We start from the raw sequence: 144,179 nt of genomic DNA on the forward strand, positions 1-144,179 counted from the left end.
ATGAGATGCCTCTAGTGATAAGGACATTAAATTTAGATTAGATAGGTGCAAGATTTGAATGATTCAATGATGTAATCATCCAATGACGACAGGAGCAAAATTGAAAGATGATGCATAAAAATAGTGATGTAAACCATTCAATTTGAAGATACTGATCAAAAATTCAAAAGAATGTAGAATAGATCAAAAGAGTATGGAGAATATTTGGAGTTGATTCAAACTAAGTTAGAGGTTCATTTGACCAAGTTTGATGTTGGTTGACCCAAGTTGACTTCTGAAGAAAAAGATTGAAAATTTTAAGAAATTATTGAGTTGATGTTGGTTAGAGATTCATATTGTATCAGAAAGATAAATTGCATAAGTGGTCAATCACTTCAGTCCCAAATTTTTAAAATGTGATTTTGAGCTATTCAAGTATGTATGATTTCAATTTTAATCCTAAAATTGAGTTTATAGCGATCCAATAAACCAAGAGGTCATTTTTATGCCAATCAAAGCACTTTGAATTTTTTTTGTCAAAAGGTAGATAAAGCCCCAAAAGGCCATTTTCAAATCATTTTACAATTTTTCATTTTTGGTCAAATAAATAATATTGACAAATGAGTGTCAACACACTTAAGCATTTTCATTATATATGCTGAGTACACAATAGTTGTCGAGCCAAAATTTTAATATGTGCTGAATCACAGTTAGTGCCGAGTAGATTACAATATAGTATGTGCTGAGTGATCCAAGAATTATTCATGTGCCGAGTAACAAAATCATTTAGATGCTGAGCAACTCCGAACAACATATGCCAAGTGATACAAGTTATAATAGGTGCCAAGAAAAGTAGGAAATGTAGTTGATGCCAAGAAATCTAGAAACAATATGTGTCAAGCATCAGTAATACTTCATGGGCTGAGCAACACAGAATCAACATAAGAGTTCGTACTTTCACAAACTAAGATGTAAACCATTTTTGGAGCCAACTTATAGAAATTTAAAAGGAGAAAAAGGAGAAGGATGAGTCATTTACATTCCCTTTGAAATCTGCATGCAACCAATTAGAAAAATGGTGAAGGCATGCAACTAATAAGAAAAATGAAAAGTAGGAGTGGGAATTTGAGATTCAATTTGGATTGTAGATCCATAGCTAATGCTAAGTATCCACATTCTTTATAAAGAGGATGAATGCACCATTGTAAAAATGGAAGTAAAATAGCAAATAGGGAAAATATAGTGAGATTTTAGTGTGAAGAGGAAAAGACTTAGTGGAAGGGACATAATTTATCCAGTTGATCAGAATAGAACAAAGGACATATTCAAAATATCAGATCAAGCAAGGATCAAAAGAGAAAGAGTAGATCAAGTGCTTGAACCAAGAAATTTGAGATTGAATTCAATCAAGTCAAATGTTCTAATACTCTCTCATAATTGTATTAGAAGTTGAAATCCTATGGTGATAGGTTACCTTAATAGCTAGGTAGGAGAGCCTTTGGAGAAGGATTAGAAAATCCTATGTATTAGGTAGGTTTAACAGCCTTCATGTAAATCCTTTAATAGGGTGACACTTCATGTAAAGTGTTTGTAAATCCTTTCAATAGGTCACATTTAATAGTGTGTTGTAGCCTTTAATAGGGAAAACCATTAGAAGTGGTTGAATTCATTGTTGCAACAACTTTTTTGGGTGTCATCCCCACCCCATTTTTATCTTCTTATTCTTGGAGGGTTTCTAGGTCATCAAAATCTCTTGTGTTATCTATTGATGCATGCTCTCATTTTATGCTTGTTTACTTTGATACATTTTAATTTTAGTTATATGTTATTAAGGGTTTGAAAGGATAATAATTGGTTACTTCTGATTTGAATCCCCTCTCAAAAGTACTCTTCCCATTTGAATATTCCAACAATTATTATCAGAGCTTTGGTTCTCATAAGGAGAACTGTAATAGCTTTGAGGAAAAGGTCAGAAGATAGAACTCTTCAAACTTGGGAAGATCATTGACAATCAGGTAATTGATGTGCAAATAGCTCTACACAAAGTAGAGGAAGCCAGGGAGGAACTAAGAAAATATTTGAAAAGAAGAAAGGAGATAGGCATCACTGAAAATGACATACATTACAAAGAGATTGACACCACACATGTATTTTCAAATGAATACTCCAAGGAATATGATGCAACAATAGTATAATTGATGGAGAAAAATAGAGCACAGGCTAAAGAAATCAGATTACTCAAGCTTGAACAAGAAACACAAGCTATATTGCTTTGTGAAGTAACTAAACAAAAGAAAAGAGTTATTGAAGACAAGGCCATGATAGAAGATGACAAGAGAAATCTCACCAATAGATTGGAAGAGAAGAATATTGAATTTGAAAAGATATCAAACATGTAGTTAGACACCTTGAGCCAAATAATGAATGCTCATCATGAGCTAAACATGAAGGATATTGAGATCTCCACATTGAAGATACACAATGAGCAATTGTAGAATGAATTGAAGAGACAAAAGGAAATAGTAGAAAGTTACAATAAACCCAATAAGGTCATCAAGTATTTTGAGCAATTTCTGAAATCACCAAGGGCAAGTAATGACACTATAGGACTTAGATATATCAGCACTGAACAAGGAGAATCATCCAAAACTGTAGAACAAAGAAGCAACAAAGGTAAGAACATTAAACATAATTGTCATTTCTATGGTAAAAAGGGACATACCTCTAATGTATGTAGAAGCAAGAATAGTCATCAGCATGATAAGCCTAAAAATGAAAACTTCAGTCATAAATGCAAAAAAAAGGACATTTAGCACAACATTATAGAATCGAGACCATGAGGACATCAAGATTTGAGGGCCATTGCTACAACTACAAAAAATATGGACATAGAGCATTTCAATGCAGATCAAAGCCTATGTAGACACCTAATCAACCTTCAAGAGGAATTAATCATGCACATCACTACAATTAGGATTACAACACTAGGTATTGATGTCACTATTGCCAAGAGTATGGACACACTCCTGAAAATTGCATAAGGACACATTTTAAGAGAAATTACAGTAGATGATTAAATCAAACTACTTGTTTTAGTTGCTTGAAGAATGGCCATGTTAGCAGGAACTATCTAACAAAGGCCAAGGTACCCAAGACTAAAGTTAATAAGGGCAAAGAAAAATTTAATGTGGAACACATCAAGGAAGATATGAAGAAGACATGGTAGAAAAAAGATGAATGTAGCACATCAAATGGAGATATCACTTCACCCAAGAGGCCAAGTGATCACACCTCATCAAACTAAGCACTAGGAAGGCACATGGGGCTGATACATATAAAGATGTATCATACATCAGCCCAAAAGAATATAGGAACACTACAAAAAAGAAATCAGCATAAGTTAAGATGCTAGGATAAAAGTTGGAAGATGATGTTGAGCTACCTTTGGTTGTCGAGTAAAACTCTAGTAGTTGAAAAGTCTAGTGGATGCTGAGTAAAGACATGATAATAGCTACTGAGTGAGTTAAATATAGTTGATGCTAAGCTAGAAATCCTTTGGAAGCTGAGTGTATAGCTGTAAAATACAAATGCAATAAATGTTAGGTTTCAAGGGTAATAAAAGTGAAAATTGTTTATTTTTTGTTCATTCGAACAAAGAGTAAAGATGAGCAAAGAAATTAAGCAATTTCCCAACAATCAAAAGGAAGTTTAAAAAAATTTAATAGCTACCCAACTCTGTTTCATTGATCTATCAGGTATTTTCATTCAAGTGTCGAGTTACATAGTTTAAAAAATTTATAAACAGTAAACCCTAGTTCAGTTAAAGATGGCATCTGGTTCTAAATCTATAAAATAAAAGGAAGGGTTGGAAATTCAACTGGTTAGCAACAAAGTTCGACAACCAGAGTTCAGACCCATCCCTGAAGTTGCTTACAAAATTGATCCTGTTGGTGCCCTATCTGTAATTCTTGATAAAGTAGTTATGGTTCAAGAAGTGCACAAATGCTATAACTACAAGATGGGAGCCATAGGAGATTTGAAGATTTTCAATGCATTTGATAAGCTCTATGAAAATGGGAAACTTAAGGATGAATTCTCCATAGTCGAAAAGAAGGGACTGACCAAAACCCTAGCTTTCCCTATTGTTTTTAAAATAGAATGTATACACATTGTACTAAGTAGAATCCATGGTGGAGCTTTTTGGCTAGAAATTGGGCCAGTAAAGTTCACAAAGAAAACTATACATAGGGTCACTAGTATCCCAACCCTAGATCAGACCAAAACCCTAAGAAGTGATAAGAGGGAGGCAATTGAGAAAAAGACTAGTGCCAAGTGGAACAACAAGGGTATGACAATTGACACCATCAAATGCCCCCTACTAGATTTTTCTGTCAGGATCATATCTTACAAATTTTATTAATCTAGTAGGTTAAATAGTGTACCTTGCATAGCTATAGATGTTGCCTACAAGCTAGTGAAAAAGGATCACACTTATGATCTTACATATTTGATGATGCAGAAAATCAATGAGAACTTGGGAGCCATAAGGAAATCCAAAGGGGCTCAATGCAAATTTGGTGCAATATTAATTTGCATGTTCTTCTATATTATGAAATAATTTTCCTCAATAGGCAAAATGAGATGGGATCCAGATAAGACTATTGTTGAACAAATGAATGGATTCATTAAGCAGATGGGTGAGAATTTTGATGCTCAAACGACTAGTTATTTTGAAGATTTCAAACAATCCATGCAATAGAGAATGAGAATTCTAGTCTCATTAGTGGAGAAACATGAAAAAGACATTTTTTTTCTAGAGGATACTAACTATACCTATATACAAGTAGTCATCCCTAAAGTTAGATGGCTTAGACCACTGGGATATGAACTTGAAGTGGATCAGGCTTCAACAACTATTACAACATTGCTTGTAGACAAAATTGATAAAACTACAAAGCACTTTGGAACATATGACATTGTCAAATCAAGAGTGGTTATAGACCTCAAGATAGAAACAACAGTCAAGAAAAAGGATAAGCTTGTAAAGAAGATCAAAAGGAAATTGGGTATTGAGGAGAGAGGTACTGAAGAAGAAGCAGAAGAAATAAGTGATGATAAAGAGGAAGATGAAAATGAGGATGAGCTAGAGGAAGGCCACTTCAGTTAACACAAGGCCTAGGTGAAGATGAGGATTGAAGTGATAAGGAAGGTCAAGCCAAGGAATCATCCACTAAAACCAACGTCACCAAGAGAAACAAAAAAGCACCACCTGCTCCTTAGTATAAGACAAAGAAAATGGAAAAGCCTACACCTAAGAGGCCTACTACTAGAGCTACTACAAGGGCTACTACACAAAAGGAAAAGGAAGAGGTGGCTAAGAGGAAGAAATTCACTAAAATGATTGAATAAGAGCCAAAGAAAACAAGAAAATTTGTGGCTCAACTTGATTTAGACAAAGAAAGGATGGAATAAAACAACCATAGTTAGTTTAAAGTGGTAAGTCATCCACCAAAGTCTTCTATTGATAAATTATCTGCTAAGATTAGGAATGGAGACTTAAATTATTTGAAGAACGTAAATTTTAATAAGCTCACAAAAGATGAGCAAAATAAAATAGAGATATATGTCTATAATATGATGGCAGAATATAAACATACACCTCTTGAATTGGATAGTTCATTGGCAAAGGAATTATATAAGATTGTAGAGGAGAAATGGCATTTTTTTTGTGAAAATTGAGAAAGAAATAAGGGAGTCTACCTTAGCAAGGATTTTGCCTAATTTGACTAAAAGTCCAATAACAAAAGCAATCAAAAGGCACAATAGTAGATTTACTCCCAAATATAGGGCATTTAGTATTCTACAAAATAGAATTGAAGAGGTTGTGAGAAAAATTACAAAATTATGGAAAATTATTTACAATAAAATTGATGCTGTATTTGATGAAGAATACAAGGTAGAAGCAAGTTCCAAAGCAAAGGAAATAAAAAATGCAAGAAGAAAAAAGGTAGAGGAGAAGAAAGTAGAAGAGAACAAAGTGGAGGAAGAAAAGAAGGATGAAGAAGTAAAGGAGGAGGAAATTAGTAAAGAAGAAGAAAAGGGGATAGGTGATCAATAAGAACAAACTACACAGGACACATAAATGCCACCTCCTAGCCCTCCTCATTCTACCATCACACCTATAGAGACAATCAAGATAAATGATGTTATTAACACTTCTAGTCAAAACATCAATCCATTAAATGTAGATGATCTAGAAAAGACCCTTGACCCATCAACACAAGCAGCTAGGCTATGTTCAAGCCCAATATTGGTCAATGTTGATCAACTCTAGAAGGGAGTAGAAAAATTAAAAGAAATCAAGGTACAAACACAAGAACCACCTATGATCACACAATCTACTGGACTTCTACTTCTTCCACCACCATCTCCATCAAAAGTATTCACAGTTACACTTCAGGAGCCAAGTGCAGTAATAGGGAATGATAAAGTCAAATCAGTAGAGTCATCAGGTACACCCCCAACAAGAATGATAGAAAAAGAGAAATGAACTAAAGACAAAGAAGAGACAAAATATGAGGAATCAGTAATACAAACTTTGGTTGAACTACCCAAAATTTTTACTCCTACAAAAAATCTTCAGTAGCCAAGCATTGGAACACTAGAATTGAAAATTAGAACACCAGGCTCAAGCTCCACTAAGGTAGCCAAGACAATTAGTTATGGAATTCTTGAGCTTGATGAAGAAATAAAGATACCCTATTATGAATCCAGTACTCTCATTGAGGAGAAGATGAATTAAATTTAGAGTGTATTGGATAGAAGAAGGAGACAAGAGGCACTTGGAAAGGACTACACATATAGCCAACCATTGAATGAAACCAAGGATATATTCATGGATGCCTTTAGCCTATAGTCTCTAGATGAATCAAAACCAATTATAGAGCAACTATCAGATATAGTTGATTAGGTAACAAATGAGGACCATGACACCAATGCCAGACTAATGGAATGGTTAGAGAAGAAATTCTAAGGTAACATCAATTAGAAGATAGAAAATACTATCATTTTGGGTTAAGATGACCTAGCTACAAAAATAGATACAATCAAAATTATACTAGGGAATATATTTTCCCTTTATATAAACTGTCATTTTTCAAACTTCACACATGAGACTAGCTAGAAAATAATGAGCTTCAAGAGAAATATAAAGATTTATAGTACATAACTCCCAACCAATATAGCTCAAAGTGAGAAGCATTTTTCTTAGATGCTTCACATTCAAAGAGAACTAGCTGTATTAGTAGTAGAGGAGGCTAATATAAAAGCTAAGTTAATGTAAATTCAATCCTCCATCACCCCTCACCTAGAGATACTTCACAAGGAGCAAATGTATGCATAGACAGTCTCGAAGAAAGATCTCAATCTTTCTACACATGAAGGACTTGTAGACCTAGTAGCAAAGCTTGCAATCCAACATAAGTCATTGGATACTGCATTAAACAATTGGGATGCAGCTCTTAAGATACTCCTCAAGGTTAATAGCTCATTTTTGGCTAAACATGGAATTACTTCATAGAACCATTTGACATCTGTGTGAAAAAGGGGGAGATATATATTATAGGGGAAGAAATCATGGGTAATTATAAATTTTGACATCACACTATTTAGATACAATATTCAAGCTCAGAATGTAGAAATAGGTCAAAGGACAAAAAGGATTAAGCATATTGGTACAAAATTTCAAATTCAAAGGCACAATCCACTCAGGGAAGTCATAAATATTACTACTCAAATATTTTTTTAAATTTTGCATGTAAGTTGAGTGAGTGAAGAGTGTACTCAATAATGTTAGGATCATCAATTCTTAGTTAAGTGTTTTTTTTTAACACTCATGTCAAAGAGGGAGATTGTTGGTCAAATAAATAGTATTGACAAATGAGTGTTAACACACTTAACTATTTTCATTATGTCTACTGAGTACACAATAGATGCTGAGCCAAAATTTTCATATGTGCTGAGAAGATTACAATATAGTATGTGTCGAGTGATCCAAGAATTATTCATGTGTCAAGTAACATAGTCATTTAGATGTTGAGCAACTCATAACAACATATGCTAAGTGATACAAGCTATAACAAGTGCTGAGAAAACTAGGAAATATAGTTGATGCCAAGCACTCTAGAAATAGTATGTGTCAAGTATTAGTAATACTTTGTGTGTCGAGCAACACAGAATCATCATAAGAGTTTTTACTTGCACAAACTAAGATGTAAACCATTTTTGGAGCCAACTTAGAGAAATTTTGAAGGAGAAAAAGGATAAGGATGAGTCATTTTCATTCCCTATGAAATTTGCATCCAACCAATTAGAAAAATGGTGAAGGCATGCAACCAATAAGAAAAATGCAAAGCATTAGTAGGAATTTGAGATTCAATTTGGATCATAGATGCATACCTAACCCTAAGTCTTTGCATTCTTTATAAGGAGGATGAATACACCATTCTAAAAATGGAAGAAAAATAGAAAAATGGGAAAATATAGTGAAATGTCAGTGTGAAGAGGAAAAGACTTAGTGGAAGGGATATCATTTATCTAGTTGATAAAAATAGAATACAGGACATATTTAGAAGATCAGATCAAGCAAGGATTAGAAGAGAAAGAGTAGAACAAGTTCCTAAAACTAGCAATTGAAGATTGCATTCAATCAAGTCAAATGTTCTAATACTCTCTCAAAAATTGTATTAGAAGTTGAAATCCTATGGTGATAGGATAGCTTAAAATCTAGGAAGGAGAGCCTTTGGAGAAGGATAAGAAAATCCTACATATTAGGTAGGTTTAACAGCCTTCATGCAAATCCTTTAACAGGGTGACACTTCATGTAAAGTGTCTGTAAATCCTTTCAACAAGTCACATTTAATAGTATGTTGTAGCCTTTAATAAGGTAGGCCTTTAACAGGGTAAACCATTAGAAGTGGTTGAATTCATTATTGTAGTAATTTTAGTGGGTGTCACCTCCACCCTAGTTTTACCTTCTTATTCCTAGAGGGTTTGTGGGTCACCAAAATCTCTTATGTTATGTGTTGATGCATGCTCTCATTTTATGCTTGTTTACTTTGATACATGTTAGTTTCAGTTATATGTTATTAAGGGTTTGAAAGGATAACAATTGGTTACTTCTAATTCACCCCCACCCCCCCACTCCCCCCCCCCCCCCCCCCCCCCCAACCCCCTCCCCCCTCTCAGAGATACTCTTCCCATTTGAATATTCTAATAGTCATTTGCAGAGAAGGAGCTAGGAGGCAAAAAATTTGGTCCTAGTGCATTTTAATCATTTTGAGTGATCCAAATGTCATACCCAATTGGTAGACTATTCACAACCTATGAGTTATCAACAAACTTTTATTTGAATATAAATTTGATATATTTTTGTCTTTTTTTTTAGCATTTTAGGTGATTTTAGGATCAAATGTGTCAGATCCTCATGCGAGGACTCATTTTGTTATTTGAGTCTACTTGAGTCCTCATGTAAAGAAGTGCTATGAAAGAACAATATTGTGGTATCAGTGGAGGAACAAGTCCCCATGTAAAGAAGTGCTATGAAAGAACAATATTGTGGTATCAATGAAGAAATATCATTGGAAACATACTCGTGTCATGCACAGCAAACCCTCTGATAGGGTCAAAACTTTCATACTCACGAAGAAAGCTCACATGAGAAATTTTTTTCATGTGGCCTAAGAAGGTTTCTCATGTGATAAATTGTATGTCTAGCACCCAATTATCAAATCTTGTGTGTTTCTTTTATGACTATCAAGTCATTTGGTGAGTAAATTTACACCTTTTTTTGGAATTCTAGCATTATCTCAAGTCATTGTAGCATGTTTGGAGGTAGTTGTAGGATGTGTATATAGTAGTAGTATACCAATTTTCATAGAGTTGGATAACATGGAGTACTAATATCATCAAGTTGTTTGTATTTGTAGGTTCATTTCCCAGATGTAGGATTCAAGTCAAATTATCTGGTCATCATTGCCTTAGTGAGATAGTTGGTTGCTAGAGAGTTGACTCATACTAACACAATAGGCCTCACGCATTTATAGGAAAAATTGTAGATCATAAAAGCACTCTTAGATATTTACAAACTTGGAAAAGAAGAAATAGCATACCTTTTCATTCTTGACTCTAAATTTTACATCAACACTTTTAAAAATTACATAGATGAACTAATTGATGATAAACATATAATGGTTATAGCACACTATTTTCATTCAACTCTTAAAGTATTGTTCTTATCAATAAGGTAACCACTGGGAGACATGAATCTTTGACAATAAAATGGAAAATAATTTGGAAACCTGCTACTATGGCATATTATTCTTGCTATATTGAATCTCTTATTAGATTTTCAAGGTTTATCTATGTTAGAAAGAGATAACATTGAGAAGGAGGGTGGGCGAGTGGGTGGGGGGGGGGGGGGGGGGGGTGAATTAGTATTCTACAAACTTTTCCCACAACTAAATATTTTTAATTACTTTATAACTTGCATATGAAAGTAAACCAAAATTATTGAATAGTAAATATAACCATGCACAAAGATAACTCATAACACCATTATTTTTTAACTAGGGAAACCATAGCTAAGGGAAAACCTCGATGGGAACGATACCCACTAGATGATTTAATAAAAAATAGGATCATGCTAATGATATTGACTTTTTTAGGAGTCTATAAAGTACATATAGTGTCTTGAGTTCCTATTAGGAGACTTGGGCTTTTTAGAAGCCTCAACTCTATGAGGAATTGTTTCAATCTTGTTAGGAGTTGCTGGAAAAAATACAATGTATGGAAGAAGAGCCCACTTGCCTAACATGAAATTATACAATTTAGTTATTGATAAGAATTGATATAGATACAATACTTCTTTTCTTTTGTGCTTCACACTTTCTCTAATCATACACCATAATTCACATCACACAAGGCTAACAAATATTTAAACTTTTCTATACAATGGTTTGCATCACATAATACTTTATCATCTATCATGGATAGTAAACTTATCTATATAAGATAAGATCTTTGCTTATACCTTACATAATTACAAAAAACTACTCAGTCAGCCTTCATGTGGTTACACACTTCACATAATGTAAAATAGATTATGTAATAATGTCCACATAGTCAGCTAATCATAACTTAGTAATTATTTCATAACCAAAATAATTCCTCAGAACATACAATCCAATTCTCTTCTATGCTATGTTTTGCATTGTTAAAATACCTACATTGGTATTTTGATGTAGGCAAAGGATGAATAACTAGGGCCAAAGGCTCATCCACCTATCCAAACCACCCTGCACGAGTTAACACAATAGAAGCAAACACAAGGAACAACAACCAAAGGAGGAAGAAAAGTGAAATACATTTATAGATTCAACAAAATATCTCCATAAATGCTCAGTTGTAAGGCCTTTTAGGTTATGGCCAGATACAAAATACAACTTGCTAATCCGTGATCTAGATTTAAATTTTCATTTTCAGACACCTATGCATTCCCATTCTAAACTATGTCAAATCAACCCTAATTCTAAGCATAAGCACCCTATTTATACTTGCCAAAATGGCTTATAGAACATTCTAGAACATTACATAAGAGGAAGGCTGACCCAACAATAATTTGAACACATCCAAAGAAAAAATCCTAACATTAATGTCATGATGAAAATAAATCCCTCAAGTTGGCTCACAAAAATCATGTCCAAATGCTGACACTTAGTGTTAGGAATAAGGTGTCCCAACCTTGTATAATTCCTATTCTTATTATTTGTTTTGTAAAATGTATTTCTTTCAAATAATGTTGATGTGTCGACATCTTGAATTGTGTCTAAGGAGATCATGACTAAAATGGTTATGAGAGATTCCTATGACACGTAAGAGCTATGTTAGGAAGATTCAATGATAGGTGAAGACATGTGGCAACTAAGATATTTGAGTACTGTACACTCTACCCCAATAGTGGGGTTCAGGGCATCGCACTGAAATTTGTTTTTGGGGTTCCTATTTTCTTCGAGAATGGTAAAACCCTAATATGGTTTACCTTTTGGGAGTAGCCCTAAAAGTGAAGTGCATGTTATAAGCATTTTTAGGGTTGCGAAGAGATGCGATGCGAAAAAGGTGTATTGTTGGTACTGCAAGTAGCTACTGGACTTTTCTGTTATTAATGTTGAGCTTGCACTACAAGTGTATTGTAACCTTTTGTTGAAGATAATACATTGTGCAGGTTCTGGAGGGGTGGGGTTGTTTTACTGAAACGTTTTTCCCCACCGAAAAATCCTTGTGTTATGTGTTCTTTTCTCTGTCTATTTTTTGTATCCATGGTTGGCTGCAATATTGTTGTTTACATGATATTGAATCTGTAAGTGTAGAAGATTTTAATAGGATTTGCATCATACTTTCCTTATGAGATTAGTGTAGGAAGCTATTTCCACACCTGAGTTTCCTTACAAGTGGTATCAGAGCTTGATCAACTTTTGATCCTAGTTGTTGGGTAGGGTTTTTTGAGCTAATCTCAAGTTGAGTGGGAGTCTTGTGCAGAGTATCTTGAATCTTATTTGTAGATTGAGATGGTTAGTTCATCATATGGAAGAATGGAGGTGGAGAAATTTAATGGCACTAATTTTGAGTTGTGGAAACTCAAGATGGAAGACATGTTGGAAGATCGTGACCTATGGGAAGTGACTACAAGTGCTACAAGAGCAGAAACTATAGCTCAAGCAGATTGGGATATCAAAGATCACAAAGCTAAGGGTTTCATAAGACTCTGTTTAACCAATGCAGTCCTTCTGAATGTTCTAGATGAGAAAACTGCATACAGTTTGTGGGAGAGACTCGGGGCCGTGTATCAGGCCAAATCTTTGGTAAAAAAGTTGTTCTTGAGGAAGATGGATCCTTAACGGATCATTTAAATGCATTTAATCTATTGGCTACACAGTTGACATCAGCTAGTGTCAAGTTAGAGGAGGAGGATCATTGCTACACACTTTTGTGTTCTTTACTGGACTCATGGGACCATTCCGTGTATCAGGCCAATTCTTTGTGAATGGAGGAAGATGGATCCTTAACGGATCATTTAAATGCATTTAATCTATTGGCTACATAGTTGACATTAGCTAGTGTCAAGTTAGAGGAGGAGGATCATTGCTACACACTTTTGTTTTCTTTACTAGATTCATGGGACCATCTTGTGATGGCTCTCAGAAGCACATTAGTCACTTTAAAAATGGATGATGTGGTGTCTTCACTGCTATTAGAGGAGATGCAAAGAAAGGCTTCCATTTTTAAAAAAGAAGCCCTTGTTGTTCGTGGGATATCCACAGAAAGAGGAAAGAAAAATGACAATAAGGGTAGATCCAAATCTCGTGGGAAGTCAAAGACTTCCAATAAGTCCAAGGCAAAATGTTGGAACTGTGATAAGACTGGGCACTTCTGCAAAGACTGTAAAGAGCCTAAGAAGAAGAAGAAAGCCTCAGATTCTAGTTCTAAAAAATCTCAAGAAGATGGCAATTCATTCATCGTAGCTTTGGCAGCCCATGCATTTGATGATGTGTGGTTGGTTGACTCAGGTGCATCTTTTCACATGACCTTTCATTTAAATTGGTTCTCAAGATATTAAAAGTTCGATGGTAGAAAGTTGTACTTGGGTGATAATTCTCACCTAAAGATAGTTGGACATGGAAGGGTCACTATCAAATTTTTTGATGAACGAGTAAAGGGAATCAATGGAGTTATGCACATTACAGGTTTGGTACGAATCCTATTATCTATAAGTATGTTGAATGATGTAGGTGTGCAAGTTGTTTTTTCTAAAGATGGATGTAAGATGATGAGAGGAGCTATGGTGCTTGCTAAGGGTACTAGGAGAGGTAATTTGTTTTAGCTTGATGCATACATTTCTCAGTGTAATAGTTCTTCTATTTCAAAGAAGTGAGTAGCTATCACTTCATCCCCACCATTTGAACAAGCAGTAAAGAAGACTCTGGTCAGTGGTTCTAATGGTAGTGCAACAAGTGTACCTAAGGGTGCAAACACTTTGGAAGGAAAGCTTCCTACAGAAAAGACAATGTTATGGCATTTGAGATTTGGCCACATTGGTGAGAAGGGTCTCAAAACCCTGAGAAACAAAAATCTTGTTGAGGGGTTAAATGATTGCAATCTTGAGTTTGACTTCTGTGAACACTGTGTATATGGTAAACAAAATCATGTTCAGTTTTACTCTAGTTCTCACAAATCTTTTGATGTTTTGGATCTTATTCATTTTGATGTATTTGGTCCTGTAAAAGTTCCTTCAATCTCCAAGTCTGTATTTTTTGTATCTTTCATAGATGATTACATAAGAAGGACATGGATTTATTTCCTTAAAAGTAAGATAGAAGTCTTTAGTCGATTCAAAGAATTTAAAGCCCTTGTAGAGAATCAAACTAGTAAGAAGATTAAGTATGTGAGAACTGACAATGGTGGTGAGTTTTGCTCAGCAGAGTTTGAACAGTTCTGTAAAGAACAAGGTATCAAGAGGCATAAGACAACTCCTGATACCTTGGAGCAAACTGGAGTTGCAGAGAGAATGAATAGGACACTGATGGAGAAGGCTAGGAGTATGCTTAGTGGAGCTAGTTTAGAAAAAAGGTTTTTGGCCGAAGTTGTGGCCACTGCTTGCTATCTGGTTAACAGATCTCCTACATCAACCCTTGTTGGTAAGACACCCATGGAGGTGTGGTCTGGTAAGAAGCCTTCAGTTAGACATCTTCATGTTTTTGGTTGTGAAGCTTATGCACATTTTCCATAAGAGAAAAGATCTAAGTTGGAAAACAAAACTGTTAAATGTATTTTCATCAAGTATAGTGCTGGTGTGAAAGGATACAAGCTTTGGGATCCTGTGACTAGTAAGGTGTTGTATAGCAGAAATGTTATTTTTAGAGAGCTAACATCTTCTCCTATTGTGCTACAACCAGATGAAAAAGAAAAGGAAAAAGATGTTATTTAGTTGCCTCCTACCCCTAAGAAGACTAAATAGAGAGACCATGTTGGGTCTAATGATGAGGAGAGCTCTAGCAGCTCTGATAGTTCAGAAGAAGAGGAAGAAAAATCTCAACCTCAGCCCTTGAGGAGATCCACGAGAGAAAGAAAGCAACTAGAAAGGTTTGGTTATTCTATGTTAGATTTCAGTTGTGCTTTTGCTTTGATTACTAACACTAATGAGCCTAGATCTGTGAAAGAGGCTTTGGGAATGGAAGATGCAGGTTCCTAGATTGAGGCTATGGATGATGAGATGGCTTCATTAGAGAAAAAAAAAACATGGGACCTTGTACCTTTGCCTGAAGGGAGAAAATCCATTGGCTGTAAATGGGTGTTCAAGAAGAAATTCTATGCAAATGGCAATGTTGAAAGGTACATAGCTAGATTGGTTGCAAAGGGGTATTCACAGGTAGAGGGAATAGATTATGGTGAAATATTCTCTCATGTTGCAAAGTTGACATTCATTAGATTTTTTTTATCTCTTGCTGCATCATATGATTTAGAGATAGAATAGATGGATCTGAAGACAACTTTCATTCATGGTGATTTGGAGGAAGAGATTTATATGTCACAGCCTAAGCATTACATTGTTAAAGGTAAAGAATCCTTAGTTTGCAGATTAAAGAAATCTCGATATGGTTTGAAGAAATCTCCTAGGATGTGGTACCTTAAGTTTCATGCCTTTGTGTTGTCAAATGGATTTATAAGATCAAAATCAGATCATTGTGTTTATTTCAAAATTGAAAATGATCACCTTCTTATTGTTGCATTATATGTTGATGATATGTTGTTGTTTGGGAAGGGTAAGGGTATGATTTCTGATTTTAAATCTCAGTTGTCAGCACAGTTTGAGATGAAAGATCTTGGGGCAGCTAGGTACATCTTGGGTATGGAAATCAATAGAGACAGGTCTAATAGAAAGCTTTGGTTGAGTCAGAGTAAGTATGTGAAGTCTGTGTTGGACATGTTCAGCATGGCAGATTGTAGACCACTATGTGTTCCTATTCCTATGGGAAAAAATTTATCTGTAGATGATTGTCCAAAATCTCCTAGTGAGGTGGAGGACATGAGTAGAGTACCTTATGCTAGTGCAGTTGGTAGTCTTATGTATGCTATGGTCTGTACTAGACCAAACATTGCCCAAGCAGTGGGAGTCTTGAGTCAATTTATGGCTAATCCTGGAAAGATACATTGTGATGCAGTTAAGCGAGTATTTAGATATTTGAGGGGTACATTAGATTACTCCATATGTTATCATGGTAAATATTCTAGATTTTGGCATTTAGTTTGTATTCATTGTTTTGTGGATTCAGATTGGGCAGGTGATATTGACAGCATGAGATCCACCAGTGCTTATGTGTTCACTATGTTTGGTGGTGCCATTAGTTGGATGAGAAAGTGACAACATGTAGTTGCTTTGTCCACTACAAAAGCTGAGTAGATGGCTGCTACTATGTTTGTAAGGAAGCCATTTGGCTTAAGAGATTGTGTTTTGATGTTGGTGTTGATGCAGAATAGATTACTATTTGATGTGACAGTCAGAGTGCTATTTTCCTTGCAAAGAATCCAACTTCCCATCTTAGAACAAAGTGCATTGATGTGCAGTATCACTTTGTGAGAGATATGGTTTAAGATGGAAAGGTAAATTTGGAGAAGGTAGATACTATGAAGAATGTTGCAGATGAATTAACGAAACCAGTGGGCACTAAAAAGTTCAAATGGTGTTCAGAGTCTATGGGCCTTTCGGCCTATAGCTGTTAATTCTTGTTATGTTCCTGTTGTTCTTACAAGGTGTTTGACAAGTGGGAGAATGTTAGGAATAAGGTATCTCAACCTTGTATAATTCTTATTCTTATTATTTGTTTTGTAAAATGTATTTCTTGCAAATAATGTTGATGTGTCGACATTTTGAATTGTGTGTAAGGATATCATGACTAAAATAGTTATGACAGATTCCTATGACACGTAAGATCTATGTTAGGAAGATTCAATGATAGGTGAAGACATGTGGCAATGAAGATATTTGAGTACTGTACACTCTACCCCAATAGTGGGGTTCAGGGTTCCTATTGAGTACTAATTTTTTTTTGGATTCCTATTTTCTCAAACAATGGTAAAACCCTAATATGGTTTACCTTTTGGGAGTAGCCCTAAAAGTGAAGCGCATGTTATAAGAATTTTTAGGGTTGCAAAGAGATACGGTGCAAAAAAGGTGTATTGTTGGTACTGCAAGTAGCTACTAGAGTCTTCTGTTATCAATGTTGAGCTTGCACTACAAGTGTATTGTAACCTTTTGTTGAAGATAATACATTGTGCAAGTTCTGGAGGGGTGGGGTTGATTTACCGAAAGGTTTTTCCCCACCGGAAAATCCTTTTGTTATGTGTTCTTTTCTGTATTTTTTTTTTTTGTATGCATGGTTGGCTGCAATATTGTTGTTTACCTGATATTGAATCTATAAGTGTAGAAGATTTCAATAGGATTTGCATCATACTTTCCTTATGAGATTAGTGTAGGAAGCTGTTTCTGCACCTGAGTTTCCTTACACTCAGCATAAATAGAAAAAATCAACACATGAAGGATCACTCTCCATACATTGGGTAATTTAGCACATGAAGAGTCACTTGACATACATTGGGTAAGTCAGCACACACTAGACAATTGGCACTCGACAATAACTAGAAATTGGTACTCAAAAGTGACTTGAAACTAGCACTCGATAGTAACTAGCAAAATGAATAAAAAGTGTAGGATTACAAGGAAACCCAAGATGCTCTTGCATTAGAGAACCATGGTTGGAAGAAATGATTCTCCTAAATTATTGAGATGTCATAACTTGAGCTAAATCCAACTTACATTGAGAAATCCATGAATCATCTTCAATAGGTATGTTCTTCCACTTCACAAAATATTCATTGTAATCTTTTCCTCTTGTGCTCTTGCCAACTCTTTGATTAAATATATGTTCAACTTCAATTTTCTTCTTAATATAATCTTATGATACAACAACTTCATCATCTAACTCATTATAATCATATAAATAAGAAATATTGAATATAGGAGATATATCCATGTGATTAGGTAACTCAACTTCATCAGCATTACCACTATCAAGTTTCTTCAAGAACTTACAAGGTCCAAATTTCTTCATCTTTAGCTTATTGTATGCTCCAATTTGGAATATTCCTTTCTTCAAATGAACCATCACCTCATCACCAACTTGAAAATCATGATGTCTTCTAGACAGATCAGCATTCTCCTTATAGTTTTGATTACTTTATGCCAACCTCAAGTTCACTTCCTTATGCAAACATTCCATAAAATTAACAAATTATTCTCCTGTAGTGCTTCCCTTTTCTCCACCAATAATATCTCTCAAATTTGATATACCTTTAGGATGCATCCTAGTAACAAAATTATTATATGAAAATTCAGCTTGTACCAATACCATCTCCCAATTACTTGGTTTATTCCCAACTAAACATCTTAGCAAATTACATAAGCTTCTATTCAAAACTTATGTCTATCCATTCGTCTATAGATAAAATTTAGAACTAAACTTCAACTCAATACCCATCTTCTTCCACAAATTCTTCCAAAAGTAACCAACAAACTTACTATCTTTGTCAGAAATAATGCTTCTTGGCAATCCATGCAATCTCACAATCTCTTTAAAGAAAAGTTCAGCGACATGCTGAGCATTTGATGTCTTCTTACATGGTATAAAATGAGGCACCTTAGAAAATGTGTCCACTACAATAAATATGGAATCATACCCCTTCACTATCTTAGGAAATCCAAGAAAAAAATCTATACTGATGTCACTCCAAGGTTTCTTAGGAATAGTAATAGGTGTATATAAACCAATATTTTGACTCATCCCTTTTGTAACTTGACGAAATCCACAACTCTTTACAAATTTCTAAACATCCTTATACAATTTTGGCCAATAATACTTCTCTTTTAGCAAACTCAATGTCTTATCAATTCCAAAATGTCTAGCCAATCCACCACTATGCATTTCCTTAATCAAATTCAACCTCATAGAACTTTTAGGAACACACAACTGAATGCCTTTGAACAACATACCTTCTTGAATGAAATAATCATCATATTTACTTATGTGATTTATCAAATTTGGTTCTTTGCACTCTCTCCGTGCCTCAAAATAATTAGGATCAGCATCATACAACTATTTCATTTCATCAAAACCAAGAACTTTGACCTCCATTTAAGTCAAAAAAGAACATCTTCTACTCAATGCATCAGCAACTCTATTAGTAACTCCACTCTTATGCTTAATAAAAAATTTGAAACTTTGCAAGCACTCAACCCACTTCATATGTCTTTAAATTAATTTATGTTGACATCCCAAGTATTGTAAAGCTTTATGATCAGTGTACAACAAAAACTCCTTAGGAATCAAATAATGTATCCACTTCTTCAATGCTTGAACAATAGCATAAAACTCTTGATCATACACATAATACTTCCTTTTAGCATCATTAAATTTTTCACTAAAGAAAGAAACAACCTTACTTTCTTGACTTAACACAACTCCTATTTCATTACCACTTGCATCACATTCAACCTGAAATACTTTGTTGAAATCAGGAAAAGTCAATACAGGTAATTCAACAACCTTTTGTTTCAAAGTCTCAAAACTCTTATCAGCTCCATGTGTCCAATTGAATTTCTTTTTATCACCCCTCATTGTCTCAATCATAGCATTACAAACAACACTAAAATTCTTTACAAACTTTTTGTAAATACTAGCCAAACTATGAATGATCTTACCTCACCCACATATTCAAGTGTAGGCCATTCAAAAATTGCTTTAACCTTCTCAAGATCCATCTTCAATCCATCAACTGAAATCACAAATCCCAAATACACAATCTCCTGTTGCATAAAAGAACAATTTTTTGTATTAATCAAAAAAATTTGCTCTTTCAACCTCTGCAATACATGTCTAATATGCTCAAGATGTTCTTCCTTAGTCTTACTAAATATCATAATGTCTTCCAAATAAAAAATCACAAACTCAGGCAAAAATATTTTTGAAACTTCATTCATCAACCTCATGAAAGTACTAGGTGCATTAAACAAACCAAAAGTTATAACCAACCATTCATCCAAACCATCTTTTGTCTTGAAATTAGTCCTCCATTCATCACCTTTTTTTATTTTAATCTGATGATAGCTAATCTTCAAATCAATCCCAGTAAAGTACTTTTCTCCACTCAAACAATCTATTATGTCATCCATCCTTGGCATAGGAAACTTATATTTCACTGTGATCTTGTTAATAGCTCTAAAATTAGTACACATTCTCCATTCTCCATTCTTTTTAGGTGCTAATATCGTAGGTACAATACATGGACTCAAGCTTTCTCTGATCAAACCTTTCTACAACAATGCATGCACTTGTCTATTAAGTTCTCCATTCTCTATAGGTGTCAATCTACATGGTGCTTTATGTAGCAAACTAGCTCCAGGAATCAGATCCATATAGTGACTTATACTTCTTACTAGAGGTAAACCATTAGGAATATCATCAATAATAATCTCTCTATACTCATTAAGAGATTCTTTAATTTCTACTAGTACTTGGCTATCACTATCTGTTGTCATTTGGTCATTACAAGATTTTGTTGCTTGGTCATTACCTCCAACACTCTGTCCTCTAGGAACTATGTAAAAAGAAACTTGATTCTTCTTCACTTGCTTTTCAAATTTCTTTCCATTAACCATGCAAACTTTAATTGCAGTACAACTGACCTCATCTGGACTTTCAATCAAAGCAGCAAATTTTTTTTCTTCCCATTTACCCAAAGAGTATATTGATTCAATCTTCTATCATGCATAGCATATCTATCATATTGCCAAGGTCTACCCAACAAAAAATGAGAAAAATCTATGGGCATAATATCATAGAAAACTTCATCAAAGTAAAGTCCAATTTTGATCTTCACAAGGCATTGATCACTTACCAATATCTTATGCTCATCTTTGATCCATGAAACATGGTAGGGTTTGGGATGTTTTGGCCTTTGCAATAGCAACTTGGTAACTAGCTATTCTAATGCTATATTTGCAGAACTTCCACTAGCAATGATGACTTTGCAACATTTTCTAGCCATCTTACATCTTGTCTTGAAAAGACTTCTCCTTAAAATAGGTTCCTTGTCACTTTCCTTATTACATAAGGTTCTTCTCACATTATATTTTCTCCATCCTTAGGTCCACTTGGTGAACCCTCATCATCTTCTTGAATAAAAACATTTTTGTTACCTTTCCCAGTCTTAGAGGATCTACATTCAAAAGATTTATGTCCCTCTTTACCACATATGAAACAATTACCATGAAATCCACCTCTAGAGTAAGAATTACCTCTTCCTCGATAAGAATTAGTGCCTCCCCAATAAGAATTACCACTTTTCTATTTGGCTTTGCCTTTTTCATCATTCTTCCATTTAGATTTTCCTTTCTCTTGCATAAAATTGTTAGATTTGCCACTTTCACCATATTATCTACCTCTGCCTCCTTGGAATCTACCACCTCTACCTCTTTTTCTTTGTTCATGCTTCTTTGTCAAGATCTCCTCAACTTTCAAGGCATATTGATATGCTTCTTTGACACTTTCCAACTTCAAAAAACTTATTTCATCTTGTATTCTAGATCTCAATCCATTAATGTACCTTGCAATTTTCTCAATATCATCATCCACATGTCCAGATCTGATGTCAAATCTATAGAATTCCTTGATATATTATTTCAAAGTCATGTCTTTTTGTTTGAAACTTTGTATCTTTCTCAAAGAGCTAACTTGGTAATCAATAGGAAGGAATTTGTTCTTTACCTTGTTCACCATCTTTGGCCAAGTTCTAATCTTCTCCTTTCCTCTCCTTTGTCTATCAATTTGCAAGTGCTCCCTCCATATTGATGCATGACTTTTCAACCTAGTGACTACAATCTTCACATTTATATTATCAAGAGTGTTTTCATACTCAAGTAACTTCTCCAAATTAGAGATCCAATCCAACAGAACATTGGTATCCAATTTTCCATCATAAGGGACAACTTCTATAGTAGGCTTTGAATTTTCCCTAGACAACACTTGCAACAATCTTTCCTCATCTTGATCTTCTTTGAGTTCTTGATTATGGTTTGGTGTTGTTGCTTCATCATCACTTACATCATCAAGATGTGCTCCCCTCCTCTGGGCTATCTCCACAACATCTAATCTAGTTGCAATTTGTGTCAACTAATATAATATAGCATTATAAACATTATTTCCCCTACCATGAACCATCTTTACAAACCAAGTTCCTAGGAGATCCTAACCCTCTACAAGTTATAGGTCAAATCCACAGATCTACAATGCTACAACCAAATCCAAATTAGGGTTCTACACAATTCAATCTGCACAAGGATGAACCTCAAGCTCTAGTACCAACTGACATAGGAAAAAGATGAATAACTACCTAGGGCCAAAGGCTCACCTAGCTATCCAAACCACACTGCAAGAGTTAACACAATCGAAGCAAATACAAGGAACATCAAGCAAAGGAGGAAGAAGAATGAAATACTTTTATTGATTCACCAAAATATCTTCACACATGCCTAACCGTAAGGCCTTTTGGGTTATGGCTATATACAAAATACAATTTCTTAATCCATGATCCAACATTAAATTTGTATTTCTAAACACCTATATATTCCCTCTCTAAACTCTCTCAAATTTTCCCTAACTCTAAGATAAAGCACCCTATTTATACTTGCCAAAATGGCTTACAGAACATTCTAGAACATTACATAAGAGGAAGGCTGACCCAAAAAAGATCTGGACACATCCCAAGAATAGATCCTAACATAAATGTTGCGATCAAAATAAATCTTGCAAGTTAGCTCATAGAAATCACATCCAAATGCTAACACTCGAGATAAATAGGAAAACTTGGCACATAAAGGGTCACTCAATATACACTAGGTAACTCAGTACATGAAGAATCACTTAGCATACAATGGGTAACTCGAGACACACTAGATAAATCAGTACACACTAGACAACTAACACTTGGCAATAACTAGAAACTGGCACTCGGTAGTGATTGGAAACTGGCACTCAGCAGTAACTGGCAGAATGAATAAAAAGTGCAAGATTACAAGGAAACCCAAGATGCTCTTGCATCATATTTTAATCATAGTTAATGTCATACTATTTGTACAAATCTCTGCACTGGCACACATCATCATGTTATTGTCATCAAGCTTTCCTCAACTTTGCATGAGCTAACTCTTAATGAATCATCTATGTACTAAATAGCTTTTCTCTATTTTGTAAACTCTCTAACACTTAGACAATTTTCTATCACTAAATGCATAAATAAAATGTTGAATGTATGTTGCCATAAATGAAAGCCAACAAGACATATATCTGACCATATATTCTACAATCTCCCCCTTTAGCATTGAGGGCAACATTTGTGAAAATTGGCTGAGTCCCAAAATGATGTCATACATAAAAAGAAAAAATAAATGTAACTACACACAATTTGCTACAAAAACATAACAATGATATTCATTGTTTGATGGACCATTACATTCCTTATCACTCCTTTGCATTGATAAATGCATAAGCTCCCACTTATATACTCAATTACATCTATAAAAAAAATTCTTCTACATAATACTACCCCTTTGACATCAATGTCAAAGGTATCAAAAAAATGTATCCATATAACTTTTTAGCCTTTTTTTGATTAGTTGGTCATTCTAGAAATGCAATCTGCAAAATCATGTTTCATATTGTCAAAGTCCTTCTAGTTTACTTTAATTATATTAGAAATACTAATGAGTGCACATAGTGCAAAAGATGCTAGTTCAACTATGCTCAAGTTAGTCTAGGAAAACTTTGGAGGATAAGTGTTCTCTCATAATAGAGAACCTCCTTTATACATTTTCCTTGTCAAAATCAATGCTTCTAATAGTGTTGTGGGTTTTTCTAACTTATGTTCAAAATCTTCAATTATGGCCTCTAGTTGTTACAATCTGGTAGTGGGTTTATAAAACTCATTCATTTGGCCTTTGATCTTGTTACAATTATTTTAATGGTAATTGTATGGATATTTATTGTCCATTCAACTTATTTCCTTCATCTATGTTTATTTTGAGATCTTTTATGCAAACATCTAAGGTCATCAGATCATTTCTTACATTTGTGCATACTATATGAAATAGTGATGCATCATGCTTTGCCTATGCTTACATTGAAGACACTTTTGCTAGAGTTATAAATTCCACATCAAAGGTCTTCACCAACTCTTTGGCCTTAATTACTTACAAATCTTGATTGACCATAGTTGTGATAATTTTCTTCTAGATTTGATCGAAGACTTTAGCTAGAGTCTTCTCCAAAGACTTCACAATTTTCTTCTTCTCAAATAGCTTTCTTAAAGTGGTCATTAGTCCTTTCTAATCTTCATCATCTAATGGAATTGATATTGTTGCTCATTTTGTTGTTGTTACCACTTTAGTTACTCTAGGCATATGTACAACAAGCTTTATCTTCTCTACCTCAACTTTCTTCTTATCTTTAGCTTCTTTTCTTGCATTTTCTTCTTCTTTATGTCTTCATCTTTGATTTTCTATTCTTCCTTTTCTCTTTTCCCACTTTATTCTTCTCACTTTTCCTTTTCCTCTTCTTCTTTTATTTTTCTTTTCTTCTTCTTCTTCTTCATCGTTAGAAATAGTATATATGTTGATATTGCCAACAATGGATTGGCCAAATGCTACAAAAGGATTCTCCTTTGTATCTACAATTCTGTATGTAGTATCCACTTGCATTGATTCAGTACTCATATCAATGTGAGGTGGTGAAAGTGCCTATTGTGTTTCCATGCAAGGTGTACATACTTTCACATATAATGGGTTGGTAGGCTTTAACTACACACTTACCTTAGGCATTATAGTCATATACTTTACAATTGGCTCCTCATTTTCTTTCCTTATATCCTCATAATTTCCTCCCATCAGAATAATTGATCTTCTTTTGTTCCTCAACAAGGGATCAATACCCTTAAAAATTCTATCTAAGTCCTCCTTGGATTCAACATCACCCTATTTATTTATTGATTTAATCCTCATACTTAGATCCTCTTCTAACACTCTCTTCTTTCTATTAGTTAACCTATTGTATAGGTCTTTAGGTATCTTATTTTGTATATTCTCAACCTTCTTGTTCCTTAAAATCATATTCCTTATGGTATCATTTTCTAACTACCTTATATCAATAATGCTATATATATACTATAATACTTATTTAATTGTAAAAATTATCATTAGTAATAATCTGCATGTTTAGATTCTCTACCTTGGGTTTCCAAGCTCTTTTTCTAGCTATTGTTCTAGCTTCCTATGCATCATGGTCAATAGGTTTCTCTTCTTCTTCATCCTCAAAAATCTCTTAACTACTTACATACATTGTCTTTCTACTTTTTCCTAGTCCACTAATGGTTTGATTGACCCTTTTCTTGGCTGATGGTATAGGTTCTTTCATTATCCATACCAATCTCTCAAACTTTCTTTATGCAATAGGCACTTCCACCTCTAGCTACCTCCCAGGTTGCTCATCCCTTCTTTTGACTAGTTGCACTTGTGCAACTACCACATAAGGTACAATAGGGACCTATACAAAAGGTTGTGCTACTACCACTCCTTAAGGTACTACAATAGTAATGGGAGTTGATGCCAATACTTTAGTCGATCCACTAGCTTTCATCTCTAATGAAATTCCTTTAATAAGATCAAACTCTTTCATAGTCATGTAAGATTCCTTAAGGATGGAATCTATTTCTTTATCTACCTCTTTCTTACTTTCCTTGCTGTAGAGTTTTGAATGAACTATTCTCATATTTTCTTCATAAGTACCCCATCTAGGGCATTTTGTATCCTTCTCTAACTGGGGTATCATCTAAACATACCCTTTTATGAGTTCAATGTTCATCTCATATCACATAGGCTCTATAAATTTGACTCTTCGTATTACTACTTCCATGTAAGGGTTGTCTATTTCCACCATGAAACATGATTCTTCTTTTTACTTCTTCTACCATTGAAGCATGTATTTTATACCTCAGCTTCTTTTCTAATTTGAAACTCCTCATCATCCTATCAATGTCATCATCTCTAACATTTTCTACCTTAGATCTATAGCATTGGGTCACCATCTTCATTGTGTTTTCACTGCTATCCCAACCTATGAATCCAAGAAACTTCCTTATAGCATAGAAGAATATACGAGTCAATAGAGACTCAAACCAAAAAACCGTGTTCTTAGTTTGCTTAATCTTTGCAATGTTATCCAATAGTTGCAATTTGATATTCTCACACAAATTAATATTTCTTCATTGTATAGCCATTACATAACATACATTTCTAAATTCAATTCATACAAAGTTAATCCTAGATCAATGGTTTAACTTGTACCCTAATATCTTGGTTAGTAATTTTACTTCTTTGTCTTGAATGGAGTTAACCTTCATTTTTCTTACATCAAACCTTGTGTTTAGGTTTTTCAAAACTATCTTTTTGACATTCTTCTCATTAATAGGATTACTATCTTCATTACTTAATCCTGTGACCTTGTGAATAAGGTCATTCTGTCATGCCCAAAATTTACAAGGAAAAACACAAGTACATTTTTTTTATAAAATTTATCTATTTAAGGGAGAATAGTTTATTTCACTCAAGTTAAGTTGCAATTAGAGTTTAAGGATTAGAATACTAACAAGATTCATCTACTCATGGTATTATCAGTTTAATGTTTTGGTCAACCTTAACACACTTAATTCCATTATCCAAATTGAAAGTAATACCTTAAGGTTTAGATTATAATGGAGAACATCATATCAATTGTTCAACCTAACACATGCCTTACTTGTCATAGTGTTGCTAGCACTAGCATACTCAATATCAAAATCCTTATCAGATCCTACTCTAGACATAGACATTTTCCCAAGGTTAAATTTATACCTTAGCCAAGTTCAATTTTCTACTTATTATGGCACATCATGCTGAGCTAAAATGATACAACATTCACACTGAGATCTAATAAGGGTAATCATGTTTATAGCTTGCTAAGTTATGGAGATTTTCATTATGGTCTAAGTTCCTTGTAAAATTCTAGGTATGACCTAATGAATGCTATTAAAAACCATATAGGTGAGTTAATAGATGACTTATTGGCATAGAGTCTCACATTCAATAGATATATTTTAAATGGTCTACAAACATAGAGACAATACCTGATAGATATTCAAATTTAGTGGGGAAACAATGTTGAATCTCATATGGTTTGGTGCCCCATAGAATTTTCTTGAATAAAATTACATTGAGTTCAGAATGTGGGAACATATTAAAAATTTAGGATTGAATGATAAGATTTGTACAGATCCTTAGTAGAACCTAAGCATATGTATATCATATTATGCATTATTCAATATATACCAAGTACTTTGATTTTAGAGTGTTAGGGTGAACTAATTACAAAATCTGACACATCATTATAATATAGAAGAGAATACATTTAATTTACAACCACATCACTACAAACTACTATTTATTCATAACCTCATTCACTTCTCCCCACTTTTACTATTTTCTAATTATAATCTAAAATTAAAATACTTAAATTCCTAAAATATTATACTAACTTTATTTCCAACCTTTCTACACTTAACTAGTTGTTAGCCCTAGTCTTGGGTTGCGATTATAACCTTTTGGTTCCTCTTTAAAATCTGAAAACTTACATCAAGAAAGTTCCTTGTGTTTTCTCCTTTTCAAGAGTCATCTTGGCTTACATATGGAAGTTAGTCTTCTGATGTCTTTTTGTAAGTCTTTGTCTTGAACCACTTTGAACCTCTTTGAACTTTGGTTCAAAGTAGTTCAACCAAAGTGTTTTGATACTAATTTTTTTCTGTAGGTAGGACCTACTAAGTGTAGTGGAGATACTTACTTGAACCACTTTGAGCCTCTATGAACCTTAGTTCAAAGCAGTTCAAAGTAGTTCTACTAGTAAGGATTTTGCACATGATGTTAATGATTTTTAAAAGGACAACAATTCCCAAAAAATTAAATAAAGTGTTGGGGTAATAATTAGAAGGTCTTGTCTTATTTATCATTGATTAAAGTGAAGGCTAAGTTTCCATCATAATTAAACAGAAGGAAAATCTTTGATTTGGGTGGTAAATTGGATGTTAGGATTTTATAAATATTGCAAGGACATTCATTTGAGGTGATCATTTAATGGAGTAGTCCTATCATTATGAGGGTAAAACCCAAGAAAAACATAAAAAAGAAAAGAAAAGAGGAATATTATTATCAAAAGTAATATGCTATCACATTTAGTACAACAAAAAAAACTCAATGGTGTGCCCTCCAGGCTTACAATGTTTTTTTGATTCGACAGAAAACACTCTTGAAAGTTCCTTCTCCCAAACTCCACCAAAACTGCATTTACAATGCCAAAAATGACCTTAAGTACCCTGAATTAGGAATACATTATAGAATATTCCATTGGGCATCCACCACCAAAATAGAACATTCTAGAAAACATTTTAGAAGTCGATGAAAAATTATAAAAATTCAGAAATGTTACTCAAACTTTTGGAAGGCATCATTTTTTATCTCAAAATCTGATTGACAAACTGTTTACATTTTTGGAAAGCTCTCAAAGTTCCCTATAGCCTTATGGACCAGATTTTCTCATACCCCATTTTTTTGGGCCTATAAGAGGTTGTTTAATGCCTCAAATCTGACTTTGAAGTACTCTTTCTGTGTCTCTAGGCAACATAAAACTACAATAATTTTCAAATTGTAAAACCTTTTGACCTGATTCTTTTTCTAGAGTGCTTTGAATTACATGTGTAATCATCCCTCAAACTTAAACCCTCTGAATCATCATAATTATGGATGAATTACAAAATAACCTATTTTTTGTATTAACACATATCCCAAGGTGTTCAAAAACGCTAACCCAGAAACCCAATAGTCGAACTATGAGAGTTGAAATTTATATTTGACCAAATGGGTAGCCAAAAATAAAAGAAAATTGAACAAAAATGAACACTAAACATATTTTTGGTGATATAGGATTACCCTTATAGCATTGGATGCCCCTACATCAAACACCCAAGGTAAATTGAAAAGTGATCCTCTCACTTTATAGCTAGTAGAGGAAAACCGAAATGGGAAACCTTCACCACAGATATCCAAGTTGAATCTTCCACTTGTCATCCTTTCTATTTTACAAGTTATTCTTCATACTATGTGTTTTTGGTACTCTAGCCAACATGGCTATCTAGAATTTCTTCAATCTCTTCCTTCTCAGGAGTAGGAATTGGACATGGCTCTAGCATCAACTCCTCCTTTGTACTATCATCAAGCTATTTTGTCAAGTCTATAATATTTAAAATAGGAGAAATATGAATCTCATCTAGAAACTCTACCTCATATGCATTTCCTGAATCATGTTTCTTCAAGATTTTGAAGCGATCAAATTTCTTTATCTTTAGCTTGTTATAGGTACACATTGGAAATTATTCCTTCCTCAAGTATACTATAACCAGATCCCCAACTTGGAACTCATTATGTCTCATCTTTTGATTTAGTCTAGACTTATACTAAAAGTTTTTCTTGGCAATATGTTCATGTACCTCCTCACATAGGTTATTGACATGTTCATCAAAGTCATTTACCTTAGCACTTGTCCTCTCTCCTTGCTCCATCTTCCTCAATTTTGGTGCAGTCCTTGGACTACTCCCATACACAATTTGGAATGGTGAACTAACAATACTCCTATTCAAAGAATTATTGTAAGAAAATGATGCATGTGTTAGAATCAAATCCCATAGTTTGGGCTTATCTCCTGCCAAGCAGCTTAACAAATTGTCCAAACTTCTATTCACTACTTTTGTTTGCCCATTAGTCTATAAATGATGTGCAGAACTAAACTTCAATTCTATCTTCAACTTCTTCAAAAAATTCCTCTAGAAATACCCAATAAATTTAGTATCTCTATTAGAAACAATACTTTTTGGGAGACTGTGTAGCTTCATCACTTCTCTAAAAAAACAAATCTACAATATGCACTGCATCATGAGTTTTTTGGAATGGAATGAAATTTTCCATCTTAGAGAGCCTATCAACCACCAAAAATACTGAGTCATTAACCCTTTGTGTCCTCAGAAATCAAACAAAAAAATCCATACTAATGTCCTCCCAAGGCTTCGATGGAATAGGAAATGGCTAATAGAGTCCAGTATTTTGATTAAATCCCTTGGTTGTTTGACATACTCAAAAAATCTACACTAAATTGTTCACATCATGTGACAATTGAGGCCAAAAATGGTGTTCACTAATAATGGCAATGGTCTTATCTTGGCCAAAGTGTCTTTCCATCCCTCCACTATGTTTCTCCTTGATCAAATTATCCCTTATGAAACTCCTTGGAATACATAATTGATGGCCCTTGAACAACATATCATCCTAAATCAAGTAATCTAGACACCTAGTCCTATCTAGAGTAATAGGTTCTTTAAAAGCCTTCCAAGCCTCTACAAAGTTAGGGTCTTTAGGGTAAAAATTCTTGAGTTCATCAAACCCAACTAGTTGAACCTACTTTTATGTCAGCAAAAATCTACTTAATGCATCTGCAACCCTATTAGACCTTCCATTTCTATGTTTCAATACAAATGTATAACTTTTCATGATCTCTACCCCTTTCTATTGGTGTAAATAGATATTTACTATTTACATTTTACTTAAGTTTACTTAGGTTAGTGCATTATTTTATTTTTTATTTTTATGAGACACTTAGGAGTTTGCACACCTTTCTGAGTTGTTATATTGACAACACAAAAGTACACAACTCTAAATATTCACATGGTGTCTACAACACTAGAGTTTGCATCATTCACTGAGTTGTCATGTAGACAATACAGTTACTCACACTTCTAATTTAGCACATGTTGTCTACAACACTGATTTGCATGTTACACCATTGTAGGCTTATCCTCTCATCATCACAGTTACTTTCATGCTTAATGGAGGATAAACAATATCTAGTGGATGTGTGCCTAGTTGTATGACTTATCATGATGTTGATTTTGAGGCATTCTAAATGCATCTCAGAGGCCTTTATATTCATGCACTCCTAGTGTACTTGTACATTGTATTGAATACTATACAGTTATTCTAATCATACTCTAGTCTAATTTGTGCTTGTGTTTTGAGTTCCTTGATCTTGGATGAATTATGCCCTAAGCTAGATTCTTACATGGTATCAAAGCTACAGGATATACTCATCACATAGCTATTGGAGACCTCATTTCTTCATCTCTCAAAGGGACCCAATTCAGATTCAGAGCATTTGTAAAAATTGGGAGTGTCTAGAGCTGAAGTGGACCTCACCATTACATTTAGAGTGATGATTTGGTGAAGATTGACTATAAATTTGCCTAGTTTAGGCCATAGTCAATTGGGAAGCAAATTGTTTTTATATATCAAAATCCAAAGATCCAATTTGCAAAGTTGGGTATGGTCTTTTACCAATTTGATTAATTCATTTTCGGATCTGATTAATTCTATATGTTTCTCTATATTTTCAAAATTTCTTTTCTAAATATTCAACCTAGTTGGATGACTAGGTAGAGAAAAAATTTTAGCACACACACTAGGCAGTGAAACCCTAGCCCTATGCAGTGTAGAATACTTTTTATTTATTTGCAAGTTTAATTTTAGTAGACATGGTCCATACAACAAATCTGAGCAAATATTCACAGGAAAAAGCCATAGCGCTTACAAATTCGACCAACATATTTTCCAATTTTTAGTGAAGACAACCCCTCCTATCGACTACCAAATCCATCAACAACCATAGCCTTTGTTTGCATATTGCCACATGTTTTGTTTTATTCATCTCTGTCATGCCTTTTTTATTCAATGTGGGACTAAAGGATGGATAGCCACACAATTTTTTAGAATTTCAATGTTAAATTAGGAGTGTTAATAATTGTGTTGTCTACATGACAACATAGTGAATGATGCAAACTCTAGTGTTGTAGACACCATGTTGTCTACAACAATAATTTGTGTGATACACCATTTCAGGCTTATCCTCTCATCATCACACATACTTCTGTGCTTAATGGAGGATAACCCATATTTGATGGACATGTTCCTAGTTGTATGACTTACCATGATGCTTATTTTGAGGCATTCTAGATGCATCTTAGAGGCCTTTATATTCAGGCACTCCTAGTGTACTTGTACATTGTATTGAATACTATACTATTATCCTAATCATAGTCTAGTCTAATTTGTGCTTGTGTTTTGAGCTCCCTATTTTTGGATGAATTTTTCCCTGAGGCAGATTCTTACAGTTTCAAATATCTCTGATTCAATTTACCTTGGCTATTTAGATATTGCAGTGCTTGTTGATCAGTTAACAAGACAAATTCTTTTTGCAACAAATTATGCCTCCATTTCTTTACGGTGTGAACTATTGCATAGAGTACTTGATCATAAATAGAATACTTCTTGTTTCCATCATTCAATTTTTCACTAAAATAGACAAAAGGCTTACCTTCTTTGCACAACACAACCCTAATCACATTGCCACTAGCATCACAATCTAGCTAGAACACTTAGTTGAAATCAAGAAGTGACAAAATAGATTTATTTATTTCCTTCTTATTCAATAATTCAAAACTCCTTGCAGCTCCTATAGTCCACTTGAACTCTTTTCTAAACTCTTTTCTATCCCCCCTCATTGTTTCAGTTAGGTGTGCACATATACTACTGAAATTCCTAATGAACTTCTTGTAAAAATTAGCTAGTCCATGGAATCACCTCACCTCAATGGTAGACCTTGAAGTAGACCATTCCAAGATGAGCTTCACCTTCTCTGGGTCCATTTTGAGACCTTTAGCTAATACAACAAAACTGAAATAAACTAACTCCATTTTGAAAAAGCTATAGTTCTTCAAATTAATCAACAATTTCTCTTCCTTCAACCTTTCAGGGACACTATGAATGTTCAAAAAATGTTTTTCCAACTACTTACTAAATATCATCCAAATAAACAATCACAAACTTACCCAAAAATATTTTCAAAATTTCATTCATCAACCTCATGAAATTTCTAGGTGCATTAGTCAAACCAAAAGGCATAACCAACCATTCATACAAACCATCTTTTGTCTTGAAAGTAGTCTTCCATTCATCACCTTCTCTAATTCTGATCTAATGATAGCCACTCTTCAAATCAATCTTGGTAAAATACTTTTCTCCACTCAAACAATCCATTATGTCATCCATCCTCGGCATAAGAAACCTATATTTCAATTTGATCTTATTAATATCTCTGGAATCAGTACATGTTCTCCATTCTCCATTCTTTTTAGGTGCTAATATAGCAGGTACAACACATGGACTCAAACTTTCTTAGATAAAAACTTTTTGCAACAACTCATCCACTTGTATATTAAGTTCTTTATTCTCTATAGGTGTCAATCTATATGGTGCTTTGTTTGGAAAACTAGCTCTAGGAATCAAGTCCATACAATGACTTATACTTCTCATTGGAGGTAAACCATCAAGAATATACTCAGCAACAATGTCCTTATATTCCTTTAGCAAATTTTGAATTACTTCTAGTATTCAGCTTCCATTAGTTTCTTCTATCACTCGGCCACCACTGACTGGTGCTTGGCTTACACTATTTGTTGAAACACAACTTGGTCCTTTAGGAATTATAGAAAACCAAACTTGATTCTTCTTTACTTCCTTTTCAAATTGTTTTCCATTAACCAAGAAAAATTATAGTGCAGTACAACTTGTTGGAAATATTCAGGATAAGGTAGGTTACTGAGAGGGGAGGGGTGAATAAATAACTTATAAAACTTTTCTCCTATTTAGCATTTTAACCATTCACCATTCATTCATCTAAACTACTGCATAACTGAAGAAACAAACATTCATTGCTCATGTACATAGAGATTTGGTGACCCAGAAACCTTCCAAAATAGAAATTAAAACTGGGGTGGGGATGATACCCACAAAACTTCAATACTACAGTATAAAGTTGGCTTGTTAAGGCTTACAATGATCACTTATGGTGATCTACCCTGTTAGGAGCAAGTAGGACTGCTAGGTCCACCCTGTTAGAGAATTTACAAACATACAATAAAGTATGCACTCTGTTAGGAGATCTACAGAAAGACTTTTAAGTCTACCCTGTTAAAGGATTTATAAATTGATTCACCTATTAGGATGACGTAGTGGATCTTCTTACAACCATTTGCTGATAAGATCCTTGTTGTATTGATCACCTGATGTGACAGGTATAACTTTTTTACTCCTATGTTGACCTTGTTGTATTCTCTTTTATTCTACTACTTATTTTCTTTCACTTTTCCCAAAATATATCAATGCCTTCTTCATATGAAAATATTACTCCTATTTTCTACACATCATGCCATACTACAAATGATATCATACATTTCATATATACCATTCCAATATTTACAATTACAAGGTCGGCTAAAACATAAGTGAACAAAAAATTACTGAGTTGGCCAGATAGTAGAAAACTTAGGTTCCTCAAGCTGACTTGGTGACCTTCTGATACTTGGCATCATCATGCACCTGGTAGAAGTAAAGGCAAGGTTCATACTAGTGACACAGTACTTCTTGGGACTCGGTAACCATTGGTGACTCGGTAGATATAGTGTCACTCGGTAAAAGCTAACTTCTTGCTTGTGCTCGGTGAACACTAAGTCCTTCATTTACCTTCCTGTGCTTGGTGAACACTAAGTTCTTCATTTACCTTTCTTTTTTCGGTGATTACTGAGTTCTTCATTTACCTTTCTTTGCTTGGTGAACACTAAGTTCTTCATTTAACTTAGTTTTCTCGATGAACACTAAGTTCTTTATTTACCTAGCTTTGCTCGGTGAACATTGAGTTCTTCAATTACCTTGGTTTTCTTAGTCTTCATTTACCTTTCTTTGCTCGATGAACATTGATTTCTTCATTTACCTTAGTTTTCTCGGTAAACATTGTTGAACTACCAATTCACTCGGTAACCTCTGGAATGCTCGGTGATTACTATTTACCTGTTGAACTTATAATGTAACTACTGAATACTTGGTATATACTGTAGACTAAGTGATGATCTTGGTAAGCATTAAGAACCGAATAAGTGTTTGCACTAATGACAAATATATCATAATTTCAAAAATCTCCCCCTTTGGCATTAGTGACAAAAACACTTATGAGCCAAAGCTTATGTGCAAACTTTGACGTCCTGATTTACATATATCTCCCCCATAAAATATGCTCATTGTATTTGCAAATATCTTTATCTTTAAACATGGCTTCCTTATTTACATATGTCTCTATCTCTTCTTTTGGTACTCTATCTCCCCCTTTTTGAAACTAATGCCAAAGTAAACAATATGTTTTTATGTAGAAGCACCAAAATGAGAAATAAACTCAGAATGTACCTTGAGAATAAGAGCCAAAGTTTTATCCCAATTTTCTTGCAAAATTTTGCAAGTGGAGAGTGCTATCTGAACTTCAGCTGAAAGTTCAATCACATGATCTGCAAATAAGAAATTGTTGTCATGGATCAATGTTTTGGAGTAGGCAATGTGTTTTTGCATTGTGTCCATGATAGGAAGAATCATATTCTGAATGTCAATCAATATAGATCCGATCCTTGCTTCCTCTCTCAACAATTCTACCTGCTTTTCTGACAAAAAATTGATTTTGAGATGATGGGATGAACTTGAATTGGGGTCAATTTGTAGCATTTGGGCATTGACCTTCATATCCTCATCAATTTTATTCAATTTTTCTTTGATTTCCTTGGTGTACTCAATAACATCCCAAAGTTTGGCAAAAAGTGAAGTTACATTATTAAAAGAATTTTCAAAATTGACCAAAATTATGGACAATTCTACCTATTTTATTGCAATGTGCTAAGAAATGTGCTCAAGCACCTTATTATCAAAATTTCATTCAGCCTTTTCAATCAATTTTTCTTTGCCAGAGGTTTCCTTATTGAATTTATTTACAGCCTCTTCCAACTGAAACAAAATGTGTTGAGTAGAATCTACTTCAACACCTATAGCTTCTATAATTATATTCCTAGCATTCTCAATTATTTTGTACTCCTTATCCCTTTCAGACCTTAATTGCTTTTGTTTAGCCTTCATCTCTATTAGTTGACCAGCATACCTCATTTCTTCAATGGTAGCATTTTCATAGTCAATTTTCAGAATCACTATCTTTGTGTCTCAGTCAATATCCTCAGGAATTTCTTTTCTAGTGAGCATAAGTCTTAATGGTTGCTTTTTTTTGGCTTATATGATGACTAGTTTGACCTTGGGAATAGACACAATAGTGGAGATGGAAGGACTAGCAGGGAAAACTAGGATGCTTGAGGATTGAGTGCCAATAGGAGTATTTATTGGATCAAACTCTGGAACATTTTTGATCAATTCTGGCCTTTGCTTCATCATAGGTTCCAAAAATTTGTTGCCTTGGGTCTACTGGCTCATTTACTAGTTCTTCTATGATGTCTATGGCTTCATCAATATTTACCTCATAGGGAAGAGGTTTTACCAATGCAACTCGGGGTGTGACTACCTAGATGTACACCTTATCACAGTCAACCATGAAGCATACATCATCTTTGTAATCTTCAACTAGCTTTGGTGGAATCCAGAAGCTGTTAGTCATTCTCTCCTTGAAATCTTCAAAATAGTTGTCCATGATGCTATCAAAATTTTCACCCATCTCTGCTATAAACTCATTTATTTGATACAAAATTGGAATGTCTTTTCTCCATATGATAGTTCCTTTAGATGGAAAGAATTTTTGAATGTAGAAAAATAAAAAAATTAACAGAGAACTAAATTTACAAGAGTTATTCTTGGAACTCCTTATACTATCCATATTTTTATTCAATTCTTCCAGCAATACCTCAGACAGATCAAGTTCAAGGTTTTTCTTTACAACCTTGAGGGCTAAATCCACAGCTTCACAAGGTACGCTATTCAATCTACTGGAACTATATAATTTGTATGCAATAACATGAATGTCAAATCTTAGTTCAACATCAGATATAGGTTTTACCTTTAAATCTCTACCATCCCATCTGGCTAGGGTTTTCCTTTGTAACTCCTCTCGACTTAGGGTTTTTGTTGTTTTGGCTTTGCTGAGCATAGGGAGACCCATGATTTTGTGAAACATTTTCTTAGTGATTAGCACTGGCTACTCTAACCATAATTATCCATTATGTACCCGACTCAAGATATACCTAATCCATTTGGTTTTGAAGCTTCTAGGCATATGTGAGATATGAGTCAATCCTTTGGTTTCAAGGTGTTTGAATTCAAGTTTCAAAGAGCCATCTACACTCATTTCACCTAGGGCACTGTCCATTTCTAGGTTTTTTATTTCTTGAATAGAACATTTGAAATGAGTACAAATATCATTGATAAGAAGTACCTTAGGGGGTATTTGTGATTGAGCTCCAGTTGGCTCAAGCAATTCTGCAATGGCCGAAACAATCTTGAAATTGGGTACTTTCCATTCTATACCCTTTACTAACATTTTTGAACCTCTTTTCACCTTGTTGCTTCTGGTGCTTGCGGATGCCATAGCTGCTTGGTAAATATAAGAAAATCTTGAACAAACTTTATGCTTGAAATTTTCTTGGAATCGCTTGAGATTTTCTCTGGATTCACTGGAAATCTTTTAGCTCTGAGTATTCTTAAGTTGGGGTGAAAAATGAAATTGAATTTTACCTTTTTGATGAAAATATTGTCATTAATGCTCAGTACGAAGGTAGATGAGATGACATAGTGCTTGCCAGTCTATCATAGCTCAACTCGGTAATGCTTTGCAACTCAATGATCAAACAAAATTTTTGATACTCTAGACCTAGCTCAATAAAGTCTTTAAACAACCTTGCTCGGTAAATGCAACACGGTGAATGATAAATTTCCTTTGGTTCTTGAACCTAAGATATTGATTTGATCATTTGCACTCTTTCACTCTGGAACTGCTTGAGATATGGCTTGATGATGTAGTTCTTGATTCTTCTTACTATATACACTAAATAATTATGCTAGAAACACTAATTTACGTGAAATGAAAGCATTTACAAAATTAAAAAGCATAACATATATGCTAGACAAAGAAAAATCGTCAATTGAAAATATGAACCATTAAGAGGTTCTCTCAATGAGGCCTTTCTTGTTTTGGAGATGTGTCTATTTGTGGATTTGGGATGTATGCTTGATTGATTCCAAAGGCTTCAATGTATTTTTTATGGCTTTTTGGTGTGACTGAGTGAGGTTGATAAAATGGCTTCTCAAAATAGCATGGTAACTTTACTAAATGGATTGTGATTGTTTAGCACCAACCAGGGAGTGACACATGTCACAGGGTGATTGGATGAAGGAAAGGGGATGGATGAGTCAACAAAGGAGGCTCAAGGCCTTAGAGACCCTCATAAATGGCTTGTAAGAGTCTTTATGGCTTTGTAAGAGCAATGAAGGCTTGGTGGTTGGGATATTTTGGAGGGAGTTGAGATTGTTGACTTTTCTTGGCTTAGGAAAGTCTTAAAATTGTTTAGGGAATGTGACAACATTAGGGGGTGGATTAGGCTTGGGTTTAGGATTAGATTAGGGATGGTAGAGATGTGCAAGTGGGTAGCATTAATGAGGTTGAGTGAGTTAGTGGCTAAGCTTGGTTAGTATGGGTGGATGGGGCAGATTAGGCTAAATGGAGGATTAGGGATAAGTTTAGGGGTTATTATATTTGAGGGCTTTATTTTTCAAATAGATTTATTTAATAAATGAGGGTTTTGGAATTATATAGGAGAATAGGATTAATTGATAAATAATGGGTTATTTGATTTATCAATTAGGACTATAGATGATTAATTAAATTAATCAACTAGGAGATGGCAAAGGATTAATTAAATAGGAATTTAATTAATGATGCCTTTAGAGATAGCTAAATAAGATTAGTAAAGTGGTGTAATCAAATTTAGGTGTCTACACTTACATCTAATTAGAAATGGTGGAGTCACCCATTTCTTGAGTGACATAACCATCATTTGAACTATCTTGCTTGGTAGATTTAGGAATCCATTGTTGTCTCATCTGCTTCCGAACGTTATCAGCTTTAGCCTTTTTTTCATCTTCAATTATTTTAGTATTCATGCAATTCTTGGCTATATGACCAAGTTCTGTACATGTATAACGTCTTATTTTTGTGTCTATTTTCCTCAAGTGATGCCTTGAGCAGTCTTTGCCAACATGTCCATATTCTCCACAATAATGACATTTGCACCAAGTATTGTAGTCCCATCCAAAGATTGCTTTGACAAGTTGTTTAACTGGATTGAATGATTTGGATCTACATAAGAATGCCTTGTGACCATGTTTCTTTCATTTGTGACATTTGCCTTCAAATTTTGGTTTTTCTTTGTATTCATTACCTTTGTGACCATTCTAATTGCAGTTCAAGCATTTTCCATTGAATTTTCTTTTTCCATTACTCCAACATTTGTTTGATGTATGACTTACCTTGCCACAGTGATTGCAAGTGGGTCTTTGATTCCTTTGGGCACCTTGTTTGGAGAACTCACCTTCTTCCTTGTATCCAAGATCGACTTTACCTTTTTGTTTATGAAGATTGTGCTCTGTTGTTGATTCAATTGGTTGATGTCTGTTTGAGATTTCATCATTCTTCTATTGACTGGCCTTTCAGTGATCAAGTCATTTTTCAAGTTTTCATTGATTTGTCTCTCAAATCTCAGATCACTTTGTAAGCTTGCATTGATTTGTCTTTCAGTGATTTAATCATTTCTTAAACTTTCATTCTCAGATCTTAGATTCATAACTTCTTCATTTGCATTAGATAGTTGACCTACAAGATTTTCATGCTAAAGGAATTGATTATTTCTTACCTCCAGGTCTTCATTTACCTTATTTTTTTGTTCCAACACTTCACATATCCTGATGGATTGGATTTCTTGATCTCTTTTAAGCTTCCTTACTTCTTCCTATAGAGAACCATTTTTAGCTAGGAGTTCCTTGATTGCTTCATTAGCTTCATTTGAACTGGTTGATAGTAAAAGGTCTTGAATATTTTCTTCAACATATTAATGATCATTCATTTCTCTTGCAAGTTCCTTCCTTCTTTTTAGAGATTGAGAAAGATGCTCCTTTGCTTCTTTGAGTTGAGCCATGGCCCTTTCTAGATCTAGCTTTTCATTTTCAATAGATTTGTCAAGTCTGAATATCTCCATTGTTCTTGTTCTTTGCTCAAGCTGTCAAACTTTATCCTAAGAACCACAAAGCTCTGTTACCAATTGTTGGAAATATTTAGGATAAGGTAGGTTACTAAGAGGGGAGGGGTGAATCAATAACTTATAAAACTTTTATCCTATTCATCATTTTAACCATTCACCATTCATTCATCTAAACTACTACATAACTGAAGAAACAAACATTCATTGCTCATGTACACAGAGATTTGGTCACCCAGAAACCTTCCAAAATAGAAAGTAAAACTATGGTGGGGATGATATCCACAAAACTTCAATACTGCAGTATAAAGTTGGTCGACTAAGGCTTACAATGATCACTTCTGGTGATCTTCACTTTTAGGAGCAAGTAGGACTGCTAGATCCAGCCAGTTAGAGGATTTACAAACATACAGTAAAGTATGCACTTTGTTAGGAGATTTACAGAAAGACTTTTAAGTCTACCCTATTAAAGGATTTATAAAATGATTCACCTGTTAGGATAAAGCAGTGGATCTGCTTACAACTATTTGCTGATAAGATCCTTGTTTTATTGATCACCTGATGGGATAGGTATAACTTTTTTGCTCCTATGTTGACCTTGTTCTATTCCCTTTTATTTTGCTGCTGATTTGCTTTCACTTTTCTCAAAATATATCAATGCCTTCTTCATATGCGATTATTACTCTTATTTTCAAAACATCATACCATACGACAAATGATATCATACATTTCATAAATACCATTCCAATATTTATAGTTATAAGGTTGACTAAAACATAAGTGAACAAAACATTACCGAGTCAGCCAGATAGTAGAAAACTTGGGTTCCTCAAGTTAACTTGCTGACCTTCTGATACTTGGAATCTAATATATTACTCTACATCATCATGCACTCTGTAGAAGTAAAGGCACAGTTCATACTAGCCACACAATACTGCTTGGGTCTCAGTAACCATTGGTGACTCGGTAGATACAGTATCACTCGAGAAATGCTAACTTCTTGCTTGTGCTTGGTGAACACTGAGTCCTTCATTTACCTTCTTGTGCTTGGTGAACACTGATTTCTTCATTTACCTTTCTTTTCACGGTGATTACTGAGTTCTTCGTTTACCTTTATTTGCTCGGTGAACACTAAGTTCTTCATTTACCTTAGTTTGCTCAGTGAACACTAAGTTCTTTATTTACCTTGCTTTGCTCTATGAACATTGAGTTCTTCATTTACCTTGGTTTTCTTGGTAATTACTAAGTTCTTCATTTACTTTTCTTTGCTTGGTGAATACTGATTTCTTCATTTACCTTTTTTTGCTTGGTGAACACTACTGAACTGCGAATTCACTCGATAACCTCTGGAATGCTCGGTGATTACTGTTTACCTACTAAACTTATAAGGTAACTACTGAATGCTTGGTATATACTATAGACTAAGTGATGAGCTCAGTAAGCATTCATAACCGAATAAGTGTTTGCACTAATGAAAAATATATCATAATTCCAACAAAACTAACCTCATCTAGACTTTCAATCAAAGACAACAATGTTTGTTTCTTCCCATTTACCCAAAGAGTATATTGATTCAATATTCCATCATGTAAAGCATATCTATCATATTTCCAAGGTCTACCCAAAAAAATATGACAACAATCCATGGGCACAACATCACACAAAACTTCATCAAAGTAATGTCCAATTTTGAACTTCACAAGGCATTGTTCACTTACTAATACCTTATGCTCATATTTGATCCATGAAACATGATAATGTTTAAGATGCTTCAGCCTTTGCAATTGGAAATTTTTAACTAGCTCCTTTGATGCCAAATTTGTAGAACTTCCACTATCAATGATCACTTTCCAACATTTTCTAGCCATCTTACATGTTGTCTTTAAAAGACTTCTCCTTCAAATAGTTTCCTCATCACTTCCCTTATTATATAAGGTTCTTCTCACCATCAAATTTTCTCTAGCCTTAGATCTAGTTGGTGAACCCTAATCATCTCCTTGAATCAAAAAATTTCTATTACCTTGCCTACTTTGAGAGGATCTACATTCAAAATATCTATGTCCCTCTTTTCCACATCTAAAACAATTACCATGGAAACCACCTCTAGAATAAGAATTACCTCTTCCTTAGTAAGATCCAATACCTCCTTGGTATGAGCTACCACCTTTCCACTTAGTCTTTTCTTTATCATCATTCTTCCATTTAGTTTTTTCTTTATCCTACACAAAAATTTTAGATTTTCCACCATCTTTATAGGATCTACCTCTGCCTCTTTGGAATCTACCACCTCTAGCTGTTTGTCTTTGTTCATGCTTCTTTGTCAAGATCTCCTTAGCTTTCAAGGCATATTGATGTTCTTCTTCCACAATTTATAACTTCACAAAACATATTTCATCTTTAATTCCAAGTCTCAATCCATTTATGTATCTTACAATTTTCTCAACACCATCATCCACATGTCTAGATTTGATGTCCAATCTGTAGAATTCCTTAGTATACTCCTTCACACTTATGTCTCTTTGCCTCAAATTTTGCATCCTTCTCAACAAGCTAACATGGTAATCAACAGTAAGGAATTTTTTCTTTACCTTGTTCACAATCTTTGTCCAAGTTCTAATCTTCTTCTTTCCTCTCCTTTGTCTATCAGTTTGCATGTGCTCCTACCATAGTGATCCATGACCTTTCAATCTAGTGACTACAATATTCACCTTTCTTTTATAAGGAGTGTTTTCATACTCAAAGAACTTCTCCATATCTTAGATCTAATCCAACATAGCATTGGTATCCAATTTTCCATCATAAGGAACAAATTCTATTGTAGGCTTTGAATTCGCCATAGACAACACTCGCTACAATCTTTCCTCATCTTGATCTTCTTCATGTTCTGGATTATGGTTTTGTGCTGCTACTTTATCATCACTTAGATCATCAAGATGTGCTCCTCTCCTCTAGGCTATCTCCACAACATCTAATCTAGCTACAATTTGTCTCAATAGATCCAATATAGCGTCATGAATATTTCTTCTACCATGAACCATCTTTACAAATCAGGTTCTTGCAAGATCATAACCCTTTGCAAGTTATAGGTCAAATCCACAAATATGCCACCTTACAACCAAATTCAAATCAGCGTTCTACATGATCCAATCTCCACAAGGATGAACCTCAAGCTCTGATACCACCTAAAAAAAGGAGAAAAGGAAAGCCAAGGCCTAGGGCTCACCTAGGTATCCAAATCCACCCTGTGAGAGTTAACACAATGGAAAATGCAACACAAATATAGCACCAAGGAGAGAGAACAAGATATCTTTATTGACTCTTCAAGTAAGCAATATACATGCCCAACTGTAAGGCCTTCTAGGTTACAACTAAAACAAATTAAAATCTTTAAATTCTCATTTTCAAGTGCATATATTATGTTCACAATCTCACCTCTAGCTTCTATCTACCTATCCCTCTCTCACTTTTCTCCCAAAAACCTAACCTCAGACTTCCTTAAATACTAGCAAAAATGGCTTACAGAAGATTCTAGAACATATAAAGGCCAAAAGTTAGCTCTTCACAAATATTAGCTACCTAACAAAAATTAAATGCAAACAGAGTCGACAGAAACTAGAACTAGACACAGACAACTTGCCAAATGAAAATTCACACTCGACATCCACATGAGCCCAACAACTAAAGGAATCACTCGGTAGCAACTATGAACTCAGCATCCTCCAACACTTGGCTACCAAAGAAAATCACTTGGCAACCAAGGCACTCAGAAACAAAAGGATTCACTCGACATCCAAAGAATTCACTCAGCAACCAAAGGAACTTGATAGTAACTAAGAATGACTCGGCATCCAAAGAGTTCACTTGGCAACCAAAGGAACTCGGTAGCAACTAAGAACTTGGTACTCACAAGTAGAGAGATAAAAGTTGAAGATTGCAAAGAAACCTAGGATGTTCCTGCATTAGTATGATAGGAGAGATGAAATATTTTTTAGCATTACAGATTGTACAAAATAAAGAAGGAATCTTTATTTCTTAGATTAAGTATTTGAAGGATTTACTAAAAAGGTTTGGTTTGGAAATGGGAAAACCCATTGGAAAACCAATAGTAACTAGACAAAAGTTTTCTACAAAGTATAAGACACCTACTATTGCATAGAAGAGGTATAGATCTATGATCAAAGGATTACAATATCTAACTCACACAAGGCTGGATATACCAAATGTAGCTGGAATTGTTGCAAGATTCCAAGCTAATCCTAGAGAAGCACGTTATATAGTAGTCCAAAGGATATTTAAATATGTAAAAGGAACATCTGTGTTTGGATTGTGGTATGAAAAATTTAATGATTTATATTCTACGTGCTTATAATGATGTTGATTGGGTAGGCTATATGGATGATTGAAATAGCACCAGTGGGGGAGCCTTCCTTCTTGGAGGAATATTGGGTTCTCGGCTAAGAAAGAAGAAATATTTTACATCACAAAGTATAGTAGAAGTAAAACATGCTATAGTAGCAAACAATTGTAATCAAGTTTTTTGGATCTAGAAAATGCTAAAGAGTATCAGGATAGAAATTAGTGAACATGTTTTCATACATTGTAACAACACAAGAATAGTAAATATGTCTAAGAATCTAGTGTTGCATTCAAAGAATAAGCACATTTCTATCAATTATCACATGTTGAGAGAGAAAATTGTAGAAAAGGAAATAAGATTGGACTATGTGATCACTAAAGAGAAGATTGTAGATATATTCACTAAGCCTCTTCCCAAAGATACTTTTAAGAATTTGTGAGCTATTGTAGGGGTTATGCCCCTTCCTGCAATAGAGTCAAAGATTCAATAGTGCATCAATCCAATGTAACAAAGCACTATTATTATCTAGTTTAAATGTTGATGCTTCCTATATGGGGGAGTATCTGTGATGGACAATTTCATCTAGGATTCTTGTTGGATGTTGTTTTAAATAGTGTCTTTAGACACTCGAGCTAAGTAAGAATCAGTTGTTGTATAGTTTGATGCTTGTTGAAACATTTGACATCAATGTTAATGGGGGAGAAGTTTGGCATGAAAAACATTATAAGGAAAGAGATCATGAGAAAGATCATCATGGGGAGAACTAAAGTATAACATGGAATGATATTTTGACAGAAAGCACATTGAGGTATATAAAGGGAGAATTATTGATAAAGAGGATTTGAATAGAAAGATGAAAAATCTTTTGTTGGTATTCTTGGAACTAGATATTTTTCATCTATGTTGCCATCAATGACAAAGGGGGAGATTTTTGAGAAATTTTTAGAAGCATGAATGCTAATGATATTCCTAAAGGGGAGTATTTTAGATATGTTACTATGATGATATTTTACATTCATGATTGTGTTTGTCATTGATGTCAACACAATGGTCTTATGTGGTATCTAGTAGAAGAACAACAGAAAGAGCAAGTTCGTACAAACACCTAGTTGAATATTATAACTATCCAAGGTTATGGGAGATATGTCTAAGTACCTAGTATGTGAAATTAACATCTAAATAACAAATGATAACTCTAGAAGACGTTATGTAAGTTTTGGTGATGTTTGTTCTGAGATAGAGTTTATAGAAGCATTTTCTAGTAAACTTGTTATATCTCTTATCTAAGTTGTTATTCTAAGAATTGAGCTTGATGATGTGAAGTAGACATGTTGGTAATGATGTGGCTAAGTTCACTCATTATAATATTACATATATGGAAAGATATTCAGGTTGCAAGGTGGAAGATTAATGATATCACTAAGTGTAGTTTTCTCATAATGTGGTCCTATAATGATTAATTGAGAAGGTCTATTAACTGACTCAAGGAATTATTTAATGTATTCAGTATAATGGAAGGACATTTTACTCTATCATGTAAGTATGAAATTATGTGTATTTTGATTTATTGTAAGCAATAGTTAGAGTGGAATGCAAAGGTGAGCAGAGAAATGCAAAAGTAAAGGAAACTTCATTACTAAGGTTTTACTGAGTGATCTAAGGTTTGATATTTGGATATGAATTTTGTGACTTGGTCTAAAAGGTTTTAAAATTATTGGTTTGATTGAGAGAATAAATGAAAGAAGAATATGATAGTAAATTGCATGTTTGAGTACTGAGCTCTTCTTGTAGTTGAAATTCCATGTTTGAGTAGTGGTCTCTTCTTCCATACAATGTGCGACAACTCCTAATAGGATTGGAAACTCCTAAAAAGGGCTCATATATACTAAATATTGTAATAGATTCCTAAAAAAGTCCATCCCCTAACAATGAATATATATTATAGTACATCATCTTGTGGGCATCATTCCCACTAGGTTTTCCCTTTGATCAAGGGTTTTCCTAGTTAACATATCTGATGTAATTGTTTATGTGCATATTATTATGGTTGTTGTTTAATTTGGTTGAATAGTTAAGTTTTTCTAACTAATATAAATGTTTTAATTGTCAGATAACTAATTTACACCCCCCATCAGTTATCTTGGTGGACGACTATTTCCAAAAGATCGATCTTTCAACTACTGGAATAAACTTTCACTATTTATTTCTTAGCTTGTCCCAATTCACTATTCACAATAATGGTGTACATTTCTAACTTAACATGTTCAATATTGATAGTATCTAGTTTAGATATAACTTGACTTAACAGGGATCTAAGATCTGGATTCTCTATTTTCAGTTTAGTTCAATCTTGCTTCTATTTTTCTTAATATTCAACTTAAGTTCAATGATTTTTAGTTCATGTTTCAAGATCTCATTTTTCTTCTAAAGATTTCCTACTTCATCATTATCAATAGTCTTCTCAATTGATTTCTTACTAGATTATAACCATACATCTTGTCTTTTAAATTGCCAATTAAAACATCCACATCTGCATATCTATCTTTAATGTTATCTCTTCCTTTAGTAGGAAGGTCAATTTTCTCAACATCATCTTCAAGATTTTTCTTCGACTATTCCATACCTTCAAGGGTCTTACATAAGTTTCTAAGCCTCTTCAAAGTAACTAGGCTATGATACCAATTATTAAAAATAGATAATACTAAGAAGGGGGGTGAATTAGTATTCTACAAGCTTTTTCCCACAATTGATTATTATCCATTACTTTATAACTTGCATATAAAAGTAAACCAATAATGTTGAACAATAAATATAAAACACTATTATTTGTGAACTAAGGAGATCTTAGCCAAGGGAAAACCCCAATGGTGATGATACCCACTAGATGATTTACTAAACAATAGGATCATGTTAAGGATATTGACCCTATTAGTAGTTTATGAAGTACATATAGTGTTTCAATTCCTTGTTAGGAGACTAGGCCTTGTTAAAGGAATTAACCCTATTAGGATTTGGTGGAATAAATACAATCTATGATAGAAGAGCCCATTGTCCTAACATAAAACTATACAATCTAGTTCTTCATAGGAATAGATATACATATGATAATTTTTGTTTGCTATACTTCACACTTTCTCTGATCATACATCAAAATTTGCATCACATAAGGCTCAAAAATATTTTAGGATTTTTCTACAATAGTTAAAATCACATAATATTGTCTCACCTATCATGTATGGCATACTTATCTACGCATGATAAGGCCTTTACTTATACCTTGTATAATTACAAAACTCTACTCAGTCGGCCTTCATGTATGTACATGCTTAACATAATATAAAATAGCTTATACAATAATATAAACATAGTTGGATCATCATAAATTAGTAACTATTTTTTAACCAAAATAATTCCTTAGACCATACAATTCAATTCTTCGCTATGGTCTATTCTACACTATTAAATACCCACACTATTATTTTAATCATAACTCATGTCGTACTATCCATACACATCTATGCATTGGCACACATAATTATGATATTGTCATAAATATTACATCAAATATGCATGAGATAACTCTCAATGAGTCATCCATACAATTAACATAAGTTCTCTGTATTATTTTAAATTTTCTAACACTTAGACAATTTTCTAACTCTAAATGCATAAATGAAATTTTGAATGTATGTTGCCATAAATGACAAGCAACAAGACATCTATTTGACCATATTGCCAATAGTCTGCTAATGAGATTTGATATGCCTCCAATTTATTTTTCATCTAGTGGTGACTCAGATTGGATAAATAAATCTGAAATACATGACTAAAAATGAACATTTTATACTAGAGATTCTAGTCCTTTTAAAAAGGCTTATTGTAGCCCTATCCTTAATCGAGTCACCATTTGTTGGCTCCTAATTTAATAGTTATTTCAATTGCTAGGTAGACAAGATGAGATTATATTTAAGGGAAGCTATCCCTTATGATAGACACAATCTGGCCAGAACCTAGGCCAACGATAAGGCTTAACTCCTAGTTTAGGGTTTGAAAAACCTAGGATGGTAGACCTTTAGATTCATTAATATGGTATCATTTTAAAGCATATAACTAAATCTATTAAAAAAATTAAACCCTTATTTCTCCTATGCTCATTTAATAATAGAGGTATGTAGTAGCAAGTCAGAAAACCTATAAAATCCACAAGCTAAGTGAGGGTTTCCTATGAGCTCCTAAATAGAAAGGGAAACGAATAATTAATATTCGATTATTTTAAAAAGAAAAACCCAATGTGAAAAAAAAAAATTGAATTCATCTTGTAGTTGATTAGTGGCGTGTCCATTGGGTATCCCACAAATCATAACATACATCAGGTATTGGTGATCTATTGTATCACTTTGTGAATTAGACATCAATATTCAATGTGACCCTTATATTTATCAAACATCATTCTCATGAAACTCCCAACCCTGTCAAAATATGTTAATCACTTACATTATTCTTTGAATAAAAGGAAATTCAAATCAAGAAATACAACCTGAAATGACATACAACTAGATCTATGTTCGTTTTCCATAAACCAAAAAATATTGTAAACAACATAGAAAAGAGACAAGAATCAGAATGACACTAAGTAATTTGATGTTCTTTGTATTCATTCATTTGAAACAAGCACATTCAAGATGCATGGAAGACCTTTTAAAAAATAAATAGATCAAAATTGTACGTTTTCTTTATTATTATTTTTCATACAAGAGAAATATCGAGATAATGGTGGAATAACAAGCAGAGCTCGACTCAATAGACTAGCACCAACTCCATCCAACCTTGGTGGTATCATAGATATGGAAAAATTAAAAAACTCTAGAACCAACCCTATAAAAGAAAAGAAGAAAGAAAGATATAGATGAGGAAGGTATCCCAAATCTGATCTAGAGTCAAAACTTGTCCACTTGAATCTCCCACCACTTTTGTGGCAAAACATCTAAATCATCTCTCTAAAACTAAAAAATGGATCAAATTCTATCACTACTTTCAATAAACTATAAAAATATCTTCCTAAATGGTGGAAAAATCCTCTTTCCTATAAAATATAATATTTGATGCAAAAATTTTCCAAAATCCACATTGCAACATTGTGGAGACAAAACAATATTCCTGCTAAGACCCTCTCCAAATTTGGCACCTACCCATTTCACTATTTTATCAGAAATTGAAACTGAACTACCTATACCAGAATGTAGTTGCATAAGGAACACCTTACAAAAAGCCTAGTATAAATTTCACCCATTAATAGCTGTGTAGAAACAAATAGAAAATCTAGACACTAGACACTAAGAGCTTTTTGTCTATATAATTGTCATATACTTGCTTAAGGAAAATGCCCTAGACATCCATTAGAAACTTTAAATATAAAACTGATTCATGGGTCATTTAATTTTTTTTTTTTAAATATTTTTTTTACTAAAGTCAAAAATTTATCATATAACCAATTTTAATTCAAAAGATTTTTTTGTTCAGAGACAAAAGTATAAATTTTTTTTTTTTTTTTTTAAATTATGGATTTTTCCTTATTTTCTCCATCTGGATCAAACTAGGTTTGATCAACTTGTGACATGTATTATAGTCACTACCATGTCACCACAACCTTGACCCCTCTCCCACATGGCATTTTCTAAGTCACCCCTGAATTTTTTTCCTACCTCTATCATGTTGCCATGTGTCACCACCTAATTGGTCCTCACATTGTTGCATTACCTAATATTTGAGCATCTTCATTTTGTGATGTTATGACAACTATTGATTTCCACCACGTGGGATGATTGGGTGCATCCATCTACAACCCCCTATGTCATCACCTCCACCACATGTCACAATGTCATATTATCACATGCATACTTAGCATCTCACCATGTCATCATGACAATGTGAAAATGCGACACATGTCCTCTTCTACCATCTCACCTACCTCAAAGTGTGTACTATGTCATTGGTGCCAACTCAACATGCTTCCACATGTCACCCTATCACAGTCTCACAAAATGACTCACCAACTACTATATATTTTATGAGAATATGATATTTCATGACATTGTGCTAAGTGTTAGTCTCACAAACTCATTTTCCTCAAAATCTAGAAGATGTGGAAGCTCCTCATTCATCAAAATAGCATGAGGTGATTACTAACATCATTATAATTCTCCCTACACTTTCATTCAAAATTTTCTTTTTGACACCCAAATCTACCCTCTAGGTGTACCACGTGTGAGGTTCACCTTTCAAAATACCACATGTCTTTAAGCCACTTACACTTTGTGTGTTTGGGTACATAAATAACAAAAACATACCTCTACTACTAAATGTGGGATAAAACATTTTTTTACCATTCATTGTGCTTTGTATGAAAATGAAAAATGGGTTCCAAAAGTGAAATCCTCTGAACTCCAATTGAAGCCATGGATAGAGATGATGCATGATTGGCTATGTGTGAGTCCCCTTGCTCCATTGTGCCAAATTTCTATTGAAAAAATCTGTTTCATGTTGTGACATGCAATGTTTCTCAAAACAACAGTTCAGTCACCATTATAATGATGTTAAATGATTACCTCTTTGATTTGGGACATTGTAGCATCCTTGCTAATCGATGCTAAATTCATCTATGAATTTCATCTTTGACTAGACACTTCACCATTCTATATGCATCTGTCATGCCTCACAATAAACTTTCTCAAACATTGAATAAGACATAACAAAGTTTCAACTTATTTTTGTAAACAAAATGTCCCTAAACTACAAATTTTTTTAGTCTACACTTGGCAATGCCTAGTCTTATTTACAAAAAACCTTCAGACTATTTAAATGCTACAATATGGATTTACATCCTCTCTAACTAATGTGAGGCTAACAATGCTTTTTCTTATTGGGAATGTTTCAGATAATAGTCTATAGGAAGGGACATTGATGATGTGGATCTCCAACCATCTCAAATTCATACTTCTCATAAATTCCTAGTTGTATCTTGTCATCCCTAGGGATTATATCAAAAAAATCTCTAGTGTTATATGAATCTCAATTAATTCTATATTACTCCATGTTTCTCTGATTTAGACTGGCTTATTCACAAACATCTTATCTGAAAAAAATGTGGTTGTACATGTACCATTATGTTACCTTTTCCTGGTAAGTTGGAAAAGTGAGAATACAAGAGAACCATAGTTTTCTTATGGGTGCAATATAAATGATGCATATTAGTTTACTTGATAAAATGAATGGACACCCAAAGGAGGAGGTCTCTATATCCATATGTGTCCATGACTCTACTTAGGTCAATAGATATTTTAGAATTGGGTTTGTGCCTTCTAGTGGGGACCTCTTCATTTGGATGCCTCAATTCTAATTTGATCATTGCTGGCAATGCTACTTCATTGGTCAATGCCTTGGATAGAATGCATAGGCTTTTAAGCTACCAATAAGTATGACCTCTAATATCAAGCTCAAAAATTATTCCATTAGAGATCACTAACTACTCCATACTATTTTGTTTTGCACTCCACAGTTACTTCTAATTGAACTTATCATCTAGGTAACCTAAGTTAGAACCTAAGTGGGTTCATCAAAATTATCCCTCTAATGCATGTAATAATCTCAACTATAATCCCCTTAAAAATTGTTCAACATTTAGAAGAAGACAAGGAATTTAAATGTATACATCCTTGAATCATGCCTTTATTTTTCTTTGAACTAGGCTAGATAATATATATGGCTGCAAAAAACCCTATAATTCCTTGCATGAATGTGATCTTTACCAGGCACATGCGTCTTCTCACAAATTTGATCAAAACATCAAAGTCTGAATAGGCATGCATGGAGTAGCTTGGACCATTCTAGGAAATGGTTGAAATATTATATTGGTTTCATTGTCAATCCACGAGAAAACTAAAAAGTTTACATCTTGGAAAATTTTTAACTTATAATTTCAACTTAGATTCACACTTCATTTCTTTTTGAGAGAACTTATACAACATCAACTCATGAAAAGGTCCTCTAGAACAACACCAAAGGAATGAAAATAATGATTTTTTCTCATAAGTGTTAGAAACCTAACAATGTGTTTCAATTTCCTTCCTTTTTGTTCATCATGAGTGTGTGATCCAACATAGACATCTGACCATAAAACTTTTTATAACTTCTGAAGGAATCCTTCACTCCCCAATCATCTGATTAGTTTGTTTAAAATTGTTAGGCTTCGCACTGGGTCCAGCCAAAATAAATTTCAATCTAAAACACCTAACCCTTTAATTTGATCAATTAATTACCTGACACTAACTAGATTCCAATTTAATCATGGTTGCATCATTTAAAAACTCATTTTAACTTATTTTTCAAATTATAACTTTGTACTAGAACAACCTCTGAACCAGCTTCAAAACTTGACTGAATCAAACAATTGGGCCCTCATATCTATAATATATATTCCTTGGTTCACATTATTTTACCCTATCAAATTTCATCTCATGAAAATGTCTAGATCAAAAGACACTAACCTTCAAAGTTGCTCACTTGAAAGTGCCTACAAAGAAACATGTCAGAAACAATAAATTGCATTTGGATTTGGCTTTGAAAATATGTCAAATGATCACTTGATAGAATAAAAACTAGGGCATTAGATTAAATTCATGTGGAGTGTATAAAACTATTATTTGTGTTCATCATGAATAAGTGGATGATTTCGGTAGGTGCTCAAAGTTAGGTTCTTACAATTGCAAAACTAAGAACACTAATAGAACAATAATTTCACAAATAGAATGCACCTAAGAAAATGTGTAGACTAATTTGTTAGGACTTGAAAGCTAGTAAACTTGAATAATTTTGAGATTAGCACATAGTGATAAAATCCATTTAATCTCATCTATCATGGATTCAAAGATATGGCATCCTGAACAAGGCTATGAATCTATCTACATTTTTAGATTGTAGTAAAACTTCAAAAGTTGCATTTGGAATCATGTTTAAAAACTAGTCAAATGGATTCATCATAGTCTCAAATATGGAAAATATAATCTGTTTTACCTAGAGAGTGCAACACAAAAAAAAATTCTTCAAAAGGGTTAATGGGTGAAAGTTATAATTGTTCAAGTAGGACTTCCTGAAATTTTGAACAATATGCAATAGTATGACAATAGTAAACAACCAAGTTTGAGGGATTCAAAGCCTAGTCAAAACATATTGAAATGTCTTAAAATATGAAACATAGGTTTTGTAATATGCATACTAGGTTTCCTATTGCTATTTGACACTGGGGCTAAAATGTAAAATTGAGCAACGCTAAAAATGGCACTTCACAGAATGATGTGGAATGGAAATTTAACATCATAGGATGTGATAGAATAAATTTTAACCTAGCCAAAATAAGTTACGATACCTTATGAAAATCAAGAAGAAATTGTCTTTTATCTACTTGGGGTTTTATAAAATGTTGTCATCATCGTAAAAAAATCCTAGAAAATAGATATTTCTTATGCTTTGTTTAATTGCTCATAAATTTACATCAAGTATAAAATAGAGATACATGGAAAACCTTGGTTATATGTTAATCATTTTTATATCCCTAAGTCCATTGATAATTTTCATATATTAAAAGTCATGTCTCTAAATTATGTTTAAGTTGTGATGTTGTGATATAATTTTGATCGCTCCATCACTTCATTATGATCTCTAACAATTTTAGCAATTGTTAAGTCATGAAATAGTCTTGAAAATGGTTATTGCGACATCATGGGAATGAATGTTGACATTCAACTTTGTGTTACAAAGAGGAAAGTTAGTGAAATCATAAGGTCATGGACTATATTGACTTTTAAAAAATTAGGTCATGATGATGTGATAGGGTAACCACATAGTCAAATTTTAAGTCATCAGAACATTGCTAGTACTTAAGAATAACTTGAGATTACAGTTGCAAAGAGCAAAAAGCTTGTAATCATAGCTCCCAATATTTGAAGTGAGTCAAAATTTTAAATTATGAGGTTGTCAAGAAGGTATCAATTAAGTTCAAACGGGTTATCACAAGGTTATAGGTGGCAAAGCAAATAAAATATTTCAAGTTACAAAAGTGTGAAAAGGAACAAGGATAGTTAAAGTTTAAGGGCTATTGCTTTATTGCATGTTATTAATATTGACTTAATGTCAAGATAGTGAAGTAGCAGAAGTTCATTATCAAAGCTTTATAGGGCTTGAATATGAGTTTAATTTTCCAATTGAAAATCTACGAATGGAACCTAAACAATTAAATGAAATAGTAATGCTATCATCACACTAGTTTAGATCCAATAAAATTCTTCGACTGCAAAGTTGCAAATAGTAAAAGTACAAAGTTGTGTCACCTTTCAGGCTGACTTATCAGAATGACTTAATTTTAGTATTTCTATCCAAAAAACAATTTTCTTCAAACATATTATCTAGGTTAATTCATTCTAAGTTATATATGCTCTCACACTTTTCCAATTGGAGATGTCTATTAAATGCATCTTTTATACTAGTTTGTATCCAATTACTAAAGAAATACAATTATTTTAGAAAACTAATGTTTCAATAACTCTCACTATTTTTTATGACATTTTTAGTAACATATAAACACCATTTTATAGAGCTCAAAGTCAAGAATATTTCCACATATATTTTATTGTGTTTTAATTAGATATAATATATTGTTATCAAAAAAATTCTACAAGCACATATTTTAACACTCGAAAAGATGTCAATTTTGAGAAAGAAAAAATATTAAATCATATGAAAAAAAATTTAAAAATTATATGATGTTCTAGAGGAGACAACCCTCTTCTAGAATGTATAATTTTTATTCTAATTAGAATAGATCTTTTCTTGAAAAATGTGGTGGGAAATGAAAACCATCGATTTCAAGTGAGTTGAAATTTGGATCCTTGTAAAACATAAAATATATGTGCATAGGCAATTTTTATTTTTGATTATTCTGGCTATATATGTTATCTATAACATAGTCTAAGTTTAAATGGAAATAAGTTTATTTCCATGCAGTTTTGTGGTGGGAACTAGACCCCTAATTTTCAACATTTTTCAGCAAGTAAAAAATTATCTATAAAAATTCGGAAAATATATCAATTCTTAGTCCAAATAATTATTAAAAATTATAAACCTAAACTTCATCCATTTCTACAAATTTCATTAGATTACTTCATTTTCAAATTCTAAATCATAATGTTAGTTATATATAATTTAAGGTGAATAGTTATACTTTTGTTAGCCTTTTCCTTTACAAAAGGGTGACATAGGTTTGTGCTTTTACCCCAAAGAAAAATAAAATCCAATCAAGATAAAAATTACAACCTCACAAGGTTTAAAGGAGATTTATGTCTAGTAGTTATGAAGAAGTGAAAAGGTTAGTGTTTGAGTCATCACAACATCACTAGTGGTAAAAATAGTAAATCAAAAACCTCGAAGAAGTTGCAAGAAGGTATGTTTAAAAGGCTTTTATACTTCACAAGTTAAAGAGATAATAAAGAATGTGACAAATGATGTTAAAGTGATGTTTTCTCTTGAGCACCATGGTTAGTAAAATGAAGCATTAAACTTTTAAAATGTTATGAAATGGTTTAAATGATACTTTTCACCACTTCACAGGTACTCACTCATAGTTGTTTTTGATGTCATGAAGATGTGAACATGGTTAATAATTTGGTCATTTCTGCTTGTCTACGGTTGATGAAATGTAAAAGAAAATAGTTGTGATGAAGTGATTAATGCTTGAATGGAGAATTTGTAGTTTTGTAGGTCCACATAGTCAATAAGGAAATAGGGTTACAAAGTGAAAAATAAAAGGAAGCATGCTATGACAAGCTTAAAATGGAAATTAAACTTTTAGGTTGAGAAGTTGTGAGGCAGTAAATATAACAATATTCTCATGATTGCAGCCATAAATAAAGGTAAGAAATCATGATGAAGAAGAGATAAAAGTGAATAATTACTTTACAACAATCAATTTTAAAAAGCATTTAATAGATTAAAATGACCATGTCAAAGATGGAAAAATAAATGTGAGCTAGAAGTATGAATAGTCAAAAGGTAATGATATCACCCGCTTTTCAAAGATTGGGAGGATTTCAAGGATGCTAGTTTTAATGCCATTAATGTCACAATCCCATTCCAAAAATGGATAAATTCAAACAAAAATGAGCATTTTCATTACCATTTACATAGAGCTTTAAGTGTTAGAGAGATTTTAGAGTTGCAAAGAAATTTTTACCAGAGCAAAGTTCAAGATTGTTGAGATATTTTTAAATCAATGGCACAAAAGGAAGGAGAATTAATTGTAGAAGCATAATTAAAGAGCCCACATTGAAAACAAAAAGCCCTAGCCCATCCATGGATGAATGGATATAAATTTTACATGGTTCATCCAATTTTAAATCTTTAAATGTTCATGCATTCAAAGATCCCTATGTATTTTGCAGAGGTTCCTGATAGGGACGGGAGTGAATTGTTTTGGTTTTTTTGAAAGAATAGGATTGAAAAGCTTCTAATTTCAAACTCTTGGACAAAAAATTTGGGAAAACTAATCATGCCTAAGGTCTTTTTGGATTTTGACCTAGTAAAGGTATTAATCAAATTAGACAAATGTTGGAGTAATCAAATGGGAAGAATACTTCGAAGGCGGGGGGGGGTGGGTTGGTTGAATTAGAAGTAATACTTTTTATCCATTAAAACTTTTAATTGAAAGTAAAATGCATGCATGTAAACATATCAAATAAACATGAAGTAATCACATGAATCAATAGCACATAGCACAAAATTTGGTAACCCAAAAACCCTCAAAAATGAGAAGGTAAAAGGAGGGTGGGGATTATAACCACAAAATCACTAGAGTAGTAATGTTTGACCACTTTTGATGGTCTGCCCTGGTAAAGGAATTACATTATGTCAATAGTGACCTAGTCAAAGGATTTACAAACACTTTACTTGAAGTGTTATCCTATTAAAGGATTTTATCACCTTTTCAACGAATCTACAACCTAGCTATTAAGCTAACCCATCAACATAGGATTTTCCTTCTAATACAATTGCTAGGGAGTATTAGACTAATAAACTTAATAGCTTAGAATCCTTTATTGTTGAATTTAGGCACTTGATCTATTCTCTTTGATCTTGATCCTCTAAGATCTGATATGCTACTCTTTGATATTCTGATACTTTGTTCTTCATCAACTAGATGTTGTAATACTACTCTATTTTTCTAATTTTTTCTACTCTTTCAACTAAATTTCACTATAGTTTACCCATATAGTTCTCTCATCCATACATACAATGGGGTTTCATCCTCCTTTTAAGGATTCTAAAGAGTTAGGGTTGGGTATGGATCTATGATCCATATTGAATCTTTATTTCCCACTCATTCCCTGCACTTTTCTTATTGGTTGCATGCCTTCTCCATTTTTCTTATTGATTGCATGCTAATTGCATAGGAAATATAAAAATATTTGTTCTTATCCTTATTATCCTTTGAGATTCTCCTATTTCAGCTCAAAAATGGTTTATGTTTGAGTTTGTGAAGGTACAAACTCATATGTTTATTTTTGTGTTACTTGACACATACTGGATTACTGGTGCTCAACACATATAGTATTCTATCTTGCTTGGCATCAATTATGACTTGGTACCTATATATTACTCGGTTCATATGGTTCACGTGACACCTAAAGTCACTCGACACTAGATCTTCACTCGACACCTAAAGATTGCTCAGCACTTGAAGATCACTCAACTCCTATAGAAATTCTAGCTTGGCACATACTATAGCTTAGCATATGTAGTGTACTAGGCTTCTACATGAAAATTGGTTAATTGTGTTGACACTCAATTGTCAAAACCAATCTAAGACCAACAATCTCCCCCTTTGACATGACTATCAAAAAAACTTAACTAAGCCTTATTTATCTTATTTTATGAGTACATTATTCAATCTATTTGGCATATATAGGAAATTTCAAAAAGCTTGGTGAAAGTTTTCGAGGGAACAATATACCTTAAAATTCTTATAACTCCCCCTAAGCTAATTGTGCCATTTCATTCCTTTAACCAAAACTCTTGTGCTAATGTGTCTAATACTCTTTGCCTTTTCCCTATTTCTATGCTCTATACATCTATTCTATATCAGAATTATCTTTCATTCTTATTTACAAACTCCTCAAAACATCAAAATTTTGTATATCCCCTTTTTGACCATCTACAATCTTTCCCTTTTATTTTCCAAAAGAATGAACAAAGGAATGTAATCATTGAAATACTTAGTATTCTCCCGATTTGTTATATCTTCCTCTTTATTTTATTTCTCCTCCTTTTTGACACTTGTGTGAAAGGGTGCTAAGGAGTAATACCATATTTCATCAAAAATGTATTGTTTACCTCCAATATCATCTTAAGAGTTGTATCCCAATTTTCCAAAGAAATTTCTAGTGACTTATGCTAGATGGAAATCTTTGTAGCAAGATGTCCAAGTCCATCTAATGCAGAAAGTTTGGATCTTTCTTCAAAACAATTTCAACATAGACTTGCTCTTTATGGAGTACTTCCAAACATGGGGTTATGGAAGATTGGATCTGCATTAATTTGTATTCAATATTGGCCTCTTCACTTGTGAGTGCAACTAATTCATTTTGAGTGTGAAGCAATTGAGAAAAATGCTTCTCACTTTGACCTGGATCTCTTGGTAGTTGCATGCTAGAAATATTTAGATTTCCCTCCAAGCTCAGTGTTCCTTGGCTTGTCTCTTGTGCGAAATTGGAAAAATAACATAGCTTTGTGTATAATGAGAAGATATTCTCAAGTATAGTTTTGACCTTTTCAATCTTCTTGTCCAATTCTACCTGTGATAGTGCTATTTCACTGGCTATTTTCTCATTGACTTTCCCTTGAAACTTCTTCTCAGACCATTCCATGATTTTTATATTTGTCTCTTGGTCTTCACTTGTCCCTTGGTCAAATATATTTGACAATTGTTCCATTATAGGCTTTGTCTCATCTTGTGACTACAAGCTAAAGGCATCCATAAAGATGTCCATATTCTCATGCAATTCTTGCTTATGTTTACACTCCTTCCTAAGTATTTCTTGCCTCTTTCTCCTATTCAATGCATCCTACATCTCTGTGATCTACTCAATGTTGATTTTTTTGGAGTCATAGGTAGGTATGCCAATTTCCTCATCTAACTTAGGGTCTCCATAGTGAAGCACCTTGGTCACCTTTGTTGAACTTGAGCCTAGTGTAGAGATTTGCAATGGTATCATTTTAATGCTCAGCTTCTAATGAGTTTTAGTAGGAGTGCTAGTTTTTGGTAACTCTACCAATGTCTATATTATGGCCTACTCCTCTTCTTTTGATGTGTCCTCCTTTTCTTCTTTAGATTCTTATTGATCAATGACAACAAATTGAGCTGTACCTATTGACTGTATTATAGGATCAGATGTAGAAATATGTCCTATTTACTCTATGCCTTTGTCTACTTTAGCACTCAGCTTCTGAATGGTGTCAACTATTATAGATGTATCAACTATTATAATCTATAATGGTGGTGGAAGCATTAAAATTTGAGTACTAGTAGCTATAGTGACAAAAGGTGGTTCTTGTGGATTCACCTTGTCTATTGATGAGTTAGCCACCACCTTTTGTAGCTTATAAACACTCACCAATATTGGATCTGTACATAATTTCACTTGTAGTGTTTATTGGAGAAGGATCCTTTTGAGATTCTCTGCAGTTAGTGGATTGATGTTCTAACATGATTTTTCAATAACATCCTTTACAATTATAATGTTTGCAGGTGTGATGGTTACATGTGGAGGGCTAGGAGGTGGAAATTGTGTGTCTTGCACACTCTATTCCTCTTGTTGCTACTACTCAGCTATTGCCATATCTTCTTCTTCTTTTGTCTCCTCCTCCTCACCTTTTCCTTTCCCCTCTTCATCTTTTTTCTCTTCTTCTTTCTTTTCTTCTTCTCTCTTCTCTTTCGCTTTCTTCTCCTTTGCACTTGCCTCTGCTTTATTTGCATTTACATCCTTATTTTATTCTCCATTTTTGTCATCAATCAATTTCTATATTACCTTCCATAATTTTGTGGACTCACTACATCTTCAATTTTATTTTGTAGGATACTAAAGGCTCTATACTTTGGTGCAAATTTACCACAATGTTTCTTATTAGCCTTAGTTATTTGACCTCTAGTCAAATTTGGTATCATTTGTGCTAGTGTTGATTCTCTTATCTCCTTTTCCATTTTTAGACAATAATGCCATTTATTTTCAATAATCTCATATAACTCCCTAGGCATAGTATTGTCTAACTCAAGAGGTGTGCACTTGAATTCTACCACCATGGCATACACAAATTCATCTATCTTATTTTTCTTCTTCTCTACTTAGCTTATTGAAATTAGTATTTTTCAAATTAGTAAAATCTACATTCTGAATATTTTCATAGATTCTATCTATGTGTGACATAGGAAGATGGCTTACCACTTTATACTAGCTAATATCTTTTGATTCTGTTCTCTCCTCATCATTAGAATCTGGCTATGCAACATACTTTCTTCTTGGTTTCTTCTATACTATGCCAACTTTTTTAGTAGCCTTCTTTTTCTCTTTGGTTTTCTCTTTTTCCTTTTGTGTAGATGCCCTTGTGGTAGCTCTTGTTGTGGGTTTTGGCTTGGCTTGTGTAGGCTTGGCATCCCTTTTGGCTTTTGACTATGCTAGACGCTAAGTTTTAGCATTTCTCTTCTTTGACTTAGCTTGTGTTGGTGCTTACTCAGCCTCTTCTTCCTCTATACTTTCCTCCTTACCTTCACCTAAGCCTCAAGTTAATTCTATTGGGCCTTGCCCTTGTTCTTCTTCTTCACTCTCACCTTCTTCTTCTTCTTCTTCTTTAGCACTTGCTATCCCTTCAATTTTTGCACCAAATTTCTTGTTTATTTTCTTCACTAGATTATCTTTCCTCTTAATCATAGAGGCTATCTTCAACTCTGTCTCAACTTTATACTTTACAACATCATATGTACCAAAAGGTTTGGCAATCTTTTCAACTTCCCCTAAAAGAAATATAGTGATTTCTATAGATTCTTCATCAACATCTAGTTCATATCCCAATGGCCTTCACCATCTCACCATTTGAACTGCTACTTTCATGTAGGTGTAATCAATATCAACTAAGAAACAAATGTCATTGACATGTTGTTCCACTAGGGAAACTGGTATTCTCAATCTTTGTTTCATGTAATTCTTAAAATCCTCAAAGTAGCTTGTCATTTGTGTTTCAAAATTGTCACCCATTTTTTCAATATAGTCATTGATTTGAGTAATTGTAGATTTGTTTAATTTCCAGTTCACTTTACCAATTGAAGGAAACTCTTCCAGAAAATAGAAAAATATGCAAACAAGAATTGAACCAAACTTGCACTGAGCTCCTTTAGATCTTCTTATTGCTCCTAGGTTCTCATTTATCTATTGCAGCATTAGTTCTTTTAGATCATATGTATGATCTTTCTTAACAAGTTTATAGGCTACATCCATAGTAATAAATGGTACACTACTCAATCTACTAGACTGATAGAACTTGTGAGATATGATTCTCACTACAAAATCCAGAAGGGGATCCATGATAGTGTCAATTGTCATGCCCCTTTTATTCCATTTGGCCCTTGTGTTTCTTTCAATGGCCTCTTTTGGGTCACTTCTCAGGGTCTTATGTTGATCTAGGGTTGGAAACCTTGTAACCCTATGCACTATCATCTTTGTTATTTTAACTAGTCCTCCTTCCAACCACAAACATCCATCATGAATTTGGCTCAAGACAATCTGTATCCATTTTATTTTGAAAATCGTAGGAGATACTAGGGCACTAGTTAAACCCTTTTTCTCAACAATTTGGAATTCATCCTTCAAAATTTTGTTATCACATAGTTTTTCATAGGCTTGAAATTTTTCCAAATATCTTATGGCACCTATCTTGCAATTGTAACATTTCCTAACATCCTATACCATGACAACTCTAGGTTGAATAATGGACAATGCACTAACAAGGTCATTTTTATAGGAAACTTCTAGGATTGGCCTAAACTCAGGTTGTTTGACCTCATTACTAACCAATTAGACCTCTTGAGCTTCCTTATTCTTAGGTTTTTTGAACTGGACACCATTTCGCTGATCTAGGGTTTTAAAAGATTTAAACTTTAACACTGCACAACTCGACACTTGAGGAATACCTTAGATCGATGAAATCTATACTTGATCAATGCTGAAATTTGTGCAAAAGGATTTAATGTTGTTCTTTGATCTCTTCTATGCTCTTCTCATCTTTTTTCTACATTTGAATGACATGAAATAATTGAAAAATGTCCTTATACCTTTGAAAACCTAGCATTAAATGCTTAGTGCATACAACTGTACACTTGGCTCTTGATGGTTTCAATATGACTCTGCTTCCATTGGGTTTCCATTACTTGGCACTAACTAGATTTCCATCACTTAGCTTCCATTGACATTTCTCAACTCGGCACTAACTATCAACTCAATTGCTATTGGCATTTTCTCGACATCTGAGGACTGCTCGACCATATTTGCAAAAACTTCAAGTTCTAATTTAGCATCTTTACTCATGTTGTTTTTTCTTTGTAGTACTTGTTTGTCTTGGAACTAATGTATGATGTAGCCTTGTATATTAGTTCCATACATCTATTCATGCTTAGTTGGATGAGGTGTGATCACTTGACCTCTTGGGTGAACTGATTCCTCCATTTGATGAAGTACATTTATCTTTCTTCTTCCAAGTCTTGTTCATTTGCCCTCTGATGTGTTCAACATCTACCTTCTCTTTTTCTTTGTTGACTTTTGACTTGGGTACCTTTGACTTTGTTGGGCAATTCCTTCTGATATAACCAATCTTCAAGCAACTAAAACATGTGGTTTAGCTTAACCATCTATTGTAGTTCCCTCTAAAATGTGTCCTGATGCAATTTTTAGGAATGTGTTCATATTCCTAATAGTAGTGATAGCTATACTTGGTGTTATATTCCTAATTGTATTGATGACCATGGTTACCATATCTTGTTGCATGATTTAATTTCCACATAGGCTTTGATCTACACTCAAATGCTCTATGTCCATACTTCTTACAATTGTAGCAATGACCATCAAATCTTGGTGTTCTGATAGTCCTAGTCCTACAGTCATGTGCTTGATGCCCTTTCTTTTTGCACTTATAATAATAGCTTACATTCTTAGGCTTATCATGCTAATTGTTCTTCTTACTCCTTTATGCATTGGAAGTATGTAACTTTTTACCATAGAAATAACAAAGTAGGTTTAGTGTTCTTACCTTTGTTACTCCATTCTTTTGCAATCTTGGATGATTCTCCTTGTTCAGTGCTAGTGTAACCAAGTGTTGAGGTATCATTGCTAGCCCTTGGCGATTTTAGTAGCTACTCAAAGTACTTGATAACTTTAGTGGGTTTTCTACAACCTCCTTCTCTCTTTTCGATTTATTTTGTAGTTGTTCATTCTATATATTCAGTGTAGAGATCTCAATGTCTTTCATATTTAGTTCATGATGTGCATTCATCATCTAGCTTAAGGTATCTAGCTACATATTTGAGATTCTTTCAAATTCAATTGTCTTTTCCTCTAGTCTATTGATAAGATTTCTCTTGTCATCTTCTAGCATGGCCTTCTATTTAATGGCTTTCTTCTTCTACTTAGTTACTTCACAAAGCATTATGGATTATGATTCTTGTTCAAGCTTGAGTATTGTAATTTCTTCTATTTGTGCTTTGTTCTTCTCCATCAATTCTACTATTGCTAAATCAAACTCTTTGGAATCTCCATTGGAAAACACTTTTTTGGTATCAATCTCCTTGCATTGTCTGTCATTTTCAGCTATGGCTATACCCTTCTTTTCAAGGATTTTCTCAATTTTCCTCTGGTTTCTTCCAAGTTGTTTAGGGTGAGGTGCAAATCAATCACTTGATTCTCTATGATCTTTGCAATTTTGAAGACTTCCATCTTTGAATCTTTTCTCTAAGATGTTAGGCTTCTCCTTGTGAGAACATAGCTCTGATACCAATTGATGGAATAATCAAATGGGACAAATACTTCTAAGAGGGCGAGGGGGGTGAATTAGAAGTAATACATTTTATCCATTTAAACTTTTAACTAAAGTAACCTACATGCATGTAAACATATCAAATAAACATGAAGTAATCACATGCATCAACAACACATAACTCCAAATTTGGTATCCCAAAAACCCTCCAAAATGAGAAGGTAAAATTGGGGTGGGGATGATACTCACAAAATCATTGCAGCAATAATGTTTGACCAGTTCTGATGGCCTGTCCTATTAAAGGCTTTACATTGTTTCAATAGTGACCTAGTCAAAGGAATTACAAACACTTTACTTGAAGTGTTACCCTATTAAAGTATTTTATCACCTTTTCAAAGTATCTACAACCTAGCTGTTAAGCTAACCTATCAACATACAATTTTCCTTCTAATACAATTGCTAGAGAGTATTAGACTAATAAAACTAATATCTTAGAATCATTGATTTCTAAATTCAGGCACTTGATTTATTGTCTCTAATCTTGATCCTTTGAGATCTGATATGCTACTCTTCGATATTCTGATACTTTGTTCTTCATCAACTAGATGCTTCAATACTGATATATTTTTCTAAGTCTTTTCACTCTTCTCACTGAATTTCACTATAGTTTACCCATACACTTCTCTCATCCATCCATACAATGGGGTTTCATCCTCTTTTTAAGGATTTCAAAGACTTAGGGTTAGGTATGGATCTACGATCCATATTGAATCTTTATTTCCCACCCATTCCTTCCACTTTTCCTATTGGTTGCATGCTTTCTCCATTTCTCTTATTGGTTGAATGCTAATTGCATAGGAACTATAAAAGATTCATTCTTATCCTTATTATCCTTTCAGATTATCCTATGTTGGCTAAAAAATGGTTTACATCTAAGTTTGTGAAGGCACAAACTCTTATGTTGATCTCTATGTTACTCGGCACATACTGGATTACTAGTGCTTGGCACATATAGTATTTTGTCTTGTTCAACATCAACTATGACTTCGCACCTATATATTAATTGGCTCATATGGTTCAGTTGGCACCTAAAGTCACTTGGCACTTGATCTTCACTCAACACCTGAAGATTGCTTGGCACCTAAAGATCACTCGACTCCTATAGAAATTTTGGCTCGACACAAACTATAGCTTGACATATATAGTGTACTTGGCTTCTATATGAAAATTGGTTAAGTGTGTTGAGACTCAATTGTTAAAACCAATCTGAGACCAACAACAACCTAGTCAACAAGTGTTTCTAGAAGAAAGATAGAAGCACATTCTTGGCACTAGATAAGGAGACATTCATAGAAGCCTTTGACTTGGGAGGTCCAATGTCATTGTCAATTGACATGGAAAATTTGAATAAAAAAATTATGAACCAAAATAGCTTCTATATGGGGAAAACTATGGTAAGGAACATCCTAATGTTGAGGAAAGTGAAAGGAGAAATACCAAAGAAGAAGAGGGTGGAAGACCTAATGCCTCTTGAATTCTTTCAAAGATATATGTAGAACATTGTTTATGATGTGAACAAAGCCCTAGGTTTAGATAGAAGCACGAATTCTCTTTGTGGGTGTTACATCATTGAATTAGTGGTAAAAGCACAAACTTGTATCACCCTTTTCTAAAGGAAAAGACTAACAAAAGTATAACAGTTCACATTGAATGAGATAAAATTGTTATTATTATTTTGAATTTGAATACCAAGTAAAATAATGAAATGTGTAAAAATGGATGAAGTTTAGATTTATAATTTTTAGGAACTATTTGGAATAAGAATTGATATGTTTTCATAATTTTTATATATAATTTTTTAGCTGTTGAAAAATGTTGAAAATTAGGGGTCTAGTTCCCACTAGAAAACTATACAAAAAAAAAATTATTTCCCTTTGATCTTAGACTATGTTATAGATAACATATATAGCTAGAACAATTAAAAATAAAATTCATCTTTAGACCTATATTTTATCTTTTATAATGATTAAAAGTTCAACTCACTTGAAATAGATAGTTGTCATCTTCCATGACATTTTTAAAAATAAATCTACTCTAACTAGGAGAAAAATATATACATTTAGAAGAGGACTATCTCCTCTAGAATGTCATATAAGTTTTTAATTTTTAAATATGATTTAATATTTTTTTCTTTCTCAAAATCGATATTTTTTTTAGTGTTAAAATACACAGTTATAGAATTTTTTTGATTGTAATATACTATAACTTTTTAAAACACTATAAACTCTATATGAGAATAGTCTTGACTCCAAGCTCTACAAAATGGTGTCTTTATGTTATTAAAAATATATTATAAAAAATACTAAGAGTTATCAAAATGCCACTTTTTTGAATTTCTTTTTTTTAATAGTTGGATACAAACTAGTATAAAACATGCATTTAATAGACATTTCCAATTGGAAAAGTGTCAAGCCACATATATCTTAGCTAGAGTGAAATTATCTAGATAATATGTTTTAACAAAATTGATTTTTAGATAGAAATACTCAAATTCGGTCATTCTGGTAAGTTTTCCTAAAAGGTGAAACAACTTCATACTTTTACCCTTAAATATTCAAGATTCATATACAAATATTGGGTATAATGTTGTGACCTACATCATCACTAGAATCCATGATTAGATACTTCCATCATTATGCTTTGATAATGCATCTAATCTTATACAAAAATGTGCAATTCTTTGACTAGAGTTTCTTTGATATTATAGAGGAATGGGGAGAGAGACTACATTTAAAAAGATGGACAAGGTTATGACAAAGATTCTACCCATATTCTAATGTTGTTTCTTTTTTCAAATGACTTTTTACACCTTGTTCTAAATATGATAGGAGTTATTGATAAAAGAATACCTAGGAATGTTAGAAAGGTGGTTAAGCCCAATTCATGTTTTAATGTAGGGAAATAGTTAGGACATGACTAGGGAAGTGTTTTTCTAGTTGAGGATTATACTATCATCTAAATTAATGGATTCCCATAGCCATCTCACCTTCTTCCAAAGTATATTTCAGTAATACTAGAATTTGTAGAGGTCTTTTGGTTGTTCATTTCAATAAATAAAGAATACTTACGCTAAACTATAAAAAAGGGCATATTTATGAGTACATGTACCAAAGTAGGGGATTTTGATATAGGGAAGAATGCAATTGAAGAGACTGATGCTTTCCTGGGGAATTAAAAATTGTCGATTTTCACTGCTAGAACCTGTGGTGCTTGTAATGCAGTTAGAAATGCTTTGAAGTAGATGAGTCAATACAAATTGCCTCCAAGAAAGTGTTTATGGTTGGAAGATTTCATTGCTATTTTTTTGGATGAGAATATCTATAAGGAAAGAATGATAAAATTTAGGGATGTACTAAGATTTTGTTGGAATTACAAGGGGAAAGAGTAAACATCTGGGTTGGGGGGTGAATTAGTAGTTTAAAACTAGAACCATAGAAATTTCACCACACATCCATCTCATGCATTGAATAGATAAACTAAAATAACATCCAAAACATATGCATCTAAGTCATATAAACACTTAAGAATTGACACACATAACACTAGATATGATTACCCAGAAACCCTCCAACTGAAAAGGTAAAATTGGGGTGGGGATGACACCCACAAATCTTTAGTGCTACAATAATAAAGTGTATCCAATGAATGTTACAATGATTTTATCATGAAACATGATCTACTTTATGAAAAATATTCCCTATAAAAGGTTTACAAAGACTTTTAGGTCTCACCTTGCTAAAGGATTTCAACACCCTATTAGAAATGTGCCCTGTTAGAGGACTTCAACTTACAATTAAGTAAGTACCCTATTAAAGGATTTCATATAGCCTATTAGGACTACTCTATGAAGAGATTTAATTAAAATCACCTATTAAAATTTCTTAGCATAGATCCTATGGTTAGCCCTTGCTTGCCTAATAATAGATCACCTCTAAAAAAGATTCTCTTGATCCTTCTTGATTAGATGTCTCAATGTTGTGTCCTTCTGTCTATCCTCTGTTCTTCTCTAATTGATATGACAATTCACTCTTTCTTCATAACTTCTAAGTCACCTTGAATGCTCTACATGAAAAATATCTTGTTTACTCCAATTTGACCACTCATCGATTAAGAGTTTAGGGCTTTGTCCTCCATCAGATGAATTTGGTGGCTTAGGGTTAGGTATGAATCTATGGCTGAGATTCATCCATTTTGCTGCTTAAACCTTCCCATTTTCTGATTGGCTACATGTAATTTCATAGGAAAAGCAAATAGATATTTGTCCTTATCTCTATAATATCAAAATATAATCTTAGATCAGCTAAAAAATAGTTTACATAGTTGTTTGTGCCATTACAAAAAAAATGTCAAAACTATGTCACTCAGCATATGAAGTCTCTGATGATCAGCATGCACTGTTGTATATAATTTCACTTGGCACTTACATTACTTGGAATCCACTATTTACTCAACTCTTGAATCACTTAGCATGGTGTATCTTCTTAGCACTTGAGTGACTTGGCACTCATTGTAACTCTGCATGGTCTAACATTTACATGTTGTGCTCCACACATATTACTAGTTCAACATAAACTAAGTAAATAGCTTAAGTGTGTTGACACTCACTTTGCAAAACCAATATGAGATCAACGATCTCCCCCTTTCACATGAGTGTCAAAAACACTTAAATATAAAATATTATCCTTAATTTCTTTGAGCATAACATACCCATGACTCAACATATATACAAATTTTCAAATTTTCAAAATTTTGCACTAACTTGTATACCTCAACATTTGATAACTCCCCTTGAGTTAATATGTCTATCAAAATATATGCTCCTCTCTAAGTAAATATGTCTCTACTTATACAGTTTGACTTCAATGTGTTGTAATACTGATACTCTTTCATCTGATATGCTCTCTCTTAGTTGATATCTATTCCTTTTTGCTTAGTTTGTTGCTATATCACCCCAATGATATAACTCTTCTACTATGCTCCCCCTTCTATTAATATTCTCCCATATTGTGTTTCTCCTCCATTTCTCCCCCATGTTATATTTCTCCCCCTTTTTGAAACTTATTTCAAATGGGTTATACACTTATGGTGTGTTTGTCTAAAAATGATTTATTAAGATCCATTATTATCCTTAGAGTTGCATCCCAATTATCACATGCAACATCCAGTGACTTAATTTGGATTGGAATCTCAGCAACAAGGTGTACTAGACCATCTAAAGTAGAAATATTGGGATCTTGCTTCAATAGCCTAGCTCCTTGTGCATTATCTCCATCTATGAGTTGAGGGTAGCTTTAATACTTGTCAATTTGGCTCTAGTATTAGCCTCATCTACTATTAAGATAGCTAACTGACTGTGTCTAAAGCAATGTTCTAAGATGCTTCTCACTCTGAGATGGATTTGATCATAGCCTTGCATCCAATGTAGATATTTGACTTTCCAAACTTAGAATGTGACTTTTGGTCTCTTGAGTGAAGAGTGTAGGATTACATAGTTTTTTGCATAGTGAGAATATATTCTCAAGTACCTTATTCACATCCTCAACCTTTGTTTCTAATGAAACTTTTTGTAGTGCTATCTCACTAGATATTTTCTCATTTAGTTTTCCTTGAAACTACTTTTTAAACTATTCTAAGAGTTTTGTATTTGTATCAAGGTCATCATTTCTGATGTTTTCCACTATATCTATCAATTGTTCTATTAGTGGCTTGGTCTCATTAGGAGTTGGTGCAATAAATACATCTAGAAAGACATCCTTTATATCTTGAAGTGCTTGCTTCTACTTGTATTCTTCGATAAGCAATTGTTGTTGCTTTTTCCTTTCTAAGGCTTGCTACAAAATGCCTATTTGCTCCACTATCATAATATCATATCTAGTCATATTTTGGAATAAAAATGTCTTCATCAATTGTTACATCTCCATAATGTATTACCTTTTTAACCTTTGATGAGCTTGGGCTTGGCACTAAGATTTGCAATGGAGTAGCATATGTGCTAGCCCCTAAGGAGTTTGTGTAGGAGTGCCAGATGCTAGTAAACCTACCAGTACTTTGATGGCCACATGTTCCTTCACCTTTGGTTTTGTCTCTTCAGGCTTTCCCTAGTCTATCACTATGAGTTGTCTTGCATGTTTTTCATTTGTTGTAGGTACAGATGAGTCTATCTATTTTGTTTCCTATTGTCCTATAGTTTTGTCTTTCTCTTCTACTTTAGTCTCAACAATATCAATTTTAACACTTGTATAAGTCTACTATTTTTTGAGCTAAAGGTTGTACATGAGTGACTAAAGTCATGATTGAAAGTGATTCTTGAAGATTCACCTTTTCCGTTGTGACATTAGTTACTACTTTTTGTAGTTCTTCTACACTAACCAAAATAGAATTACCACATGGTTTAGCTTGCAAAGTAGATTGATCCAATATGTTCATTAATTATTTTGTAGTAAGAGGATTGATGTTCTAAACTGATGGATTAGAAATATCCTCAACTATTTTGGTTTTAGTTGCTTTGGTTGTGTCATGAGGAGGATTGATGCTCGTACTTGTGTATCATGCACACTCTGGTCTTCTTGCTACTGCTCAGTTGTTGTCTTATCATTTTCCTTTTCTCTCCACCAAATATATTGTCTTTGTCATCATCTTCCTTATCATCTTCTTCCTTGTCATCATCTTATCATCATCCTTATCATGATTTTTACCCTCTAAAGGGTCAACTTCTTCTTGCTTAATAGTGGTTAACCCATAAATGAGTTTCCATATTTGTGTTGACTTTTTCACAACATCTTCAATACTATTTTGGAGGATGCTAAAGATTTTTTATTTAGGTGTGAACCTAACTATAGATTTCTTAACTGCCTTAGTAATTTGTCCCTTTGTCAACTCTTGCATTACTTGGGCTAATGTTGTTTCCCTAATATGTCTTTCCAAATTTAGACAATAATTCCATTTTTTCTCAACAATATCATATAAGCCTTTTGGTATTGAGTTGGCAAATTATAGTGATTTTTTTTTAAACTTTGACATCATGGCATATAATGCCTCTTCCACTTGGTTTTTCTTTTCCTTTCCCAATTCATCAAAATCAATATGTCTAAAACTAGATAAATCAGTATTACTCTTGACATTTTAATACAAGTTCTCAAGATCTGAGAGAGGATTATGACTTACCACTTTGAATTGACTATTATCATTTGATTTTGTCTTTTATTTTCTTTTCCTCCTTCCTCTATCTACTTTGACTTTTCTTTGGTCTTTTGGGTAGTTGCACATGTGTTAGCTTTTCTGATAGGTATAGTAGGCTTTGCCTAACTAGATTTTACAATTTTCTTCACCTTTGCCATTGGTTGTGCCCTTGCCTTCCTATTCTTTGACTTAGTAGAAGTAGGTGCTTCCTTGACTTCTTCTCCCTTGGGACATGTAGTCTCCTCCGCTTCTTTTTCTTTTCCCATACCTTGAGTTAAAGCTAGAGTTTCATGAGCTTGTCTTTGTTCCTCCTATTCATCTTCTTCATATTCCTCTTCCTCCACGACACCCTCTCCAAATTTTTCTTTTAACTTCTTTACCAGCTTATCCTTCTTCTTCATTGTAGAGGTAGTTTTAAGTTCCATGTTTATATTTGATTTTACCATCTCATAATTTTCCAAAACTGTTAGCAATCTTATCTACTTCCTTTGCAAGTAGGGTTGTTATGCCTCTCGAGGCTTCATCTACATTTACCTCATAACCTAAGGGTCTCAACCATCTTACCCTTGGTGTGTTAGATTTTACAAATGTGTAATAAACATCAACAAGAATACATACATCATTGTAGTGTTTCTCAAATAAGGAAACTAGTATTTTGAGTCTCTGCTTCATTGACTTTTTCAAGTCTTCAAAGTAAGTACTCATTATGGTTTCAAAGTTTTCTCCTAGTTGCTCAATGTATTATCTAATAGGTACTGCAACTAACCTATTGGTTTGCCATCCTACTATTCCAAGTTAGGGAAATATGTTCTATACATAAAATAATATGTAAACTAGTATAGAACCAAACTTGCATTGTGCACTCTTGGTTTTCCTTATTGCTCCAAGGTTCTCCATAAGTTATTTTAATTGAAGTTCTACTAGATCATATGTATGATCTTTCTTAATAATTTTATAACCCACATCCACAACTATGTAAGGTACACTATTCAATCTAAAAGATTGATAGAACTTATGTGAGACTACCCTTACAAAAAAGCTTAGCAGTGGATCAGTGATGGTATCAATAGGCATTCCTCTCTTATTCTAGACTACACTAGTGTTCTTCTCAATTACTTCCTTTGAATCACTTTTGAGTTTATTTGGCCTATCTAGGGTTGCATAGCCAATAACCTTATGAGTTATTCTCTTGGTTATTTAAATGATTGGTCCTCCTTTGAGCCACAAGGAACCATCATGAATTTAGCTTAGCAAATTATTTATCCACTCAGTCTTGAATAGATTACAAAAATCTAGGGCTTGTGTTAAACCAATTTACTCAACGGTTTTTTATTCCTCTTTCAAAACACCATTTTCACACAACTTGTTGTATGCTCATCTTTTCTCCATGCCTCCTATGCTTCCTATCTTGCAATTGTAGCCTTTCCTTACATCTTGTACCATTATCACATTTGGCAGGATCATGGACAATGTGCTAGAGGGGTCTTGTTTATAGGAGATGTTAGGAATGGATTTAAATATAGGTTGCTTTACTTCATTATAGACTAGTTGAACATTTAAAACTTCTCTCCCTTCAACATTTTTTGAACTCAATGCTAGTATGACAAGCTTGGGTTTATGAAATTTAAAACTACATAGCTCAACTCTTGATAAATACCTTTGAAATCTGATGAACTGGCATGAAATTACTACTAAAATCTTTGCAAACACTTTAAAAAAGTTTTTGAATCACCTTTTTCTTGGATCACTCTTTGTTAATTTTGAAATGATGAAAAATTAGCTGAATTCAATCATATACCCTTTGGAAACCTTGCATTTAGTGCTAAGTTCTTACATAGTTATAAGCTTGGAAAAAATGAATTTTGAGTTCATTTGACATCCATTGATATTTCCATCACTTAGCAGCTATGATGAGCTCAACACCAGCTAACTAGTTTGATAGCTCGGCATCAACTAACATTTCACTTGGAAAATATAGGAAACTTTTCATACTCGACAACAACATGAAAAACTTGAAGATTTTTCTTGAGTTTCTAATAACATCTTGCATCTTTATTTATGGTAATATATTCTTCATAGTATTATCTCCCTTTGGAACTGATACCTAAGAAAATATTTGAGGCTATGGAGGTATTCAAACTTAACAAGACTATTAACAATGAAAAGATAGATTTAGAATTGGCTATTGGGAAACTCAAGAAAGCAAAGGAGTAACTCTCTCAATCGTTGAAAACAAGAAAAGATCTTGCAATATAGATAAATGACCAACTCTACATTGAAGAAACAATTGAAGATATCCATTTAGAAAATAACTTAGATGAAACAAATGAGGCATTCAAATAACTATTAGAAATGAATGCTACACTTCAAGACGAAGTAAGAAAGCTAAGAAGAGAGAAAAAAAATCCACTCAATAAGATTGTGTGAAGTGATGGAAGAGAAAAATAAGATAAAAGAAGACATAGAAGGAAAGAACAATAAAATTCAGCATCTATCCCTTTAGTAGATAGACTTCTTTAATCAACTCACCAATGTAAATGAAGAAATCATGAATCTAAGATTAGAGAATGAAAGATTGCAGAATGATGTAAACACTAAATGGAAAAATTTGATAGAAGGGAAAAATTGAATTCATTTATCACTATGAATTTTCAAGACCTATTTGTGTAGAGTAATTATAGTGCATCTAAGTAATATGTATGAATTATTGTTGAAGATTTACATGTCTTTTCAAACCCTACAGAGAAAATGACATCCTCTAGTAGCAAAACCAAGAATGGGTTAGAGATGCTATTTTGAGGCATGAAATGGATGACAACAATATTTAACCTAAGTAGCTTGACCATTGCAAAAACCCTAGATACAAGCAAAGCGCAATCTTATATTCTATCTAATGTATCATTAATTAATGATATTCATTCACATTTTTGATGTGTTAGCGAAGACATAGGAACCTTCAAAATGAAAGAAACATTGGAGAAGCTATATGTGAATGGCATATTAAAACTAGAACATCAACATCTTGAATCTAATGATTTGAATCACATTCCCCACATGCCACAAGACTTTCAAATTAAATGGATATAATTCATCCTCACTCATGTGCATAATGAATAGTTGTGGTTGGAACAACCTATTGTGATAACAAAGAAAATAATTCATAGGATTACATGTCTTCCAATGCTAACCAAGGAAAAAACAACTAAAACCCTTAGTCAAGTGGAGCTAGAGAAGAAATCCCTTACTAAGTGGGACAAAAGGGTAATAAAATTATATCAAATGTGTCATGGATTTGGAATTGAAGTTTTGGATACAACTTGAGCAGACTCAGTAGTGTATCATGTGAAGTTGTGGATCTCGCATTCAAAGTGGTCAAGAATAATATGTTGTTTGAGTTAGCTGAGTTGATGTTGAATCAGTTCAACAAAAATATGAAGAGCATAAGAACTTCAAAGAACAAAACTTGTAAGTTTAGTTCATTCCCAACTTGTTTTTTTTTCTTTGTGTAAAAGTTCTTCCCCATCAAAAGCTATAGTTGTTTGGAGAAAGGATGTGCGTGTTCTTTACCAAATTAATGAGTATATATCAAAAATGGGAGAGAACTATTTTAGTATTATGGATAATTATTTTGATGCATTTAAGGACAAGATGAATAAAAAATTTAGAATACAAAAGAAACTTGTAGAAGATTATAAAGATGTTATTTGTTTCATGGTTGATTTTGATAATGTGTACATACAAGCAATTAGAATGATAATTGCATGGGTTAAGCCTCTAGGTTATGAGGTTAATATTGATGAAACCAAATATATTATTAAAGCACTGCTAAATGAGCCTATTGATCCAAAAGTTGCATATTTTGGCACACATGAGGAGGCTAGAGCAAGAATATAACTAGACATAAAAATCTCCCAGGTAGTCAACAAAGGAAAGAAGAGAATAACAAATTTGAAACAATCTAGCACCACTCTTCTGTTGACTGAATAAAAAGGAGATGACATTGAGGAAGATGATGTAGAAGATGAAGAGAAGTTAGAAGAACACGAGCCTATAAAGAATAAAGGTAAGGTTATTATAACCAAACCTGCAAAAGCATCTACTATAGTGTTGATAAGGAGGGAATCCAAGAAGAAATGGTGAAGATGACAAGGAAGAAGAAGGAAATGATGGAGAAGAAACACATTATAACAATATTCATGATGAGGAATAGGAAAAGGAAGCTACCAAGGAGAATCTACTTGAGATTAAAAACATTGAGGAGACTGACCTAGAGAAGATTGCAATTGTGTCAAACATTGAAAGTACAAGAAATCAATAAATTTTTTCTCATATTCAACTTAGTACTTCATTGACAGAAGTGACAAGCACTTCATCTACCAAGCATTCAACACTTCCTCCATCAGTTTTGGTCACAAAAGGTATTTCTTTAATTAGTGCAGTATCTACTTTTTTTGCCAATCATACTATTTCTACTATTATTTTTATTCTTAACATTCAAATAATAAGTACAAGGACAATTGAGACCAAGCCTCAACTGAGTAGAAAATTATTTAGTAATGGCAAAGAGAAGGAAGATGAAATTGATCTTGATGAGGAGATAGTCATCCTAAATTGGGATATCCCCAATCTTTATCATGATTAGGTTCACATAGTTGGAGAACTTCTTCAAATGGAAGATAAGAAGTAGAGGCTTAGAGAATAAAGGAATAAAGAATTTCTTGAAGCTGCTAAGACTATTCTTGTAGAAGAAATCAACACAGAGGTTGACACTTCTCAACCAATATTGGTTCAGTTAGCAAAAATAGTCTAGAAATTCAATGAAGATTTGAATGGATAGGAGAAATTGTTACATAGAGTAGAAAAGAAATTTTAGAATAAGGTATTGGAGATAATTATACAAAAGATTGCATTTCATCAAGTAGATTTGTCTACTATTCAAGGCTCATTGGAGACCTCTTGCAGCAATATGACTTCATCATTTGGTAAACTCTATGATACTTCCAATTTCATTAAGGAAATTAAAGATATACTTTCAAAGATTTATGAAGATCTAAAGGCAAATGTAGAACATTTGAAACTTGACTTGAGTTATAGCTCTTCGTACTACACAAAAATCAGAATTTTAACTTATATGCATGCAAAATTGCTAAAAGAAGAAGCTACAATAAGAACTACATTGATAGAGATACAGGGCATGATTCTTACTAAATTTGATTTCACAAAAATAGTCATTTGAAATTTCTTCTTCATTTCATCATCAAATGGTTTTCATAATGGTAAACGACCTCCAAATATAATGTAATCAACAAATATTTGAAATAAAAGTACTTCATTGTTCTTACCATTCTTCAAATATATATTACTGTTTCCATTTGTCCTTTCAAAACCAATCTTTACCAAATAGTAACATAATCTTTCATACCATGCCCTTGGGACCTATTTCAATCCATAAAGGTATTTATTTAGTTTACATACCTATTCTTCTCATTTTGATTTACAAATCTGTCAAGTTGACCAATATACACTTCTTCCTCCATCATACCATTTAAAAATGTAGATTTGACATCTATCTAATATACCTTCAAATTATTGTATGCTAAATATGCAAGCATAGTTCTAACTCCTTCAAGTCTTGTTATAGGAATAAAATTTTCTCCATAATAAACTCTCTTTTCTTGAGAGTAACCCTTGCATACCAATATTTCCTTATTTCTTATTACGAATGGAAATATAAGGTAGGCTAGGTTTCTAAGATGAGAGGGGTGAATCAAGAAATAATAAAACTTTATCTTACTTTACCAATTAATCCTTCACATATTATTTGAATCTAATTGCATGCATGAAAGAAATAAAAAATTCATAAAACTTTGACACAAGATACGGTGACCAAAAAAATTTCAAATTAGAAACCAAAACCAAGGTGGGGATAATACTCACAAGCTTTAGTAGTGCAATATAAAGCTAACCTGTTAAGACTTACAATTGACCACATCTAGTGATCTAACCTTTTAAGAGAAATAAGGACTATGAGGTCCACCTTGTTAAAGGATTTACAAACATACAATGATGCATGCACTTTTTTAGGAGATTTAGCAAAAGCCTATTAAGTCTACCCTAATAAAGGATTTGATTGATGCACCTAGGAGGATGAATCAATGGCTAATTTCTGATCTACAACTCTGATTTGCTGAATGAGATTTCTTGTATTGCAATGATCACATGGATATGATAGATAAATCTCTATTATCTCTTATACTACTTTTTACCTTCTTCAATTTGTACTAATGCACATCATAGTCTTCTTTACATACATACTTGGATATGATACAATGCATTGCATATATCAATCCAATTCATTACCATTTGGAGTTGGCTATAATACTAAACTCATCATAATTCAAAAAAGTCAGTCCAAGTGTTTTAACTCAAGTTGTAAAGATAAAATTGATGATGTTCAAATACATGGAAAATACCACCAATGCTAGAAAAAATTAAGTACTTAGTTAAACTTGAAGCCCAATCTATACTAATCACTTTCAAGTAGCTCAAACTCAACCAGCACTATGTGACTTAGTGAACACTAAGAAACTTAGTAGCTACCAAATCTCTTAGTTGACATTGTATGACTCAGCCAACACTAGATTCACTAAGTTAACACTGTGAGCTTGGTAGAAATTGTAGAGATTTGCTACCACTAGAGAGCTTAGTTAACACTAGAGTCTCCATCACATCCACTAGATAATTTAATAGAAATTGCTAAGCTTGGGCTATATTCAAAACTGTCTTTGATAATTAGTAGATATTGGTTAGCTCTGTTGGTGTTTAAAACTACTTAACAACAAAATGCTCAATACCAAAGTGATAATACTCACATAACCTAAGGATTAGCCAATTCCAATCAACAATTACATGTGAAAACCATTTGGATCCAAATTCAACAAAACCAAGGATGGTTTTCTACTCTTTAGGCTCTAAAAAACTCAGGTGGGTGTACCTAGGGATGATTCAAAGCAAATTGTTGTATGATAATTATCTTAGTTTCATTTTTATTCTCATCTTCTATCTTCAAAAACATATACAGTTCATCCAATTCCTAAATATTTTCAGATTTATATGCATCCCTCACAAGTAGATCTGGTCATAAATCTCCTATGGTTTAGAAATATTTTTGGAAATATCAGCTACCTAAGACTTAGAAACTAGATGTAAACAAGTGGTGACCAACATTCATGAACTAAATGAAATAAAATGATTCTAATTTTTATGATTGATTTGATATGTAGTGATAGAATTTACCCTTACTCACTTTTGACTTATGTGACCAATACCTTATCCATTGGGAAAAAATTGACTATTGATAGGAGATCTAATTCAAGTAACTTGTAAATGAATCTATCAATTGTAATCACTGATTCCCATTAAACTCACAAACTCTATTGATTTACTGAAGCATTTATATAATTCCTCAAATTAAAAGAAACAATAGAACCAATGTACAACCCATCCAGACTGCATTCAAAAAATTGAACCTTATTCAAATGACCTCAAAATAAACAAACCCATGAAATACAGATAGAAATTGGTGTCATAAATTTGGTGCAAGTACCCATTTGTATTATCCTTTTAGATGACTAATATTATGACCAATATAGATTCAATGAGGAGCCCAGAATAACTTTGTGATTCTATCATTTTTGTATATTATTAGAGAGTACATGTTGGATAGTAAAATCAACACATCTACATACAACTGGATAGACTATACCTTTTTTTAACAAAAATAAAAATTATACAACTTTCAAACCATCACAGTGCCTTGAAAACTCATTTATATAAGCATGAGTTGCAACAAGTAAAGGGAAATGTGATAGACAAGTGTCCTTCCAAAAAAAAGACAAATACAGTCCATAATACAAAACTTAGTGTAATAGAATACTAGCACATCAAGACATTCTTTGGTAGGTCCCATTACTATTACATTATTACAAGCTATTGGCTCTTTTGATTTTCCACCCCTATTCTGAATCTTCAGAATATGTAGCTACTAAGCTAGCTAATGATGAATCTTGTTGTAATACTTGCAATTCAACTTCTACTCATGGGTTCTCAGTATTTTCATCTTGAATAGACAAAACTACTTATACTTTTGATTATTCTTATGTCATGTCGACATCTTGGGCCTCTAAAACTATAGTTGGAACTGAAATGTGACCTTTATCTTCCTCATTTTTCTGATCTGGTGTTGTTGTGTTGATAATCTGCACCTCATCATCTTGTACCTCATCATCATCTATTTTAACCTCTTCAAACCGCTCACCAAAAGCAATAACTTCCATCCTTGTATCGAACAGTGCATCATCTGGCCAGCTAAATTGCAAAATATCACTTTGTTTTCTAAGTACATACTCAACCTCCTTATCAATACCAACAAATTCTAGTTTCAAAGAATCAAAAAATAATTGGACTTTAACCAATTCCTTTATCATGGTGGCCAATCAAGCATGCCCTTTTTCATTAATAACCTTATTTATTCTCAAATAAAAAAGGTCATCCAATTCCTTGGCTCAGTCATCCTTATTCTTTAATTTATTCTTTCTATCTAAAGCATGATGGAACAAATAAAATTTCTCATTCTTGTATTTTCTTAGATAACAAACAAATTTTAGTTACAATGCTACCCTTCTATCATTAAAATCTAACAGCTCATTACCAATATCATATGTTTTTTTCTATATGGTCATGGGTAGACCTTGTAAAAAAATAAGACAAAAAGTTAATTTCTTTCCTTCTCTTTCCCCACTTGTTGAAAATAGATTTCAAAATATCTTCATGGGCTTTCAATTCTTCCCATATGCTTATTACTTTTGCTAGCTAATAATAAAATAGTGGCCACTCAATTTTATCTACCAGATACATAAGAGCCTTTCTAAATTTATCTTCATATTGCACTTCCATCTCTACATGTAATCCCCAAAGTTTACTTTTTTCTTCCTCAAAATCTTCAACTGTATAGTATTTTGGCCTTTGTGGTGTGTCTAGCATTTCTATAAGAGGAGTGGATTTAAAAGGTTCCACTAGAAGGAAAGGATATGTGATTCTTAGCCTGGTAGACCTTCCCATTACCTTATTTTCTAACTCAATCCTCTTTTGGACCTCTTTATTGTATGCTTCCAAAATTATTTCATATTTACTTTGCAATTCAAACATGGCCTTCTCTTCCTTTATAGTAGTGGCCAAAACAAATTGAGATTTCCCCACATTCATGTGTATAGCCTATACATGAGAAGTGTTAGCTACTCTTCTTACAATAATATTTCCCATCAATGCAGATTCATCTGGCTGTGATGAGGTAGCTCGTGACCCTTTTCTCCATGATGAAATGACTAAAGTAGTCTGGTCTCCACTAAATGTAGTACCTAAGGATTCTTTCTTATTCTAGTCTTGTAAGTCTAGTTTATTAGAAACAGAATTAAAAACCAAAGAATTAGCTATTTTCCAATTGGGTAGCAACAAAATGTTTGATGCTTTCACCATTTGTCTTCCTTTTTCAAGGCTTATATTTTCAAATTCCTACATCATTTCTTCTTTTACCTTATTTTACAATGTAGCCTCATCCATTTCTAGATGTTTTGATCTCAATTTGTTACATTTCTCTTCAAATTTTTTCATATTAGCCTGCCATGCCAAGTGGTGGAAAGCTCTAGATTTAACAAAGCTATCATCTAACAAAAAATGATGACTAGCCTAATCTATTATAGGGTCCAATTCCCTACCTATATAATCTACCATTGTTAATTCAAGACTTCATACAGAAGGCTCTTGAGGGTTTCCCTCATCCAATTCTACCTGAGTAATCAACACACCTCCTTGTGACCCTATTTGCTCAATCTGGTCTCTAGTGAGTTGCTCTCCTCAAATCCACAAAGGAAATTAAGTAGGTGAATACTCCTCAATATGAGAACCCTATTCCTTTATTATTCTCTACCTCTTGGGGGAAGGCTCATTAGGTCTCTCTTTTAGGAAAACACTGGTGGATCCTATTATTTGTTTACCCTATTCCACAATGGCCCTTTTACTTTGAATTATGATATAGCCTGCCCTCTTTTGAATAATCAAATGACTAGCTCCTACATTAGGAGTGAAAGCCAACCTCCTAAATGACTTTTCTGGCCTTATCTAGTTTTGAATCAATAAAAAATTATTTCTTCTCATTCATGGCTTCCATTATTTTATCTACCTCTATAGTAACATTATCTAGAGGACTATAATCCTTATCAAAATATAAATTCTGAAACCCTAGAGTAAACTCTTCATTTTTTATTTTTGGTGTCCTATTCTTGCAATGAGAACTCATTTCTTATGATGTCCTCTAGATAATTTGAATCATGTTTTACCTTTCCCAATTTAATTATATGCCTGAAGGTCAAATTATAAAATTCCTTAGCATCAAAAAAATGGGGATGGGAAAGAACCATTTTGTATTGATCCAAATTTTATATAAAAAGAGCCAACCCCCTTTAGTAATTACAAATTGATGGGCCATAGTACAAGTAGAGAAAATTGACCCCAACTACCTTTTCAATAGATAATTTTCTTGCAATCCTACTAACTACCACTAAACTGCATTCATTCCTACCTTTAAAGGTACTTGGTGTAGACACCTAAAAAATCCTTTAGAAAATAATATTTTTATTTTCTGAAAAAAAATCCCTGATGACATCATCATTTATTAATTAATTATTTAATTAATTAATTAATTTATTTTTATGCCATTAAATCCCTTTATCTTAATTAAAAATATTTAATTAAGGAATCCCTCCCAAAAATGTTTAAATTTTATTTAAACATTATTTCCTTATTTATTAATTATTTAATTAATAAATTGACCAAAAATCCTAAAATAAATAAAAAATTTATTTTTTGCCCAAAACTTGGCCAATTTCCTTATGACCAATAACCTCTTCCAAAATCTTCTAATCCTTCTTTAATTTCGATTAAAGGCTAATCCCATCATTTCCTACCCCTAATCCCAACTCAAAATATTTAATTAAAATTAAATATTAATCCTCATGTTTATTAAAAAAGTTTTAATAAATATCTCCTCAACCCAAACCCTTGAAATAAATAAAACTTTATTTATTTCCTAAAAATCTAATTTATCCTCATCCTAAGAAGTTCTAGACTCTTCTAGAAAGTCTTCATCCTCATCCTAAGAAATTCTAGACTATTCTAGAAAGTCTTTATCCTCATCCAAAATCTAGACTCTTCTAGAAGATGTCTTTAAACCTAATCTTAATCCCCTCCTAACCATGTCACATTCCCTAAACATGGGTTAAAACTTCCTAACCCAAGCCAAAGTTAACAAATATCTCCTCCTTCACCCACCCTCATTAAATGCCATCCACTTGCCTATCCCTAAGCTAATCCTAAACCATCCTAATCCATCCTCTAATCATTTTCACAAGCCTAAGCAAGCTTAAAACCTTCCTAATCAAGTCCAAGTCAAAATTGCTCTCATCACCCTCAAAATATCTCAACCATAAAACTTTATGAAGTCCACTAGGTCATAAATGACTCTTACAAGCCCTTTTATTGCTCTTACAAGTCATTATGAGGGTCTTTATGAAGATTTTATCCCTTGAGCCTCCTTTGTTGACTCATCCTTCCCCTTTCCTCCATCCTCTCACCATGTGACATGTGTCACTCCTCGATTGGCTGTAAGGAAGCACAATCCATGTGCTCTCCTCTCATGCAATCTGAGCCCTCCATGAGCTTTTTCCCATCCTTGCATCTTAGCCCTCAATCCCTCAAGCCTCTTGCCTATAAATTGGATCCTTCCCCTTTGAAAAATAACACAATCCATGAAGTAAAGTTATAATGCTATTTTGAGAGCCAAATCCATACTAAAGCCATCTATCCACACCAAAAATCCACAATCATCCATTGAAGCCTTTGGAAGCATATTGAGCATACATCCTATCCATTTAGATAAAGCTACTCAACAAGAGAGCTTTTTATTGAGAGAGTCCATTAATGGCTCATATTCTCAATTGAGAGCTCATCTTAGTCTATCTTGAAGTTTATGAATTTTGTTTAGTTTGTAGAAGCTTTATTTAAATTTGGTTTATATTAGCATACTAACATTGCTCATATACATTTTGGCACGCCCGGTGGGACCCCGCATGGGTCATATTCATTAGTTTTTTTAGTCAAGTTTTGTATGTTATTTGCTGATTTTGGCTAATTTTTCTTATTTTTGTGATTAGTAGGATTGTATAAATTGGTTTTGTAGGTCCACATGAGCATGAAGAAGACAAAGGAACTCATAATCTATCTCATAGTGTTTGCAGATTTTTCAAGCTTATAGGTGGACAAAGAACTTGGAATTCTTCTTCCTCTTCTTGTCTATATTCTTCTCATTCCATCTACTTCTTCTTCTTCTTCTTGTGGGAGATCTTGGCCATTTTTTTTTAAGGAAGAAAAATCATACACACTTCTTTTTAGTGCTTAAAATGAACCCCCAAATCATACTTAAATCCATTAAAAAATTAAAAATTTGCAAAAAAGAAAAAATCTTCTAACAAGTGAAACTAAACCAATCTAATCATTTGCATCCTTGCAACATCAAGATTTTAGATGCATTCATGCAAAGTTAGGAACACTTCATTTTTGAGAATTTAAAAAGAACTTCAAATTTCCATTTCAAAAGGTTCAAAATCAACACTAAGTGCACACTAAAATCTAGATCAAACTCAAAGCATCAATCAAGGATAAAATGAACCTCATTTGCAAATATGTTAAAGTTGTTTTAAAAAATCTCATGAAAACTAAGAGTCCTAAATGGTTGCCAAAATTGTCCTAAAAAGCTTTGTTATTTGTTCCAAACAAATGTCTTGTTGCAAAATCTTGAATGTTTCTTAGGTTTTTCATGCATCAAAACAATCTAAGAATATCTTTTTGGGCTTAAAACATGCAAACTAGAACACAAAGTCTTGAATGAAAAGCAAAGTCCAAAGAGTCATTTTCACTTTTGAGTTCAAAAATAGTCTTGAATGATCTAAGGTTAAAACAAAGCACTTCAAAGTTCTTAAAACAAACACACAAAATCTCAATCTTGAATGCTCAAAGGAAAAAAACTTGAATGTTTAATCACTTGTCTTTGAATGCATGTTGCTAAACACACTCTTGAATGCTATGGATTAAAATCAAATTTTCCTTGAATGCATCATTAAAATAACAAATCCAATCTTGAATTCCAAGGATCAATTAACCATTGCAATATCAAACACTTCATTTGGGCATAAAAATTGGACAAATCTTGATGTGGAGGGCCTCCGAGCGCGCGCTTGAAATCGAATCTCACACACCTTTGCTTTGGGCTTAAAACAAAATCACACCAACTCTTGAATGATTTAAAGGAAATTAATCGATACTTGACGTGGAGGGCCTCCGGGCGCGCGAGTTTTCTTTTGTTGACCCTAACTCTTCTTCTTGTTCACATTCTTCGATCAATTTTATTTTTAACGACGCTATCAAGTTGGAATGAACATTGTATGCCATAATCACAAGTGTCTTCAATCATAGCTTACAAAATCTAAATCATCAATTGGAAAAGAACTCTGCTTTTTAGCCCAAGGTCATTTGAGTCTTCTCTCCCCTTGTCATCTTTCGAGATCCACAATCCTAGTCCTAGGGATCTCCGAAACCCATCTTTCGCCAATCTGACTCTTTGAAATCCTATTGCATTAGCTTTATAATCCCCTCATCCATCTCCCCATCCTGGATTCCTTTTATAGCGCTCCACTCCTTCATCCTTTGCAATCCCTGAGATCTTAAGCTTGCTTCCTCCTGTGCCTCCGATTCTCCTTTATCATTCTCCCATAGTGAGAGTTTGAGCTAATTCAGCCTCTTCTCTTAATCCAATTTGAGTCTCCTTGCTCATCCCAGATTCTTGTATTTTTCAAGAAGCCACCAAGCCTCGCTTTCTCTCCCTGCTGCCTTCTTGAGGGGGCATCTCATAGTCCATTCTCTCCTCTTCTGCTCTAGCCTTGGGCATCTTATTTTCTTATCTTTGATGTCATGCCACTTGCGGCATCACATCAGAGAGGGGCAAAATGTAGACACCTAAAAAATCCTTTAGAAAATAATATTTTTATTTTCTGAAAAAAAATCCCTGATGACATCATCATTTATTAATTAATTATTTAATTAATTAATTAATTTATTTTTATGCCATTAAATCCCTTTATCTTAATTAAAAATATTTAATTAAGGAATCCCTCCCAAAAATGTTTAAATTTTATTTAAACATTATTTCCTTATTTATTAATTATTTAATTAATAAATTGACCAAAAATCCTAAAATAAATAAAAAATTTATTTTTTGCCCAAAACTTGGCCAATTTCCTTATGACCAATAACCTCTTCCAAAATCTTCTAATCCTTCTTTAATTTCGATTAAAGGCTAATCCCATCATTTCCTACCCCTAATCCCAACTCAAAATATTTAATTAAAATTAAATATTAATCCTCATGTTTATTAAAAAAGTTTTAATAAATATCTCCTCAACCCAAACCCTTGAAATAAATAAAACTTTATTTATTTCCTAAAAATCTAATTTATCCTCATCCTAAGAAGTTCTAGACTCTTCTAGAAAGTCTTCATCCTCATCCTAAGAAATTCTAGACTATTCTAGAAAGTCTTTATCCTCATCCAAAATCTAGACTCTTCTAGAAGATGTCTTTAAACCTAATCCTAATCCCCTCCTAACCATGTCACATTCCCTAAACATGGGTTAAAACTTCCTAACCCAAGCCAAAGTTAACAAATATCTCCTCCTTCACCCACCCTCATTAAATGCCATCCACTTGCCTATCCCTAAGCTAATCCTAAACCATCATAATCCATCCTCTAATCATTTTCACAAGCCTAAGCAAGCTTAAAACCTTCCTAATCAAGTCCAAGTCGAAATTGCTCTCATCACCCTCAAAATATCTCAACCATAAAACTTTATGAAGTCCACTAGGTCATAAATGACTCTTACAAGCCCTTTTATTGCTCTTACAAGTCATTATGAGGGTCTTTATGAAGATTTTATCCCTTGAGCCTCCTTTGTTGACTCATCCTTCCCCTTTCCTCCATCCTCTCACCATGTGACATGTGTCACTCCTCGATTGGCTATAAGGAAGCACAATCCATGTGCTCTCCTCTCATGCAATCTGAGCCCTCCATGAGCTTTTTCCCATCCTTGCATCTTAGCCCTCAATCCCTCAAGCCTCTTGCCTATAAATTGGATCCTTCCCCTTTGAAAAATAACACAATCCATGAAGTAAAGTTATAATGCTATTTTGAGAGCCAAATCCATACTAAAGCCATCTATCCACACCAAAAATCCACAATCATCCATTGAAGCCTTTGGAAGCATATTGAGCATACATCCTATCCATTTAGATAAAGCTACTCAACAAGAGAGCTTTTTATTGAGAGAGTCCATTAATGGCTCATATTCTCAATTGAGAGCTCATCTTAGTCTATCTTGAAGTTTATGAATTTTGTTTAGTTTGTAGAAGCTTTATTTAAATTTGGTTTATATTAGCATACTAACATTGCTCATATACACTTGGTAAGGCAACACATGAGGGCTTCCTTTAAAACCATAAACTCTAATAATAGTAGAAACAGTGTATGGGATGATATTTCACCAATTGTGTGAAACTTTTAAACCACTAGGATTATCCTTAGGCTTAATGACACTCATTATTGCCTTAGGAATTTTGGGATTGTTACTTAATATGAGACATCTTAACTTAGAAGTGAAATACATGTCAAACTTGACAAAACTAGCATTCTCTACATCCCGGGTCATATCTAAACTCCATCTTGCTCTCTGTTCAACTCCATTTCTTTACAAAAATATGTTACTCCCTTAAAAAAAAACATGTGCATCAACAAAGAGTAATGCCCAAAAGATTTTTCTACTTTTTCCTTTGCATTTCCAACTAGGCCAGTATGAATTTCTTTAGCCAAATAAGAGGAAAATTAAAAAATAGCATCTATACCAAAGGAAGCAATATGAACCATCATATTCATTAGACTAATGGGAATGACATTTTGTTCATCTTCACCAAAAACTCAGCATAAGGTCCTATATGCCTCTATAGCCTGGGAAGTGAAAAATTCATTCTTGAAAGGCTCCCTAGAGGTAGCTATGATTACTAGAAAATTTCCAATTGTGTCAATATGTGCCCTCAATGCACCTCCACTAATCACATCCTTCTTTGCCATGTATTCCCTTTCTAATTCTTCCAAATTAATTGGTACATGATAATCTATCAATGGCTCTAAATGAAATACTTCTCTAATTTCCTTAGGACAATTTGTAACCAGAGGCACACCATCAATTCTCCTTACAACTCTAATTACCTAGTCATAATTTTTTGCAATGGCTTCAAGAAGGTCATAGTCCATAAAAATACTGGGAACCACTAACTTTCCCAAATCAATATTCCAAATGTTGGCCTATGGGGAAAACAAATTCCTCTCTGAAAACCATTTCTTGAACAAGGAAAGACTAGTCTAAGAAGTTTTTGCATCCCTAACCTAGTTCCCCTTATCATATAGGTCATCTATAATTTTTAGCCTAGGGTTTAAGGAAGTTAATTTCTTAACTTGTACAGTCTCGTTGGTGGATTCTACGAGTAATTCTAACAAGTCATCATGAATGTTTCTAGATAAATAGTCCTTTTTTCTTGAATAAATCTTCTTTGGAGGCATTTTGATTGTAATTTGTAGAAATTAAAATACTACAGAGGTTATTGTATACAGGAACTTACTTGATCTTCTTCTTGCTCTCTCCAAAACTTTGCAATATCTCATGAACAATGGGGAAATTGCTTCACTTTTTACTCAAGCTCGACACAATATTTTAAGTAATGCCTCCTACTTAGAAAGCTTGAAGTCTTGTTTGCGTAAAATGAAAATGGTGTAATCTTCTGCAACATACTTTTTTTCTTCTCGCATGGGAAGCCTTCATATCTCATAAATGAACTATAAGGGAAACATAGTGGCATTATCTTCCCTTTCCAAATTTGCATTGTCGTTCTAAGAAAATTCTATAATCTAGGAGTGAAAAAAATAATGATTCATCTTCTTATAGACATGTTACCAGTCAAACCAATGAAAATTATCTATTCAAATGAATGAATAGTCTCCACCTACACCTTTCCTTTCACTGTTGGTGCTTCTAATTGGAACCACAAGTTTTTGACGAGATTTGTCACCGTGTCATTATCTCGCTATGCATAAGGAATGAGCACATTGCCTATGCAAGATAGCAACAACCATAGATCTTACTTGATCTAATGGTGAGGAACTTGCACTTCAACCATATATGTCCCTTAGTCACCAAGTCACATTGAGTAAATAGAGTGCAATTTGTTATAATGACTTGATAATGATTTTTGATCTGCTTTTGATCCAATGATCCTTGTTGTTCATTCTCCATCTGACTTAGAAGTGGGTCTGAATTCTTGATGATGTTGAACTGTCCTGATACGGTGGCATATATTTAAATCAATATGGTGACATCATGTTTTATGGACCTCACCACATTTCACACTTTCAGGTGAGTCGTACATTTTTAATAGCAAGGTATAAAGCTTTTATGGTCGTGGCATAGTGACCTCTAGTGGACTAAAAGTTTTCAAGGCACACTTCTTTAGCCAAATGCCACTGTGTCATTGGAGTGCATGACTCATTATTAATGAAGCATTCATTGGGGCCCACCTTTTGGAATTGTTGTTACATTATGATATTTCATTTAGTCACTATGTCATTACCAGTGAAAGCCATTAACTTTTTAGTTGCAACATAGAAACTTCCGATTATCCATTAAAATATGGTGTTGAGAAAAACCTCAAACATGGTACCAATAATCAATATGATTGACACACAAATAACAACACACTTTTGCATAATATCTTTCTTGGGATCTTCATAATCACAACCCATTTCAAAAGAGAATCCTCCTTTGTATTATCCAGCCAATCGCTATGTTGCTACTAGCAAGGCACAATGATTTCTTGGTTGTGACATAGCAACCTCAGGTGAGAACTGTATTTTGATGACAGAGAAAATGTGACATGTCAATCATAATCATACCAATTAGTACTACTATCAGAATAGTGAACATGGACATTTATGATATTACGTGGGAATTCTGCAGTCACCATCAATTTTAAAAGTTGTTGCTTTCTTCATTTTTTGGCTAGTTGCTACATTGTTACCAATAGAGCGCATAGATTTTCTAGTCGTGACATAGAGACTCATTGAAAAATATGAGTTTTGGTGACACCACTTGCAACTTGCTCCATGTGTGTCTTCTCTAATACTGACAACTATGTCATAGATAAAATGAGTGAATCCCTTCTAAGATAGTACACCTTTCTAGCATTGGCCTTCACTTTATAGTACCCTAACTCAGCTTTTTGGGAATCGCTATGTCACGATTGTAAACAACCTTGCAACTTGTTATAACGATGAGGCAACAGCCATGGATCTAACCAAGATTAGATGGTGAGAATTTTTTTGAAAAAGGTAGTCAACATGACTTCAAAATTAAGTGGGAAAGAAATATTTGCACTTTTAAAAGATTTTGTGCCAGATAAATTCAAAAGTAACAAAACCTAGGGTCTAACAAAGATTTTTCAAAGGGTATCAAAACTACAAGACCAAAAACCAAAAACCCTAGTCTCTAACAAATGGACACAAATCTGATTTTTTATATCTTAATTGGAAAAATTTATCCTGTAAAAAATCAGACCAATAGTGGCTTAGTCTAGGGATGATAGACTCGCTGAGTCTATGCAAGAATTCCAAATCTATGGTAGAGTAGACAACATACTTGATATAGCTATGACAACTTCTTTAGAGAGCATGGAACAAAACAATAGAAACATGAAACTAGATTGTATAGAGATATTTACAGGGATTTACAAAATATATAAAATGTACAAGAACAGAAGGAACCCTAGAACTATTGTTCATGGAAAATAGATACTTTAAGAAAAGTACCTTTTCAAGAATTGTCCATGAACTGGAAACTCAAGAATATCTCTAGTTAAATCCCTCAAAAAATGTGAATCTTCTCCATTTGTATCACAAATGTTATATGGGCCAAGCCAAATTGAGTCAAATTTACCATGCTTTCATTTATCTTCCATTCTAGTGTTTCACATGAATAGCATATCACCTATTTCAAATTTGTTGGAAATGATTGAAAAGATCATGAGGAAAGTTGTTGGAATGATATATGGAAATGGTAAAGAATGTTCTCAATCATTGTTTTGTCATTGATGTCAAACTTGCTATTTGCAGGAATGACAATTTCTTTAGTGATCCAAATACTATCAATTAGTTGATTGACAAGGAGGTGGCAGTCAATAAGATGAACTAGCACACCAAGGGAAAGGTTGAAGTTATGATGTTGTAATGAAGTAAAAGGATTAGCTAAGCCATTGATGAAAAAATGTATTGATGACATACTATAAGACACAGAGAATGGGCACATTGAAATATATTAAAAGATGTAAGGTTTTTAGCTAAGACATCTGTAAAGCCTAACTAAAAGTTCATGAAAGCTAGTAGGAGCCGAGCAAACTAGTAGGAGTCGAGTAGATTCCTAGTTGAAGCTGAGTAAACTCCAAGTGCCAAGTGATATCAAGTGCCGAGTAAACTTTAAGTGTCAAGTAACATAGAGATGCCGAGCATTAGTTAAACCAATAGTGTCGAGTAACACAGAGATATCGAGCACCAGTAAAACCAATAGTGCCGAGTAAAACAAAGATGCCAAGCACTAGTAAAACCAATAGTGCTGAGTAACATAGAGATGTTGAGCACCAGTAAAAACAATAATGCCAACTTGTTGCATTATTTTGAAAATTGAAGATTCACCAAATCTAAGTCGACAAGGTTGTTATCTAGAAGTTTGTAAATTAAATGGAGGATAAGAATGATGAGCTGGTGGCACAGAACACCATGTAAAATTTTTTAAGGATACAACTAACAAAGTTTCTAGATGAGAACAAGATATGAGGTAGATACATTGTATCCTACCTAATACCTTTTGAAACCCTAAATTTGGAGAAGGAGAATTGAGCAGAAAAGGCAAAAATCAGATTTCTATTTAAGGAGACATAAGTTCTTTAAAAAATAATAATAATAAGAGAATGAGGTGGTCAAGCATGAAAGCATAAAATGCTAAAGAAGGTGCTAAGGAGGAGAGAGAGCATAGTTACTCTATTTCAATAAGAAGACCCCAGATATGGATGCATTGGCATGATGAGTAAGAAGACTCAAGGAGACGAAGCTTGATATGAAGACAAGCAATCAGAGGTAAAGTGATTGAAGCCAACCATAAGGATTGAACTGAAAGTGTAATCTGAAATGTTCAAAGTATGTTGTGAGTTATATCAGATCAAAAAGCCATTATTGTTACTTTCTAGCAATTGTAATAGTTAGTTTAAATCCTATGGACTTAGGTTGGTTTGATAGGCATGAGATAAATACTTTAACAAGGTGACATTCAAAGTGAATGTTCTAAAGTCCTTTAACCAGGCCCATTCCTAACAGTTTTGTGAAATCCTCTAACAAGGTCACATTTAATAGTGTGTTGTAAGCCTTTAACAAGGTAGGCTTTTAGCAGGGCATCACTTTAGAAGAGTGAGAATCAAGTAGCATGTTACTGGTGGTTTATTCCAAATTGGGTTTCCACGTAAATCATTGTGTCATGTCTTGATCTTGAATGCTTTATTTCTGCATATTGATTTACTGTAACTTATTAATATGGTCAATTTGAGTTTGGATGGATGAAAAGTGTATGGATTTATTAAAAGTGCTGAAAAAGTATTATTAGGTCATTTGGACCTTGAATAACTGATTCACCCCGCCCTCTTAGTTATTCTAAAAAATTCTAACAATTGGTATCAGAGCTTTACTACCGATTTAGTTTAAAAGAACTAGAAGTAGAAAAGATCAAAATGCTTAAGAGAGAAGTTCTCAAGCTCAACAAAGACAAATTTGTTGCATGGAAAAGTTTGATGAAGCTACATCTTGGATCCATAGGAGATTATGCCCAAAATTCAATTATCACTGAACATGTAGATCCAACAGGTACTCTTACTGCAGAAGACATGAAAAACAAGTATGAACACAATCAGACAATGCTGGAGATTGCCTCTGCACTCAACTATGCTGAATTTGATGAAATCAAAGGATGTGACACTACATTCAAAATTTGGAAAGCCCTATCAGACATCTATGGAGCAGATCAAAATTTTCAAAAAGAAAAAAGAGAAAGTCTCAGAGGAAAGTTTGATGATATGAAAATGGAGGAAAATGAGAATGTTGCTCAGTATGGCGCAAGAATAAAAGAAGTGGTAAGTGCAATAAGATGCTTAAGTGTTAAACTGGATGAAGATACTATTAATAGTAAGTTCTTAAGAACCTTGCTCCCTATTTATGCTATTAGAGTATCGGCAATATAAGAACTAAGGTGTATACCAGGAAACAATCTAAGTTTTGAAGGTATAATAGGTAGAGTCACTGCTTTTGAGTTATCTAATTTTGACAACTACAGACCAGAGAATGTTGAATTTTCCTTTAACGCTAAGTTATCACTAAAAGATGTTGAACAGGTGAAATCAAAGAAAGGAAGAAAAATGAAGTATGTATCTAGTGATAGTAGCACTGATGAGGGAGATGTGAAACAATTGGAAGCACTGCTTGCTAGAAGATTTCACAGAGGAAAAGGAAAATTCAAAGGTAAGATGCCTATCATTTTTTTCAATTACAATGAAGTAGGTCATATTGCAGCCAGGTGTCCATAGAAAAAGGATTACAAGGAAGGCAAAAAAAAAAATTTAGAAGAGATGATGATAAGAGAGATTACAAAGAAAAAGGTAAGAAGTGTTATATTGTTGAAAAAAATTCTGATGACAATGATGATGAAGTTGTTTATGTAGCCATGAAGGATCAATCTGATGAAGAAGAGCCCACAACATTGGTAACATGTATGAACAAGAATGACAAGTGGATCATAGACAGTGGATGCTCACATCACATGACAGGAGACAAAAGTAAGTTTGTTAACTTTACTCAATATGATGGAAATAGTGTTAGATTTGGTAATGATGCTCCATGTTAAATCAAAGGAAAAGGTTCCATTAAGCTCACAGAACAAATTTCATGTGATAATGCATACTATGCTGAAGGATTAAACCACAATTTGCTGAGTGTCTCACAGTTAGGCAATATAGGAAGCAAAGTAGAATTTGGAAACAAAACTTTGAAAATCTATGATACTGATAGTAAACTAATAGGAAAAGGAGATCAAACAATGAGTAATCAGTTTTACCTTGATATGGATGATGTTTCTTGTTTTATTGCAAAATTTGATGATGAATGGTTGTGGCATAGAAGATTATGTCATGTCAACTTTGACAATCTAGTCAAGATCAATAAAATGAAGAAAGTCAAATGTTTACCAAAATTGAAGAAGCCTGATAATATTATGTGCAAACAATGTCAGCTAGGAAAGATGATAAAGTCAAGTTTCAAAAGAAAAAACTATACATCCAAAGAAGTACTTGAACTAGTTCATACTGACTTATGTGGTCCAATAGAAGTGCAAAGCTATAGAGGAGATAAATACATAATTTTGTTTGTTGATGAGTATTCTAGGATGATGACTGTTATGTTCCTAAAACTAAAATCTGATGCTTTTCAAATGTTTAAGTGGTATGTGGCTAGAGTTGAAAAGGAAACAGGAAAAAGCTTGAAATGCTTAAGATTAGATAGAGGTGGTGAATTCACATCAAATGAATTTGAGATATTTTGTAATGATAAAGAAATCGAAAGACTAATGTCAGCTCCAAGAACTCCCCCACAGAATGGAATTGCTAAAAGAAGAAATAAATCTGTGATTGACTGTGCCAAAACATTAATGATGGAAAAGAATGTTGCTCTAAAATATTGGAGAGAAGCTGTAAGTGTAGCTGTTCATACACTAAACTGAGTACAAGTCAAGAAAGGTACAAATACAACACCTTTTGAATTATGGTATGGTCACTCACCCAATGTAAAACATTTCAAATTATTTGGTTGCAAATTTTTTATCCTTAAAGATGATAGAAATGGAAAATTTGATGCAAAAAGCAACGAAGGCATATTCCTTGGTTATTCCACTAGAAGTAAGCATACAAGTGTTTGAATACTAACACTAATAAAATTATGGAAAGTGCAAATGTAAACTTTGATGAACATACAAAAGTTCAAGCTAAAGAACCAAAAAGAATGGATGAATACAGAACCTTTGTGTATTCTTATGAAGGAATGACTGATGAGGATGATGTCAATCAAAGTGAAACTCAACATCAAGTTTTAGTTTCAGCCGACTCACTACTAGTGAATGTCGAGTTGCATTCAGAAGCTGAGTTGTAGAATGAAGAAAATGCACAATCTGATTCAAAAGTTAGTACAAATGAAAGAGATGTAGAACAACCTGAAAACTCACTACATAGTGACCTTGAATCAAAAATATCAAACATGGAAACAAGGACAGAACCAAGATTATCTAAATATCTAAAAAGACATCACCTTGCTAAATAGATAATTGGTGACAAAGATGCCAGACAAATGACAAAGAACAGACTAAGACATGAATCATGTCTAATCAGCAAATCTGAACCTAATGGTGCATTACAAGATGATGACTAGTACAAATCTATGGAAGAAGAGATTGATCAAATAAAGAAGAACAAAACTTGGAGTCTGGTTCCCAGACCAGTTGACAAGAATGTGATTGGCACCAAGTGGGTATTTAGAAACAAGCTAGATGAGAATGGTGAGATTACCAAAAAAAAAGCTAGACTAGTATGCAAGGGTTATGCTCAAGAAGAAGAAATAGACTATGTGAAAACATTTGCCCCTATTGCTAGAATGGAAGGAGTAAGAACTTTACTTGCATATATTGTATATAAAGATTTTAAAGTCTATTAGATGGATGTAAAATCTACTTTTTTAAATGGCATACTAGAAGAAGAAGTCTACATTGAACAACCAGAAGGATTTGTTGATGAAAACAACAGGGATATGGTTTGTAAGCTACATAAAGCACTCTATGGTTTGAAACAAGAACCTAGAGCATGGTATGAGAGACTTCACAAGTATCTAATACAAATAGGATTTGAAAGAACTAATGATAACAACAACATGTACATCAAAGAAGAATAAGGTAAAGACATTATTGTATCTGAAATCTTTGTGGATGACATAGTGTTTGGTGGAAAGGAAGTGCTTTGCAAGGGCTTTGCTGACAAAATGAAACATGAATTTGAGATGTCTATGTTTGGAGAAATCAAAATCTTTTTTGGATTGCAAGTACATCAACTCAAATATGGTATATTTATGACACAATAAAAGTACATAAAAGAGATTCTTAAAACATTCGGATTAGAGGAGTCCAAACCAGTCAGCACACCAGTGGCAACAAGAAATAAGCTGTCCAAAAATGATGAATCAATTGAAGTCAATCAAACAATGTACAGATCCATGATTGGAAAACTACAATATGTTGTACATAGTAGACCAGACATAGCATTAGCAGTTGGAATAGTGGCTAGATTCTCTACTAATCCTAAAGAAAATCATCTCATAGCAGTAAAAAGGATAATGAGATATCTTAAAGGAACTGATAACTTTGGTCTATACTACAAAAAGAATGGAAAATTTGAGCTCAATGCATATACAGATGTAGATTGGGGAGGTAACATTGATGATAGAAAAAGAACAAGTAGAGGTGCATTATTTCTAGGCAAAAGGCTAGTTACCTAGACTAGCAAGACAAAAACATGCACATCTCAGTCCACTGCTGAGTCAGAATATGTGGCAGCAGTAGTCAATTACACAAATATTGTTTGGCTCACACATCTATTGGAAGGAATGAAAGAAGAGGTAACAAAACCTATGATATTGTATTGTGATAACACAAGTGCTATAAACATATCCAAAAATCTAGTAATGCATGCAAAAACCAAACACATTGCAATCAAGTATCATTGTGTTAGAGAACTAGTAGAAGACAAACAAGTGAAGTCGGAATACATTCACACAAAGGAACAAACTACATATATCTTCACCAAACCATTGCCAAAGGATGCTTATGAATATCTTAGAGGCAAGTTGGGGTTAATACCCCTAATTCAAGTAGTTTAAAGCATCAAGGAAGCTATCCTGCATCACCAACAATAAATCATTGAAATATCAAAAGAACGATGCAAAGGATCATAACAGGAGTAGAAACTCCAAATCAGTCATAAGCATGGTGACAAAGGGAGAAAAAAACAAGAAGTCAAAGCTCATATTTTGCATAATAAAAATGCTACATCTTTGGTATTTATGTCAAAGAGGGAGAAATGTGAAACCTGATCAATACAAAGCAAGAGGGAAATATATATGAAAGAGGGAGATATATGAGATTAGCTAGTAAAGATGAAGCTAGCAGATTCAGTAGCAGATAACATATACAATCTTGGTGGTAACTAAGTTGATCAATTGATCAGTTTGGTTTGCCATCAATGCTAAAGAGGGAGATTGTTGGAAATGATTGAAAAGATCATGAGGAAAGTTGTTGGAATGATACATGAAAATGGTAAAGAATGTTCTCAATCATTATTTTTTCATTGATGTCAAACTTTCTATTTGCAGGAATGACAATTGCTTTAGTGATCCGAATACTATCAATTAGTTGATTGACAAGGAGGTGGCAATCAATAAGATGTAACTAGTACACCAAGAGAAAGGTTGAAGTTATGATGTTGTAATGAAGTACAAGGATCATCTAAGCCATTGATGAAAAAGTGTGTTGATGACATACTATAAGACACAGAGAATGGGCACACTGAAATATATCAAAAGATGTAAGGTTTTTAGCTAAGACATTTGTAAAGCCTAACTAAATTTTCATTATAGCTAGTAGGAGCCGAGCAAGCTAGTAGGAGCTGAGAAAATTCCTAGTTGAAGCCATGTAAACTCCAAGTGCCAAGTGATATCAAGTGCCGAGTAAACTTTAAGTGCCGAGTAACATAAAGATGCCAAGCATCAGTAAAACCAATAGTGTCGAATAACATAGAGATGCCAAGCACCAGTAAAACCAATAGTGTCAAGTAACACAGAGATGTCAAGCACCAGTAAAACCAATAGTGTCGAGTAACATAGAGATGTTGAGCACTAGTAAAAATAATAATGCTGAGTTACTGCATTATTTTGAAAATCAAAGATTCACTAGATCTAAGCCGACAAGGTTGTTATCTAGAAGTTTGTAAATTAAATGGAAGATAAGAATGATGAGCTGGTGGCATAGAACACCATGTAAAACATTTTAAGGATACAACTAACAAAGTTTCTAGATGAGAACAAGATATGAGGTAGATACATTGTATCCTACCTAATACCTTTTGAAACCCTAAAATTGGAGAAGGAGAATTGAGCAGCAAAGGAAAAAATCAGATTTCTATTTAAGGAGACATAAGTTCATAAAATAATAATAATAATAAGAGAATGAGGCAATCAATCATGAGAGCATAAAATGTTGAAGGAGGTGCTAAGGAGGAGAGAGACCATAGTTACTCTATTTCAATAAGAAGACCCCAGATATGGATGCATTGGCATGATGAGTAAGAAGACTCAAGGAGATGAAGCTTGATATGAAGACAAGTAATCAAAGCTGAAGTGATTGAAGTCAAGCATAAGGATTGAACTGAAAGTTTTATCTGAAATCTTCAAAGTATTTTGTAAGTTATATCAGATCAAAAATCCATTATTGTTACTTTCTAGCAATTGTCACAATTAGTTTAAATCCTATGGAATTAGGTTGGTTTGATAGGCATGAGATAAATCCTTTAACAAGGTGACATTCCAAATGAATGTTCTAAAGTCCTTTAACCAGGCCCATTCCTAACAATTTGGTGAAATCCTCTAACAAGGTTACATTTAACATTCTGTTGTAAGCCTTTAATAGGGCAGGCTTTTAATAGGGAATCACTTTAGAAGAGTGAGAATCAAGTAGCATGTTACTGGTGGTTTTTCCCAAATTGGGTTTCCACGTAAATCATTATGTCATGTGTTGATCCTGAATGCTTTATTTCTACATATTGATTTACTATAACTTATTAATATGGTTGATTTGAGTTTGGATGGATGAAAAGTGTATGGATTTATTAAAAGTGCTGAAAAAGTATTATCAGGGCATTTGGACCTTGAATAACTGATTCACCCCCCCCCCCCCCCCCTTGTCAATTATTCTAAAGAATTCTAAAAAAATTTCCTCTCGATGGCCCTTTTGCCATATAAGTGTTTCATTTGTAATTGTAACATGGCATTTTGAATAGAAGACTCTCTCCTTATTTCTTCTAATTACAAGATATCATCCATTATAAGTTGCATCTCATCAATGATATCATCTTCATAAAGTTGAACAAATTCATACATCTCCTTTAGGTTATTTTGTGGAAATCTAGCTTCTATGCCATAAACCAATTCAAATGGGGCACATTTAATGGCCTTTTTCATAGTAACCATATCAACCTATAGAGCTAATGGAAATGTGGAATCCCATGTCTTCTTGTTTTCTCCTTAATTTTTTTTGATAATCTTTAATATACTTTTGTTGCTTGATTATGCCTGACCATTCCCTTGTGGAGGATGGTAAGGTGAGGATGTGTATTTTGTAATGCCATAATTTTTACAAAAATTATTATATTCCTCATATCTAAAACACATAGCATTATCAGTTATAATCTTTTGTGGGCACCCAAACCTGGTCACAATATTATTTAGAATGAAATTAATAACTACTTTACTTGTTGCACTCTTAGTAGGGATTGCTTCAACCTACTTAGTGATGTAATCAATAGCTGCCAGGATCCAAGAATGTCTACCACTGGATTTGTTTGAGATCTCACCTATGAAGTTAATTCCCCATTGTTGGAAGGGTGCATGTACTTCAACAAGTCTCAATGGCAAATTTCCAAAAAACTTTAGTTTTCCAACAAGTCTCTAACAAGGATCACATGTATTAAAGAATTCATGGGCATCTTTGAAAAGTGTTTGCCACCAAAAACCAAATCTAAGGACCTTGTGAGGTTTGGTCTTAGCCATGTAATGACCTCCACACACACCCTCATGCATATCTCTCAAAAGAGTTTCAGACTCAATTTCACCTACACATTTTAGGAGGACCCCTTCCATATTGTTCCACCACAATTGCCTTTGCACTATGACATACCTCATAGCCTACAATTTTAGAGGTCTTTTCTGGTTGTCTATCAATTTTGATGGAGCTTTCATGTTTTGCAAGTAATAGATCACATCTCTATACCATTTAGAGGTGCCTATATCACAAAGATTATCCCTACAACTCTCATCAAGTTTTTTGATTTGGTTTGCCTGGAAATTGGCTTCTATCATCAATTTGGCCAAACCCTGACCCCTAACTAGTTTAGTGATTTGAATATCAATGTTAAATTCTTGTATTTTGTTAATCCATCTACATCTTCTACCAGATACCTCTTCTTGTGAAAAAATATCTTTTACACTAGCTATAGGAACAAATGCAATAATAGTAGCTCCCATTAAGTAACAACTAAAATCCTTCACCCCTTTCACCCATACATATGCCTTTTTTTCATTTATGTCATATTTCAGTTATGCTGCTTGTAATGATTTGCTAAAGAATGTAATAGGTTTTTTATAACCTTCTTCATTTTCTATAACAGTACTGCAACAACAATATGAAATGAAGCAAAAGAAAAGATATGCATTGGCTTGTCATAATTTGGTGCTATGAGAACATGAGCATCTTTAATTAGCTTGTTTAATATTTTAAAATGCAATACTAGGCTCACCATCCCATTTTCTCTCAGACCCTTTCTTCAACATTCCCTATATAAGCCTACTAATCTCTACAAAAACTAGTCACAAATCTTCTAAGAAAATTGATTTGCCAAAAAAATGATTGAATTCCTTTTACACTCTTACACTTCTAAATCTTGTCTATTGATTATACCCTTTTAGGGTCAATCCTCACTCCATGCTTACCCACTAGATGCCCTAAAAACTTTCCTTCAGTGGCACCAAAATGACACTTTATAGGATTTAAAGAGACACCATTCTTGAGGGATTTGATAAATACCTTCTCTAGATGCATGCAATTATCATTCTTATCTTGAGAATAAGCAATTAAACCATCCTGATATATAATAAAAAATTTATCAATAATATCAGCAAAAGCTACATCCATTGCACATTGAAAAGTAGCCCCAACATTAGTAAGTCCAAAAGGCATCATAACATACACATAAGTACCCCATGGAGTAGCGAAACCAGTCTTAAAATGTTCTGATTCCTTCACAACCACTTGATCATAACCTAAAAATCCATTCATCATAGACATAAGTTTTGAGCCAATGACCTTTTGCAACATAGCCTCCATATTTGGCAAACCATAATTATCCTTTGATGAAGATATGTTAAGATTCCTAAAATCAACAAACTACCTTATATCGCCATTTTTCTTCTTGACAGGGACTAAACTGGACACCCAAGAGGAATGTCTAATAGGCTTTATGATCCCTCCATCTCTTAACTTGCTCAATTCCTCTTGCATTTTTAGATTCAAGGTTGGATTTATTGGCCTTTGTTTTTGTCTAAGGGGCTTGGCATCTAGCTTCAAAGGGATTTCATGCTGAAAAAGACCCTCTATATGGCTTTAAGTCATCATATGACCATGCAAACACATGTCTATATTTCCTTAGAAGATCTATTAGGTTTTGCCTAATTTTGGGAGACAATCTCTTACCAATATAAAATTTCTTAGGTGTTTCCTCAGTTCCTAAGTTTACCTCCTCCAGATCCTTAGCCTCATGTTTACTAACATCAACTTGTGACCTATCTTGGTTGTCAAAAATAGTTTCTAAAACCACTAAACACTTTGGGATTTTGTTAGTCTTCAATTGCACAACTTCCTCCCCAAAAATGGTATCCTTCCCATTTATATGTTCCACATAAGCTAAAAAATCAATTTCTTGTCCTGACAACATATTTTCACAATTCAAAAATCTTAGAATGTCCTTGTTATCTTCAAATACTTGCCAATTTTGGACATTATCAGGAATAGAGGGCCTAGTTTGAGCCTCAATCTCAAATATGTTAGTAAATGTAATATCAGTAGGTTTTATTGCTATATTTTCTAGAAAATCTATCATCTTATTGTTAGTCCTATCTCTCCAAACTATACCAAATGCATAAAAACATTCAATCATGTCCCATACAACATTTATGTATTGCTTTAATCTTGTATTCTTTAACACATAAACATTCCTTACTCTAGATACAACTAACTCAGAATCTCCTATAACATCTACACATTTTATTCCATGCTTGTGAGCCAATCTAAGTCCTAACAAAAAAGCCTCATATTTTTCTATGTTGCTAGTACAAGGGAAACTCAATGTAAAAGAAAATTTGTATGTTTCCCGAGCAAGAGAAATCAATAAAATACTTGCACCTACTCCATCTTTGTAGCAAGCACCGTCAAAGAACATGGTCCATAAATCTCCCTTATCTATTTTTTTGTTAGCTTCTACATCCCTCTAAGATTTATGCATACCTTTCTTCAAAGTCAAACTCTTAGCTTAGAATGCATTGACATTTGTATCCACAAAGTTTGTCATACATCATTTATCTCCTCTTCTATCATATATATATTCTTTGGCTCTCTATTTATTTTTACCAAATTTCCATCAATGTTAAAAGTTTCAAATGATATATCACATTGTAAAATCCCCTCGATGGCATCACTCCACTTTCTAGACAATAACATACCATACTAGGGTGGAATATCAACAACCAACACACTCATATTAAGTTCTATGTCTGGACAAGCTATCAATCTATAGGGTAAGGCATTGATAGTGCCTATGATTGTCACTTATCTTTTATCAATGGAAAAACATCTTCCCTGAGTAGTATCAATTTTCAATCTTAATTCCTTAATTGTTAAAAAAGGCATAATAAAATTGGAAGCACTAGAATCAATTGTGCAATTTTTTAACATTTTACCATTCACTAGGATACTCAACAAAAATGGCTCAACACTTCCTAAACATTCATTGATAGAGCTATGGAAAAAAATCTAAGGATTTTGAGATACAACTACTTTAGCTTCTTTTTCTTTTACCTTTTCTTTGCTTCCTTCCTTGGGATCATGAGTTTCATTGCAATCTTGTCTTATCCTTACATCAGTATTTCCCAACCATGCTATGGCTTTATTTTAGTGTTCAGGGATCCTTAATAGTTCAAAAAAAGGAACCTTAATAGTAATATATGATAGAATAGTAATCATATCTATAGACAAATCTAATGGATTATCAATAATCATGTTCCTTTTATCATGATGTTTATCAAAAGTATTGATAGTATTTTGATAATTCTTCTCATTTATAGTGATCACTTTTGATACCTTCCCATCTAATTTCTTGGGAAAATTATTTGAGAAGTTCAAATCCTTAGGATTGCACCCTTTCTTTGGTTCCCACTTTTTATTTATAGCTTTGACCTTCAAAGTGGGAATATCCTAAGGCTTTACAACTTCCTTATTCTTAGGGTCAACTTTCTTGATAAATATACTAGCCACCTTATCATCATCAACACTCTAAGCCATATGTCTTGTCTGTACTTGAGCTACCATGCTAGCAGTGATCTGATTAAATTCTTCTCTAGAAGGCTTCCTTAGTATCACCTCCTCTCTAGTAGATTCCATGTTACATATATTGACCTCGACCTCACTCTCCTCATCAGAAAATACCTACTGCTACATATGATTTTGAAATTTTCTTTGGCCCACTACATCCCTATCATGATCATCACTATCATAATGGTCATAAAGTGACTCAAACATATTGCATCATGCATCGTCACTATTCTCTTCATGTTCCTAACTTTCTTCTACCTTAGTTTGATTTCCAAAAAATGACAAAGCTACTGCACAATACTTAGGAGCATAATGTAATTGACAAATAAAACACCATGTGGGTTTAGCAGTGAACTTAGGGTCATCTACCACATTTATAAAAAAAAATTATGAGGGATCAGGGGTAACCTTGTTATTGGTGTTCTTAGGAGGAGGAACATTGAGATGACCATCTTTCCAAGTAGTGCTATAATGGAAATTTTGTAATCAATTCTGTCTACTAAAGTTTGACTGATAAGGGACCTTATTTTCAATAGGATTTCTATCATTCTTTCCCTGAGGAAGATTCATACCTTTTATAGAATTTAGAACTTGACTCATCTCACTAGGCTCATGCTTTTTTCCTCCTATAGATTTGTGTTTCTCTTTTCTATTTCCCTTGCTCCCAAAAAACCTAGGATCATCTCTTTTTCTCTCTAATTTCCCTAAAATCCTCAAATTATTTTCTATATTGATAGCATTGGAGTTGAGAAAAGCCAACTTCGAAGATGCCCAAGACCACTTGCATGCGAGAACCTGTCAAAGAGAAGCCAAGAAGAGGAAGAGCATGCAGCAAGGGAAAAACCCTAAACAGACATGAGAGACCACAAGTATGCAAACACAATGAAAATGTATTTACAATGAGAAGTGATATGTTATGTGATGTTAATACAAAGAGGGAGCTCACTTATAAAGAGCTCATGGAAGCTTGTAGAACAAGCTGGCAAGTGGTAGAAGATAACTGTGACAACAAGAAGGGAACAATCTCTCATGTTGTCAACAACTAACCACAACATGCATTAAATATAAAATATTAAATAAATGCATGACCTAAGTAAGCTTAAGAAAATAGAATAAATAATTAATTATTAATTATTTACTCTAACACCGCCCCTTAAGTGCAACTTAGGGAAATGCCTTAAGCTCACAAAACTAAGATGAATGCATAATGGGTCTCGGCAACAAGGCCATTTTAGGTACCCAAGTACAATGCAAGAAGATGCAACCTATGTAAATAGGGAAAGAGAGAAAACCATGTGGTAAAAACCCTCCCCCAAAAAGAGGTAAGAACCTAGTGAAGAACTAAAGAAGTCTCCAACTAAGGAAATTGTCCCCTAAAACAAGAACAAGGAGTGATCATGAAGGAGTAGAATCACTGAAGCATGAAGAAGCCGCAAATCTGCCAAACTGCTGATTAAAAGAACCTCCATGGAAGAAGAAGGCATGAGCCAAGCATGTCTATATGGTAGATGATCCATCTCACCAAAATGCATAGGTAGCCAACCACTGCAATCGCCTTGTATATAGGATCAACCACTGAATACATAGTTCACAGTATCAAACCATGGATGCATTAGAACAATAGCATAACCCCCCTTAATGTAGATGGGGTGTGATGACAGGGAACTGAGAAGGTGGGCCAAAATCTCCTGCAAACTAACCAAGAATGAGGAGAGAGGAAAAGAGGTACAGACACTGATAAAGACATGGTCTAACTGACTCTGCATGGGGCTAATGTCGTCGAAGGGACACTCACTTGACAAAGGGAGAATGCCTAAAACAGAAAACAATAATCCCCCCCATGGTGCTTTATGAAAATAGTGCAAGTACAACTGACTCAAAACAACATTCATGATTCTCGAAATGCAAAAGTGACACTTTATCTCAGTGTGAAACAAAAAAGTGCTTCAAAATGATAGCTACAATGATCAGAATGGAAAAAGAGCTGCAACAAAGGAAAGTACAGCTGAAAACAAAGCAAACCATGCCAGGAAAATGGTCCTCAGGCCTAAAACATTCAAAATATTCACCATATAGCAAAAATGCCAAAACTATGATAGAAAAAGTAGAGGCCAAAAACTAAGGACAAGGACTACATTTTAGAAAAGATGAGAAAACTAGCTTTCCAAAAATATAAAGTTTTCAAAAACTGGGCATGGGACGCAAAAGATATGCATGCCGGAGTCAAAAAGAGGACTTTGGACTTCAACTAAAAAAATAGGCAATAAAAAAGAATCAAAACCAAAAAATACTTGCACCAAAATCTCCATCTTGGAACCAGCTTTTTGGCACTTCTTTCGGATTGGAAAAATACCTATGTATGCAAAAGTTATGGCCAAAAAACCAAAGGTAGGTCCAAAATGAAGTCAAGAGAGGTGCAAGGCAAGTCTGATGGCACAGCGCTGATGTCAGCAAGTCATGCGATTAAATTTAATGACTTGGAGGCTGTCGCTGCAAAAAGGATGCCACGTGGAATTGCCACATGGTAGGTACATAAGATGACATGGTAGGGGCCACGTGGCAATGTGCCACGTGGCACGCCTACCACGTGTCATGCGCAGGCACTACTAACTTGTCGGCGCTAACTGGGGGGACACCAGTTGGACGCTGATTGGAAGGCAGAGCTGACATGCTATCGCTGACTGGGCAGGAATGTAGAGCTGGCGGTGGGCGGAGCAGCCAGATTGGAGGCGAAACTGGGCAGAGGAGGTCGCAGAACAGGCAAAACTCGGGAGAGTGGCGCCGAGGTGGCTCGTGAGCCGCGCCGGGCCGCACCGGCTCTGCGGTGGCGCTGTCGGTGGTAGTGGCTGGCGAGCTACGCGGCAGCGACCACTGGGTGGTGTAGTGATGCCCACCCAGTGGTGCTGTGAATTTTTTTTTTTTTTTGAATTTTTTTCGCACTGCGTCCGTACGATCCGTACGGTAGACCTTGGAGGCTTCAAAAAATCTCCAAAAATTCCCTATGTCCAAAATCGAAAAGCTTTATATGAATCTTGACTGCAAACAGCCTTTCGGATCCAATGGTGATGTCCATTTGGGCTAAAAGTGTTCCAAAAAATTTTTGATCCCTTGATTTGAAGAAAAATTGCACAAACAAACTAGGGTTTGTGACTCCAAATCACGGCTTCAAAATTCTTCAACGAAGCTACAGCAGGAAGGCTTTGATACCATGTTGGAGTTGAGGAAAGCCAACTCCAACGACACCCAAGATCACCTACATGCGAGAACCTGTCAAAGAGAAGCCAAGAAGAGGAAGAGCATGGAGCAAGGGAAAAATCCTAAATGGACATGAGAGACCACAAGTATGCAAACACAATGAAAATGTATTTACAATGAGAAGTGATATGTTATGTGATGTTAATACAAAGAGGGAGCCCACTTATAAAGAGCTCATGAAAGCTTGTAGAACAAGCTGGAAAGTGGTAGAAGATAAGTGTGACAACAAGAAGGGAACAAACTCCCATGTTGTCAACAACTAACCACAACATGCATTAAATATAAATTATTAAATAAATGCATGACCTAAGTAAGCTTAAGCAAATAGAATAAATAATTAATTATTAATTATTTACTCTAACGGATAGAAATACTAAAAACATCTCTTAAGGTATTAGGCTCCTTATCCCTAAGCTATTATGCCATTTTACCATTGAAAGCATTCAAATAAGTGACCATACATACCTTGTCATCAACTCGCATGACTTGCATTAGCTTATACAACCTTTTTTGGAACCTAGTGTTGAAGTCAGTAATAGATTAACTATGCAACTTCTTAATTTTACTGAACTCACTTAAAATATAACTCGATTTTTGTTTATTACCATATTGATCCTTGAAACAATATATAATGTCTTTCTAGTCTACAATGGATGACTCAGAAAGCCTCTTGAACCATTCTCTAGCATCTTCAATTAATGACTGAACAAATAGCTTCATGATAACATCTTCAACCTCAACTTCATAATCACTCATCATGTCAAGAAAATTCCTCAAATGATCCTCACAAGTAATAGCATTATTTCCAGTAAACTTATGTAATCTTTGCCTCATTTCTTGTTGGATAGGGTTAGGGAAACCAGGAATACCCTCAAAATGTATTTACCTCTAACCTTCTAACTAAACAGGTCTCCTTTATAGATCAATCTTAGAGGTATTAACAATATTTCTTTCATTGTTGCTAAAAGAATTACGAGTGCTAGTATCTGTAGTAAACTTATTTAGATCCACTTTCTGTGATGAAGAAGAAAAGGAGGTAGACAATTTAGCAGCATTCTGATTTACAATATTTGATCTATCATTATTTTTAGGAATAAATATAGATTGCTTCTTAGAATTCTCTAGAAATTTAATCTTGTTATTCATCTAAGGTATGGTTGAATCATTCTCTACAATTTCCAATTTCTTATCCAGAGCATCCTTCTCCTTCCTCCTTTTCTCCAACTCAATATAAAAAGGTGACAAAGAATCATGGATTTGGATGAACTTTGTTGGTTCCTTGATCCTAATACCAACCTCTTTTGTTTTCCTTTATCTTAAACATGAATAGCATGTTATACATCCCTTTTAACTTCTAGGGTCTTATAACTCTTGATCTGTTGTACCACAAGACCCTCTTAGTTTGTATCTTGGCTTTGTAGTAACTTTTACTCTTATATTTTAAGTTGTTCAATTTGACCCACAATTTTAGGCTGCCAAGCACTAGTTGCTATCTCATTTTTCTTCTTCAAGGAAATAATTCATCCAAGTAATTCTTATTTTTCTTCATAAGCTTTCATTATCTTTTCTTGCCTCTCCTTTTGAAATTTCCTATCAATAGCTTCTTTCTTAGTAAACTACATTCCCAAGATTTCATTCTTATTAGGGTCATGAATGGTAAACTTATAACTAGATGTCTTCTCACAATTGAAACTCTTAGGTTCTAAATGTTTAGGTCTTACCCTTTTAGGAGAATAATATAACATGAAAGGGTTTGTACTATGCTATAAATTTGTATCATCTAGAATAACTGCGTGTGGTTGCATAACTTTCTCGTGACATATCATTTTTGGAGTCTTATAAAAATCATCATTAGATAGTAGGATGAGATCTTGGACCCTTGCTGAAGGATTCCTTTTCAATAGTAGAAAGGTAAGTATTATTTTCCCTTACCATTTGCTCTTGGGGATAATTTCCCTTCTACATTTAAGCTCCTTTCATAGCCTAGTTTTTCTTTCATTTAGGAGGAAGATCAGTCTATAACTTAATAGTTGGGTTCTTCTTCACATTTGCTCGCATATTTTTCACACTTCCCATGATCTAAAAACTTCTTTGAATTTGACACTAGTTAAAACTTTTCTGAATCACCACCCATCTAGGGGAAAAGTAATGCAATAATCTTGTTGACCTAGTAAAATATCACACGATTATAAAGAAGGAAACTAAAAAATAGAATGCAACCAATCAGAATTTTTTTTAGGACTACAACTCTTAGGTGATGAATAAGACACCAGTCCAAGGAATGTAAATGTCACTGTGCACATGTGGCATGGGTTTTTTCTCTCTTTCCTTTTAAATTCTCAAGGTTTGTCACTAGAAAAGTCCAATAAAATCATAGGTAATTCCCAAAATATTTGACAATTGCAATACTAACATGGCCAAGGAAAGTATAGTAATTCAACACCTAAGCATATGTTGTACACTTGTTCCCAATAGAGTCACCATTTTTTTGGTGTTTAAAACTATTGAAAAATAAAATTCTCAATACCAAAGTGATAATACTCCCATAAACTAAGGATTAACCACTTCCTATCAACAATTACATGTGCAAACAATTTGGATCCAACTTCAACAAAACCAAGGATGGTTTTCTACTCTTTAGGCTCTCAAAACTAGGGTGGGTGTACCTAGGGATGATTCAAAGCAAACGGTTGTATGATAATTATCTTATTTTCATTCTGATTCTGATCTTTTATCTTCAAACATATACACAGTTCATCCAATTCCTAAATATTTTTAGATTTATATACATCCCTCACAAGCAAATTTGGTCATAAATCTCCTATGGTTCACAAATATTCCTCGAAATAGTAGCTACCTAAGACTCAGAAAGTAGATGTAAATGAGTGGTGACCAACATTCATGAACTAAATGAAATAAAATGATTTTGATTTTTATGATTAATTTGATATGTAGTGATAGAATTTACCCTTACTCACTTCTAAATTATGTGACTAGTACCTTATCCATTGGGCAAAAAATTGACTTTTTTCAAGAGATCTAATTCAAGTAACTTGTAAATGAATCTATCAATTGTAATCACCCATTCCCATTCTTATTAATTATCCATTTGATAAACTCACAAACTCTATTGATTTACTAAAGCATTTATATAATTCCTTGAATTAAAAGCAATAATAGAAGCAATATACAACCCATCCGGACTACATTCAATCAATTGAACCTTATTCAAATGCCCTCAAAATAAATAAACCCATGAAATGGAGATAGAAATTGGTGTTACAAATCTAGTGCAAGTACCCCTTTGTATTATCCTTTTAGATGACTAATACAATGACCAACAGAAATTCAATGAGGAGCCCATAATATCTTGTTGATTTTGTCATTTTTTTATATTATCATTGAGTACATGTTTGATAGTAAACTCAACACATCTACATACAATTGGACCAACTATACCTTTTTTGAACAAAAACAAAAATTATACAACTTTTAGACCATCACAATGCCTTGAAAACTCATTTATATAAGCATGAGTTACGACAACCAAAGGGAAAATTTGATTGATAGGTGTCCTTCCAAACAAAAGACAAATACAGTCTATAAAAGAAAAAAAACTTAGTGTAACTAAATGCTAGCACATTAAGACATTCTTTGGTAGATCCCATTACTATTACATTATTACAAGCTACTAGCTCTTTTGATTTTCCACCACTATTATGTATCTTCAGAATATGCAACTAATAAGCTAGCTAGTGATAAATCTTGTTGTAATACTTGAAAATCAACTTCTACCCATGGGTTTTCACTATTTTCATCTTGAACAAACAAAACTAGTTTTACTCTTGATTGTTCTTCTGTCATGTCCACATCTTGGGCCTCTGAACTTTTAGCTAGAACTGATTGATGACCTTTATCTTCCTTAGTTTCCTAATCCCATGCTATTTTGTCAATAATCTACAGCTCATCATCATCTATTTCAACCTCTTCAAACTACTCACTAGAAGCAAATTCTACCATCTATGTATCAAACAGTGCATCATCTGGCCAAGTAAATTGCAAAATATCACTTTGTTTTCTAAGTATATACTTAGCTTGCTTATCAATAATAAAAAAATTCCTATTTCAAGGAATCAAAAAATATCTGGACTTTCACCAATTCTTTTTTCATCGTGCCCCACCAACTATGCCCTTTTTCATTAATAACCTTATTCATTCTCAAATAGAATAGGTCATCCAATTTCTTGGCCCACTTATCCTTATTCTTTAATTTATTCTTTCTATCTAAAGCATGAGGGGAAAAATCAAATTTATTTCCTTCTCTTTCCCCACTTGTTGACAATAGGTTTCAAAATATCTTCTTGGATTTTGAATTCTTCCCATATGCTTATTACTTTTGTTAACTAATCATAAAACAATGGCCACTCAATTTTATCTACTAGATACATTAGAGCCTTTCTCAATTTATCTTCATATTGCACTTCCATATCTACATGTAATGCCCAAAGTTTACCATTTTCTTCCTCCAAATCTTTAGCTATATAGTATTGTGGCCTCTGTGGGGTGTTTGACATTTCTATAAGAGGAGTGGATTTAAAAGGTTCCACTAGGGGGCAAGGATATGTGATTCTTGGCCTAGTAGACCTTCCCATTACCTTATTTTCTAACTCAATCCTCTTTTGGACCTCTTTATTGTATGCTTCCAAAATTGTTTCATATTTAGTTTGCAATTCAAACATGGCCTTCTCTTCATTTTCAGTAGTGGCCAAAATAAACTAACATGTCCCTACATTCATGTGTATAACCTGTACATGGGAAGTGTTAGCTACTCTTCTTACAATAATATTTCCCATCAATGCAGATTCATCTGGCTGTGATCAGGTAGCTCATGACCCTTTTCTCAATGACCAAATGACTAAAACATCCTATTCTTCACTAAAAGCAGTACTTGAGAATTCCTTCTGATTCTAGTCTTGCAACTCCAATTTATTAGAAATAGAATTAAAAATCAAAGCATTAGCTATGTCGTAATTAGGTAGCAACAAAATGTTTGATGCTTTCACCATTTGCCTTCCTTCTTTAGGGCTTATATTTTTAAAATTTTGCATCATTTCTTCTTTTACCTAATTTTTCAATATAGCCTGATCCATTTTTGGATGTTCTATTCTCAATTTGTTACATTTCTCTTCAAATTTTCCCATATTTGTTTGCCATGCAAATTGGTGCAAAGCTCTAGATTTAACAAAGCTATCATCTAACAAAAGTTGATAACTAGCCTACTCTATTACATGGTTCAATTCCCTACCTCTATAATTTGCCACTATTAATCAAGACTTGGCATAGGAGGTTCTTGAGGGTTTCCCTCATCCAATTCTACCTAAGTAATAAAAACACCTCTTTGTGACCCTATTTTCTCAATTTTCTCTCCAATGAGCTACTCTCCAATCTGCAAATCGGATTGAGTAGGTGAATCCTCCTCAACATGAGAACCCCATTCCTTTATTATTCTCCACCTCTTGGGAGAAGGCTCATCGGGTCTCTCTTCTAGGACAACACTGGTGAATACCTTTTTTTTTTTCCCTTATCTATAGTGGCTCTTTTACTTTGAATTATGGTATAGCCTCACTTCTTTTGAACAATCAGATGACTAGCTCCTACATTAGGAGTGAAAGTCAACCTTCTCATGATCTCTCTAGCCTTATCTGGGTATAAATCAATAAAAAAAAAATTATTCTCATTCATGGCTTCCATTATCTCATCAAAAGTATTCATGAGCTTATTTATTTTATCTACCTCTGTAGTAGCATTATCTAGAGGACTATAATCCTTATCAAAATAATGAATGAAATCCAAATCCCTTGAGTATACTCTCTATTTTTCCTTTTTGGTTTCTTATTCCTGCAATTAGAACTCATTTCTGATGATTTCCTCTAGATAATATGAATCATGTTTTAACTTTCCCAATTTAATTCTAGGCCTGAAGGTCAAATTATAAAATCCCTCAGTATCACAAAAAAGGGGATGGGAAACAACCATTTTTTACTGATCCAAAATTTTATATAAAAAGAGCTAGCCCCCTTTAGTAATGACAAATAGATGGGCCACAATACAAGTAGGGAAAATTGACCCCAACTACTTTTTCAGTACATAAGTTTCTTCCAATCCTCCTAACGGCCACAAAACTTCAGCCATAGATACCTTTAAAGGTACTTGGTAAGGCAACATATAAGGACTTCCTTTAAAACCATAAAAACTAATAATAGTAGAAACATAGTATTAGATGATATTTTACCAACTATGTGAAACTTTCAAACCACTAGGATTAACCATAGGCCTAATGAGACTCATTAGAGCCTTAGGAATTTCGGGATTATCACTTAATATAACACATCTCAACTTGGAAGTGAAATACATATCAAACTTGACAAAACTAGCATTCTCTACATCCTAGGTCATATCTACACTCCATAACTAGAATAACAATATTTCTGCATCCTAATTTCTTTTCAACTCCATTTCTTTACCAAAATATGTCACTTCCTCAAACAAAAACATGTGCATCAACAAATAGTAATGGCCAAAAGTTTTTTCTACTTTTCCCTTCGCAATTCCAACTAGGCCAGTATGAATTTCTTCAACCAAATAAGAGGAAAAATTAAAAATAACATCTACACCAAAGGAAGCCATCTGAACCATCATATACATTAGACTGACGGGCATGACATTTTGTTCATCTTCACCAAAAACTCGGCATAAGGTCATGTATGCCTCTACAGCTCAGGAAGTGAAAAATTCATTCTTGAAAGGTTCCCTAGAGGTAGCTATGATTATTGGAAAATTTCCAATGGTGCCAATATGTGCCCTTAGTGCACCTCCCCTAATCAAATCCTTCTTTTCCATGTATTCCCTTTCTAATTGTTGCAAATTAATTGTAGTTCTCCTTACTACTCTAATTGCATGGTCATATTTTTTTGCAATGGCTTCAAGAAGGTCATAGTCCATAAAAACACTAGGAACCACTAACTTTCCCAAATGAAAATTTCAAATCTTGGCATGTGGGGAAAATAGATTCCTCTCTAAAAACCATTTCTTGAACAAAGCAAGAACAATCTGAGAAGTTTTTGCATCCCTAACCTAGTTCCCCTTATCATATAGTCCATCTACAATTTTTAGCCTAGGGTTTAAGGAAGTTAATTGCTTAACTTGCATAGTCTCAGTGGTGGATTCTGGGAGTAATTCTAGCAAGTCATCATGAATGTTTCTAGTTAAATAGTCTTTTTTCCTTAATAAAAATCATTTTTGGAGGCACTTTGACTATAATTTGTAGAAATTAAAATACTACAAGGATTTTTGTGTATAAGAACTTGATCTTTTGCTTGCTTGCTCTAAAACTTAGCAATATCTTGTGAACAATGGGGAAATTGCTTCACTTTTTACTCAAGCTTGACACAATATTTTTAGTAATATCTCCTGCTCAAAAAGATTGAAGTCTTGTTTTTGGAAAATAAAAATGGTGTAATCTTCTGCAATATACTTTGTTTCTTCTTGCACATGAAGCCTTCATATCTCATAAATGAACTGTAAGGGAAATAGAGTGGTATTACCTTCACTTTGCAAATTTTCATCGTCGATCTCAAAAAATCCTATGATCTAGGAGTGAAAATAGGAATGATTCATCTTCTTTTGGACACACTAGTAGTCAAACCAATGAAAAGTCTCTAGCTACACCTTTCCTTCATTGTTGGCACTTCCAGTTGGACCCATAAATTTTGAAGGACACGTGTCTCCATGTCACTATCTCGCTAAGCATAAAGAGTGAGCATGTTTCCTATGTGAGATAGCAATAACCATAGATCTTACTTGATCTAATGGCGATGAACTTGCACTTCCACCATATAAACTATTGTGGGTCCCTTAGTCACCAAGTCACATTGAGTAAATAGAGCGCAATTCATTATAACGACTTCGAAATTATCGTTGACGTACCTTTGATCCAATGATCCTCATTATTCATTTGCCATCTGAGTTGGAAGTGGGTCCACATTCTTGATGATGTTGAACTATCTTGACATGCTAGCATATATATTAGTTTTTTAATTAGTATGGTGACATCATGTTTTATGGACCTCACCACATTTCATACTTTTAGGTGAGTTACTACATCACTATCAGCAAGGTGTAAAGCTTTTTTAGTCATGATATAGTGACCTTTGGTGGACTCAAAGTTTTTGGTGCATACATCTTTAGTAGGATGCCACTGTTTCATGGGAGTGCATGAGTCATTACTAATAAAGAATTCATTCAGGCCCACATTTTGGAATTGTTTTTACATTATGATATTTTGATGAGTCACTATGTCATTACTGGCGGAAGCCATTAACTTTTTGGTCATGACATAGTGACTTCCAATGATCAATTAAAATTCGGTGTCAAAAAAAACCTCAAACATGGTAACTATAATTAATACGGCTAACACAAAAATAAAAGCACACTTTTGCATAATATCTTTCTTGGGATCTTCATAATCACTACCCATTTCAAAAGAGCATCATCCTTTCTATTATTTTTCCAATCACTATGTCACTACCAATGAGGCACGATGATTTCCTAGTCACAAAATAGCAACCTCCAATGAGAACTGTATTCTAGTGATGGAGAAAAGATGACATGTCAATCGTTATCATACCAATTAGTACCACTATCAGAATAGTGAACATGCATGTTTATGATATTACATGGGAATATCACAGTCACTATCAATTTTAAAAGTTGTCACTTTCTTCATTTTTTGGTCAGTTGATACGTTGCTACCCACAGTGCACATAGATTTTTCTGGTCGCAACATAGTGACTTGCCAAAAAATCTAAGTTCTGGTGACACCACTTGCAACTTGCTCCACATGTGTCTTCTCTAATATTGATGACTATGTCATGAATTAAATGAGTGAATCCCTTCCAAGATAGTACACATTTCTAGTGTTGGCTTTCACTTTATGATACTATGACTCAGCTTTCTAGCAATTTCTATGTTGCGATGGTAAACAACCTTACACTTTGTTATAGCGACGATGTGACAACTGTGGATCTAACCAAGACCAAATGATGAGAAAATCTTTGGAAAATGTACTCAGCACCACTTCAAAATTAAGTGGGAAAGGAATATTCACACTTTGAAAAGATTTTGCACCAGGATAAATTCAAAAAGAGCAAAACCTAGGGTTTAACAAAGAATTTTCAAGGGTATCAAAACTGCAAGACCAAAAACTAGAAACCCTAGTCTCTAACAAATGGACACAAATCTGATTTTTTATACCTAAAGTGGAAAAATTTATCATGTAAAAAATTAGACCAATAAGCTCGACATAAACTACAAATTGTTTGTTTATCTTGGTAGCAACTAAGACACCATTTGACTAAGTGTTGAATCACTAATAAAAAAATTGACCTTAATGTCAATAATCTCCCCATTTGGCATTAGTGACAAAAACACTTATCAAACGAAAAATATGAATACTCAAAATTACAAGTCAAAACTTTCTTTATCACCAGACGATGTCCTCAACTTAATTTTGACTTCCACCACCTATAGCTCAATAACATACTCTATTTTTTTGATTTCTTAAAAAAATAAATTGTAAAGATATTTTCTACTTATCTGTACATGTATCTGCATAATACTATACTACTCCCCCATCCATATATCTCTCCTATACACATATGGTATTCTCCTCATTTATTAATATAGAGAATATTAACATATTTACTTCTCCCCATTTTTCACATAAATGCCAAAGGTGTATAATATCTATAACTTAATACCAAAATGTGTCAAGAAATTAGAATGTACCTTCAAAATTAGTACCATATTCTTCTCTCAATTCTCTTGTAATACCTTACTTTCATGCAATGCTATCTAGACATTTTCTGATAATTCTATCATGTGGTAAGCTATGGAGAATCTGTTATCAAGGATGAGATTTGTTTCATTTGTAATGTGTTTCTACAATGCATCCATGTTTGGAAAAATCATGCCCTAAATTTTTACAAGTGTTGCCCTAATTCTAGCTTATTCCATTAATATTTCTATTTGAAGATTTTTCAGATATCTTATCTTTGTGAAATTTGCATTACTATAACTCAGATCAAGTGACAACTAGTGTGCATTTTCCTTCATAGCCTCATCTATCTAGGATAATTTATCATTGATCCCCTTGTGAAGATAGATGTTTCACTCAGTTTGACAAGAAATGAAATAACATTAATGATAGATGTTTGTAGTGAAGCATGAATGTTAGTTAGATATACTTATTCTATTGCAATCTTTAGTGAAACTTTCTCCAACACTTTATTTTCAAACTTTCTTTTAGCTATTTGTAGTAGTTTTTCTTGTCCATTCAAATTTTCATTATTCTTGTGGACAATTTCAGCGAATTGATTTAGAATAGGTTGTTTTCTATCAACCTCAATAATTATGTAATCAACAAATATTCTCTTTATGTCCTTAAGAACCTATTTCTTCTTCTTATTCTCTTCTCTAAGATTATATTTCTTAGCTCTTTTCTTGAATAGTTCATCCAGGATATCAATTTGATCAAGAGTGAGGATACAGATTTCCCAATTTGGAATAATTATGTCCTCATGCAGATCCATTTCTTCCTCTTCTTCTTTACCCTTAACATTTAGAATGGTAGAAATAATTTCTTTACCCTTATTTAGAGATTTAGTACTCAGTTGAGACTAATTCTCAATTGTCATTTCACTAGTTACGGATACAAGTCTGGGTAAAAGCACAAACCTGTCTCACCTTTTCTAAAAAAATGGGATATTAGAATGTGATAGTTCAACATTAATGACAAAAAATGGTATCTATGTTTAAAATATGAAGATGATGTAAATTGATAAAATGTGTAGATTTGGATGAACTTTATGCCTATAATTTTTATAATTTTTTTGAATAAGAATTTATTCATTTTATTTTATTTTGAAGTCTATTTTTTAACTATAAAAAATATAGGGTGTAGTTTCCATCAAACAAGTATATGCAAATCATCTTTTTTTGTTGTAATTTGAAAATATCTTATAGATGACATGTATATCTAGTGAACAAAAAAAAGAAATAATTATTTTTTGACGTATATTTTCTTTGTTATAAGTATTCAAGTTTGACCTTATTAGAATCCAATAGTTTTTTCGTCTCATCAAAACTTCCCTATCAAATCCATACCTTCTTGAAAAGAAATTACATATTCGTGAAGAGGATTCTCTCCTCCACAGATAAATAATTTTTTATTATTTTTTGGATATGATTTACTATTTTTTTTTCCTTTTTTGAGGGAGCATCATTTGAAATGTTGAAATATTGACATAATATTTTGAGATTATAACATATTATAACTAATCAAAACACTCAAAAAATTATATAATGATGACATTGAATCTGAGATCTATAAAAGGGTATTTTTACTTTTTGAAAAAAATGATTTTTGATAGAGGAATGAGATTTGACCAAAATAGGCTTTTGTATCATAAATGATGACATAGATCTATGTTTTTACCCCACTCTAAATAAAAAATAGTGTAGAAATAGATGGACTAGTAATAAATGTAGATATAACACTGACAATAGAAATACCTTGTTGTTGCTTGGTCAAGTGTGATGTTGGAAGAACTTGTTGCTCAGTAGATGAAGTTTTGGACACTTCAATCAGTCAAGTATTTGGTAGTATAGATCTAGAGATTGGTTTGGTGCTTGGTGTACTAGTGGTAAGAACAACCAGCTTAGTAGGAGCCTTCTTTGAGCCTAACTGCACCAAGGCTTTTCTTAGAGAGTGAGGAAATGAAGTCATAACTAATGCTGCAATCTTCTTTGCATCAGATTCTTCAATGCTTTGTATTTATAGAAGACTTTCCTTAGAGGCTTCATGTCCTACTTCCTCATCATCAAGATCAATTTCATCTATCTCATCATCCTTTATTTTCACTTCTTCTTCTACATCCTCATCATCACCATCCTTGTCATCAATATGCACCACAAAGTCACTAGGTTTGTGCAACCCATAGAAGTTCTTCCATGTGGTAGAAGTAGACTACACCAAAAATTTAATGTCCTTAAGAAATATCAGACATGTGTTGAATTTGAGAGTGGTATTTTTGTCATTCTACTTCAAGGACTCTGGGTAAAAGCATAAACCTGTGTCACCCTTTTGTAAAGGAAAAGGCTATCAAAAGTATAATTGTTCACCTTCAATGACATAAAATTTGTATTATTACTTTGAATTTGGAAATGAAGTAAAATGTGTAGAAATGGATCAAATTTAGGATTATAATTTTTAATAATTATTTGGAATAAGAATTGATATATTTTCCTAATTTTTATACATAATTTCTTAGGTGCTTAAAAAAACTAAAAATTAAGGGTCCAGTTCCCACCACATAACTATATGGAAATAAACTTATTTCCCTTTGATCTCAGACTATGTTATAGATAACATATATATCTAGAACAACAAAAATTTTTTTGGCTTTAGACCTATATTTTCTGTTTTATGGGGATTGAAATCTCAACGCACCTTAAGTTGATTTTTTCCATCTCTTACAATATTTTTCATAATAAGTATATTCTAACTAGGAGAAAAATTATACATTCTAGAAGATGAATCTCTCCTCTAGAATGCCATATAATTTTTAGATTCTTTTGATATGATGTAATATGTTTTTCTTTTTGAAAATTGACATCATTTCAAGTGTTAAAATATGTGGCTCTAGACTTTTTTAAAAACTCTTAAGTCTTTGGTGAAGACTCTTGCTAAAGTATTGGAGTGCATTCAAAAGTAAGTTTCCACAATCGTAGCAAATCAAGTCTTGCAAGCCAATGCAAAAGAATGGGTGAATACCTTTGATGGGGAATTCACAAATTTGACTAAAGTAGCAGTTAGCTTGTGTGCAGATGATGCATAGAGAGTTAGATTATGTGTAGTTGAGGATTGCGACATCATCATGATGGTGTGTACCAATGTGGATGTGTGCATGAATACTATGGTGCAAGTTATACAAAGATTAACAATGCATAGCAAAGCATGGCAATAAATAGAGTCGTACCAATTTTGGAATTATTTTGGTTACAATTTAATTAATAAGTTATGTTGAACCAATTATGTGTGGATATGATTCCATGAGCTATAATATATTATGTGAAGTGTGTGAAGACATGAAGGCTAATAGTGCAGATTTTTACAATTGTTTTAGGTATAAGTAAAGATCTTATCTTCATAGATAAGGGGGAAGTTACATGATAAGATGTGACATGTGAAATATTGTGATAATTATATGTGAGTCTTATGTGATGCAAAATGTGATCTAATATCAGAGCAAGTGTGAGTTATAGTAGAAAAGCAAGTATTGCATGTATACCTATCTTTTGAACAAATTGAATTGTATAATTGCACATTAGGGTAGTGGGCTCTTCTTGCATACATTGTAATTGTTCTACCAACTCCTAATAGGGTTTTAGAATCTCCTAATAGGGTTGAGGCTTCTAACAAGGCTTAGTCCTCTAATAGGGACTCAAGACACTGTAAGAACTTCATAGACTCCTAATAGGGTCAATATCCTTAATAAGATCCTATTCTTTAGTGGATCATCTAGTGGGTATCATCCCCACTAGGGTTTTCCTTTGGCTAGGGTTTCCCTGGTTAACAAATAATGGTGCTATGAGTTCTCTATGTACATGGTTATATCTACTGTTCAACATTAATTGTTTACTTTCATATGTAAGTTATAAAGTAATTAACACTATTTAGTTATTGACAAAATTTTGAAATATGCTAATTCACACCCACCCCCCCCCCCCCCCCCCTCCAAATCCCCAACTCTCAATATTATCTTTTTCTAACAAAAGATACCTTCCATATTTGATTGACCAGCTCTTCAAACTTAGTCTTCACTACCTAGTCATGTTCTATATAGTGGAGGTTCTTCCTATTAGAAATTTTTTAAGCCTCATGCTTCAATGGTGGTGTTCTTCATGATAATATTTTGTTCCTATGTTCTGGGACCCAAATTTTCTTTTAGTAGTAGTTTCTAGGTTTTTAGCTACTATGTAAGTTTATCTTCAGGATGGTGTTGGATTAGTAAAATATTATATTATTAATTAAATTTTATTGATTTAATTATTAAGTCACTTATAATCTCTAGTTTACTTAATCTAAACTTTGGTTATATAATAAATATTTCTTTTATTAATTATTTCATGCAATCTATGTTTTATCTTTTAGGGTTTTGATCTCTTTTATAAGAATTGATCTCTTTGTAATAACTAATTTACATTTCATAATAGAAATCAATTTTTTTCTCATCAAGAATGTCGCATCTATAGATTTAGGAAACTAGCCTCCATAGCTTTTTCTTTTCTCTTTCTATGATTGGTGTTTTCATGCAAGTGATTCTTGGGAGCTATGGGGTTGATCATTCATCAACTTCAATAGCTACAATGATTGTTACACATTTTGAAAACCAATCATATGAGGAGGCCAAAAAAGAGAAACATCTAGAAGACTCTAGAAATGTCTTTAAAAAGGTAGATCCAACCCCTATTTTATATAATATGTTTGTTTAAGAAGAACAAGGAAGAAAAGTATTCTCTGAAGGTGTTAGGTTTATGAGGCTAGAAGTGAAATTTGTGAAGGAATAGAGTTAGCAAGCTAATGAACCAATGAAGGACAAAATAAAGATATATTAGATACAAGATTAGATCAGAAATTGGGAGGAGGAGATCCCCAATCAACATTGTAAGTGCAGACCAAAGGATCATGTACTAAATCAATTTTAGAAGATTGAAACAAGGTAAATCTATGAACAAAGTGGTCCTAATAGGTATTTTTAACTATCTTAAAAGATTCCTTATTTTATTGTAAGTGTTAAATCATTTAATCAAGGTATACCTAAAAGTATTGTAAGGCTCCTAATGTTGATGTCATTTTAGTTTTGACAAGGCATTGACAAAACACTTAATTCAATACTTAACCGAAATAAATATGTATTGACTAAGTAGTGTATGTTGAGAAATACATATAGTTAGTGTCGAGAACCATGATGTGTAGAGTAGATGATATGTGCTGAATCGCTCAAGTGTTGAGAAAGTCATATATGCCAAGGGATTTAGATGTTGAGTAAAATAATGGATGCCAAGTCATTTAGGAGTCGAGTCACAACATTATGGATATAGTAGATGTCAAGCATCAGAGCTTTCAAGGGCTAAGCAAATAATTTTTTTCATAGTTTTTTGTAATGGTTCAAACTTCTATGTAAAATATATTTGGGGCAACTTAAGTATTGTTTTATGATACTAGAAGATATATATAGAGGTATATTTGAATCCCTATGTAGTACATGCAACTAGTCACATTAAGGGATGTTCTAAGTGGAAAAATGGATGAATCACAATCATTAATTCATAAGTAACCCTAACTCATCTAAGTCTTCTTAAGGAAGGAAAACCCTAAAGAGTTTGTATGTGTAGATGAGAAGAGAAGGTTGAATGCTAAATGTAGAGAGAGAATTTATTGTGACTATGGAATTTATCACAAAGATATGAATTGCAAAATCAATTAGAGAGAATAAAGAAGAGAAATTAAAGGACAAAAGAGAAACATCTTATAAGGAGGATCAATTACACATGAGGAAAGAGGATATTTGATAGCTAGTAGAGAGGTGCTAACTAAAGGATCAAGGTTAAAATATTGTAATAGGTGAATTAATGAAAATATTTTAACAAAGTATTCTTAATATGGTTTTAAAAATCCTTTGGCAGGGTTTTTTTTAATTAACAGTTTAACTCCTCTAATAAGCACACATTTGTACTAGGGTGTTGAAATCCCTTAATATGGTAAGATTTAATAGTCTTTGCAAGACTTTAATAGGGTAGACCTTTCACAAGGTATATCATAGTTTATGATCAAACAATTATAACCTTCATTGGTCACACTTTACATATAAATTACTAAAAATTTGTGGGTGTCATCCCCGCTTGAGTTTTACCTTCTCATTGGAGGGTTTCTGGGTAACAAATTGATTCTGTTATGTGTTATTTGTTTCATGCGATTGATAAACATGTGTAGTTAGCTATTTCAATTTACATGATAAATTATGAGATGGATGTATGGTGAATGTTCTATGATTAAAATTTTGAAGTATTGATTCACCTCACCCAACTCATAGTTTACTTTCCCATTGTTAATTTCAACAATTGGTATTAGAGATTTGGTTTGTAGAAAGGAAAGCTTTGCATCTTTGGGGAAATATGTTGAAGTTGAAAGTCTACAAGTTGGGTAAGACTATCGACAATTAGAAGATTGAAATTAATCTTAACCTACACCAACTCATGGAAGAAAGTTATGAAATGCAACATTCATTGAAGAAAAGGAAAGAGATAGCTATTGAAGAAAATAATACTCATTATAAGAGGAAAAAACTACTGAATTATTTGCAAATAGAAACTCAAGTGAGTTTGACATAGTAGTTGTAGATTGGATGGAAAAGAATGGTGCCTTAACTAAATAGGTTAGAATCTTAAGATAGAACAAGAAGCTCAATTAGTATTACTATGTGAGGTGACTGATTAGGAAAAAAAAGCTTAGGAAGACAAGGTCATCATTAAATATGACAAAAGGATGTTGACCCACACACTAGAAGAGAAGAAATTAGAGGTACAAATTAATGCTAATATGCAATTGGATACAATGAATTAATTAATGATTTCCAATCATGAATTGAATGGAAAGAACATTGATATAACAATCCTAAAACTAAAAAATTAACAACTAAGGAATGAACAGAAACAAAGAAGAATTTGCTAAAAGATTCAAAAAACCTAGTCAAGCAATCAAATATTTTAAGAGACTAATGAGAACACCTAGATCTAGCAATGATACTACTAGATTGGGAAACACCAGCATAGAGGAAGGAGAATCATCTGAAAGTGTTGAACAAATAAACAACAAAGGTAAGAGCTTTAAACCCACTTTTCATAATTGTGGAAAGTTAGGTCATGAAATTAATGTTCACTTGAGCAACAATGTAAATCATAATCCTAAGAAAAAATTCAGTGATTACTATCATAAGTGCAATAGGAAAGGACATTAGGTATGTGAATGTAAGAGAAAGTGTTGGATACAATATTCTAATTGTGTGTTATCTTTGATGTTACAAAAATGTCATATCAGTTGGCAGATAGTGTTTATGATCTTAGTTTTTAGCAAGGCAATTTTCAGTGTCTACCAAGCATCTAGACATTACTCTGTGTAGACAGTGTCTACTAAGCTCACTCAAGTGTCAAAGGAAAATGTGGCAGAAAGTAGTGTTAACTAAGCTCACATCGTTAATGAAGAAAATTTAGTGTCTACCAAGTTCACTCAGTCTCCAAAGTATTTTTGTAGGATTCATAGTGTTAACCAATCTTCTATTGGTTAACATAGGAAATCATTTCAAGAATAGTGTTTAACGAGTAGGGTCAGCTAATGAAGGATTTTGTTAATTTTAGAAATAAACATTAATCATTTCAAGTATTGATTCTAGCTAACTGGGGTAATTATTATTGATAATTGTAAGTTGTATTTGAGCCAACTAGATAATCTAAATGGTATATATGAAAGGTCAAGTTGAGAATTCTAATGTATGGATGAGCGAGTATGCAAGTGTATTGATTGTTTAAAGAGGAAAGTGTGAGAAAATTTGAAGGATGGTCAGATATCCTTGAGGAGCAATAAAGTTATATTTGATCAGGAAGGATCTAGTGAAACAAAACTAAGATCTATAATCAGCAATTTAGTTGCATCTCATTTAGGTTATTTCATTGTTACTTTCTTACAACTGTAGTAGTGATTCCAAAATCTCTTAATAGAGTTGGTTTAATAGCCATTTGTAAATCCTCTAACAAGGTGATAATTCCATCAAATTGTTCTAAAGACCTTTTGCAAGGCCTTCTTATAGGGTGATTAAATCCTTTAACGAGGTCATACCTAACAGTGTGTTTTGTAACCTTTAACCAGGTTGGCTCCTAATAGGGCTCACTTCAGAAGAGTGAAAATTTTGTAGCTAGTTACTTGGTGGTTTTTCCCCTATTGGGTTTCCATGATAAATCTAGTGTCTCATGTGTTCATGTTATTTCCTTTATGCTTACATGTTAATCACTATGAATGTTTAAGATTAGTTAAAATTAACATACACTGCATTTACTGAGTTACAAAAAATTTATGTATGTTTACCAAGTGATAGCAATAACTAGTTTTATTAGACATCTAAGGGATCTATGGATTTTTTTTTGTGGTAACTAATTCACCCCACCTCTCAGTTACTCCATCTATATTTCCAAAAAAATTTATCAGAGCATTTGGTGCTTGTAAGAAAGGTTCCAAGGACCTACACTAAAGATCAAGATGTCTTACAAGAGAGAAATTCCAAGGCTTAACACAGATAAATTTTTAGCATGGAAGTGTCTCATGAGACTCCATCTAGCTTCCATTGGTGATTTAGGATTGAAATACCATGATGCACAATATACAACTCCTTCTAGTACATTATCTATTAATGATATTACTTAAAAGAAGACTCATAACACTATGATGATAGACATTGCATCTGTTCTAAGCTATAAGGAATTTGATGATATCAAGGACTACAAAACTACCTTTGAAATGTGGAACAAGCTAAATGATATATATGAAGGTGATGACAATGTGAGGAGATCGAAAGCATAAAGCTTTAGAGAAAAATTTGATTAGATGAAAATGAGAGAGAGTGAAAACATTGCCAAATATGTTGAAAGGATCAAAGCAAGTGTTAATGCAATCAAAGCTTCTAGAGGAGATGTCAAGGAAGAAACAATTGTAAGTAAAGTTCTTAGAATGTTGCTTCCCATTTATGCAATTAGAGTATCTACAATTCAAGAAACAAGATGTGCAAAAAATCATAAGATAACTTTTGATGCCATAGTAGGAAGATTGATAGCCTTTGAGCTAGATAACTATGACAAGTATGTTCCAACTTCCAAGAATATTGAATCTACATTTGAGGCCAAGCTTTCATTTAAGGAAAAAGGAAAGAAAATGAAGAAGAATTAGTGGAAAGTTGTGATAGTGATCTTGAATTTGTTGAAGCTCTACTTGCAAGGAAATATTCTAGAGGCAGAGGAAAATACAAAGCTAAAGTTTCTCTAATCTATTTTTCATGTGAAGAAATTGGTCATATTGCTGCTAGGAGCCCAAACAAGAAAGAAAAGGATGAGAAGAAAGGTCACAAGTGCAATGGCAAGAAAATTTTTAAATCATTCAATGACAAAGGTAGGAAAACATGTTTTATGGCTAAGGATTCTGATAATAGTGAAGATGAAATAGTTTGCATTGCTATGAAAGATGAATCTGATGATGGTGAGGAAGATAAGATGACACTTATCTCTCATGTAAGAAAGAATGATAAATGGATCATAGATAGTGGATGTTCACATCATATGACTGGTGACAAAATAAATTTTGAACACTTTGAAGACTATGATGGTGGTAGTGTAAGATTTGGAAACAATGAACCTTTTTGCATAAAATGAAGAGGCCAAATTGCATTAACCAAAGAACTTGTATGTGATAATGCGTGTTGGGTTGAAGGACTAAAACATAATCTATTGAGTTTGGCATAGCTAATCAACATTGGATTCAGGGTGGAATTCATGCATGGAAAGGCAAGACTATTGGATGACAAAGGAAAACTGATTGGATTAGGAAAACAAACAAAAGGTAGCTTGTTTTATCTTGATCTTGTTGAGTGCTCATGTTTTATTGCTCAAGTTGAAGAAAGTTGGTTATGGAACATAAAGTTGTGTCATGTAAATTTTGATAACATGGTGAAAATAAGGAAATTTAAGAAAGTAAGAGGCATTCCTAGTTTGAAGAAACTTGACATTGTTCTATGCAAGAATTGTTAGATTTGTAAAATGGGAAAGACTAGCTTTAAAAGTAAAATCTATTAGTTTGAAGATATTTTGGAAATTATGCATACCGATTTGTGTGGACCTATTGAAATTGAGAGCTATACTAGAGAAAAGTTCTTTATTCTTTTTGTTGATGAATACTCTAGAATGATGACTCTTATGTATCTGAGAGAGAACTCAGAAGCATTTAATAAATTCAAATGGTATTTGGCAAGAGTAGAGAAGGAAATAGGGAAAATATTGAAATTCTTGAGATTAGATAGAGGCGGTCAATTCATCTCCCGTGAATTCAATAACTTTTTGATTTGAAGAGGAATCAAAAGATAGGTATTAGCTCCTGGAACTCTTGACAAGAATAGAATAGCTGAAAGAAAGAAAAAATCCATCTGTTAGAAATGCTTTGGAATAATTGAGAGGGGGGATGAATCAGTTATTCAAGGTCCAAATGTCCTATTCAAACTTTTTCACTAAGTTTAGTGAGCCCACTCAACCATTCATTCATCCAAGCTTAAAACATTTTGATCTAGCAAGTTATTGTAAATCAACATGCAAGAATAGCACATAAAAAGATCAACACATAATGCAGTGATTTATGTGGAAACCCAATTTGAAGAAAACCACTAGTAACATGCTACTCAATTCTCACTCTTCTGAAGTGATGCCCTAAGGAAGGCTTTCCCTTTTAAAATCTTACAACAAACTATTAAATGTGACCTTGTTAGAGGATTTAACCACCATATTAGAAGTGGGCTTGGTTAGAGGACTTTAGAACATTCATTTGGAATGCCACCCTATTAAAGGATTTACAAATGGGTTTTCAACCAACCTAAGTCCACAAGATTTTCCTTTACCCTAACTAATACAATTGCTAGAGAGTAATCAATAAGGGGTTTTGACCTAAATTCAGTATACAACTTAACTTGTAGATCTCATATCACCATTTAGCTCTTCAAATTACCTTGCATTCAATCTCTTTAGCTTTGACAGCTTACCCTCCATTCAAGCTTAGTCTCCTTGAGTCTTCATGCTTAGTGTACTAGTGCAATCATCTCTCTCTAACCACTCAACAAAGAAAAGTTTTTTTGCTTTGTTCTTCCTTCTCCTTGACACAATTTAGCCACTTCACAATTTGGTACTCCAATAGCTCTTGCTTCTTTCTCTATGACTCCTTAAATAAAAGTTTAGAATTTCTTTTCTTGCTCGATTCTTCCCTTGTTTCATTTCAATTCGTATGGATAAGGTAGGGTTCATTGAATCTAACCCATATATTGTTCCTTCAAGAAACTTCTTGAATAATCCTTTTGAATTCAGCAAAAAATGGTTTACATAGAATTTTATGCCACTAGCTCATCATCCTTATCCTCCAATTGGTTCAAAAAATTCAAGGTAATAACTCTTTCGGCTCCAATTTGGTGAATCTCTAACATTTCCAATAATATAGCAGCTAAGCACTATTGAAATATTGGTTCTTTGCACATACTATGTTACTCGGCATCAACTACATTTTTACTGATGCTCAACACCTAATGTTCACTCAACATCTACTAAATTTTTTTATGCTCGGCACTTGTTACTTTTCTTAGCACTAAGACTTTTAAAGCTTTGCAGTCAACATTATTACAACTTATTCCTCCAATGTTTTTAAGTGTGAGCAACCTCTATATCTTTGAGTATGTTATCAATACATCATTTAACCATTACCATAACTCAACTTTTCCCTTAGGTGCTCTCGTTACATCTTGTTGATTAAATCCTCTTCATCAATTAAATAAGTGATAGTGCTTGAATCTTATAAGCTATTGTCATTCCTACAAATAGTAGGTTTGACATCAATGCTAAAACAATGATTGAAAAACATTCTTTATCAACCAGCTTCCTTCTTTGCAACAATCTCCCTCTTTGATCTTCAACAATGACCTTTTCAATTAGATTTCCAACAATCTCCCTCTTTGGGATTGATGGCAAACCAAACTAATCAACCATCAAACTAAACTATTTAACCAAGTTATCTATGTTAGAATAGTAAGTCAAATACCAAAAAGTAATTGTGTTACCATCAATTTTCACCTTTCCCTCTTTATGCTAACTTCTCCCTATCTTAGTTGTTGTATTCTTTTTTTTCCTTTCTTCCTTGTTATAGTTTCTCCCTCTGTATGCATTGCTCATCTTTTGCTATTCTATGTATGCATCCCTCATACTATTGATTATTTTTTGTTGATTAGTTTCTTCTTTACTTCTCCCTCTTGGACAACAATGCCAAAGATATATTATTTCAGCATCTTAATATGCAAGTGTAGAATTTGTAAGTTCTTTCACTTTCTCCCTCTGTCACCTTACTTGTGATGGATTTAGAACTTCAACACTTCAATTACTTAAGGAATAATCCTAAAGTAGATATCCTCTACATCAATGTGAGAATATTTCAATAATCAACTCATTTGATGCAGGGCAGTCTTGCTTTTACTTCAAGTAGCCTTGGTTAAGGGTATCACTCCTAACTTATCTCTAAGATAATCAAAAGCATCTTTAGGTAGTTCTTTTGTGAAGATGTTAGCAATCTGTTCCTTTGAGCTAACATATTCCATCTTCACTTACTTATCTTCCACCAATTCTCTTACATAGTGATACTTGATTGCAATATGTTTTGATTTAGCATGCATTATAGGGTTCTTTGATATGTTGATATCACTTGTTTCTAGTTATCTCAGTACTCTATTTGCTTCATGCTCTATGACTTATTTTAGCATGCATTGCAGGGTTTCTTGATATGTTGATATGCTTCTTACTCTAGCTTTTTTTCTAGTTATCTCACCATTCTCATCAAGTTTGTTCCTAAACACCCATTTGGTACCAATTACATTCTTGTCAACTGGTTTAGGAACTAGGATCTAGAATTTGTTCCTCTCAATTTGATCTATCTCCTCTTCCATAGCTTTATACCAGTAATCATCTTGTAGTGTATCTTTTACTTTTCTAGGCTCAACCTTGCTCAGCAAACATGATTCATTCCTGAGTCTATTCCTTGTCATTGGTTTGGCATCCTTATCACCGATGATTTTATTTCTAAGGTGATGTCTTCTCACATACTTGACTAATCTTGGTTCTATCCTTCTTTCCATGTTTAATCCTTCAGCTTCAGAGTCATTTTGTTCTTCTTCATCTGGTACTACATCATCTTTTTTATGTGTACTATTTTATGAATTAGAATGTGATTTTTTTTCATTCTGCAACTTAGCTTTTGAATACAGCTCGACATTCACTAGTTGTGACTTGGCTAATACTAAAAATTTTTTTTGATTCCCAACTTGATATGTAGCATTGTCTTCAACATTCATTCCTTCATAGAAATATACAAAAGGTTTGTAATCTTCTAATTTCTTAAATTTATCAACTTGGACTTCTGCATGCTTATCAAAATTTACAGTTGCACTCTCCACAATCTTGTTAGTGTCAATGTTCACACACATATATGCCTTGCTTCTAGTGGAGTATCCAAGGAATATTCCTTCATCACTCTTTGCATCAAACTTGTCATTTCTAGTATCTTTAAAAATGTAGCATTTACAACCAAATACTTTGAAATGTTTAACATTAGGTGAGTGACCATACCACAATTCAAAAGTTGTTACATTTGTACCTTTCTTGACCTAGACTCTATTAAGGGTGTAAATAGTAGTACTTGTAGCTTCTCTCTAGTACTTTAGACCAACATTTTTCTCCATCATCAAGGTCCTTGCATAGTCTATCACTAATTTGTTTCTTCTTTAAGAAATACCATTCTGAGGTGGAGTTCTTGTTGCTGATGTTTTCCTTTTGATACCTTTGTCATTGCAAAATATTTTAAATTCTTTTGATATAAACTCACCTCCCGTATTTGACCTTAGGGATTTCAGAGTCTTTCTTGATTCCTTTTCAACTCTAGCCAAATATCACTTAAACATTTGAAATGCATCAGATTTTTTCTTTAAAAGCATAGTAGTCATTATCCTTGAATAGTCATCTACAAATAACATTATATATTTGTCTCCTTGGTAGCTTTTCACTTCTACTCAACCACATAAGTCTGTATGGACTAACTCTAGTACTTCTCTGGAAGTGTATGTTTTTCTTTTGAAACTAGGCTTAGTCATCTTCTCTAGTTGACATTGTTTACACATTGTGTTTTCAAGTTTCTTCAATTTAGGCAACCCTCTGACCTTCTTCTTTTTGCTGATGCTAATCAGATTGTAAAAATTGACATGGCACAATCTTCTATGCCACAACTACACATCATCAAGTCTAACAAAAAGACAAGTTGCATCTTCCACTATCTAGGTAAAATAAGTTACTCCTAGTTTTTTCACCTCTTCATATTAGATTTCCATCAATGTCATAGATCTTGCCAGATTTATTTTCAAATTCTACTTTGCAACCTGCATTGCCTAAATGTGATACACTCAACAAATTGTAGTTCAATCCTTCAACATAGCATGCATTATCACATGAAATCTTCTCTATATTTTTAATGGAACCTTTTCCTTTGATTTAACATGGAGCATCATTTCCAAATCTAACATTATTTCCATCATACTGAGTAAAGGTAATAAACTTACTTTTATTTCCTATCATGTGATGTGAGCATCCACTATCTATGATCCACTTGTCATTCTTGTTAACACGAGTTACCAATGTTGTTGTTTCATCTTCATCTTTATCTAATTCATCCTTCATGGCCACATAGACTACTTCATCATCATTCTCATCGGAATCTTCTTTGACAATGTAGCATCTCTTTCCTTTGTCTTTGTAGTTTCTGCTATCATCTTCTCTCTTTTTCTTGTACTTTTTTCCTTCTTTGTAGTTCTTCTTCTATGTACACCTTGTAGTAATATGACCTACTTCATTACAATTAAAAAAAATGATAGGGAACTTGCCTTTGAATTTACCTCTGCCTCTATGGAATCTTCTAGCCAATAGTGCTTCCAATTGTTCCACATCTTCCTCATATGGGCTACTATCACTAGATGCATGTTTTCATTTTCTACTTTTCTTCTTTGATGTAACCTCCTTAGTTTCTTTCATTGTTAACTTAGCCTTGAAAGTAGGTTAAAGGTTCTCAGGTTTGTAGTTATCAAAATTAGATAGTTCAAATGCAGTAAGTCTTTCCATTATTCCTTCAAAGGTTAGTGTGTTTCCTTGCACACACCTTAGCTCTTGGATGGCTAAAACTCTAATAACATTGATAGAGAGCATGGTTCTCAAGTATTTTTTATTAACAGTCTCTTCTTCCAATTGACCAACTAGACTTCTTATTGCACTTACCACTTCCTTCATTCTGGATCCATATTGAGAAACATTTTCTTCTTCCTCCATTTTCATGTCATCAAACTTTCCTCTGAGGCTTCCTCTCTTTGTTCTCTGAACATTATAATCTCCTCCATAGATATCTAATAGGGCTTTCCACATCTTGAATGTAGTTTTACATCCTTTGATGTCATCAAATTAAGCATAACTGAGTGCAAAAGTAATCTCCAACATTGCTTCATTGTCTTCCTTCCTTTTGCTCAAATCATCTACAGTACGAGGTCTAGTTGGGTCTACATGTTCGATTCCAATTGAGGTTTTTTCATAATCACCTATTGATCCAAGGTAAAATTTCATTAGACTCTTCCATGCAACAAAGTTGTCTTTGTTAAGCTTGGGAACTTCTCTCTTGGACATCTTGATCTTCCTGCTTCTAGTACCTTGAAACTAAATCAGTACATGGCACTAATACCAATTGTTAGAAATGCTTTAGAATAACTAACTGAGGGGGTGAATCAGTTATTTAAGGTCCAAATGTCTTATTTAAACCTTTTCACTAATTTTAGTGAGCCCATTCAACCATTCATTCATCCAAGCTTAAAACATTCTTATACAAGAAGTTACTATAAATCAACATGGAAGCATAACACACAAAAAGATCAACACATAACACATTGATTTACATTGAAACCCAATTTGGGAGAAACCACCATTAACATGCTACTTAATTCTCACTCTTCTGAAGTGATGCCCAATGAACAACCTACCCTATTAAAAAATTATAACACACTATTAAATGTGACCTTGTTAGAGGATTTAATCACCCTGTTATAAGTGAGTTTGGTTAGAAGACTTTAGAACATTCACTTGGAATGCCACCTTATTAAAGGATTTACAAATAGCTATTAAACCAACCTAAGTCCATATAATTCTCCTTTACCCTAACTAATACAATTGCTAGAGAGTAATCAATAAGGGGTTTTGACCTGAATACAATATACAACTTAACTTATAGATCTTAGATCACATTTTAGCTCTTCACATTACTTGGCTTTCAGTCTCTTTAGTTTTGATAGCTTGCCCTCCTTTCAAGCTTAGTCTCCTTGAGTCTTCATGCTCAATTTACTAGTGCAATCATCTCTCTTTGACCACTCATCGAAGTAGAGTTTTTGTGCTCTTCTCTTCCTTCTCCTAGATGTCTTCTCCTTGACACCCTTTAGCCACTTCACAATTTGGCACTCCAAAAAATCTTGCTTCTTGGTCTATGACTCCTTAAATAGAAGTCTATAATTTCTTTTCCCACTCGATTCTTCCCTTCTTTAATTTCAATTCATGTGGATTAGGTAGGGTTCATTTAGTCTAACCCATATTTTGTTCCTTCAAGAAACTTCTTGAATGATCCTTTTGAATTCACCCAAAAATGATTTACATAGAATTCTATGCCACTAGCTCATCATCCTTATGCTCCAACTAGTTCAAAAAATTCTAGGTAACAACTCTGTTAACTCAGATTTGGAAAATCTCTGACATTTCCAATAATGCAGTAGCTCGACACTAATGAAATACTAGTGCTCAACACATACTATGTTACTCGGCATCAACTACATTTTTATTGATGCTCGGCACCTGAAGTTCACTTGGCATCTAGAAAGATTTTATGATTCTTGGCACCTATTACTTTGCTTGACACATGAACTTCACTCAGCACATAGCTAAAAATTTGCTCGGCTTCAACTAGCTTTCTCGAAACCCACTAATGAACTTAGTTCAAGCTTTGTAGTCAACCTTATTACAACTTATTTCTCCAATGTTTCCAAGTGTGACCAACCTCTATATCTTTGAGTATGTTATCAATACATCATTTAACCATTGTCTTAACTTATCCTTGCATTTCATTACAATATCATAACTCAACCTTTCCCTTAGGTGCTCTTGTTACATCTTGTTGATTAAATCCTCTTCATGAATAAACTAAGTGATAGTGCTTGAATCTTATAAGCAATTGTCATTCCTAAAAATAGCAAGTTTGACACCAATGATAAAATAATGATTGAAAAATATTTTTTATCAACCAACTTCCTTCTTTGCAAAAATCTCCATCTTTGATCTTCAACAATGACCTTTTCAATTAGATTTTTAACACCATCATGGATTGTTCAAGGACTCTAATGATTGAAAAGAACATTGCTATCAAATACTGGAAAGAAGCTATCAACACTGTAGTTCATACCTTAAACTGAGTATAGTTGAAGAAGGACTCATTTAAAACCCCCTATGAGTTATGGTATGGCTATAAACCCAATGTAAGTTACTTGAAAGTATTTGGAAGTAAATATTACATCTTGAAAGAATCTAGTAAAGGAAAATTTGATGTGAAAGGTGATGAAAGTATATTTTTAGAATATTCTTGCAAGGGTAAGGCATATAGATGTTTGAATTTGTCTACTTACAAAACATAGAAAGTGCACATGTGAAAGTTGATGAGTTTACAAAAAGGATTGAAGAGGAAAGAAAAATGGGACCAGAAGATTATAGGAGATTTTTTTTCATTGAACTCAATACTTGGCCAGATACATCTGTCAATTAGGAGACTACAACTCCTGAGTCTTCATTCATTGAGTTGCAAAAAGTTCAAACAAAGTCATAGTCTGAAGCTACCAAGCCAACACCTACTGAGTCTGAAGGACCAATGCTATAGAAAAGAAAAACTAGAGCTAGAAGTTGAAATTCAAAATGAAGATAGTTGAACCCAGTCAAAAGGAAAGTAACATATATTTTCCAAGTATGTTAGGAGACATCATGCACTAGATCAGATTATTGGAGACAAATCAGAAGGTACTATGACAAGAAGTAAGCTAAAAGGTACTTTTTTACTTGTTGATTTTGAACCTAGAAATGTTAAAGATGCATTGGAAAATGAAAATTTGATTGAGGCTATGAATGAAAAAATAGAGAAAATAGAAAAGAACAAGACCTAGATTTGTGTACCTAGGCATAAAGATAAAAATGTGATTGGAACGAAATGGGTATTCAGATATAAGTTGAATAAAGATGGCGAGGTATCAATAAATAAAGCTAGATTGGTATGTAAAGGATGTTCTCAAGAAGAAGGTATAGATAATGGTGAAACTTTTGTTGTTGTTGCAAGATTGGAAGGTGTTAGGAGCTTACTTGCATATGCAGCACATAAAGTAATTAAGGTATATCAGATGGACGTTAAATCTACATTTCTTAATGGTATTCTTGATGAAGAAGTCTACATTGAACAACTTGAATGTTTTGTTGATCCAAACAAAGGACATGGTCTGAAAGTTACATAAAGCATTGTATCATTTGAAACAAGCTCCTAGAGCATGGTATGAGAGATTGCATAACTACTTTATTCAAATTGGTTTTCTGAGAACTAATGATAATAGTAGTTTGTACATTAAGGAAGGGACACATAATAAGATTATTTTGGCACAAATATTTGTGGATGACACTTTTTTTACAGGGAATGATGATCAATGAAAAGAATTTTCTGAGCAAATAAACAAAGAATTTGAAATGTCGATGTTTTGTGAGATTAAATTCTTTGTTACTCTTTAGATATAGCAAAGCAAGAATGGTATCTATATTACACAGTCTAACTATATCAAGGAGATACTCAAGAAGTTTGGTATGGAAGATTGTAAACTAGTTGGAACACCCATGTGTACTAGCTTAAAGCTTACCAAAGATGATGAATCAAAAGAGGTGGATCAAACCTTATATAGATCATTGATTGGAAAATTGCAATGTGTAGTTTGTACAAGGCCTGATATTGCTCTTGCAATTGGTATAGTGGCAAGATTCTTAGCAAAACCTAGAGAAAATCATATGATGGCAGTAAAAAAAATCTTAAGATACTTGAAAGGAACTGAAGACTATAGCTTGTGGTATAAAATCAAAACAAATCTGGACCTAAAAGTTTTCACTAGTGCTGATTGGGTTAGAAATCTAGATGACAGAAAGAGTACAAGTGGTGGAGCATTCTTTCTTGGCAAAAGATTGGTATCTTGGACAAGAAAAAAGCTAAATTGCACATCCTAATCTATAGTAGAGGTAGAATATGTTGTAGTAGCAGTGAAGTGTTGTAATATTATTTATTTTAAATAGTTTTTGGAAGGCATGAAGGTGGAGATCAAAGAACCAGTTGTCATGTTTTGTGATATTACAAGTGCAATTAACATATCAAAGAATCCAGGGATGCATTCCAAAACCAAGCATATCGCTATTAAATATTATTTTATCAAAGAATTGGTGTAGGATAAGGAAATCAAATTGGAATGCATCCATATAAAAGAATAGATTGCTAACATATTTACCAAGCCATTACCTAAGGATGTATTCTTGTATCTAAGAGGTAAGTTAGGGGTCATTCCCCTATCTAAAGCTCACTAAATAAAATGTTAGTGATGTATCAATAGGAACCAATTTGAAGATCTATCAGTTGATGTAGTATAGTCAAGGTAATATTGCATATGAATTAGTACTCAAGGTACATTGATACTCATTTGGTATGTGTTGTCTTTGGCATGTGTTGTCAAAGAGGGAGAGTTTACTGTTATATCTTTTTGAAATTTTTTTGAGAAAAATTTTACTATTTAGAGAAGAAGCTATGTAAATCCTTCATAGAGGGAGACTACTACATTAGTGAAGTTTGTGGTCTAAAGATCTAAGAGGGAGAAACTTTCTATCACATAAAATCTTGTTTTCAAATTTGATTGTGTTGTGACATGTTGTGTTGCCATTAGTGCCAAAGAGGGAGATTGTTGGATACAATTTTCTAATTGTGCATTGTCTTTGATGTTACACAAATGTCATATCAGTTGGCAGATACTGCTTACTGAGCTCAATTGGTCAGCAAGGTGATTTTTAGTGTCTACCAAGCATTCTTAGACATTACTCTATGTAGACAGGGTTTACCAAGCTCAGTCGGCCATTGAAGGAAAATGTGGTAGAAAGCAGTGTTAACCGAGCTCACATGGTTAATGAAGGAAAGTTAGTGTCTACCAAGATCACTCAGCCTCCAGAGTATTTTTGTAAGATTCACAATGTTAACTGAGCTTCTATTGGTTAACATCGGAAATCATTTTAGGAATAGTATTTACTGAGCAGGGTCGGCTAATGAAGGATTTTGTTAATTTGAAAAATAAATTTTAATTGTTTCAAGTATCAATTATAGCCAGCTAAGGTAATGATTATTGATAATTGTAAGTTGTATTTGAGCCAACTTGATTATTTGAATGGTATTTATGAAAGGTCAAGTTGAGAATTCTAATGTATGGATGAGTGAGGATGCAAGTGTATTGATTGTTTGAAGAGGAAAGTGTGAGCAAATTTGAAGGATAGTTAGATATCCTTGAAGAGAAACAAAGTTATATTTTATTAGGAAGGATCTAGTGAAATAGAACTGAGATCTATAATCAGAAATTCAGTTGCATCTCATTCAAGTCATTTCATTGTTACTTTCTTACAATTGTAGCAGTGATTCCAAAATCTCTTAGCAGATTTGATTCAACAGCCATTTGTAAATTCTCTAACAAGGTGACAATTCCATTGACTTGTTCTAAAAACCTTTTTCAAGGCTAATCCTTATAGGGTGATTAAATCCTTTAACAAGGTCACACCTAATAGTGTGTTTTGTAACCTTTAACTAGGTTGGCTCTTAATAAAGCTCACTTCAAAAGAGTGAAAATTTTGTGCTAGTTACTTGGTGGTTTTTCCCATATTGGGTTTTCATGTTGAATCTTGTGTCTCATGTGTTCATGTTATTTCCTTTATGCTTTCATGTTAATCACTATGAATTTTTAAGATCAATTAAAATTAACATACACTACATTTACCTAGTTACAACAATTTTTTGTATGTTTACCGAATGACAGTAGTAACTAGTTTTGTTAGACATCTAAGGGATCTATGGATTTTTTTTTGTGGTAACTGATTCTGAAATGTCCCTTTTCTGATTTTTGCATGATATTTCCAACCTCTAATCAGATCTTTAAAATCAAACAACTAATATCACAAAGATCCACCAAATTCCTCAAGAAACCCCAAATCGGGTATGCCAGAAATGGTGCCAAAAGCTTCACAACTTCACAAATTATTAATGAATCTAAAAATGGAAATTTTTACAGCACTTTCAGCAGCATAACAGCCTACAAATTGAAATTTCCAGATCCGTATAGCCTTTACACAACAGCTCGAAAATGTAGGACCAAAACTATGCTCGTCGGGCTCCCGAAATAGCACAAAATATGCCCGGAAACACCACAAAAACACTAATAATCTATCTCAGAAGTTTAATCACGTCCCAATATATATATTCAGCTCTATTTTAACATTTAAAAGTCTGATATACAGCAGCAACCAAAACTGATATGAAATACTCAACCGGAAACACCAAACTTTTACAAAAATACACCCGGAAACTCACAAATCTGCACTGTTCAGCACAAAGGCAAACTCTGTATGAGCATGCACATGGAATGGCTTCAAACTCCCATCCTTAGCCTTCCTAGAAACCTGCAAACTCCCGTTCTTGGGTCTCCCTGGAAACCTGCAAACTCCCGTTCTTGGGTCTCCTTCTCCACAGGTTTGGCAGCCTCTGAAGAATAACAAAGAATGAGCCAAAAATCAAGTTCTGGAATCCCCCAAAATGCCTCCAAACCTCTTTAAAAAGGGCATAACTGTAACTCACGTCCAAGAGAGGTTAATGAAACATATTTTAATAATAATTATCATTTATTAGTCCAACGGTTTCCAAAGATTAACTCCCTTTTTCCGAAACTTCACTTTCTTGGGCCTGCCTGTCTTAGCAAAGATTATTATTTTTTAACTATTTGAAAAGGGGACATGACAAGTCCTCCCCTCCCAATCATTGCTTGTCCTCAAGCAATGGCTGAACAATAAACCAATCAATCCACCTGGATCCCAAATGTAGTCATGAACTATACTACTAACAATTAACACAGGCTCCTGTAATATCCTCTGTAATATGACCAAGAGGAATCCATAATCAAATTGACAATTATAGCTCAACCAAACTCCGAAATCACCACTACCACAATCAAAAACCCATGAGGCACAAACTCTTAGAACATCAGAACCCAAGTAAAGTGGACAAATCAAACTACCAACACAGTAAATACCATCAATGCATCCCACTGGCCTATATGGAATGTACAATCCAACTCTGCAACAATGGTGAACCCTCTCGAATGAAACTGTACCAAGTATGGAGAATCCACACACTGTACAACTCCTGCAGTCAACACAACTCTGCAAATCATCGACCACTATCTCATAACCATAACTCCCATACACTGCTGATGGTGAAAAGACATTACAAGATAAAGAGTAAGAAATGGAATCCAAACCAAATTTGTCTGCCATCAACTCCTTAGCACAAGGATCAAATGCTAACTGATGTACATACCCTGCAATATAATGTTGATAAAAAAAACCAACCTCAGTCAACAGCTCACCATGAAGAAGTGATACAACCCACTGTGACTGATCACCAGCTAAGTCAAGAGATGTCATAGCCAAAGGAGTAGAATCAATAACAACACCTACTAAAGCATCACTCCAAAACTCTTGTTCTAAGTCATGTATTATCAACCTCATAGTGTAATGCCGATAGAATGCACCAATCTCAGTCAGTGGCTCAGACTGCAATCCAGATGTAACTAACTGCAATCGATCATTAACCAAGTTGGAACTGACTACTACCTCTGAAGACATTGTGAAGGGAGTAGTATTACTAGTAGGAACCATGCCAACTATCAGCTCACCAACGTCACACATGGTCTTTGATACAACATCTCTAGTCTTCATGCCATTAGTACTAGAGGTCACCACCATGTCAGGCACACCACAAAAATCTGCTACAGCACCCAACTCAATTGAACCTGACTCTAGTGGGAATGAACTTGATATGCCAATGTTAGTATCAAGGATGGATGCATCCCCATCTCCACTATCTCTAACAATCTCGGCCATGGACATCCTCGGATCACCAAACACCACAGCTTGTGACTGTATAGAATCAGGTAAAGACTGTAGTCGCTCTAACTCCATGGTCACCTTAGCCAAATGAAATTGTGACTCCTTGAGAGCCAACTGTGTACTCTCAAGAATCTCAGAAGTCACCTCAAGCTGCTCAGTAAGCTTACTCACCTCATCTTCCTTGGCCAACAATGCATCATATGCTGTACTGCCCCACTCCATAAGATAATCTCTGTCGGCTACCAACTGCATATAATTTTGTCTCAAAATCTGAATAGCCTCCCATAAAGAGTGGATCTCTATCAAGGAAAGATAACTTCCTCCCTGCTCATCACTAGTAGGAGAACCCCATCCATAGACTGCTAACAACTGACGAGCAGCATCAAAATGCTGGCAAGTGATAGCAATGTCTTGGTCACTAACTCTCAACTGATTAGTCACATGATGGCACTGGCTTGACTGTCTCCTACAAACCTCCTCTGATGCACTGTCTGAAGGAGTGTCCTCAAAGTTACTAGTCTCTAGAGTATTACCATCCATATCCTGTGAATCAAATCTAAAGCTCATATCAACATACGGAGTATCAAAAACATTAGCATTGCTGTCCAACTCCTCTATACCCAAGGAAACTAAGTCTTCAAAACTGCCCACTGCATCCTCCTGGATGTCATCAATGCCAATATGATCTTGGGACTCATCTATACACACTGCCAAATATGAAATATCATCAACACATTCCAGCAAGTATGGTCGACTAGATATATGAACAAAACCCAACATGGGTGTATAAAAACTAATACCAACATTGGACAAGCTGCTAGCACAAGAAAAGACAACACCGTGCAATCTGCTAATCAAATCCATGATAGCATCCAAACAAACACTGCTACCAAAAAGTGTTAAAGATCTCCTGTCAACTGAATCCCAAATGCCAATATAACAATCTTGAGTCCATATCTGTAAACTAGAATCAGCTGGTAACTCAAGCAAACTCCTCACCTGAGTAATATGACCAATACCAACTAACTCCACATACCTGTCATGATGAGATAATGAAGTCACAATACTATCTTTTTTCACCTTTAGCTGGCTGGACAAATCATGTGAAGTACTACCAACCTCAACCTCATGTGATGAAGCATCTAACTGTGCCTGGTACTCTTTCTCAGCAAAGTCATGAATGCTCAATGTCTGCTCATCTCTACCAGGTATCTTACCATCCTGCACAACAACATCCTCATAATCATCATCTGAACCCACTACACTGTAGTCACTGCCTGTTGTAACTATACCATCTTGAATACCTGTGGCATCACCCTTTGACGACCTGTAAACAATTGTCTCAATTTGAGTATCAAGTTGACTGTTACTATCAATCTGTGTGATATCCTTTCGCAACACCTCCTGTGGCAGAGTAGAATCTGAGACCTCTACCTGGCTATTAGCTAGTTTCTCAAACTCCTCATGCAAGTTCTTGGGAATTGTGTCATCTGTCCTGTGAGAAAATCTGCCAAATAGAAATCCAGTCAACTTATCCACCTTAGCTGGGTCAGATAACATGTCATTTATACGGTGGTGCTCAACCAACTGTTTAGACATGTCATGGCTTATTTTCATAAGTTTATCTCGAATGTCTAAATAACCATCCTTTCTACTATTTTGACTCTGGTTATCAATTGTCCAAGATCGTGTCCTTTGAGACTCTGTACTATACCTGTCCATTCTGGATAAAGTAGAGTGTAACCCCAATAGGATATAACTTCTTCAAACACCAAGAACTAACATGCAAATGATTAGAAGTAGCATGCAACCATAGATTTGGACATGCAACTGATTAGAAGCAACATGCAACCACCAAATTATGACATGCAAGATCTGGGTAGTTGTCAGAACTGACATGCAAGATCTGGGTAGTTGTCAAAACTGACATGCAAACTTCTACAACCACCAAATTCATCAAGAACTAACATGCAAATGATTAGAAGTAGCATGAAACCATATATTTGGACATGCAACTGATTATAAGCAACATGCAACCACCAAATTATGACATGCAAGATCTGGGTAGTTGTCAAAACTGACATGCAAGATCTGGGTAGTTGTCAAAACTGAAATGCAAACTTCTACAACCACCAAATTCACCAAGAACTAACATGAAAATGATTAGAATTAGAATTTAACCATAAATTTTAACATTCATCTCATTAGAAGAAACATGCAAGCATAAATTATGACATGCAAAATCTGGGTAGTTGTCAAAATTGACATGCAAGATCTGGGTAGTTGTCAAAATTGACCTGCAACTTCTACAAACCCTCAGGCTGGCAAGATCATGGCTCTGATACCACTGAAATGTCCCTTTTCTGATTTTTGCATGATATTTCCAACCTCTAATCAGATCTTTAAAATCAAACAACTAATATCACAAAGATCCACCAAATTCCTCAAGAAACCCCAAATCGGGTATGCCAGAAATGGTGCCAAAAGCTTCACAACTTCACAAATTATTAATGAATCTAAAAATGGAAATTTTTACAGAACTTTCAGCAGCATAACAGCCTACAAATTGAAATTTCCAGATCCGTATAGCCTTTACACAACAGCTCGAAAATGTAGGACCAAAACTATGCTCGTCGGGCTCCCGAAATAGCACAAAATATGCCCGGAAACACCACAAAAACACTAATAATCTATCTCAGAAGTTTAATCACGTCCCAATATATATATTCAGCTCTATTTTAACATTTAAAAGTCTGATATACAGCAGCAACCAAAACTGATATGAAATACTCAACCGGAAACACCAAACTTTTACAAAAATACACCCGGAAACTCACAAATCTGCACTGTTCAGCACAAAGGCAAACTCTGTATGAGCATGCACATGGAATGGCTTCAAACTCCCATCCTTAGCCTTCCTATAAACCTACAAACTCCCATTCTTGGGTCTCCCTGGAAACCTGCAAACTCCCGTTCTTGGGTCTCCTTCTCCACAGGTTTGGCAGCCTCTGAAGAATAACAAAGAATGAGCCAAAAATCAAGTTCTGGAATCCCCCAAAATGCCTCCAAACCTCTTTAAAAAGGGAATAACTGTAACTCACGTCCAAGAGAGGTTAATGAAACATATTTTAATAATAATTATCATTTATTAGTCCAACGGTTTCCAAAGATTAACTCCCTTTTTCCGAAACTTCACTTTCTTGGGCCTGCCTGTCTTAGCAAAGATTATTATTTTTTAACTATTTGAAAAGGGGACATGACAGATTCACCTCCCCCCTCTCAATTATTCCATCTATATTTCCAACACCAAGACCTTAAGCACACGAATATTTGAAGGATATTGATACAATTGTAAGAAGTATGGACATAAAGCATATGAATGTAGATCTAATGCAAAGTGGACATGAAACAAGCAAGCAAAGGTACAATAAGATGGAAAATCCTACCATTTGGATTGCAAGACAAGGTATAGTTTTCACTATTATTCAAAGTATGAATATGTTCCTAAGAATTACACTAGAACATATTTCAAGGGCAACTACAATAGATGGTTGAGTGAAACTACATATTTTAGCTATTTGAAGACTGGTCATATCATTAAAAGCTATCCATCTAGATCATCGACACCAAGTAATGATAACAATAAAGGTAAAGAAAAGGTCAATGTTGAAAAG

Source organism: Cupressus sempervirens, chromosome 9 (assembly GCF_028749045.1).
Source record: "Cupressus sempervirens isolate cs-2001-9-10 chromosome 9, ASM2874904v1, whole genome shotgun sequence".
NCBI classification, from domain to species: domain Eukaryota; kingdom Viridiplantae; phylum Streptophyta; class Pinopsida; order Cupressales; family Cupressaceae; genus Cupressus; species Cupressus sempervirens.